At 44.2% G+C, this 144,179-nt stretch overlaps 3 protein-coding genes across 3 annotated transcripts; 2 read left to right on the forward strand and 1 right to left on the reverse strand.

Moving 5' to 3' along the window:
• Window positions 1-26,266: 26,266 nt before the first annotated feature.
• LOC131292910 (ficolin-1-like) lies at window positions 26,267-27,079 on the reverse strand. The gene has a single exon (XM_058321012.1). The coding sequence runs from the start codon at window positions 27,077-27,079 to the stop codon at window positions 26,267-26,269; it is 813 nt and encodes a 270-aa protein (XP_058176995.1).
• Window positions 27,080-51,984: 24,905 nt separating this feature from the next.
• Window positions 51,985-112,653, forward strand: LOC131292921 (fibrinogen C domain-containing protein 1-A-like). The gene is made up of 3 exons (XM_058321021.1): window positions 51,985-52,401; window positions 109,210-109,779; window positions 111,811-112,653. The coding sequence occupies exons 1-3, from the start codon at window positions 51,985-51,987 to the stop codon at window positions 112,651-112,653; spliced, it is 1,830 nt and encodes a 609-aa protein (XP_058177004.1).
• Window positions 112,654-142,415: 29,762 nt separating this feature from the next.
• Window positions 142,416-143,495, forward strand: LOC131292929 (ficolin-1-like). Its single transcript, XM_058321029.1, has 3 exons — window positions 142,416-142,532; window positions 142,614-142,761; window positions 142,945-143,495. Exons 1-3 carry the CDS (start codon window positions 142,416-142,418, stop codon window positions 143,493-143,495), a joined length of 816 nt encoding a protein of 271 aa, XP_058177012.1.
• Window positions 143,496-144,179: the final 684 nt, after the last annotated feature.

Below are 144,179 nucleotides of genomic sequence, written 5' to 3' on the forward strand. Positions count from 1 at the left end.
TTATCGGGAAATTTATGACATATTCAGAAATTAGTGCAACTCATCGGCATTATTTTGAGCGCCTGGCGAAGACTCGGAAAGACGCCACTAGTAGAAATGCTGCCTGGAACCTTTTGTTCAAAAGTGATTCATCACTTTAGATAACTTTAAAGCTTGATGCTGGTGAAATTTTAAATTTCCGGTGACGTTTTATGGTTTCGTTTATCTTTGAAAAACTTTATTCGAATTCTTTTACCAAACAAGCTCCACCTGCACCTGACGAAACTAATCCCATTCCGCTCGGCTTTATGACCGTTGATTGATTTTTGATCACTTGTAATAAACGGTTTTTAGTACCTCACCACTCCGAGCGGCGGTCCGTTTGATGCAAGGCATACAACAATAATCCTCCCAGCGGCAAATATAAATATACTCCAAACCGCATCAAATATGATGGAGCGTCCGGGCACTTTCGTGTGTGGGAACACCGAAATAAACACCCGATGGAATGTCGCTGGCGTGGAGTTGGAACTGTCTCGATGAAATTTCAAATAAGTCACTCGAAGATCCCGGCGACGATGTTGATGGTGATGGTCGGCATTGATAAAAGGGTTTCTGGTTGAACACGTCCATAAATTCGGTTATCAACGTTTCGATTCGTTGCGCTTTGGAAAAGGCCTTCGTGCGTGTGTGTGTGTGTGTGTTGTCTAGAGCAAGGTTCGAGGATCGAATACGTCGAAGAAGATTTAAGATTGATGGTACCTGGAGACACAACCACAGTGATGCCGCCGAAGCGAGAAGTTTGAGCTTCTCACACTTCGCGGAACATAATTTACATCGAGGGCGCGAAGAAAAACAAAACGAAAATCGTTGGTCACCCGCGGGCCAGGACTCGACGTGGCCGTGGTTTTGTTTTCCCAACCCCAACCGGTCGAGCTGCCAAACCGGGGCCAGGCCGGTTCAATCTCACCGCGGATCATTCGATCATCGGACCGATGGTAGCACCCGAGGGTAATGGCTAAGATATCGGGAACGACACCGGTTCAATAACAATAAATCCAGCGCGGGGGCCTCGCGACGTCCCATCGTGGTCCTTCCTTCCACATCCAAGGCTCCGTCCGTCCGGTTCTGATTGGTTCGCCATCAACCCGCCAACGACGGCGATCGACGACGATCGCGAGATGAGATGGGCTCTTAATTTGTGATCACGGCTTCGATCGGAAACGCATCCCTTCGAATCGGCACCCGGCGCCGGACCCGGCCCGTGTCCCGCCATACGGAAAGGTGTTGTTCCCATTGGTTCCCGAGAGAGTGTGTAGGTCTTTGGTCGCTTTATGCCACGCTGGGCGATGGATGGGACATATCAAACCGGCCAGGAGGACAGGAGGAGGGGGTGGAGTCCAGTGATCGTAAACCTGCAACCTGGAGGTGGACGCGGCCGACGTGGAGGCATGGGTCAATGAAATGTTGATTAACATTAATGTCCACCGCGTACACCGCGAATCCGAGCGGGGCCGCCGGTTTTAATGCCACTGGATCGCAGAGTAGAGAGAAAGAGAGAGAAAAGAAGAGAGGAAGAGAGATAAAGGTGATGAGTCCGGGGCGCGCCGATCCGCGGGCGGCGGGTGACATAAATTGTGGACTTAAGAAACATCATTTTTATCATTTTGTCGGTGCTTTTGTGACGGTGCTGCTTTACGACTGGCCGAAAGGGGTAGAGCAGGGAAGGAAGGGATGAAAAGTGCCGCAGGGGAAGGGAGGGATAACCGATCGGAAACATCATCTTGGCCGCGCGGCCTTGGCTGGGATGAATTTTTCAATCAAACTATCATTAAAAAACATAAACTCCTGATGTGACCATCGTTCGGACAGGAAACACAAGAGGACAGGACAGAGAGAAGGAGAGATTCAGAATTTTCTCCGTTTCCATAGCCAGATCAGCAGCTGGATTCGTTTTTTGATGTACACCAACCAGGATTTTTTATTTTCACCCCGTTTTTTCCCGCTATGCTTCGCAAACAGTATCCTCCTGAAGGTGGTTTTCTTGGTTGGGCAAGCAATTGATTTCTTGGCCCGCGAGTGCGAAGTCGTTTTGCGTTCGGAACGCGCCCAGTCCCGTCGCTGCAAGGCAGGGTGCAATTAAAAATGTGTGCATAAAAGTGTATATTAGTCCCGCACGCTGAACCCGGGCGTCGTAAAGTGTGGGAAAATATTAACTTCCTTCGTTGATTGTCGGCTGGTGAGGTGCAGGTGCAGGAGGGAAGTGGGATTGACAGAGAGGGGAGTGGGGCATGGTTTTTTGGATGATGCAGGATTTTTGCTTGGCTTTTTATTAGCCGCCATAAATAAAAGACGTTCTGTTAAACCAATTATCGCCAATGCAGAGAACCTGGATATTTCTTCGTTTTAAATTTATACTTCATTGAATTATTTTCTTTACTTCAAGGGTTTTCAAGCCAAAAACTATTTTTATTGTTATTCTTTTTGTTGGATTAAAGATTTTGCAAAACAAATTTGTAATTTCTTCTAGCTTATAACTCTTTTTTAACTTAACTTGATGGCAGAAAAGCAAAGAATTCAATATGAAAAACACCACATCGCAGCAGGCTTTATTTATTAAATCTATCAGACAAGAATGCTGTCACTGTTTCCACTCAAAAAGCCCATCATTTGACCTACGATCAAACGTCTTGGCACCTCTTCTTCACCTGCCCCAGCATGCCTCCAATCAGGTCCATTAGGTAGTTCTGTTTTGTTTTTCAAATCTAACTTTTACGACGCGCCCAGGTACCGCTCGCGGACCCGGTAGGCTTCAGCTTTTATGGTCGGTGGCGATGTCGATGTTTTCCACTTTGCATGCTAATGGGCATATCCCGCGTCCGTTGACTTCGACCGAGTGCCACTTGTCGCCCGTCCGGTGGTGGTGGCGGCGGTGCCGATGGCAGCGGGTCATAGGATACGATCGCGTTTTATGCGAGGATCGTGGATCGGGCGGTTTTTTACCTCTTTTGTTGCTCGATTTTATCGCTTCATGTTGCGGCAGTAAAATTTTTAATGCTGGATAGATGAGTGTTAACACTTCCGAATCGTATCAGTTCGATTATCTTTCGCCGGGGAGTTTTATGATTTTTTCGTCCCTGCTTTCTGTCGCTCGAAACTGCTAGAAACTGCTCCGGGCGTATGGTTGCGAATTTATTAATTTCATAGGGTACAAACTAATTAGATACAATCAAATGCATCGAGCGCCGCTATGTGAATTATGTTTCCTTTACTTTGTAGCGAAGTAATCGAAATAGATTAAAACGGCTGGTTTCAAGAAATTAATTTTGTTTTAATATTTTCTTTATTGCAGATGTATTCGGGGTGACAAGGATCGATTATGTTAAATTGAGGTAAGTAAAAACAAAAAGTAATGAAATTGATGATCCAAGTGTAATTATTTTATCATTTAAAATTGTTTGTAACGAGAAAAAGTGTTGATTCTTTCTGTTGATGTTATGAAAAAAAAATATTAAGTCTTTTATAAAATCAAACTTTATCTCGGGCAGTAATCACTTCTAAAAGCATGTTCAAGTTTTGGGGCAAATAGAATAAAATATATTTTCCTGCACAACGAAACTATTGATTATTGCAGCTGTTTGGATTTGCGTTAATTTTCTGCTCAAATGATCGACGAATAAAGCAGCGACGAATGGATTGGAAAACTTTTCTCCGTAAAAGGATAACAGACAACCCATTGGATGGGGCAGAGTGCTGTATTGAAAAATCATCAGAGACGACCTTTTCCAACTTTTCCACCACCCACTCCTCCGCCCGGTTTGCTGAAACTTCATGTCCGAACTAAATCCAACGTTGCAGCAGAGCGATGCTTCCGTACTGCGACAGATAAACAAACACATCTAGATAATTGTCTGCTAGCTAGGAAGGAAGATTACGATGCGGGGCCTCGCACTTTCTCTATGCGGAAGGACACCGGACAGGTCAATCCATATCGGGCCGGCGCTTCCTGCAAAACAAATGAACAACAACAAACAAACGTCATGCAGACGTGCACCGGAGGTTGCCGTACCGCACGCACCCATCGACCGGTTCTAGCGGAAAATTATCCTTCCGATCGGTTTGCGTATGGATGTGTTGTGATGTCCTGGGCTGGATGGATACATTTTGCTGGGCCGGCTTTCTTGGTTCATCCCGCCCTCGACTGCGTGTTTATTGATCTGGCAATAATTCTACAACTCACCTGAGCCTCCGTTGTGCTTGTGGTATTTGATGTTAGTTTTTATTTGTCAGATGGAAATTGATAACAGTAGTGGTACATGTTTATTAGTTTTTATTTCAGAAAAGTATTTGTTTATATTTACGAAATGGTTTCAACTTTTGTTGTTTGCAATTTGGATACATTCGTTTGAATACATTTTTTTTATAAACATAATTACACTGGGCCCAAAGTTAATCCGGACGCTCAAAAAATGAGCATGCGTCCGACTTTGTGGTCGATTTTAGAGTACTTAGAATTGATAACAATGATTTTTGTTCATTGCATCTTCTTGGTGCACCTTCCTACGAAGTACGTGCAAAAAGAACGGTGAAAAAAATCGTACCCAAACGGCGCAATAAACAATAGAGTGGAAAAAGTCAGAATTTTGACGGCCAATCGCAAAGTCGGACAGTTATATTTCATAGTATTTTTGTTAGCTAAAGTGGTGTGTAAGTTAGTTTCGACACTTGATATGTGTTAATATCGATGCAGAAGACTCTTGGGCATCGTTAGAAGCACTCGGATAATTCGATTTATTATATTATTGAAGTTTTTATTGAAATATGCGTCACACTACTTTGTTGGAACGAAACGTCATCATTTATCCCTCATAACGATGGAAAAAGATTTCAAAACATATGAAATTAGACTTACATTGGCAAACTAACAGATTCAGACATCATTAAAAAGTATTACACTTCAAAAAGTATCCTAAAATCACCAAAGAAATGCTCTTTGCAGTACACAATTCGGGAAAAGGGAGGTAGAATGATTCAAAAAACCATTTGATGTAACCCAGTTACTATTGCCCGTCTACTAACTCTCAACTACTCCCCTAATATTATGTAATTTTCCAACTCCTTTAGCTTACATGCACTCTCAAATTATTTAGGAACCTTCAAAAACTCGGACAGTTTTGGTGAAACCCTTTCCCTCGAACGCACCGTATGTATCGCCTTCTATCTGAGAAAAAAATGCGAATTTTTGTGTCAACTGTAAACAGGACATGCACAAAATATCATGATTGTTTAACTTTAACTATCTTTTCGACGTAGAATGATATAATTTGTTCCTAAAATCATTATATTTATCGATATCAGTTCTAGCAACAGAATCGTAGTTTTCAATTTTTCTCCGATATTAATAATTTCTTTCCCGGGGTTCTGGCATGCAGCCCATTCCAGTGTAAATAGTTCCTAATAGTTAGAGCACTTAACAAACACTTTTAGTAAAGTTTCTTTTAAGTAGTAAAGTAGTAAAAGGGATGAATCGATTGGTTCTTCCTCCCCTTTCCCGAATTGTGTGCTGCAAAGAGCAGTTCTTTGGTGATTTTAGGATACTTTTTGAAGTGTTATACTTTTTAATGATGTCTGAATCTGTTAGTTTGTTATTGTAAGTCTAATTTCATATGCTTTGAAATCTTTTTCCATCGTTATGAGGGATAAATGATGACGTTTCGTTCCAACAAAGTAGTGTGACGCATATTTCAATAAAAACTTCAATAATATAATAAATCGAATTATCCGAGTGCTTCTAACGATGCCCAAGAGTCTTCTGCATCGATATTAACACATATCAAGTGTCGAAACTAACTTACACACCACTTTAGCTAACAAAAATACGATGAAATATAACTGTCCGACTTTGCGATTGGCCGTCAAAATTCTGACTTTTTCCACTCTATTGTTTATTGCGCCGTTTGGGTACGATTTTTTTCACCGTTCTTTTTGCACGTACTTCGTAGGAAGGTGCACCAAGAAGATGCAATGAACAAAAATCATTGTTATCAATTCTAAGTACTCTAAAATCGACCACAAAGTCGGACGCATGCTCATTTTTTGAGCGTCCGGATTAACTTTGGGCCCAGTGTATATGCACTATAAAACAGAAATGACAAGTTTTCCAATATTCGTTATTCAAGGATATCGTCTACTTCAGCTAGAGTCGAGACACAACGATGGCATCCAGTGTAGGAAAGATTATCCATCAGAGACATGCTACTGTTTCCTGCACCATACACTCTGCACTCCTCTGAATTGTCCTGTCAGAATCTGATACTTGAAGGCCTTGAGTTTCGCAACTCTCTCTCCATCCGTACTCCCGTCTCGAACAACCGACTCGATGTTGTGGTAGCTCTGCAAACGGAAGAAAGTACAAAACACCCTTTGCCTTCTTCACACCCCTTTGCTGGCTCCCATCGCACTCGCCACGCGTATGTAGAAATCAAACCTAACGGATTGAAAACGTATTAGATCGTCCGATCGAATTAAGAGCATTTGCTTTGATGAAGATAAGATTTGTTGTGTGCTACTGCTTTTCTTGATGAAGCAGCAGGCTCTGTTGAGACTTTTGTGTCGGTTCGGGAGGAGGGAAACTTATGTTCATCCTGCAGCAAACCGGTAAGGAGCATCGGTCCGGGTCAGGGCGTACTTCTTGCTGCGCCTGTCGAGTAGTAGATCGTATTTTTTCAACCGTGAGAGGAAGCAGGAAATTGGTAATGCCTGTTCAGGAGCATAAATGGGCACCTTGCCTCCACCCAATGTGTGACCAAATTTTCCGGGAAAGCGGACATGGAAAGGAGTTGTTCTTCTTGAGGGATTATTTAAGCCGTGCTCGGTGATGTGTTGTCGTTCGGCAGCAAATTTCCTCGAGTTTTGTGTTTCCAGATTAGGATTAGCCAAGGGCATGAGTTTTGTTCTTTGGATTTGGTTTGTATTTTTCAGTGGGTGGGATTTTTTTGCGAATCTTGAATGCAAATTAGTGGCATAAGATTAGCATTTTCCAATCCAATGAAACAGAGACATTTGTTAAGCTTCTTTTTTTTTTTTGAGGAAGGGAAATCAACGTTTCTTAAGGGTAAATATGTTTGCATAATTGACTTCTCATAACTGTTAATTTTCAAAGAAAAGGACATGATTCTTTTCATTCCACTTTTATCTAAGCCCTCTGTCAAGCTATTTTTACCGAAATGCGAGCTTTCATTTATCGAAAAATATTAATATTTTCCTTCTCCGAATAAAAGAAAAACCGCACAAAAAATAACAAGCTCATGATGGCTGTGCATTTTCTCTTGTCTTTAGCTGTCACAGAATAATAGCGACTGCATTATTCCTGGGTAGAACTACAAAGCGAACACAGTACGCCTTTCCGTGTCGAGATGGCAGCACAAAATCCACCCAGCAGATGAGCTGGAGATCTATCAAAAAGCTTCAAAGTCAGTAGGTGACATGTCAAACAAGGCGAAGTAACGGATATTGGAAAAACATCAAGCATGTTGGGAGAGACAGAAATAAAGCAGCTATAAAACAAAACCACCGTGATCGCGACCGAGATCGAACAATGAACCGCAGGAAGGACAACAGCTAGCGTGGAAAAAAACCTTTACTTTTCCCGTTCTAAATCGTAGCTAGGAGAGATGGAAAAAAGGAATGAAAAACCTGCCAGAACAAGGCAGCAATCGTTCACGGGACCGTTCTGCAGGTCTTCCGAGGATAGGATGGATTTTGATTTATGTCAGAAATCAGATTGGAATAATACATCAAGAAATTTTGTTTGTTTGGCAAATCAATTCCTTCGCTTGTCCCGGTCCATTGGCGCTTCCCTCCCACTTCCAGGGTGTTGGCTTTTGGGTGCATATGTGAAAGTTTTTGTTTCTCCCAATCCATCGAGGGTTTTTCATTTTTCTTTCTGCCTGCTTCCGGCTTGGTTTTTTAGCGTCGTCCCCACACAACCGGCAAACCAAATACCGGTGGACTTGGACCCGGTCGATAAGTGAGGCAGAAGACATCCCTCTTGACTGACAGGAAACGAATCAGTCCGTCCCGTACGGTTCCGTTTTCCCAGGGCTTTGATTGTTCCTCCATCTTCTGAAACGTGTTCCGAAAGGGCACGGAAAGATGATTATTCGACAACGGTTCTACGAATGTTTGGGGGTGCTGAGGAGGGCTGGTACAAGGGGTTTCTGTCGCATTAAAGGGAAGAGGAAGCCTGGATGGGCCGAGGGTGGGGTTTGAAAAATAATAAATAAAATTTCAATCTGAATATGACACATAATTGATTTAGAACGATTGGAAGTTTTTGTGTGTCACCGGGTGGAGATGGCTCGAGGCTAGTAGGATCGAACCGGCAGATGGAAGTTGGCGCTCTGTCCAGGCGAAAAGCCGGCGCCAGTCCTGTGATGTCCCCGATGTGAGTGATTTGAGACCGGAACTGACCGGGGTGGTTCTGACTCTCCGGTGTCACACAACATATTAGTTTGATGGGTCGTTTAGGTCCGAGTTGGACCAGTTGGGTCACATCAGTTTAGAGGAAGCCAGAGCACATCCAACGTCCCACGACACGGGTTTTGATAGCCAAGGGAAAGGAAATCAATTGTACTTCGGGTCCGTCAGCTTGGTATGAGTTTGGTATTGCATAATATTCCGGAAGGGATACATTTTTGCATAGCGACGGTAATCCAGCATTCGGTCCATCGTACGCAAGTGGGACATACGGGGAACGATTAAATCCCGTTTCGCAAGGTACGTCCTCCCAGTCCCTCGGAGGGTCGCAATCTGGACGCTAATCGTCGCCGGTCGGAACAGAAGTGTGTGCATGGCATCCCCATGCTCCACGGGAGTGCCGGCTCGGACACACTTTTCCGGTTGATTGGTGGTTTAGGACACGTTTTCGCCAAAGGATTCCATTCCGTCTGCGACCTGGGAGGAGATCGTCTGGGATGACGTTTGATGCGTATATCCGGGGACATTTAAAACTCATTGCGAGCTAGCTGCAAACACGATGGCAACACGGCGTACGGTGAACCCGCATCGTCGGCGTTATCTCCTCGGAGGCCGGAGAACACTCGAGAGAGGACCGCAGCGGTTGCGACTTGGGCTCGGGGATAGTTTGGCGTGGCGTTTGCGGATCCTTATTTTGGGGGATGCGTCTGGAGTCTGGGATGTCCTAGGTTTTGATCCGCAAAACTGGTACCATGTTTCCTTTCCCAGTCCTTGCGGTGTTTACCCTGCCCGGGGTCGCCTCGGTGTATCTACATGTCCGGAACACGACTCGATGCATGTTCCCCCTCGGTGTGGTGGCGTTTGCATATCATCCGTCTGCATCCGGCGTATGCTTTGCTTGGAGAAAATGTGGCCAAGGGGAACGGAAAGAGGGAGAGAGTGAAAGGCCACCAGTCGGGAAGATAGAGTGATAAAAAGCGAGAAAACGAAACATCAAACGTTTTATTTTATTATTTCCGGATTAAAATGTCAGCCGGATTAGGCCCGGAGCGTGATTGCTGGAGCTGATGGTCCGGGCCTCTAGCTGCACGGGTGGACCGGGGCGCGTCCCGGTGATGTGCCCGGTGGCGAGTTTTCGGACAGTGAGCTCGCACAAAGATGCGCCGGAGACAGTGGTCGCCGGACGGTGTGTCTTTGATTTGGAGAAATGCTGCCTGAAATGGTCGCAGCGGGATGCCGGAGGGTTCCCGTGTCCGGGGAGGTGGCCGGGGGAATAGGCCAAAAGAAACTAATTTGAGTGAATTAAAATGAGCGTTCTGTATGCGGAGGGACAACCGAGGGTCTGGGATCAGATAGTAATTTGGGTGGATGCAAAGTTGAGGCTTGAAGAATATCCATTCGGCGCGGGTTTCACAGGGATCATAGTTTAATTATTTGTTGAAAGGCACGCTTTAGGCCAATAACCAGAGAAGTCATAAGAACTTCGCCTATTTGTTTATCATATGGATTATGATGTCAAGAACGGTTCATATGTTTAAAAATAGAATCTTCAAATTTGAATCACTAGAAATAAAATGATTTGTTGTCTAGGAACTAAAAAGTGATATCTTTCCTTGGTTTTAATTCAAACGGAAAATCATGTGCTCTGAATATTTCATAGTTTTATTGTGTATCTTTTTGCCCCATCCACAGAGTCTTCCATTAAATACTCCCCAAGAGCTAGCACCTTCCTTCGGAGAACCTTTGCGTTCCGCGTTCGAGGAAATCCATTAGCGTAGAGACATGATTAAAACCTGTCGTTTACCCTGCAAAACTGCATCCGCATCGCAACTCCGTAATAACTCCTCAATCACACAGTCAATCACTAATCATGTCAGATCTGGCAACGGCTTGTACCACGCGTTCATGAATAATCATTTGCCGCAATTATTTACGGGCTTCTTGTGACGTGGTTCAAAGTTTCATCCGCTGCCGTTCATCGTAACCTTTTGCAAGTTTTATCATAAATTCCGCTCGATTAGAAGCCGCGCACGGTTGTCGAAGTCGGACGGTCGTTCGAACGCTTTCCGATGAATCGGCGATGATGATGAAGTAGGCGGAATGAATAAAACTAAAGCCCCGGCCGCGTCACGTGATCCATCAAGTGGAGATCCTTGAGCAGCGCTCGGGAGGCTTGATCCGATGCATCATCGCAATTCCCCCGGGGGGTGGAAAACGGGGCGGGAAGTGCGAAAACTTGGCCCTCCTCGGACGCTAGTGCAAGCTGCAGGCGAGCAACTGCCATTTCAAAGCTGACCAATTACCTGCACCCCTCAGGTTCCCCGTCAAAGCAGGCCGTGGTTGCTGTCAGCTGTCAGTCATAGTGCTATGAGTGATTGGGCTGGAAGCTGATGGAGATATTACGCGCAAGTTTCACGCGCGCTGTCCGGTATTTGCGGCAAAATCCTCGTCCTCGATTTGAGTTCCCGTCCCCGGTCGAACCATCTCCGGTTGCCTGGGTAAGTTGTTCACTTCCCAACTTCGACAGATGCAAAAGTTTTCCCCCACTTGGGACGGACTCGTTGCGACCTGTCAAATAGATGGTGCAATCGATCCACACAAAGTACAGAAACAGCCCGACACACATTTGTAACCACAAATTGCGTTTTATTGCGTTGCGTGCCGCCTCTTTTAGGTCCGCAGGATAAGATACCGAAGCGAATACGCTCAGTCTCGGGCTTCGGGAGCCTTCGTCTGGCGCAGCAACAGGTCTTCGGTTGTCGTCCCCTCCGATGGGAAGCTCCACCGGGAAAGAGGTACGGTTCCGCGGGCTCCGGAAAGCATTTGCCGTTGCGTTTTCCGCGATGTCCTGTGGCGGGTGGCGGGAGGTGGGTGCGTGCGTGTTTACGTCTAGCCGGTCCCGCAAGCATTTAGCATATTTTGAATGAATTATTTATGACGGTTCAGCGACTGTCTATTACGACGGCTATTAGCGGCAAGCAGGGCGCGAAAACCAAGAAAAGGCGAAGACTGAAGGGATGGTGGATGACGTGGAAAACGCGCCAAGACTCGACCCCGGCCAGGGATAGCGCGTACCGCTTCCGGTGAAGCATGTGCTGCGTATTTTGTACCCGAACTGAGCGGCACGTGTTTCGGTGCGTGATTGCGATAAGTTGGGGATACACTTTCTTGCCTCGTTCACCAAACCAAATCACTTCTTGTGGCGTTTATGGTATGTGAAAGGGATATAGCAAATGTGTTATGACTTTTCCGAGATAACATTGTGTTTCCGTATTTGTTTTGGTAACAAATCAAATTTTATAAAAGCCACAAACACCTTTTAAAGAAGTCCTTGGTATATCGGACAAATCTTTCATCATTTGACAAAGTATTATGAGTTTCGTCCATCTCATGCTTATTCAGATTTTCCCGAGAAATCCCCCGAGTTGGTGTTCGGAAGCGGCGTATGTTACAGCACTTACCAGAAGAGCGCACTCCAGCCTGGCCACGGCTTAGTCCAAACAGCGACTCTACAACCGTAGGCTAAATCAAAGTTAATCTGCATAATTTGAATCACGTTCGGGGACTCCTTAAGGCTAACCTTTTGCGGTCGCATCAGAGGATGGAGCGACACCCGAGCACCCGAAGCGAGTGATTGAGGTTGAGTTGAAGTTTTCCATTTCCATAACCTTGGACCTCCAGCAGGGGAGCAGTGTCGCAGAAGAGGAGATAGAAAAAGATACGATCCACCCCGGTGCACGCGTAGGTGAAATCTGGCATGAAATTATCGTCCGCTGATGGTGCAATTTTTGCACAAGTTGTTGATGATGATGGTGATGACGTTTTTTTTGCGTCTCCCTGCCTCGGATCGATGCTTGTTGAAAAGGATGAGTGGACAAGGGACTGACGAGATGCGGTCATGACTACCTACGCTACAGAAGTCGTCCAAGGGAAACTTATAGCTCATAGACGCATAGATTTTGCAGGGCTTTTGAGTTTGGTATGTCCATTACGGTTATTAAGAAGATTTTGTACTCCATCGTCATCGCCGTCGTCTTATGGGATGAGTGTGACAGTAAATTGAGGAAGTCATTCGAACGCCTCTGGGGAAGATGACACGAACGATTCTCCATTTCGTTCTTTGGACACACACACCGACACAGGACCGACCCGACCGCGCCGGATCGAAGGGACACGAGGTTCCACGCCACGCAAAGTTCTCGTCAGATTTTCGCACTGCACTCAATATCGAACTGTCAGTCACACTCAATCTAAGGATGATTGAAATGTTTTCCTTTTTGTGGTGAAATAAAACTTCAATCCATGGCCCGGCGGTATCGACTTCGACCGGCGGAGGGTGCGAATCGTCACCGGAAGCGGATACGGGTCGTTGCGAAGGGAGTAGGCAAGGTGTGTAAATATATAAGTAGTTCGGCTGAGGTGATGAAGCATGAGGCGGTGGTTTTAGAGCCGGAACCTACCGAGAATTATTCGATGCGGTGGGCTGCGAAAAGAAGTTGAAGAATGCACGGGGGGAGACTAACGCCGACGGGATTCAACGGCTGGATGGATGGATGGTTGACTAAGAAGCCAACAAGACTCCTCTTAAGACGAAGGACCCGGGCCCGGGCGGATGAGGGTGTCTGGTGCAGACGCCATCCACCCCCGGGAATCGGTGGAAACGGAAGATGCAGGATTGATGATTGAAAGTGCTGCAAGCTACCACGAGTGAGTTTCAAGGTTCAGAGGGCCAACCGTGGCGTTCGAGAGGTTCGCGGTGTCGGCGGGCTGTTATTATCTCCGGTGACAGAGAAATGAAGAGGAGCTGCCGCTTGAACCAACTAGAACTGGTACACACACACACATACTCTCCCTATCCCGTGGTAGGTCAGAGGTATTCAGAGAACCTTAGCTCCGAGCGTCCTTAGGCAGCACCGTACCTGCTTATCGATTAGGTGGTTCCCTTTGGCCTCCGCTGTCGGAAGGTGACGGTGAAAACTCAATCAACCATTAGGGTGGCAATGAGAAGGGAACACACACACACACCTACACACACTTTGTAGTGTCCTAACGCCGGCAGCATCATCGTCGGTGGCATTATAAACCAAATCATGCTTTCATGTCCTGAGCACCCTGCCGAACTCGGGACCGCGAGGCTGGTGGATATCGGTTTCACCATTTTCATTCCAGGTTAGCCTTCGGGCGATGCTCCTGTCGCTTATCGTCTTACGGTGGCACTTTTGTAGACAGCAGCCCGATTACCCGAGTGTTCGAGTGGCGCATTCAGGTGAAAAATCAGAACTTTTAATCTCACCCATCCTTACCCGTGGATTTTTTGTTTTTGGGTGGGTTTTCCACGCAAGACGGGTGGTTTTATGCAACTTAACCACCAAGCAACAACTACCGTTAGCAGACATTAATCTAATTTTAGTGAGCGGAAGGATCAAAATAAATATCCTTGAATGATGCGTCAGTCGTTTCCATCACTTGACTTTTGGTGTTGTTCATTCGTATGTTTTTTCTACGATCAAGAATTCTCTAATTTATATCGTATTTAATAGGACGAGGAATAGCCCAGCTTTTTAACGAATATCTCAAATGTTTGAAGACAAACAAGTTTGAACGAGTTCTGATGAACTTAACGGAGCAAATAATGAAGAGTTTAATCTGTTTGCAAACAAATAATTCCATTAAATTGTTATCATTTTCCTTGGGCTACAAATTTATTTTTCAATTGGAAAATATACGTTGAATGTTTATTTATGTTATCAAAGTCATGCTATTGAAAGTTAAGGGGAACTGAACTCAGAACAAAAAGAATTGGAAAATAAGTCGATCAAAACTGCTGGTCAATGACACACTTTTGGATGTGATTCGTTCGCCTTCTCGTTGGCCGTTGGCAAAGTTCGCATCCGGTCTTCCTAATGGATAAAAATCGAATCGGACGTTGACAAGAACTTTAATCATGATTGACATCTTGTTTTGCCATGTGTGCAGTCCACCCCCGACCGCCACCACCGTCGCTCACCTTTCCACCGCCACTCTCTGCTGCACTCTGCTGCATCCGATTGCAGCGCGCGTTTCACGAAGCCGCTGTCTCCGGCACTCGAGAAGCTGGCAGCGTCTTACGTTGGCCGCCGGGAAGAAACTGGAACGCGCTCACGGTCCCACGGAACGCCGGAGAAGCTTCGATCATATTCCTTGACGGGCTGCGTTGGACGCGCGTGTCAATCACGCTGACGTCCAATCACCGGGGGAGGATTATAGCGTAATGACGCCTCAACGCGGAACGGAAATGGAACGTCGATGCGCCGCACGGTACGGCCCTTGCTTGCCCTTGCCCCGGCTTGCGGGTGGTGGGCCTATTGGTGTGTAAGTGCCGACTCAACATGTGCGACAAAAATCCAATCCACGCGGGGGGAGCGTTATTGCCGAATCTAGCTGACACTTTTTTTTTTGGTCGCTATTTTTCTGCTCCGTCTTTTCTACTTCCTTTCTCGCGCAAAAGGACGCTTGGCACTTGGTTCCCTTTCGCTTGCTCCCGGGCGGCCCCCGTGGAGTGTTTATGTCTCACCAAACGTTGGCGGTTCTTGCTCGGCGAATCGATTCGGGCGTTGCAGATAAATCACTTAACACCGGATCATTTGTCAGGCGGAAATGTTTTCACTTTCGATAAGTACCAAAAATCACCTCCGCCGGGAGATTTGTGAGTCAAGTGCAAGGCGTATTTTTAGCGAGGGTTGTTTTGTTTTTCCGTTCCGTTTGGTTTTTCCTTCCATCAACCAAATCGTATAAATATCTGCTTTGGTAGATTTTAAAGAAAAAAATGTTGGTTGTGCACATTTCTTATGTTTTCGAATGGAAGCCACATTGAAGAGTTTTTTAATTTTTGTAACATTCACATATTCTTGTACACATTCTTATTGTATGTTCATTTTAATCCATTTTTGATTGTATAAAATGAACTTTTATAATTTTTCTTAACTTTTGTATAATTCAAAAAAATGTTTCTTAGTTATTTAAAGAAAAAAATAACTAAAATGATTTATAATTTGATTTGTGATATGAGAAGAGTAAAATATAATGAAAACAAACACTGGGAGGTTGCTCATTAATATTTTTATTTGAAAAGAAGACAAAACTATTGGCTTGATTCGCGAACGGGTTAAAGTTTCACTTAAAGTTTAGGCTTAACAACTTAAAAAGTACATAACAAATTAAAAAGAAGAAGAAAAGTAAAGAAAAACGAAAGAAAAGTTATAATTTTTGTGAAGATGGAAGATTTTCCAATGATGTTTATTTTTCATTAGCAGAACACTTTATGTTTTTATGTTCGAAACGAACCGTACTCGCTTTAATGCCTCGTTTAAATTGGGTCGTAAATATTCGCACCGGGCACATGTCGCCGGACAGCGCCGATGTTTGGCTTTGTTTCCTATAATTAATGGATTGTGTAAAATGAGCTGCCCGGGTCGTAACGGGTTTAATCAGCTGCTGGTGCTGGAGCAGGGGCCAGATATATCATTTCGTTCCGTTTCGTTTGATCGGGTCCCATCGAATCCGCGCTCTCCCCCCCCCCCCCCCCCCCCCTTCGATCCGCCGTATTTCCGTCCCGGTTGGAGGAGTTCGGCTTGACGCAGGGAACGGGTTGACGCTCGTTTGCATTGGCTTGATTGACGAGTCGTTTCGCAGTTGGCAGCGAATCTTGAACCCTCCCCTGTTCGCTGGCGAAGAAACGTGACGCAGCGGCACAGGAAGTGGAACGTGGTGGACAGTCAATCCGTCATCATTGATCTTCTTTCGATTTTCCCCTCAACCCGCCGTGCCGACCCCGTTTTTTCCCCCTCCCAACTGCGATTGACCCGCTTCATGCGCTTCGATTCATCGATGTCACGTCGATTGGCGACGTTTAGCGTGGAAAAATCCGCCTCAACCGAGATGGGAATGAGAGAAATCCACGTCGCACAAATTGCAGCGTCCGTCAGAAAAATTGTGCGCAATCGAGGGGCCTCCGATCGGATTCTCTAGCACCTCCGACTTCCTCCCCCCCATTCACCCCCACCACCCCTGGGATGCAGTCCAAACATGGCGGTGCAGCCGGAGCGGTAAAAATAGCATTAAAATGTCAAACGTGTGATGATTTGTTTGATTGATAAGGGTTCTCTACACTTTTCTGTCGTGCCTGTGAGTGTGTGTATGAATGTGTGTGTGTGTGTGTGTCTACTTTTTTTTTATAAATATAAGTTTCCTTCGATGGTTGCTTACTCAGCCGTGCACGGATCCCGGACAATCTCGTCCATCAACGTCAGCACTTGAGCTGTCTCGTTGATTTCGCTGTCGATCGAACTGCATGCAAATCCTGACCCATTCGCACCGTTCGGACCGGTGGGCAAGGGGGTGTGATACCAGGTGAGCGGAGGTGGTAGTCTGTCCATCTGGCCTTGTGTAACGGGGTGCGGGTGGGTGGCGGGTCGGAGGGACGACCAGCTCGATCAAATCGATCAATGGGGTTGATGTAAAGGGTGGACGCAAATTCGTCGTGTGTGTCAGAACACATCAAAAAGTGGTGTTTTTTTTGCTTTTCCACTGCAGCATTCGACCGAATGAAGTGGATGAGCGGAATGCGTCGGATGAGGTTTGCTGTTACAGAGAAGGAAATTAATTGAGCCAAACACAGACGCGCACCGATTGAGGAGCAATTAATTGGGCATGGTCTATGTTTTGCAAACTTTGATTGAATTAATTCCCACTCAACGATCAAAATAGATTTTTTAATTTATTTGTGACAAAAAATGTTTTCAAAATACTCTCTTTCTCTTCTTCTATTTTATTAAACTCGGTATAAGTAACATTTAATAGAATGTGGTTTAATCCTTTCGTTTAACTTTTCTGGTAAAACATGGATTAAAAAAGCATAATAGTCGTTTTATACAATTTTTATTACCAAAGTTCATTCTATTTTGTAATTTTCTAGCCCTTTTGCGTTTATTTTTCTCTTTGTATTTGTTTCTTGTTGATGTTTACGTGTTTGTGATTTTGAAGGTTTTTTATATGTTATAACTGTTCTGTTATCAAACATCACTCAAATATATGGTTTCTTCTTTTCTTATCAATAAACAAACATTATTTTCAAGTACAGTAACATCTCTTTGCTGGTAATTTTGATGTTTTGCCATGTAGAATGATTTACCATAATCCTACCTCCGTGATACCGTTGAAAAGGCTTGAACGATCCCTTGAGCTGCCGGGAAATTGCAGAGGCAACTTTACACGGGTCTCACATTTCGGAAAGTGCGTCCAACTGACCAACGCAGTTCGGGCTGAGATACCGAACCCCGACGACGACAGTTCGATCCGCCTGCTCCGGTTCGCGTTTATAATTATTTAATCAAACAGATTTATATTTATTGATCGAATTGAAATGTGTTTTATTTGTGCAACGATGATTTTAATGCTTCATCCGGTTTCATCTCCCCCCCCCCCCTCTCTCCCTGTTCATTGCCCGTGTCCAGCATTGTCCGAAACTGCCGGGGATCTACTCGCACTCCGTTGATTTAACGCATAAAAGCTATCGAAAGGGCCTGACCGAGCGAGTGGGGGGTGTTTTGTACGAGGAGGACATCGAAAACGGACAGGATGATGGGTGAATGTTGTTTTACGAGAATTGTAGCTCGGGACTTAAAGGGGGTTTCGCGGGGTGGGCTCGCGCGGGGATGCGTGTGTAAATTTATATGCAATCCGTACATCAACCGGATCCCTGATTGATGCATTACAATAATTATTTGCAATTCCGCCGGCTTGGTTGGTGAGCCGGTGGTGCCAAGTAGGTGCAACGTGCTTGCCGCTATCCGCATCCCCCCCTACCCCTCCCTCGACCTTAAAGCTACAGGAATCTGCGGAGTGCATTTTGCGCAAAATGCACTCGCCCGTTCGGAATCGATCGAAAGGCTCCCGTTAGGCGACAGGCATACTCTCTGGCGCGGTGATCGATTTGTGACCGCGGCGTTTCCGGTTCGAGCGGGAACTAGGTTATGTTTGATACCATCTCTCCTGTGGCGAGCGGACGCGGGTGTCCGATCCAGCGTTCCACGATTAGGTTGACACCGGTCTGCGCCAAATCGCTGCCAAACACGCAAAACACCAAACGCTGGTGGATTAAAGCGAGAGCTTCGGTGTGCTTGATTCGGGGTGCTTATCACACCGAAATAAGTAGGCTAATACCATCCTGTGGATGTCATTGGAAACGCGCGGGACGAACTGTCAAACCGGGTGGCACACATGAAAGAATGATGAAGACGACAGCGATTATTATGTATTTATGATAACAATTACCATTGCGATTGCGATAATCGATGGCATAAATCCCGGAGGTTGGCGCATGGGTGAAGCTTTGCACAATCAACTGCATCGAGGTGCTGAGAGGGCGGTGTAATTGGAGAGCGGGAAGCAGCATTCGGAAGTCAATTTAATAAAGAGAAAATACTCCCCACGCCACCACCTGGGAGGAAGATGCGGATGAAGACGCATGCGAATGCAGTCCGAAGCGACCGTAGGTGGGCTTTGATAAGACTGAGAGCCGTATACAATTCGACTGATGACCGAATCCTGATGATCATTGTCAATGGGAAGCGAAGATCAAAAGGATTAAAGAGTCGGAAGCGAGCGGACTGGACGTTCCCGAGGACGTTGCTCAATGGCTTTGACCTCAAGGAGATCTCGCAGAGAGTCGGAGGTACGGCCGGCAGCCACGTTAGCCATCGGTTGCCGGTGTCGTTTTGCTGCAGCTTGCACTGCTGCATAATAATTCAAAATATGGACATCTGGACGGATTGGATTTGATTTATATTGAATTCGAGAAAATTAAACGAGATTTCAAACCATTCTCGGGCCTCGGTCCTTTACGGTCCCGGGTTCGGTCTCTTTCGGTCGTGTCCTCGAGGCCGACCGAGGAGTCAGTTTGGCCGTTCCGGGAGCCGTGAAGAGACACACTGGCATCCGGCGGCGCACTGGCACAATGATAGTAATTATAATTTATGTATAGAAATTGTACCGACTATGCAGAAAATCCTAATCACTCACATCAGCCGGTGCCAGGTTGGCCGGTCGGCGCCCGGTCTGTCGATAGGGCCGCACCGACCGAACGCCGGAGCCACCCCGGAGCACTGGGGCAATATTTATTGACAGACGACCCGATGCACGTAATGCCATGCGGCGCAACCGATGCCCGATGCGCTCCGTTCTGGTTCTGGTTGCAGTTGCTGCCGTTTGTGATGCGATTAGGGTTTCAGGGAGGGAGTCCTCGCCTCTGAAGAGCCACCACTTGTATGTGTGTGTGTGTGGGTATTTGTAAATTATTATATGTATGTGCAGATAATGGCAAATCATGGCGATCGGTAAGCTCGGCCAGGCTCAGCTTCCGCCGTGTCAGTTTGTGCGCTTACCACATAATCAAATTGCTGCACTTCATGGATTGCATTTTATTGATGCATTCCGTTTACCATCGGTAATCACTCCGCTCGATTACTGGACGCTCTATACGCATGGTGATTCACCTGCACTGGCATCACAACATTGGGTTCCTCCGCGTAAAGTGGGGGGACCGCAATACTTGTGTGCTAATTACTTACGATTTTTTACCAACTACTTACAATAGCAATTTTCCGGCGTTTAGACAATTTCGAACAGTCGGCAGAACATTCGCTGTCCAATTCGTTGGAATGAATTTGTCCCAATAGGCAAATTAATTGTGTGGTTCGTGCTACGTTCCGTTTGTGTGCTACAAGTTTGAACGATTTGTTTTTTAACTCTGGTTTTTTGCGCCAGGAATTAGTTTTTAATACAATTCTGGTTTAGTTTCTCCTCAAATAAATTTCAAAGATATATAATGATATAAAATAAACCTTTCATGTAACACTATATACCTAAGTATAGAAATAGATAAGTGGATTTAATTCTAACTTCTTACGTTTGTACAGTTTTTACAGCATTATATCATGCATTACGATATTTTCAGGATAAGGAAAAAGTTGTGGATAGGTTTACAGTTCTTATTTTGAAAACCGAAAAAGACTTAAACAAAGAGTAGATCTATTTAAAGTGAAGCAAAGATTAATTCTCTAGCTTTTTTTCATGTAAAAGAAGGCAAAAGTTTAGTTTTTAAGCAAACTGCAAACAACTTAACTACATTTCCGAAATTCATTATGGTTCATCCAACTTTCGTGACAAGAAAGCGTGTGTCCCGTTTAAAAACACATCGCTCTAACTTCAATATCTTCCTCACAAAAATAAAATATTGATAGAAGATTGTGTCACCATGGGACAAATTGCTGACAATGCATTCTTTTTGGTGGAGCGAAAAAAAAAACACAACCGTGGATCCATAAAGGCAGGTTCTCGGGCCATACCAAAGTCCGCAACGAACCCATCCCGGAGCAAGACGTTAGAAAACCGAAAACTCGCCCCGTCATCATCGTTCATTCGAGCTGACATCAAAAACCCGACGAGTCCGAGATGGCCTGTCGTGCGATCAATCCATCCCGTCGATGAATCAATCCATCGACCGGGTCTGGTCGAGGGTCTCGGTCCATCCAGTGGGCAGTCGGATGTGTTTTTCCCTCTCTTTTCTCGCGTTCGATTCCTCCCATCCTTCATTCCGAATGTCCGTCCCGGGGAATTGATTGATTCGTTTTGTCAAGTTAGATAGTTTCCAACGGTGCGCATCGCCATCATCGTCGTTCCCGAGCGATTTCTGACGCGGAAAAGTGTTTTGTGACGGGTCTGATAAGGATTTGGCGATTCCGTGGCGTTGCGTTTCGATTCCGAGGGTCCGCTGGCGTACGGCTCCGGACCAGACGACTCGAGCTTGTTGGGGTTTCGCTCGGACCGTCTTTCCTTGCTCGTTCTTTGCCCCGGCCAAAGCGCGAGCCTTCGCAATCGCACAATCGGATCGATATGACGCGAAGTTGATTATGATTGTGATGAAGATAGAGAGCCATCCGTGCAGAGGGGAGGGCTTTGGAGGGCGCTCTTCAGTGGGCTAAGCGTCGCGGTGAGGGCCTCTCTATCAAGCATCAATCCGTCCGGGCCCCGGGTTTTCTCAACGCAACTTCGGCATCAAAAGACTCGGGTTCGGGAACCAGACTCGTCTCGAGCTGGGTGAGTTTTGTTTTGAAGTTTCTATCACCATTATCATCATCATCATCATCGTCATCGTTATCGGCTAGGTAAAGACGGCACACTTGCTTCTTTTCATCAGTCGGTAAGGATCAACCGAGCAGACAGCTGGGCGATCGGGGCAGAGTGATAGAAAAGCATCCCGGGACCCACACCGAGAACCCGACGACGAGAGCGTGTCTGAAGGAGGATTTCACCCTCTCCTCCTATCCCCAGTCTTCAGTCGCTTCTAATCCCACCTTTGCCTCCTTCGGAGTCTTCCAAGAGGGGGGGGGGGGGGGGGGGGGGGGGCTACAATTTTTGACGATAACCCATTCGTCAACGGATGAAACACGCTGCGCACCGACGTTCGTCGATGGAGAGCTGCGGTTTTCGCCCCGTTTTTCGTCCAGTGTCTTGCCGATCGAAAGAATGAATGTTTTATTAATTGAACTGTCAATACGGAGATGATTTATTTATGCTGCTCGTGGGCTGCATGTGTATTGTTTAGGGGTTCTGGGAGTACGGGGATGAATGTACTCGCGAGAACTGTATCGGCTGCACGACGGTCGGATGATTGACGGGATGACAATGTGCTGAAGAAGATGAGGAAACGAGCATAAGACGTACTTGGGCGTTTTGTGTTTAATCTAGGAACAATTAGAAGTAGAGCATTGTTGCCTTTTTTCTTCCGATGTTTCGTGTTTGTTCCGGTTTTCCCCACGATGCATCCTTCAAATGTCTTTTTCGTTTTATTTGAAGTATTTCAACGAATTTGTAATCAATAGTGTATTTTACCAAACATTTTCCTTTATTATTTGTTTTGATTATTTATTGCAAAAAAACGTACTTCGCTAGTTTTGTTTATCAACTTTAAGTTGATCCATCAAGCGTATTCTAGATCGTTTGTATTTTCGTGGAAGGATTTTCGCTCTCCCAAGACGAATATCTTTCACCGCTGCCAGATCGCATTCTTCATTCAAACTTGAGCAAGAAGTTATTGCAACACGAGTGAGTCTGGTGGGAGTTAAGCCGGCGAAAAGTGACCGTCCCTGTACGCTCGCTCGCGGTGTGGAGCTCCGTCTTCCGAAAGGAAAAGTTAACACCGAACCGAACCGAAGGCGAAGCGGCGCCCTCGCTTCCGCCGAGCAAACATGGACTGGATGCCACCGCCGGACTGACGGATGGCACGTGAAAAGTATTTCAACGCGCTCTACAAATCCGCCCCGGGAACCCGGCCATGCGCTGGGATGATGAAATGATTGATTTGATTTATTGCAAACACATGGAGCGGATAATTCATCACAATGTGGACTTTAGCGTGCTGCTCCTACTGCTGCTTCTACGTGTGTTCTGTGGACCATGCCCTCCACCAATGGCCCCGTCCCTCACACAAGCAGAGGGTTGGAAGTGGAAAACCGTTCGCCAGAAATAACGAGATGCCATCAGTTTTGGAGGCGTGAAGAAAACGTCACGAAACATAAAGAGTGTTTCGAGGGTGGAAATAGAAGCAAACAAACACTTCCCGGGGAACCGCGTGCCGTCGATTGCTTTTTTGCACAGTGTGTGTTGGCGGGAAAGCGTGCAGCATGCAACATGGTGTTGTGCATTGAACTCGTCTCGCTCGTCGTCCGGAATGAAGGAATCGCCAATCGCAAAACAGCGCGACTGACATCTACACACTCGATGGAGACTCCGACGTTTTCGGCACAACATCTTGTTCGTAGGCCATCCCACACACTCACACACACACACGTGCACGCGCGCCAAACGACATTGGATGCACTTCCGTTGACATCCCGAATGTGACAGGCGCGCTAACGAATGCATTGGCGGGTTTGACAAAGGTGTTTTTTTTTAGCTGCCGGGTTTCAATGTATCGGAATGTGCACAGTCGACGTGTTGCGCCGTGTCCATCAGCGTGTGTGTCACGGTTCGTGCTAGTTGTTGCCAAGTGTTTTGCAGCGATATTTATGTTCCAGCGGCACCCGAGGAGGAATTTATTGGCATCTTTTTGGCATAACATTTTAATTAAAGAGAAAGTCAAAGAATAAATCTTCTGACTCACACATTTATTCTTATTAGAAAATATTGTTACTGAAATCATTTGGTGAATCTAAATAACGAAGTTTTGTAAAAATAATTACAGATAGATAGTAATTCATTGAATTATTACTAGAATGGAGAAAAACGAGCCGTTTTGACGTTTCCATTTGGGCGAACTTTCCTTTTGCCCAATTTAGCTTACTCAGTCATATGTTTGTCTAAACTTAGTTGCCAAAAATGAAAAAAACACACACACAAAAATATAACACGAAACATAAATATTGCCGTCAAAAGAGCAAGTTTTTCACGTGCTTTTCACTCCTCAACATAAATCGACCCGTGTTAGAAACCATAACCGCCTGGGGGCGGTGGGACTCCCAAACACACTCGCTCACCTTGGAAAAGGGGGAAGGGGCTGGGGGGGATTAGTCCTCAAAAACAAAACACACATACCCAGGCAAGCGCCAGGTATCGTGGTTTAATGGTTTCGATTGTTTTCGGTATCGAAAACTTGCAAGCCCAACCGAACCAGCTCGTCCCTTTCGGGCGGGCGCGGCAATGGTTGGCATGTCTGCGGATCATTTGTTGGCTGTTGATTTTCCCGTTTTCTTCGACCCCGGCACCCGCCAGAAGGGGGGAAAGCGGCAATCGGCGTGACCCGTTCGACAAAAGGGAAAATTTCTCACTTTGATTGATTGTCACCGTACCGCCGTTCGAGTTATGAGTGTTGAAGTTTCTTTATTTCGATGCTTTTCGCTTTCTTCTTTGTTTGCAGATCGGCCCTTTGTGTGATTTTGGTTTTTATTTTTATGGTTTGGAAAGATTTGCATACCCCAAGAGCGAAAAGCACCACCACCAAGGCGAAAAACACTTGCGAAACAGAAGAATAACTAATCATACATTCTCCATCCGCCGTCCACGAGGTAGCGGCGTGTCCTAACTTTGGTGCCGATTTATGGCGACTTGGTCCCGGCTGCCTTGCAAATCAATTTTCTATCGTGAGTGAAAACACAGCGCTATCGGCCGGGGGCGGGGTGGAACGTTCTCGCTAGCCGACATTAGCAAACCCATAAACGGGTCATTGATCGGCGCGTCTGAGTCGGCGTTTGGAGAGCGATTGCTTTACCAGCATTCGTACGCAATTCGACAGTTCGCACATCATAAAACGTACATTACAGCATTGCACGCACTCGCCCCCCTGTTTCGTAGTTCCGCTTCTCCACTGCCTGGGCTACTAAACACTATCCGGCCAACACATTTTCCCGAGTGCACGCAAAAATGCGCAAGTCCCTCCCAGTCCGTTTCGAGTGGAGTGGCAAATGGAGAAATAAATGACTCACGATTTACGATGCACACTGACATATTGTCATTTTGGCGATGTTGTCATCGCGCGGTAGCATCGTTCGATGTCGCTCATAACTGTATGTTTCGCATTCAACCGGCCACCCATTCCCCCTGGAAAAACGATCAGTTTCATCCAACCGCCCAACTTGAAAGGGGGCAGTTTGCGCTCGTAGAACTCGTAGTTGTTAATCTCGTCCCATATCGATCAGATTGTGAGCTGCTCGCGAGGACATTTTTGATGAGTTTTCCAACGGAAAGTGCCGCGGGATGGCCTCCCCGAGCGCGGGCCCGACAGTTGCCATTAATCAATGGATGATTGTAGGATTTTTGTCATCAAACTAATCAGTCTCGTCGTGACAGCAAGCACGGGGGTGAAAGGGCGCGGGTCGGTGGAAAATGACGCCAACAATAAAAATGATAGACCATGCTGAACACTGAGCATCGATGCTGATTGCGAATGATTTAAAGCTTCGTTTGTTTGATGCACGGCGTGGAATGGAAGCAAATGTGGGTGAAACGAGGCTAAAGAGAGGCACGGAGGTGTTAATTTATGACAATTTCATGACATATTATAGTGCGCACTGTGTAGTTTTCAATCGTTTGAACGTCAATTTAATGAAGCGAACATTAACAGTATTGACAGCGTGATATTTTCATATGATGGAATGATGTTGAGTTTATTTATCGCTTTCAATTTTACTTTCAAAATGTTTTTTTCATAAGTCGCCCCTGTATGAACAGCATGGTGCTACGCCTATTAGAAAATCGGTTGATAAGCGGAGGGGTACCTCCTCGACGGTGTGGGTTCGAATCCCAACCAAGCCCGGAAGTTTCTATGTCTAAGAGAAGATTTATCATCTACAATGAAAAGCGCGGTAAGCTCTCTATGTAAAGGCATGATCAAAGTCGAAGTATTTGGCCTAAATCCAAGAGCAAGAATTTCTCGATCGCTATTCTATTGGCATGTGGTTTAACAAAATAAAAAAAAAAACTATACTAAGTTTGGAATTTTGGAAAAAAATCGGTTTAGGCGGTAATAGTGTACAAATATGTTGCAATTTGTTATAAAAATTTTACTTATATTAATGAGTAGCTTAACGAATGCCCATCGACTACATCAATATAAGAAACGCAATAATCCCCAACCTCGGTAAATGTTTATTGTACGATTTAAATTTTTTTTTCCATTCATACGTTTGTTGGAATAATATAACGAAAGGTGAGGAATTGTTTTTATGTCTCAACTTATGAAGCCGTTTAGTTTTGAGTCGATCGTTTCATGACTATATTAATTGATGATATCACGAATCATCATTCGCGAATAAGACAGAGCACGCCAGTCCCATTTTCCAACGAAATTGTACCACGACATTGAACCATATTCGTCCGGATATTTCCCGTTCAAATTGGAAGCGGTGCAACTCCAGAACCACCAGGCCCCGTGATGATCCTCAGCACAATTAAGGCTATTCGATTTGTCATTGTCACGATCGAACGTAGTAAACATCATACCCTCGTTTTCCCACATCGAATCTCCTCCTGTCCCTGAGTATTTCCCTAACTTCTTCAACACATACATCTCAGACTCGCTACCGATCTCAAACTCTCCGTACTTGGAGTAACCGTAATTTCCTCTGAAATCTTTCATTTCAACCATCAGTTCGTGGGGTCGGTTTCTCGTCATTTGATGCAAATATTCTAGTCCGAGCCAGAATTCGCCATCCAAAGTACCGAATCCATTGCGGTACTCCGTCCAGTTCCTATAAAAGTCAACTGAACCGTCGAATCTTTGTTGGATGACCGTCCAACCGCCTTCGAACATAGTTTGTTCACATAACACTTTCAATGGTTGCAAATTTAACCCTACATGAATAACGTATTGGCCGGATGTCATGACGTGCCGACACGAACGTACAGGATATGGGCCAAAGTGAGCCTCGAGTATCTTATTGCTTTTTTCTGACAGTGCACTCACATTTCGTATCGAATCGGTAAGCATATCAAGAGTATTCTTGTTTTCATCTATTTTCTTGAGTTCAGTTTCCGATGTTTCCTGGTAGGTTTTCGTTTCCTCCACTTGTTGCAGCAGAATGTTATCCATTTTAGAAATCAACTGGTTGCTTATATCTTCGAATTTTGCTCGTGTGTTATCCTCGCTGGTCTTCACACTCTACAAAAAGCGGTTAACATAAATGACGATCAGCTTGTAATCCAAAATCGTATATCTCATCCCTATTGCACATTACATTACCTTCTTCATAGATTCTTCCATTGCGTGCATTTTTGCCTCGAATTTAGAGTCCATTTTTTGTAGATGTTGTTCCATTTTCTGCAAGAGAATATCATTGTTCACACTCATCTTTCTGTGTTCAATAAATTTAGTCAAGCATTTAAAATCATCACCTCCATGTTTGTCTGCATGGTTTGCTCTACTTCTTGCAGTCTGTCTTGCAAGAAGTCCAGCTTGGTCATCAGCAATTCCATCTCAAACCCCCCAATAGCCGTTGTGGGGTGGGCTGACATGATCACCAAAAAACACAACACCGCGAGACACACGCGAGCATTCATGATTTCAATTGTTCACTTTTGTACTGCAACGTATGATCAAATCAAACTAATAAAGACGACTGTGGCTCGTGTGGTTTCGTTTATAGCGAGTAGGCAAGCAAGAACAGGAATGCAACATGGGTTCTTAGCGATAACGTAATTCAAACACCAATACTGAAACACAATAGCCGCGACCACATTTTGGCAAAAACATATTCTTACAGGGTGATTACATTTGGGGTTTCATTAGTGATTAGGGGTTTCATTTAACAGCGGTTACTTTATTTTGACTTGTCTTTACTTTTGAATACATTTTACACAGCACGATGGTATGATTCTATTTTAGCTTGCTTCACTGATAGCTTGTTCGTAGTTTTACATAAAATGATATTATGATCAAACTTGAAAACAACTGTTTCAGGTAGATCCTAATAAATCACAATCGCAAGTGACGTGCTGCTTCGTCACCGGGAAGACGACCGTAAACAGCTTAAGATCTGCATAATTACCTTAAATAAACCTCCGTTACGGGAAAGCCGGTACAATAAGTTGTTACATCGGCAATGGTGTAGGGAGTTGTACGGTTTAGCAGGTTATATAAATTAACGAGTGCTAGGCAATCCCCTTGGTGTCGTTTGGTCGAATCCTGATTATGATCGGGTCTTGCCCTGTATGATCACGTATTGTAAAAAAGAAGGCAGTAACTCATAACTATTAATTGCCAGTGTCCGCTGTGCTAGTGAAACCACAATTAAAAAACACTTTAACACGAAATAGTCGCGAGTATCCATTCAGAATAGTTGGTTGCTCTTGAGAACACGATCAAAACGAATTGTGAAAGACGACTGATCTTTTGAATTAGTTCGTGTCCAAAAAGCAACGAATGCTGCATATGTTTTCCAAGCGATAAAGCAGTGTCATTATCAACAGTGACGCAAAATAGCCACGACCACGTTTTGACAAAAAACAACATCTTGCAGGGAAACTATAACTAATGATTTTTTCTCATGCAATTTTCATTTGAGCATTGCTTATTTGTGTGTGTTTTGATTTATTTCATGTCTAACTTCAAAACATTATTAAAACACAAACTATTTTTGGTGTGAAATATTTAAACTTTCTTTCTTTTAAATCGCGACCATTGGACCACCCTGTGGAACTTACATCATTTCATGCATTAAACTGAGTCATATGATGTATGCTGATTATGCTGCCTGATATCTCGGAAATTCCCAGTTTCGCCTTTCATCTATTGACGAACGTTGCTGTGTGTGTTTTGTGTCATTCTTTCATTACTCGTATACAAGGCTTATCAATGACCGCCAAAAATTTTACCAACCCGATGGTGGGTTCGGAATAACCGTGAACGCGTTGTGAAAACAATCCAAACAGGCATGACCAAAGACGATAGCTACGCCGAAGAAAGAGGATAAGTAGAAGAAGAATTAAAATAATAAAATAATCTAGAATTCAACATACTGTGCAGCTGATGCAATGAAATATTAGAGTTTTGTTGAAATTCCTCTTGCGTTTGTTTCAGTGTATGAAGTTTAGGCATCATATTTACATCGCATAGCTTAAGAAGAAATTAGCTGCACTTGTTGGGAATCTGTTTTAACCGCTTCCTGCTATTAAACCGCGAATTAATACGAATAAACCTGTCTAGTCTGGCGAGCGAAAACCCGCTTTCCGATCCGCAGGACATGTGCATACCTTCCCGAACCGGTAGCATATGGCAGCATCGGCCACATCTCACTCCTGACATCGATCATATTCCCGTCAGAGATGAAAGTACGGCCAACGCAAACGTGCACACACGATCGCAGCAACCGTCAACCGGAGCATCGCGGCATCGCGTCGGTTGTCCGCAAGATTAATTTACCATCTCCGACAGGCGACAGCCGAATCGCAATACGCAATTAGCGAATTTCACAAATACTTTCACCCACCCATTCCTTCCTCCTCCCTGAGACCGCGGGTTGATCACGAAAAATATCTTCACCCGTTAGGGACGTTGAGGAGAGAGTTTGTGTTACCCGGCGTTATGAAGACTCGCAAAGGGTTTGGCAAATGTTTTTCTCCGTTTTCTGCGGCAATGCTACTGTCAGCGAAGAATGTTCCCTTTGATCCTGAGCAGCTCATCCAACTCGCGATCTTGCCACCCTTTGCCGGGTGCAAATCTACCCCCCGTCCAAACCACTGGTTATGCTGTTCAGCGTTGCTACCTCGAGGTATTTGTTCCTGTCACCCTCGGTCTGCGTCAAAGTTTTGTTTTTCTGCGTAAGCCTTCAACTTCGCTGGCTCGCGACGTTTTGGCGAAACTTGGTTAATTTTGCAAGGGGTGAAAAAAATGTTTTCAAAGCGACTGTCGTTGTTGATTATGCCAAATGCTCGCGCGTACTGTTCTGATTGATAAACGTGTGTGTCCTGATCTCATGGGCAGCGGCAGTTCATTGATGCGAGTGCGGTGTGCGGAACATGACCAACCAACTCCGAGACAGCGTTAGGTGTGAACCGAAAATATCCAACCATCGCACACCGCGGAGTCGGAAAACAAATCAAACGCGCCGAAACAAACAGAAGCCGTTTGGAAAATCGTAACGGCATGTCGTACGGGGCGGAAAATAAAACCATCACCACTAAATGGCGTCGATCCGTTTAAAAGATCATCAAATTTGGGGGTCGTTTATTCATCACCGTGAGCAATAAATTAATCTTCTCCACGACGATCGCTGCTCCCTCCCCCCGAAGGCGAAGCAGGCCAGATGGGGCGGCAAGTGTATTTATTTTTCGAGCAACACCGTTCGGTGTGTAGCCGTGGAATGGACAATTCTTCCCCCCCGTCCCCGACCTAAGCTGAACGTCTCGGGAGATGGTTGACGTATAAATTTCACTCTGTCCATCGCTCCCGTCGCGGCATTCCTTCGGGCACCGTTAAAAACCCGGACACCAAACGGACCGGCAAAACAGGATCATCATCTAATCAGAGAAGTTGCTTACAAATTTTGTGTGTTATTTTAATTGCGCTCCACTCGGGGAAGTGAGAGTTGAAAAATGTGGAGGCGTGCACGTTGGCGTCGTGTGGCCGGGTGTTTGGAGGGTGCGGGGAAGTGTTTCAATGATTTATAGACGACAGTGAGTGAGGTTTTTCCACTCGCAAACAATTCATCTGCTCGAGCCGAGAGTGTTTGTGTCGGAACTGAGCAACTTGGCACACAGTGGGATTGGGAAGCGGATGGACAAAGTTTCAGTTTTTAACAATATGTTCTTGACAAAATAAAAAGATGTCTTTGATGTTTATTTCGTTCCGAAGTATCGTATCGTCTGGAATTATATTTGCACAAATCGATTCCGCTAAACAATACCCAAAACACAAGCATCTCATGTTTGGCAAATAATAAATCATTAAACATTTCAGGCATCGAAATTTTCCGTTTCCGCCAGACCAATTTCCACCAAACGGGCATCCCGGGCATCAATAATCGGCTCCAAAAATAGGCACACCAAAATGTCAGCCGACCTTGCCGCCCAGGTTTTCCGCGCATTTGTCGTCCCACGGTGGAGCGACAGTGACTGAAAGTGAACGGCTGAACTGTCACGATTGGATGTGAATTATGGAGATGAATTGCGGCGCGATATGTCTTCATCATCGTCTAACGCCGCCATCATTCGGGCGCAGTGTCGCATATTTTCGGGCGGTTTCGACCGGGTGGAAGAAAAAAGTCACGTCTCTGGTGGTGGGTTTTTTTCTTTGCTCCCTCTCCTCTCTCTTTTCCTCCCTCGCCGCGCTTTCCCGCCACCCTTGGAAGGGACAACAAACGGTAAGAAATGCCAGTTTTCATATTTATAGTCAACAGATCGCCACCAGACGCAGTGTGTCTGTGCCCTGCATTGCTCTCCCTTGGAGGTGACGGATCAAAGTCTAGTGGTTGCCCCCTTTTTTGGCGCAACACTGCACGGAACGTACCGGAGATGAAAGGAAAACGTTCAGCGAGTCCACCCGGGAGATTTGGGCGTTCGATAGTGCCGGCGGGTTTTGCGCGTTGCTTTTTCGGCCCGGCGTGGATTCGTGGCGGGATATAATGGAGTCGCGTGAGCCGGATCGTGTGAGATGATTTTTCATGTCAGATAAATCGATCGTTCCGGGGAGGTCTTATTGATCAGCGTATTTTGTAGACATTTGGCCGACATGTGGCCAGGCCCTTGATGGAGCGGTTCAAATTCTTACAAATTGTCAATGCAAATCTCGGTTTTTGGATTACAGTGGGTGTCCGACCGACATGCTTCCTTTTGCAGATTCTAAATTTTTCAACACAACTATGTTTCGTAGTTGTTATACTGTTTTTGTAATATCGTTTTCTTTCACATTCTTGTTGCAGTTTAAGAAAGTTCAATTCTTTGCGGTTGTATGCATTATTTCTCCTTGAATTTGCACTCTCTTCTATTCGCAATAATTGTGTATTGTGAAGAATTGATATGTACATTGTTTTACTGTTTTCTTTTTATTTTATGTTTGTTTATAAGTTTTCAGTATGTAAAGGAATTCGTAAACTTAGTTTGAATCATTTTTGATACAGCAGTCAATTTTGTGTTTTATATGTAAACATTTATCGGACACAAATACAAACAGTACCGATTTGGGAGGTTTTTGCAGCGTTTTTGTGCCACGGGCGTTCTTCCAACTGTTTCGGATGCATTTCAAATGTCGCATAATTTATTCAAACGCATCCCGAAATGAGTAATGGGCGATTGCAAACAAATGGCCAAACCATCTGTCCATAATCGTCATCATTATCACGTTCATAAACCGCCCGGAATTGGCCCCCCTCCCCCCCTCCAAAAAAGGGTGTCATTGCACGTTTGGTGGCGTGACGGAATCGTGCAACGTGTTCCCGGCTCTTCACTAGGCGGTGATTATTATTATCACATCCAACATTAACGCATCTGATTGGCGCTGTCAGTCAAAGAGGGGAGTAAATTTATCCGACGCGTCAGACAGAGGAACGTTGGCTGCAGTTGTAGCGTCGAGCCGAACGCGTGTTCCCTTCGGGGCGAGCCGGGATGCCGGGGGATGAAGGTCGGTGCATTTTCCCTTGGCTCGAAAGTGTAGCAGTCAGTCAGTTGCGTTCGCCCGTCCGCCATTCGGGATCGCAATGCAGAGAAGTAGCACCATCAGCAACACCGTCCTCCCAGAGATGACGAGAAGCGAGCGATGTATTTGTTTTACGCGTCATGCCACTGCCAACTGCACGCCGGAGGACCTCAACGTCGGCGCATTCGATGCAGACCAGTCAGTCATTCAGAGCCGAACGAAGAAAGCGACGTTTCGCTTTCCCTCGGTGGATGAAATGCAACCACTATCATATAAATATCACGGAGCGTCAGGTTTTTTTTCCTCTCATTCCTCCTCAACTGTTGAGGAGACAAATGAAACAAAAACAAATGATCCACCGGACTAAATGACACCAATTTGTAGCCCGCCGCGGTGCAATAAAACGCTCTCGGATAATGATTGTTATTAGCGGTTTTGGCGTTTCGTCTCGTCGGGTTTGCGGGATGAACCAACCGCGTCGGGAAAAGGGCAAACTCCCGGGGGGGAGACAGGAAAAGATCTCCAACCCCCCATCCCGGTGCGGTGCGAGCGGTGATTGAAGCCGCTAATCATTGTGCAGCTGTTCCCGCCCCGTCCGTTCCTGCAAGGAAGAGACGCGTTTTGCATGCGTTCGCCGTCGAGGGCAACAAATTCTCGACTCATCACGGACCGCTAACCGTCAGCTCGTCAGCGTCAGTCATCGAGCGGGCTAAGCCGGGCCAGCCATTCCAAATGTCACACGGTGCACATTTCGGCGCAGCGGATCGTTGCAAATATGCACCGACGTGTCAGACGGTGCCGGTGGTGCAGTTGACTTGACCAGTCATTCCCGTCCATCAAGCTGGGTGAAACTGGCACGATCGAGTCGGTTGCACGTCGTCACCAGAACACCGAAGGCACCTTTTCGTGAGGTGTTAATGTTTGGAGGGGGGAAAAAAACAGAGAACGACGAAGAACGACCATGACGCTTGGACGAGGGAGATCAATCAATCAGATTTATCCGCTTAACCAAACTGACAGCTAACAAAACGCAACCTCGTAGCGATCGTCTAGTTTCTAAACCGGAAAATCACCGCCAAGCGCGCGAGGAGTGGGGGTTGATGGAGGAGTGGAACGATCTTCAAACCGAAAAAAAAGCGCTGATTAACGATGTTAACAACATAATCATCGTCAGACGCTGGAGTGGGCGATCGTGGGCTTTGGAGGGCCCACCGTCACCGAGACACAAATTATGAAACATCATCGAGTTATTAAACGAAACAATATTGCTTACCGGGGCCTTTTGCTCAACATGAGAAAGCCTTCGGAAAACGAATCCCCGGTCTCTTGTTTCCTGATCGCATCGTGCCGGCTCTTTATTTGGGCTAATAGTTGACGATTGAACTTTCTATGGCCCTTTCGCTGAAAAGCGTGCGTACCCAACAACCATGAAACGGCGCGATTGAGTGGATGATCAATCGCGATCTTGACAACGGAACGGAACCACGACACCCGGCGACCTGGGCGAACCTTGTTTTTCGGATCTGCCTCGGAGTGGATATCAACATAATGCTCGAGTGACGTGGAAAGCGCGCGCTGCCAAAGCCAATCAATCGATGAATAAAGTCGTGCCCGGGTCGATCGATTGGGCTTTGCACCGGAAAGGAGGGTAATCGATTTTCTTTCGCGAACAGCTGGATCGATTTGCGGTTTGAGATTGCATGCTACGATGGTTACGTGGGTGTCTTTGTCTGAACTTTGGTTGCTTTGCGAAAAAAGTGCAAAGTTGTTTTAGAAATAAAATGGTTTCATTTGAGAAGATACGGATCGTATTTGAAGTTTAATGTGTAGTTTTTCTTCTATCAGTGGATTCTGAGATATATTTTACTGTTTGCACGATCGATTTGGAGTACATTTTTAGTTGTTATTCACGAAAAACTAATGGTTTTGATTATATAAGCAACACCTTCTACCTGCGGATCCTTTGATCAATGATTATTTCTGTTTGAATTCTACTTATAAAATTCTGTCTTACATTGCAGTCCAAGAAGTTCATTCATTTTACATTGTCTTAAATCATTGTCATTTGAACTTTTTAGTAGTTTAGCATGTCGTTCTTTATGACACTTTGTTTTTGGTTTCAAGATTTGAGTATTTATTTGTTGAAAACTTTCTTTCCAATTTAAGGTTCAATAGTAATACCAATTATTCCTAAACCATCGTTTACCTTTAGTTTTTAAAATGTTTACCTAGTGATGTATTCAAAGCCTTTCATTACCACTTTATTTACTACTCTTACTTTAAATACTTTTTATGTGTTTATTTCAAAAAGTACTTATGCTGTTAAAGAGATTTAAAACTGTCACAGCATTGTCAGGAAAATAATCCAAGTATATTCCCGTTTGTTGTCAGAACTCTCTTTTCATCTGCTTTCACCGGTCAGTTAAATGCTTCACTGCACTCTCATTAGGAGGCGAAAAGTGGTCATTTATTTTTATTGGCCAGGATACGTCCATCCACTATAGCATAAACGGGTTTCTTCTTGAAGGAAACCAAGTTGGAGTTGAGGAGGACCACCTTCCGAACTAAAATAGACTGCTCAAACCTGACCGAACGCTGGCGACGGAGGGCTCTTTTGCTCGTCCTCTTTTCTGCGAACAAGCGATTCCGAGCCCGTCATAAAGAATCTAGCCGCGGCTTTTCTCGGAGAAAGCACACACTAACGGCAACATTTCTCTCCCTCGATCGACATTTCTTTTGGCGAACAATCACTCTTGCTCCATCTCGTGCACACACCTTCTTACACACACACATACGCCTCAGTTAGTCGACAGGCAGGCATCGTTCAGGATCATGAAGCTGAATATCGAGTGGACCGGGCGAGGATTTGTCCCCTTTTCCGTGGGCGGGATGGACACAAATACGTAAAATAATTGCTCCAGCTCGGAGACGATGATGCAACGATGACGACAGCAATAAGGACGGCAGGACCTTCCGTGCCGTGTGCCGTCGTTCGAGAAAAAGGAACTGCACTGTCCTTTGCTCGACGTCGAAGACCGACCCGAGTGGACTTTTCTGCACACATACAAACATACACACACCCACCCAACGGTAAAAACAAAACCATACATACCGTTTCATTCGGGCACTTTGGGAAAAATGGTAGTCAACCGGGCGGGTGGAAGCATTCCTCGGAAAACCCGGGGAAGGTTAGATGGAAAATCAATAGCGGTGATTTTTATGCTACAGAACACTGGAGATTGGTAGACGATTTTCATCCCCCCCTCACTCGCCCGTCGCACCGGACATTTCCGCTTCCTCCCGAGCTACCCCCCTCTGATGCCGGATGTCCTTCCCGTCCTCACCCCCGGGCCGGTCGAGATGGTGTGATGGGTTCGCCCACTGACACGACATTTGACCGGCACCGGATGGCGTTCCGGAGAGGAGGTGGAAGGTGGGCGGGGTCTTGGGGGCGCGGCAGAGAGTGTGAGAGATAATGGGCGAGCGAGTGGACTATGCTTTATTTGTTGCTGTTTTATGTTGGACATCAATTGTTGTCGACATTACCCGCGCGTGTATGTGCGAACCTCCCGGTTCGGTTCCGGGCCGGTCACATCCTTGGCGAACATGTATCTTCCGTAAGTGTCTCCAGATGATCGGTGCTGGTCAGGGCCGAGATCCGATAACTGGCGCATTAGGTGCATGGGGCACGGACGCTTGGACACACACACACACACACACACACACTTCAGAGCCTGGCGTGAGCTGAAAAACAAAGCAGGAGAAGATATGAAAATTAACGGTAACGACGATGGTTTGGCCAAAATAAGATGCGACATGTTGGAGTGGGGTTGAATGGACATTGTGGGAGACGGCGCTGGACGAGCGAACGAGGCCAGGAAGGATGGACACCGATGAAGGGTGAGCGCTAGGGAAAATCGTCCCTCACAAAGTGTTTCTTCTTCATTTTGGGTGGAGGGAAGGTTGTGTCGTTTGTTTTTTTTTTTTCGCCTACTCTATTTTATCCTCTGGGCATTCTGATTCTGAGTGTCCATTCCAGATGGGGAGTTGTGTCCCATCGATCCCAAACGAACCAACACACACACATATACACACTGGGAAGGCAAGGGAAAAAAGAGCAACATTATTAATATTGATGGATTCCATTTGCCGTATGAAAAGGATTAAACACATTTGGTCCTGATCAATATAAAAATAAACCTTCAGGATAAACAAGTTTGCTTGAATAGGTTGAAAAAGGAGGAAAACGGCAAGAATGTTAAATCAAACGTGTTGTTTTTAAAACTTAAAAGCAAATAAGCAAATAGGTTAAAAAAAATGAAGGCGATGTATAAAACATAAATTTTACAATTGCTTGCTTATTGCAAAATAGACAGAATGCTTAGCAGTTGGTAACTTACTAAACGAGTCCAGTAAATTTTTAAACTCTTTATGACTAAAACTACACATGTTTTGGATTTTAATTTAATTTGAGTACGAATTACTTTCTCTACTGTTGTTTTCAACTTTTGGTTAAAACGTATGGAAATGGTTGGATCATGTTCTGTTTTAGTTTTCGATATGATAAAAATATGATTGTAGCATTTTGATTGATTACAGCCATGTCGTTTGAATAATGTGGTAGATCCTTACAAATCCTTCTCCGCCTTCGAGCGGCAAGCCATGCATCTTCGTAAGCGCAGCATGACGCCACCCGGTTGGTACGTGGGTCGGTTTCGTCTTTCCGAAATCGATTTTCCCATCTCATTAACCTTTTCGTACTTTCATCGCATGCACGGTGCGTCCACCGCCAGCGCCACCGCTGGTTGCGATAATTGGATGCATTCTAAATCATCGCAGATAAGAAAATAACTTATTGCACAAGGGCACCCCGATGTGACGATTTTCTTGTTCTGGGCCGTTGGGCGTCCCGGACGATCCATCGCTCGCATCGGGTGGAAGCTGACGGAACTGATCTTCCGCTGGATCGGGGGGGCTGCGGGACGGCTCAGGTATCAGCAATCCAAGTCCCGCACACTCCCTGCCGTACGTCGTGCGTCTTCCGACCATGCACTCATATGTTCACAGGGTTCAAGAATGAATGCTCCCGAGCGCGTGGCACGTTGCAATTCGACTCCCGGGCAAGGCGGGCCAATATTTTAAGAAAATTTCTGACAGTAACGCTAACGTGGTTTTGCCTTTGCCGAGGCTCCCACCGGGTGCTTGCTGTGGCTTTACTATGAGAGCGCCTCGGGACGTCCTCCGATCGTCGTTTGTGCTATTTGCTAGCGTGTTTTGAGGACATAGTTGCATCTGGAAGGGAAATGATCTACGATCAGTCGGTGGGGTGTCGAAAATGAGAACGTATTCACATTTACCGTGCATGTAATTGATTGCTGGACGTTAAATGTAGTTTGTGTAATGATATCAGCAGATTTAAGCCATCTAGAAACGTGTGTATATTTTGTAGCTTTTTATAAAAAATTGGTACCATTTATTTTTAATCACAGATAATTGGTATTCTTCATGAAAAAATTCCTTTTCGATTGGTCAACATAACTTAAACAATGTCGTAAGATAGAAAAATATACTGCTGAGGTGCTGGATTTTATGCTCCACTGCTCAACATGACAGTTTCTCCATCTAATCATTAATGCGTCCATCGGTTCCCAGTGCCGATGATGGCCAAAGAAATATGCCACCACGAGCTCCGTCTTTTTAGCGACGTCGGGTACATTTTGATGCGTAATGGACAGACCAATTTTTGGGTGTCACACGATTTTAATGTCGAGCCAGTCGAAAACAATTCCGTTAATTATTTGCCATGGCGCGAGTGTTGCAGCGCGCGCAAACGTGCCCATTTTTCGGCCAAGGCGTGAAGAACGCGTTTCGCAAGGCCCTTGCGATAACGATTAAATATTTGTAATTAAATTATCTCCTCCCGGTAGGCGCTGATGGAACGCAGTCTCCGATGGACACGTGCCCGTGCTCCGTTTGTCTCATCCAAATGGATCCATCGGCTTTTGTTGCCCCCAGCCGGACGGGGGCCACTGTTTCGAGCGAGGTGATGTTCGATAACGGTTGATGGCATTTTGTCATCACGGAAAATCGTGCGGAAATAGTATCACGCCTAGCAGCGCGTGCGGGGGGGGATGGTGGGGTGTGGCTAAGCACTTCCCAAGCGCGGGAAAAACCATGTCCGGTGAACGCGATGAAACTCATCCAATCACCCACCCCAGCGCTCCCCTCCCTCCACTCCATTGCATTGGGAAACATGATCATTCGGCGAGTTTTCATTTAAAATGACAGTTATCGAAACGCGCGCGCGCTCGCATAAAAAGCACGATGCTCTCGTTCAATTAAATTACCATTAAAAAGTGTGTCCTGCCGTTTCGGGGCAAGAAGTACCGTGTGCCTGCTCGAGCTGGAGCTGGAGCTGACGTTACATGAAATTAATTTTCATTAACGATGTCAAACAATCTTAAGAAAAATGATGACCACCGTCCTGCCCTTCCAAGGCTACGCTCTAATAAATGGTATGTTTTTCCCTCCTGTTTGTTTTTCTTTCCAGATACTGAATCTGTTTTCGCTGGAAGCGTTGTGTGAAAAACAGGTGAAAAATCAGGAGGTGGAAAATTAAAATATCCAACGGTGGATGGAATTTGTGTGTAATAATGATTACCAGATGAAGATAGTGTGCAGTGTGTTTGTATCGTTTATTGGTAGTTCATAAAAGTGTTATTGTGGTAAGAGTGACGTTACAGGCCTTCCTTCGACCATCATGCGCTCCAAGCAGCAACCCCGACCTTCGTACCGATGGATCGACAACGATAAAGGTAGGAAAATGTTAAATTATGTTTACGTGTATTTTTTCATAAAGGTTCCCGCCACCTACACATTTTACCGAGATGCTATTCTTTTATCTTACAAATTCTTCTGTACATCGCTCCTCCGGCGCTCTTTTATTTACAAACGCACCTTTCGAACGTATCGATTTGTAAATTTACAGTCCCGTGTGTCCTTTTTTTCAGCTCACCTTTTTTCACTTCATTTCCATTCCTCCAGGCCGCGCGATCCGAGAATGCCGTTTGCGGCATTGTGGACGTTATTATTAATTGATTCGTTAGTGTTAATAATTATGGTGCGCTCCGGAGTATGTAGGCGCTATATTTGCTCTACACGGGGTATGATGCTAATAAATAAAATGTTTCCCTTAAACGCTTCACGGTGTTACAATCGGATCCAGGGCAGTGGAGGTGGGGCATTCGGCACGTGCTCAGGCATGCAAGGACCGTATGTTGCTCGATGGGCCCAAGAAGCGTAGCATATTTTGCCGCCAGCTCGGGCGAAAATACTTAGCAATCATAAATGGCCACAATTTGGTTGGGCGAAGTTGTTTGTTGTCGTTGTTGAGACCGTTGCAAATGTAGTTTCTCATACGGCGGCAACTCTACAAACGGCCGTTCGCCGGTGCAAGGAACTACGGGCGTTCCGGGACGCATTGTTACGGTTATGGAGTTGGTTGCACGGCGTGCGGTTGCGAGAAGTTGCTCGCATAAATGCAACCCCCTTCGGTGCGATGCAATCGAGCCCGGTTGGAAGTTCAATTTAAGCACATTTTTCTGCAACCCAACAGCGGCATTTATCAATCGATTATCAGAGATTGGAGGTAATGAAATAATGATAGCTAAACGCTTTTGCGCAAGGGTGCATTTATTGGTGCAATATTTATTTGCATCACACTATTGAGTTACGCTTCGGTTCACGGCTTCCCCTACTAAATGCTCGACATAAATCCAATGGAAGGAAATTGTTTGTATTCGTTGTTAACTGTAACACGACTTTTACATCGCACATTTAAACGTGAATTCATTTTTATGATTTTCATAGTAATGGTTGATAATATGTTGTTTGATATTTTATCATACAAAAAATAAGATTTCAGGGAAAATAAATTTTTAAATTTATATCATCAACACCTTGTTGTTCAATTCAAAGGAAATAAATAAGTTTCTTTTACTGCAAGACGTCAAGACCAAACTCAAATAGGAAAATGCTTGAGCTTACCCTAGCTTGCATCAAGCACCATAAATCCCTATCCTTCTTCAACTTCCATTGCTTTGGACGAGCGATCGAGCACAATGACACACGCTGAATGTTCCTATGGCGACCGTCACAGGATGCGCCGGAAAGCAAAATTCATTTTTACGATTTATGTGTTTAATAAAATTAATAAACGCCAACCGGAGCCGATGTGCCGAGCGCTGGCGTGATGAGTGTGAAGCGCCCCGAAAGGATACCAAGCTGGGCATGAGTTTTAGAGAGCCCTCAGGGGTTGGCTTCAGGCTGCCGTCGCCAAAAATGCCAAACGCCGCACTGAAACATGCGATTGCTCCCGAGGTGGTGATGGAGTGTTTTGCCAGCTTCCCGCTTCCCTGCGGGTTGCGGCTCGAGTTGATGCATCGGCGATACTTGCGCTTGCCGATGTTTTCCACCAACGGTTGCCACGGAGAAAATGGCCTCCCGTAGTCACTCCAGGAGCGGGCCGGGAGATGTTGTTTCCCGAGCGGTATCAGTTCTCATAATTTTAATCTATAAATTATAGCCTTTATAACAACACATCCCATAAATCACGATTCAATCAGCTTTTTATTTTCTTCCCAACGTGGTCTCCGGGGGATGGAAGGGCCGTTCTTAGGGGTTGCTCTCCCGTGGAACTTGTTTCAGCCCGGGGGTTGGCTCACCCTCTCCCGCCGCTGTGCCGGAGCATGACGTTTACGACGGGTATCGCTTTGGAGTTCCGTGCATGTCCTTCCATAATTATCACCACGCTTTCTTCCTGCACAGATCCGGAGCCGTGGAGGGAAAGAAAGAGGGTTGGAATGATTGGTGCAAGAGTTATTACCTTCTGGATTTTGTTTCGTTATTAGTTGGTTGATTTGAGTTGCTTTGCAATACGATGGAAATGGGTAATTGAGCAATTGTTTTTTGAAATTGAGATTTGATAATGTTTTAATCAATATTTTATTTTGTTTTCAACAGGATAAAATTTCGTTTGTGAACAGATTTATTCAAACCCACATGGCAACGGAGGATATCAAACATATTTTTTCTGACCATTGGATTAGTCAAGGGTCACTTAAACATTTGATACGCCTCGGACGAAGGCCGACGAGAGGCGGCGATGTGGTTCCCTTGTCGCAAACACCGATTTGCGACACGCCGGGAGATGAATGGCGGTAAAGAAACACAACAAACCTTCCTACCGGTTGATGCGGTAACACTTTTAATGGACACGTTTTTTTTCGTCTGTTTTGAAGGATTTATGATTTTTATCATGATTGAAATAGATTGCCGCACACAAATTTATTGCTTCATGCTAATTAAATCCGACCTGGTCCCTCCCGACCTCAGTCCCTAGCGGAAGGCTACGGGGAAAAATAGGAAAAAGGCGTTTGAGTCGTTGTAAGAAGTGTTCGATGATGCAAGGAATCCTTTCGTTTTAGGAGTGCTGGCTCCTGTCGTGAGCAGGAACCATCATTCGCATATGTTCAGGGACACCCCGGAGTGGATGCACGTGACGCAGAGGGTCGTAAAGCATGCTTCTGGACTTGCACGGTAGAAACAGATGTTTTTGATGACCACCGATTCGATTCGTATGGAGATCCGAACGTTAACTTCAGCAAATGTGATGAATTTAACTATGTTTTTCCACGTTTCATTGCAGTTATTTTTCGTTTTATTAGTTAGCTTACCCTCACACTGCTTTGTTGTATCATATCACACAGAAGTTTTACTCACAGAATTTATTACGATTGCGAAAGTTCCCTTTACATTTTGGAAATCGTTCCGTTGCATGACGAAATCATTGACCGTGATTTTAATACTTTCATTTCACGAAACGATAATTTTAACGCTTCAATATTTTTGTCTGTTTGACAGCAGTTCGCGACAAGATAAACCTTAAAACATGCTTAAAGCATAAGCAAACCCGAATATTTTCTTTGATGCAGCAACAGAGTCGCGGTTAGCAAAAAACAAAAAACATTTGCGTCCAAAACATTCCAAATTTATGTTTATTTAAACCTTCCAATATCGAAATGTAATCAAATTAAAATATATATCTCCCATATAAATCGATAGTGCTTCTGATTGCCCGCTATCAGTCAGCTGTTTATGCATCGTGCTTCTTCGTGGAGACGATCGCGACGCCTATCGTTAACAGTCACCGAACTTTTCCGCCACGATCGAGTCAAATAAAAAAAGGGTACATAAAAATGAATGCGTCGAAAGGTGAGTATTTCTTGTTTTTTTTTCCTGCTAGTCTGTGATCAAACCAGAAGCCCATCATTTTCGTTTCGGTCCGAGCGCTGTAAGCAAAGTAGCTCAACCTGAAAGCTACGGCGAGTTTTGATGAGAAATGTGGTGATTCGGGAGAAGAGAATCGGTGCTCCTTTAGTGGCCCTGGAGTCTCGAAACGGACTTGACACCGGCTAAACTTACCAGCGCCGTCACCGAATAACACTCGGCGTTCTGCTGGGAACGAAACTGTAAATTTATTGGTTTCGATAAGATTTCTGTTGTTTAACGAAACCTAAAGCGAGAGGAAGAACGAAATAACATCTTCTGGCGACATCGCCGAAGACGGCGTCCGTGATGATGTTGATGATGATGATGATGAGGAGGACAACGAGCACGACAACAACCGCGCCGATGAGGCATTCAAACTGAAAGATAGCCATCGAAATTGCAGCTCGCGTGGGTAGGGCGAGGGGGGTGGGTCCCGGGTTCGGGCTGGCGAGGGGTGTATATTTATGACAACTTGATTGCCCGAAGAGAGCCTTAATTAGGATACGGTCGAACGGGCGATGAGGGGCAGAGGGGTGGGTAACAAACATTCGAGGCGCATCCTGGGCATAAATCTTGGCGTAACATATCATTTTAATTTCTTTTCCATTTATTTTAAAAACGAACATGGCGCACACAGACACAAGCACTACTACCGAACCAATAGGATGAGTACGTGACAACCAGTCCTGCAGGTTTGAACCAGGAGGTCATAAGTTATGTTTCGATCTCTGTTGTGTTGATAACGTTTTTTTGTTTGACTTTTTGTCGGTTTTCAGATTGAGAGTGGTTTTTATTCCTTTGAACATCGGTTCTTCGTTTTTTATCTTTTTCTATGCGTTTCCTGTTTCGATTCATCAATTAGAAAAAATCGAAAGACTTGGTCAACTAGATCGTATGAATGGACGCAAATTAAGTTCGCGCGACTAATCCGCCAAAAGACTGTGAAAAGTTTACCGACAAGCGGAAAAGGAAGTTGATCTTAAAGTAGCAAAAAGCTGAGCTCTTTTTTAACTCCTTTAAAAACCGTGACGGAAAAAGAGCGACATTTTGAACGAAACACTTTCTATCGTTTAACGACGCTTCGAAACTCGATCAAAGCGACACACACGCACAAAAAAGACTCAGGTCCCGTTCCATTTCCGTTCCAGTTCGGGACGAAGAGTTGGTGTCGTCGAAAAAACGTCGAAACAACGAACGAGCCCGTCATTGTGAGGTGATATGTTTATGATCATCACCATCGACAGGCCGTGCGACACTGACAGCCGGGAGATGTAGTTCGCTTCCCTTTCCCTCGTCCCCTCCCCCGGCGGCCGGTTTGCGTCAGGCCGGACGCAATTTATTGCTTTCAGATAAAACAGTTTATTGAAACCCAAGATGGACCGGCTCGGGCTGGCCGTTCTACCTTGACGCCATTTTGGGTCGCGAGTGGCCCGATCGATCGATCGAGCCGTTTGTTGTGGGTCCCGGGTCCCGAGCCCGAGACGCCATCAATCGTTCGCGGGCTCTTTCGCGCGACAGCAAACATTCGACTACAAGGCTGGAATTTGAATGACTCCGAGTGGTTTGATGTTCGGTTTTCATTCGTTCTCGCTGACGCTGCCTTTTAACTTCGTCGATGTCTTTGAAAGGCATTATGGAAGAAGTCATGCCACAGGTGGAACGTTGGTTGTTTTTTTTTTTTTATAAAACCCAGTCCCTCCAAACCCCCTTCAGCAGGAACGAGCCGGAGACAAACATGTCGATGATGATGACTTTTCAACCGCGCCGAAAAGCAGGTCGGTTTACCAATTCCCGGTCGTCGGTAATTTATGGGACTCCATTATCCATGACGGACTGCCGTGGCGGGTTGAACAAGAGCACGGACCAGATCGAAGCCTTTCTTTAGGTTGGAGGTGAAAAATAAAACGATATTATTTACGACCCCTGGCCGTCTGCAGTTCGGGCTTCAGATTTACTTCTGCATCGTTAAATGACGCGTTTTATGGAAAGAGGATGACTTTTATTCCGTAGTGATAATTGTTTTGTGATGTTCAATAAAATTCTAGCACGCGACTTGTGAGTTTCCAAAGAGAACAGGAGTCAATGTGAATTCAACTGTCTTGTTAAAAATTTTTTTTTTGCTGACAATTTTGAAATAAACAGCTACTTTTCGTAAAGTGAGAAAAATTAGGATTCAACGTCCTTATTTAGCCATTAGAAGTTGGCTCTAAGTATTCTTTTGTGGCCAATATTAAAATGAAAACAAATCAATAAATTGTTTTTCCATTCTTTTCATCACCGGAAAGAATGAGAGGAAATATTATTGTGCTGCTTAGAGCATTATCACATTTCAATGAATTCTTTAATTTGTGTAACGCACAGTTTTATTAGAGTTTAGATTCCTCAGACTATAACATTTAGTGTTTGTGAAGATTTTCTATTTTTAGTATAGGTCTTATACTATAATATTTTTACCCTCAAGAAGCACAACTCTCGTTTGTTCACTTTATGAACTTCATGGGTATTCTGAATCAAGAGAAAATTAAGCTTATTTCCATCAACCAATGAGTTAAATTAGGTGAAATTTATTAGGCTTAATTTTGTCCTCCTCCTTAACATTTAAAACGCACCATTACAATGTATCGAAACCCACGGGAGGCGAAAGAAAATTCAATTTTCTTCCCGCGCCTTTCGCTAGCCTCGTTGTGAGAGAAGAAATCGTGCCTCGTTTCCACCATTATCGGGCTCGCTGCATCGGTTTGTCAATGAAAGCCCAGCCAAAAGGCGAAACAAATATTACATTAGCGGCAGGGAGGGGGTTCGCGCTGATCTGGCGGGTAAACTTTAAACCGGCTTGCGCAGAAGAAAAAAACATAATAAACCCCGGCAGTGCACGATGCACCATTGATGTTGATTTATTGGGCTTCATTTTCCGGAAATCAGCTCGCACCGAGCTGCCCATCAGTTACGTTCGGTTACTCGCGGCCTCGCGCAAGAAGCGCAGGGAATTTGCAAAGGGGTGGAGGTGGAAGAGGCTATACCGCCCCCTCCATCGTCTTACCCAGGGGTTTTACGCTACCTCCGGACTGCTCGGGGTTTATGTAAAAGTGTCGAAGAAATGGCCCCATCAGTGCGCGAACTCGGGGGATGGCTAAGAGGAGAGAGTCCCCGGGGCTGGTGGTGGGGCACGGAAAAAAGAGTTATTAAATGTGCAAAAGGTTGGGCCCATAAATTACTCCGCTTTGGCCCGCTCGTTGCACCGAAGGCCCGGAGACCCGATCCGGACATCCCGTCGCGCATCACTCACTTACGGGCGAAACTGCGGACGAACACGTACACGATTGGCCGAAATGGATCCACCCGAGGAGGGAGGGTGTGTGGCGGGTGCTGCTGGCCGGGCACCGGTTCTCTGGCCGGGTTGCTCGCACGTCTTCAGAAGCGCTTCAGCTGGTTGTGGCCGATGGGTCGGCCGATGCTTTTCCTGCTGCTTCCCACTCGAGCACTTGGAGAGAGGAGGTAGAGGGGGAGTGTGCAGCCGGTGCAAGGGCGGTGTAATTTTTTAAACGATTTGAACATTTCTTGATTATTCTTCAGTTATTGATTAATTGGAGCTTGCCAGCCCGGTTGAATTATGGCGCATCGTTGCGAGCCGTCCACTCCCTTCTGGCGCGCTGGTCAACGCGGGCGAACGAGTTTTCCGGTTCTCGCCCGGTCCGGCCGGTCGCTATCGGCGTGCATCGGGTGCCAGGATTGCAGTTTCGCTCTTGTGCACCGAGCAGCCATCACGCCTTCTTCGGCTTCGGGCGCGGGCACCACACTGGGCACCACAATCAATGGCTACCACCTGGTCCGGGCGTGCTTCGGTGCGAAAGAGGCTAGATTCATCATCATCGTCCTCGCAACTGCATTCCGTCCCCCGGCCCTCAGCGAACGCCAGGGTGCATAGGAGATTTGATCGTACGTCACACGGATACGGACGCTTTGCGACATCCATCGAACCGTCACGGTGCCGAAATACGACGGCCTTACGCTGTACAAGGCAGCAGCTTTCCGATAGGACCCGACCCAATCCATCCGGCTCTCCGTGGAAGCGTGGGAGAAAAGTGCTACGGATCGGGTTTGGAGGTCACAAAGAATGAAAGAACCGGAGAAATGGAAAGGAAATGGAAAGCCAATGCCGCACAAGAAATGTCACTGCAAACTTTCTCCTCGTATGAATTATACGATCAATCAATTTTCGCAATGCGCATGGCGTACGACACTCTCACAGTGTGGTCGAAGAATGATTGAACCACTCAGGAATAAAACGAACTAGTAAGGAGATATTTTCTTATATTTTTATGTTAGAATACTATTTGAAATGTTTTCAATTTCTTCGTTTAAACAAAATTGTGTTAAAAAGAAATCAAAGTAGAATTAAGCTTCTCACCATCGTTTACTATTTTCTATTTCTTTAAATTAATAAAAAATGGGCTTTGATTAATTGGTTTACATATTAGTTAGCAGCTGTGAGAAGATAATCCTATTTCCAACCTGTTAAAAGCCTCACCCAAAAGATTGTCTACTCTCGTACGGATGATAACATAATTCTAAATAGAAATGTTGTACGGTTTGTCTTTTTTTACCTGCTGCTCACTGCTACGAAAACATCCAAATGGTGTTTAATCCTAACCCACCCAAACTCCCTTCTATGCTTGGCTTAGGGGAGTGGGAAATATTTATCAAATTTGAGTGAAGACAAAGAAAAAAATCGAAACATACCTCAGAGACCTGTACAAGTCTCCGTCAGGTCATTGAAGCGAAGGGAAAATAATGAATTAACAACCAACCAACTGCTCCGATCGTCTTTCGTGCCGGCTTCACGAGCGATCGCCATATCGGTTGGGAAAAGAAGGGGAAACAAGAAATCACAAGACGAACGCACGAAACAAAATGAAAGACACAGAAAAAACACCGATATGAGTTATGTGAATTTAAACAATATAAAGGTACTGATTATTTGATTTATCGCCACAGAGAATGAGAGTGTGTGTGTGAGAGAGAGAGGGAACTAGAGGGAGGCAACGAGCACACCCTACTGGAAGCGATGGCCGATGAGGTGTCCTGCGGTAAAGACTGAAGCTTCCACCGTCAGAATCAGCAGCAGCAGCAGCAGCAGCTCGAACCGTCAAACCTCGCAAGACGCTGCGGGCGGGAAATTGAACCTACCGCGGAAACAGCTGAACGTGGTCGGGGCCGGGGCACGATCGGGGTGTGCGATGAAGGATGGCAAGAAAAATGACGAGTTTGTAAGAGCACTGCCGTTCTCTGCTGACTGAAGATGGTGAAAAGGGAACAAGAACGAATTAACAGCCTCTCCTCGCTTGGGAGTAATTTTTTATTTTTGATGTTTTGGGATACGTTTTCCCCACCCCCCCTTTCAGTCTCCGTCCCGTTGGAGTTTGTACTTCCTCACTGGGAGTTGTTGTTCCTCTCATATTGTTGAAGATTTTCGAATTTAGTTCCTGCGCCGGACTCCAATCTTCTGTCATCTTACGTTGATTCATGTATTGTGCCTTCTCGAAGGAAAATAAGGGAAGAAAGCTTAACTCCTTGCAACCGTCGACGGTTATTTCGGATCATTTGATCGGCGTAAGACACGGCGGTAGGGAATGCATTAATACACTTCCCCTCTCTCCCCCCCAACCTAGGATCGGGCTCAACGTTGCACACATATGTGCAGACCGTTCCTTCGAGGAGAGGGTTTGTGTGTTGGTGCGTCCGCTTCACGCCGATCCTTCGCCGGCCGAGGTGAGGGAGGGACTGGTCAGACGGGACACGTATTATTAACTCATATCGCTGGAAATAGACTTTAATTAATAGCGATAATTTATCTTCCCGCCGCGGACCCTCCGGTCGAAAGAAAGAAAGTGGATGTCTCTGTAAAGGTGTGCTCTTCGGAGATCGTTTATGCGCGCTGAAGGATGCCCACACCGGGTGTGTGTGTGTGTGTGTGTGTGTGTGTGTATGTGTGTACGGGAGAAATATGTTGCAGGAAAAATATGGTACCACGGTAAGAAATCGCACACAGCGGAAACATTGACAGGGAATCGGCTTCGGGAGTTTGGAAATGATTTCTTTCGTTCAATTTCCTTCCCCCGATCATACGCGCCGTGGGATGGTTGGACCTCCATCTTGAAGCAACCAGCAACCACTCCTATCCCAGCACATACACGCACACACGCCCGCCCGCCAGTCAGTGTGCCCCGGAGCACCGAACAATGTCAGTCATTACTCAAAACATTGACACGATCATTCGTCTTTGAAAGATGGCCGCCATGATTTCGATTCCGTTCGATCTGACTCACCCTGACCCCGCGCTGGATGGGGCGTTGGATGCGCGTTCCCGTTGTGTTCGAATCGGTTCCATCAGCTCCATCTCCATATGGAGCTGGGACTTCCAGGCGAGCGCGATCGTTGTGCCTTGTTGTGCGCGCGCGATCGTGGCGAGAAGAGATCATTGCGATTGCGTCCGAAGAGCCCGCTGGCGCAGGGACTGCTGGTGCTGTAAATTGACAGCAACAAATGGGCCATTTTGTTTGAGAATATTGTTGATTAATGTGTCTTTCGTGGTGGTGAGGTTCTGTTTTGCCGGCTGCTTCCATGTGTGGTTTGGCGAATCCGCTTTGCAACCAAGCGCACCAAGGGCAAACTTATGAATTTCATCATTTATGTGGCATTCGATCGTGTTTTGCAGAATAAGCAGCATTATCAAGTCTCGCTCAACACATTACATATGTTTATTTTATTATTGGGAATGTTATTCGTTTAAATGAATGAAATAGTGAATAAAAATAATGGAAAACACACAAGTTATGAAATTTGAATCATTTCATTTCAAAAAGACGTTCATAATTGTAGCATGCCTATGCTATACGGCTGAAAATCAACCACCACAGAAGTACCGCGTTTTTGCTGAGCGTGGAAAGCACAATGAACTCTCCATTTCATAATCAAATGTTATAAACTAAGTATCGAAAACAACAAAATCAGGTGACACCGCCTCAAAACAAACAAAACCCATTTCGGTAAAACCTCAACCCAGAAACAACCGCAAAACACCCAAAACTGCAATCTAGGCAAATTGATAGATCGACGCACCCAGCGATACCGCGCAAACAAGTTGCGACACGATCGTGCGCGAGCATTGCACATAAGTAATATGACCCACGGCAAGCCGGTGCATGAAAAACAGGGAACCAACGGGTTCGGGCATTTGAGCCAAGTTAGCATGACCCACTTCAGGCCGGATGTTATGAAACAGGCAGGGAACGATGCGCGCAAAAACGTTTGCGCGATCGACGTCAATAACCTAACCATGATTAAAAACACCAAAATTATCCAACCAGCATTTATAGAATCGATAAACAAAAGTTTGTAAACTAGGTCAGTCTCAAACCCAACACTTATCCAACTACCTGTAAACCAGCCTTAAGAAACGGTATAAATAAATCGACGCCGAATAGACAAAGAAACGATTCGGTGGACACTGATCGGACGTGGTCGTAATGCCCGTCGCGCATCCAGTAAGTTAAAAACTTCTGAGTTTTCATCTAAGTTCAAGTTGTACACGATGACAAACCCTCCGCTTTGATAAGTCCGCGACCGCGAGTGGTTTCACGCAGTATGCGTTGATACAAGGTGACCACGAGTTATGGATACCGTATATCCACCACATGGCGACCGTGATTATAATCAGCAATCTTCGGAGTGAAGTGAATAATAAGTGACTCGAATCATCGTGACCAACAAGAACCTTGATGGTTGAGAGTGCGGAAAAGTGTCAATTCAAAAACGATAACCTTTAAAAAATAGACAAAATGGGAGGAAAATCATCCAAGCCGCAGGCTGGTGTCTCTGGAACAAAAGACATTACAATTGTGCAAAATCAGGAAATACACACAGAAATGCACGTAGCACATGAGTTCAAGCTCAACATTCTTTTGGTTTTGGTGACAGCAATCTTACTATGCATACAAGTAAGAGTTGTTGTAAGTAAGAGTAAGTTGTGAAAAACGCAAAAAACAAGCATTAAAGGCATTAGAGCTACCACGATAAAAGTGACGATAGTTATCGCAAATTTGAGTTTAACGAACACAGAAACAAAGTGCCAATTATACAAAGATAAAAACAATTAAAATAATGGTGCGCGAAAAAGCAGTGTCGACGCACGCAGCAAACAAAACAGAGTGAAATGCATAACGCCTATCGTTAGAAAATCATGTTGTGTGTATGAGTGACTATGTTACGCAAAACACAGTTATTGGCGGAAATGAATCGAGTGGTAACCGGAACGGCACTTGTATCAAAGGAAAAGGCGCACACCAAGCGACTACAGCAGTGAAGACGACTCTACCGAAGGAAGGAAGGAAGGAAGGAAGGATGACGATAGCAGCAATATAGGATGATGACGAATATCCCTGCACCCCAGGTCAACGATACACGATGGTGGCGAGAAGCATGAAAGTTAAGTTTATTACATTTTTATCATAAATATATTAGAGTAAGAATAAGAACTAAAGTAAAGAAAGATGCTCTACGGATAAAATAAAATAATACGACAATGAAACAGAATATGAACGAAAAAATATGAAAATATGAGACATTGGGGATAATATGCGTATAAATGAGAATTTCTATAACAAAGTTTACAATTAATCCAACAAATAGTTGCACGATGAACGATGCCAGACAATATTAAACCCGCGGATGGAATTAAAAAATTAGAAAGGATCTTAGATAGGATTAAAGATTATACGAAAAGGCATAGAAAGGCCACATTAAGAGCAATCGAATTAACTTCAGAAGAAACATTCGAAGGGTTACAACATTATTTCCTTAAGCATGAGAGCAAGTACTCGGACCACGAAGTAACTGCATATATGGTAGCAGCAAGAAACTTGCTGACAAAGATTAAAGAGTTAGTCAAGTTGCATATGTCAAAACCGCAACACGTACAGTTCAGTATACTGGTACGTTGCATTATTAATTTGACAAAATTACACAAAAAGCATAGGAAAATGGCTACGTTCGATTTCAAAACGATTAACGCGGTTGTACCGTCGTTTGATGGCAAGCCAGAAAATGTGAAAATGTTCATCAAGGCGATCAAGATAGCCAGGGATCTGGCCAAGGATAATGAACCAATGTTAGTAAGGGTATTAGAAACAAAGCTGATAGGGAAGGCAGCTCAAGCGATGCCCGAGGACATTATGAAAATTGATGACTTCATCGCCGAAATCAAGAAGCGATTTGAAGAAAAAACGGATCCATTGAAAGTGATCGCTGCTATCAAAGCAATCAGGAAGTCGGACAATAAGGCAATAGGAGAGGAGATTGAGCTCCTCACGAACAAGCTGATGGCTTTGTATAGGGAAAATAAAGTCCCTGACGACTTTGCAAATAAGATGGTAGTAGGACTGGCAGTCGATACACTGGTAGAAAAAATTAGTGGCGAGAGAACGAAAACATTGCTAATGGCAACTAAATTTGCAACTGTCTCAGAAGCAGTGCAAAGAATGCAGGAGCTCGATGCAGCAAGTATGGACACCAGTAGAGTGTTAGCAGTTCAAAGGGAATCAGGAAAGGGACAACCTTATAGGAGACAGTTCGAGCCTTCCTATCAAAACAGAAACGAAGACAGATACCGGCAAGCTGGGAGGTATCAGTCGAACTACAGGAACGAAAGAGGTGGAAGAGGAAGAAGAGGAGGTTGCCAAAACTGCAACCACTCTAACAATGGATATCCATCCAATCGTTATGGATACCCACCCAACCCACCCAATCACTTCCAACACCACGCTAATAACCAAAACAGACAGGTGATTCCAGGCCATGCACGCAATGTGCAAACACAGCAAAACTGGCGTCAAAACTCGCAACGGGTTTTGATCGCGCAGGAAGGTGAACAAATGAATCCACCTTCTGGCGGCGAAGCGTATATGGAAGAAAAAATACGCCAAGCACCCAACGCCAACGCTGACCATTTTTTAGGCCAACAGGCGCAATCTCAACAAGATTGCCAGTTTTTGCAGTAAACTTATCAGCAAGCAATTACATTAAAGTAAAACTGGATATGTCAAGGGATGCATATAGCATACTAATCTTAGATACAGGTGCAAACATATCCCTATTCAAAATGAATAAAGTCAAACCAGATCAAATGTTAAATACTAACAGAAAGATCAATCTGAAAGACCTTAGTAGCACAGTAACTACAACAATAGCGGCAACATCATCAAAAATGCTATTTGGAAATAACTGGATTGAACATGAATTTCACCTCATACCTTCAACCATTGACATTAATGCAGATGGAATTCTTGGAAAGGATTTTCTTACAAAATTCATGTGCAACATTAACTACGAACATTGGTTACTTCAATTTCATCATAAAGGTGAAGGGATATCGCACCCAATTGAGGAAGAAGCTAGTAATCGAATAGTTTTGCCATTTAGAAGTGAAGTCATTCGAAGAATTAAATTAACTAATGTTCAGGAGGACTCAATAGTACAAGCCGAAGAAATTAAGCCAGGTATATTTTGTGGAAACACAATTATCACACAAAATGAACATTATGTTAAATTCATTAATACAACTGACGAAAATGTAATTTTATGTTTGAATTCATTTAAACCACAAACAGAACCACTGAGAAATTATAACGTTCTCAAGTTCATGAACAACAATAGCAACAACTTAAAGCGAATACAAACAATTCTTGATCAAATTGAACTTAGTAAAGCACCAATAGAAGCACAAAAAGACCTCGAAAAATTAATCATTGATTATTCAGACGTCTTTTGTGTTAACGATGATCCAATTACAACCAATAACTTTTACACACAACAAATCCAGTTAAAGGATAACATTCCTAGCTACATTCCAAACTATAAACAAATTCATTCACAGGCAGAAGAAATCAACAAACAGGTCGATAAAATGCTTAAAGACAACATTATAGAACACTCTGTTTCAGCATATAACTCTCCAATTCTTTTGGTACCGAAGAAATCGGATGAGGGAAACAAGAAATGGAGATTAGTTGTAGATTTTCGGCAATTAAACAAGAAAATCGTAACTGACAAATTTCCATTACCAAGGATTGACACAATTTTAGATCAATTAGGAAGAGCCAAGTACTTCAGTACTTTAGACTTGATGTCAGGCTTCCACCAGATCTCTCTCGACAAAGACTCGCGAAGATACACAGCGTTCTCAACTCCTTCAGGCCATTACCAATTCACAAGAATGCCATTTGGACTAAACATTAGCCCCAACAGCTTCCAAAGAATGATGGCAATAGCCATGGCCGGGTTGACACCTGAACTCGCATTTGTATATATAGATGATATAATTGTTACTGGATGCAGTGCACAGCATCATATCAGTAACCTAGTTAAAGTATTTTGTAGATTAAGAAAATATAATCTTAAACTTAACCCTAGTAAATGTAAATTTTTCAAGTCTGAAGTGACTTATTTAGGACATAAAATAACAGATAAGGGCATTTTTCCGGATGAATCGAAATTCGACAAAGTAAAGAATTTCCCAACACCTACAAACGCAGACGAAGTGTTACGTTTTGTAGCATTCTGTAATTATTACAGGAAATTTGTCAAAGATTTTGCAAAGATTGCAAAGCCGCTCAACCAGTTGAAGAAGAAAGGAGTAGCATTTTTGTGGACTGACGAATGTCAGCTGGCGTTTGAGCAGCTAAAGCAATGTCTGCTATCGCCAACAATCCTTAAATACCCAGATTTTACAAAGGAATTTATTATTACAACGGACGCATCCGACTTGGCATGCGGGGCCGTATTATCCCAAATAACAGACGGAAATGATTTCCCTGTTGCGTACGCAAGCAAAAGCTTCACGCCGGGAGAAAAGAATAAGCCCATCATTGAAAAAGAGCTTACAGCGATTCACTGGGCCATCAATTATTTTAAACCCTATGTGTATGGTCGGAAGTTCAAAGTAAGAACCGATCATAGACCACTAGTATATCTATTTGGGATGAAAAACCCAACGTCTAAGTTAACTAGAATGAGATTAGATTTAGAAGAATTCGATTTCGAGATTGAATTTTTAGCAGGTAAAGCCAACGTAGCTGCAGATGCATTGTCCAGAATAGTCATCAATTCAGATGAACTAAAATCATTTATTCCCAAAAATAAGGAGGATAAGATGAATGTACAGATGAAGAGCACAATCTTAACAGTGACAACGAGAGCAATGTTAAAGAAGAAGGAGATAAACAAATCTGAGAAGAGTGAGGAAAAGAAGAAGAAAAATGAATCGAGGACTGATCATCCTGCGATGTGGGAAACGGATAGACCTTCCGAGGTATCCAAAATACTGAAAATAAAGACAAATGAAAGTAGAAAAGGAATAGAGCTCATGGTATATAACCATAAAGGAAATAAAGCGCTAGGGTCGATAATAATCCCCTCTAATAATGATGCACCGAAAAATGGAAGTCAAGCACTAGAGCTTGCTCTTCTAAAGTTGTGCCAAGTAGCAAAAGACTACCACAGAGACAAGTTAGCTTTGTCAATTCAAGATATATTGTTCAAGTACTTCTCCCATGAAATGGTAAAGGAAGTAGCCAATAGGACTATTTCTAATTTCAGTATAATTCTGTTCACTCCAACCAGTTGGATCACAGAAAGGGAAAATCAGCTGAGAATAATCCACGATTATCATATGACCCCTTCGGGAGGACATATAGGCCAGTACAGAACGTATCTAAAACTTAGAGAGAAGTATAGATGGAAAAACATGAAGGAAGATATAAAAAATTACGTACGAAATTGTAACGCGTGTATTAGGAATAAGACAATTAAGCATACTAAAGAAGAGACAGTTGTGACGACAACCCCTTCGAAACCATTTAGCGTAATATCCATAGACACAGTTGGACCACTTCCAAAAACAAACAACGACAATAGATATGCAATTACAATTCAATGTGACCTAACAAAATACGTTGTTATAATCCCCATACAAAACAAAGAAGCAAACACAATAGCCAGAGCATTGGTAGAAAAGTTTATTCTCACTTTTGGTAATTTCTTAGAACTAAAATCTGATCAAGGTCTGGAGTACAACAATGAAATTTTAAGCAAAGTAGCAGAAATTCTCAAAATAAAACAAACATTTGCAACCGCATATCATCCACAAACCATAGGAGCGTTAGAAAGAAACCATAGATGCTTAAACGAATATTTAAGGTCATTCTCAAACGAACACCATAATGATTGGGATACCTGGACTAAATTTTACGAATTCGTGTACAATACCACAACCCATACAGATACAAGATATACACCATTTGAACTAGTTTTCGGGAGAACAGCAAATTTACCACAAGATTTATATAAAGCAAAAACAGAACCAGTTTATAATATCGAGCAATACTACAATGAAATGAAATTCAGGTTGCAAAAATCAAACGAAATAGCCAGGGAAAATTTAATCAGAACAAAAGAAAAACGACAGGCAACCTTGAACAAAACCACAAATCCAATAAACCTAAAAATAGGAGATACAGTGTACATTACAAATGAAACAGGAAGAAAACTAGATCCCATGTACATTGGACCATTTTTCATAAAAAGCATACAGGAAACCAATTGCGTAATACAAAATTGTCAATCTAAAAAGGAGAGTACAGTTCATAAAAACAGAATAATTAAACAACCTAGTGAGTAAGGTCATGATTCTTGACAATTGAGTAAGAACCATAACCTTCCTCAAGAAAAGGGGGGCGTGTAGCATGCCTATGCTATACGGCTGAAAATCAACCACCACAGAAGTACCGCGTTTTTGCTGAGCGTGGAAAGCACAATGAACTCTCCATTTCATAATCAAATGTTATAAACTAAGTATCGAAAACAACAAAATCAGGTGACACCGCCTCAAAACAAACAAAACCCATTTCGGTAAAACCTCAACCCAGAAACAACCGCAAAACACCCAAAACTGCAATCTAGGCAAATTGATAGATCGACGCACCCAGCGATACCGCGCAAACAAGTTGCGACACGATCGTGCGCGAGCATTGCACATAAGTAATATGACCCACGGCAAGCCGGTGCATGAAAAACAGGGAACCAACGGGTTCGGGCATTTGAGCCAAGTTAGCATGACCCACTTCAGGCCGGATGTTATGAAACAGGCAGGGAACGATGCGCGCAAAAACGTTTGCGCGATCGACGTCAATAACCTAACCATGATTAAAAACACCAAAATTATCCAACCAGCATTTATAGAATCGATAAACAAAAGTTTGTAAACTAGGTCAGTCTCAAACCCAACACTTATCCAACTACCTGTAAACCAGCCTTAAGAAACGGTATAAATAAATCGACGCCGAATAGACAAAGAAACTATTCGGTGGACACTGATCGGACGTGGTCGTAATGCCCGTCGCGCATCCAGTAAGTTAAAAACTTCTGAGTTTTCATCTAAGTTCAAGTTGTACACGATGACAAACCCTCCGCTTTGATAAGTCCGCGACCGCGAGTGGTTTCACGCAGTATGCGTTGATACAAGGTGACCACGAGTTATGGATACCGTATATCCACCACATAATCATATCCCAAATTTTATACATTAACATAAAGGACCAATTCAGAATATTGTTAATTTCATCATACTTTAGTTCTTAAAAAGCATAAGAAGGAGTTAAGTTCTGTATCAAGGAAAATTACTAGAATTTCAAGATTTGTCTTTATCGTAAAATAATCAACTAGTTCAAGTTTTTTTTATAAACCAACATACAAATATGGTTCTATCTTAAAACACTGTAATGAATCTTAGAAACTCGATGATTTAATTGAAGATGAAATCAAAATAATAATTTTATTTAACACAAAAATTCTGGTCTCAAAATGTATTTTTTTCAATTCCCAACGCTCAACTTTCTAATACTCACTTGAAAAATATTCACTTCCACAATACCCGCTGAACATTCGTTTCGGACCGGGTGGAAAAGATTTTTCATTAGCACCGACATCAATCACGTACACAAACTCATTCCCATCCGAATGGGTTGCAATCAGTTCGTCTTGGGAAAGCGTTCCCAATGTCCGTTCCAACCCGCGCCCGCCGCCCCAATGCTCAATCATTTTCCGGTCACCCTCAAAAATCACCCCGTCATCCGAGCGATTTTTCATTCACCACCGCTATCGATTCGATTCCGAATTGTGCAGTGTTGATGTTTGCTGATGGATGACGCGGGTGAGGGTCGAGGAGAGGTGTTTGCGAGGAGTCACTCGTGTGTTGGTGTGTATGTGACACCAACGGTGGCCGTGTGTTAGTTGCTTGTTAGCGAATCCTGCAAGTGAAAGGGATGAAACGGTTTGGTTGGTCTTGGAGAGGAAGAACGTTCCCCGATGTCCGGAACGACCAGAGTCCCACATCCTAAAAGGTTTACCGTCGGGTGTCACCGTCATCGTCGCTTACAGTGTGTCCAGCGTATGCGACGGTATTGTCCTCGCTCTCCCTTCCCGAAGGTCCTTTTCGTGTTCCGTTCCGTTCTGACTTTTACCCGGAGCTGTTCCCCGAGTCGACGACGAAGAAGCCGGGAAGGAGGTTAAACAACGAGAAAAATGCCATGTAGCGAGGTAAAAGTTCCAGACGAGAAAAGTGACCGCCCGGGGAGCAGCGAGCGCTCGGGCGTCCAGCTCGGATGGAGCCAATGTCCGCTCGTCGTTGTCGGTTCCATCTCTCAAAAGTAAAATTAAACATCAGAAAAATTAGAGGAACCGTTTTGATTGATTCGCTTCGAGTGTGACATCGTATCAGCGGCTTACAGTTGCCTACATGTGTGTGGGTGGGTGAGGAGGATTGTGGTCGTCCAGCCCTCCGGGAGATGATGCCGTCAAAGTTTTCCTTCTCGTCCGGTCACCATTTAATGTTGGAAGGAGGTGGAAAAGAAGTTTTATCGAAGGAGAGCGAGACAGAGAGAGAGAGAGTGAGTGGGCAGGAAAAAGGAGGAAGTAAAAGGACACAACCGGATGGGGACGGTGACGGATGGAGAAACCATTCGTATGATGAATGCCACGGTCTCGTCTCGTCATCAGTGAGCCAGAGTGTAAACGACGGGAAAATAACTAGACCATAATATTTAATATGACGAAAACATCGCACCCGTGCGCGTGACTGGATGCCTCGCCGGGGAACCGCTCGGACTTGGACCGGAGGGGGGGTGGGGCGAATGTTGATGGATGCCGGCAGGATGAGTGATTTTGGGGACGCAAACGTCGCCGTTGTGCGTTAGTGGCTGCTGTTGCGCTCGGGGGATTGATGGATGAAAGGGACCAGAAATCCCGGACCCGCTCGCATCGGACACCCACACTACAGGCGGCACCCATAACTCATCTCATCATTTCGTCCTCCGCCTTGCCAGTTCTCTGCCAGTGGATGGATGGGGACGTTTTACCCCGCCCCGGGCTTCGTCCGGATCCGCCACATAAAACTGCGACTTGGGGGACCGTAAACTGATGGCAACATCAACATCAAATCATATTTTCTGCTGAAGGTGACGGAAGAAGCGATATCCGTGATAAGACGCATGAAAGATGTCTGCGACAAAGCTACGGCACAGTGGTCCTGCTGAATAAGTCATCGCGTCAAAAACTCTAGCACAAAAATGATCGTTGATAAACATTGTATTACTAAATTATCTCTCATTGGCTTTAATCTTTACAATATTGCTTATTTTACTTGCATCGCAGGTCGTATCACAAATTTTTGTTACACCAATATTAAAACCTTTTTTATATTCATTCCTCTGGACAACTAAAATCGCAGATTAATACAAATCATAAACTTCTCTTCCATCTCATTCTTTATTCTTAATCTTCTGCGAGGATTTACACCTTTATGGATATTGAATCCGTCCGTGATTTAGTCCTTTAAAGGGTTAAGGACAGGCAACTAAGTCCATATGTCCTGTGAAAATTAACCTTTCAAATGCACCATCCAAAAATAAATATAGAATGCAGCCTAAAGTTCTGTACTATTCATCTTCTTTTCAATTTATTTTACTCTCATAGCTATAAAGGAAAAAAAGTAAATGTGTGCAAATGTTGACCACCCCAGGACTCACTGTGCGCAAAGTAGCTACTTCCTTTCCCGAGCCGTGTACCGATCCGGGCACTGTTTGCCGCTGGACGCTGGCGCACCAGGAAAGAAAGCTTCAAAGTTCACCAAATGAGTGGTCTGGGGATTGAAAGTTAGCAATCCCGGAATAGCCACCATTCGTTCCTTGGTTCCTCACAGGCTCGAGAGATGGACGCGGGGGGGTGGGGGTGGGGAGGACACGCAGCGTTCAAGAAAACTTCCTCCCAGGAGCGGAAGAAAAGTTACGCCGGCGGAGGAAAAACGTACGTAATACCCCACTGGCGCAACGTTGGTATTCTGCTCACCCTCTTTCCCACCTTCATGAGGTGATGGTGGGTGGTGGTGAGTGGTGGTGGGTGGTGCAGAAGGTCGCCATGGCGGGTCGAGCGAAGTCCATCTCCCGGTGTTGCTCGCACTACTCTGATGGCGATGATGATTCATGATTGATGTGAGGTGAAGGAAGACAGATTATTATACATTTTCGCCCCCGCGCTGGCCCCTTCTCCCCCCAGGGGCCCCCTCCTAATGTCACTGCGCTTCGTCTGCTGGATTTTCCGTTTTCTCTCGATCACTATTTCTCTTTGTTACAATTTCCTCTTCCCTCTTTTCTGTCCGCTTTCCCCCGGAGAAGTTGTCCTTCGCCCGCAGTCAGTTTTCTTGTTGCTGTTTGGTGCAATGATTTCCACTGGCCTTCCGCACCCAAGGGGGTTGACTCACCCTTCGCCCAGGCGCCGTCATTGGTGATATATAGCCGGATGACCATGCTGATGATGACGACGATGATGATGGTGATGACGCTGGGAACCGCGGCGATGGAAGTAAGGTTACGCGAACGCTGCAAGGTGGGAAAAATGATGGCACAACTTTGGCGGATGTGAATGGCACTTGGGAGAAATGACCCTTCCTCGACCCCGTTCCCCTTCTCTTGCCATCGCGTTGGGAGCGTTTGGAGAAGAAATGTTGCACATTTTTCCACCCATCACACCCACCGACCGGAGTGTCCTGAAGGAGCGCAACCGACGATACAATTCTGGAAGGCCATCGTGGAACTATTACTATTGGCAAGCGAGTGTGGGCTGATGGAAGGAACGGAGAGAGAATGCGCGGTGAAGGAAGGGGATGAAGCTTTGGTCATCACCGTGATCAGCACTGTCCGGGCGAATCACAATCCGTCAGGGTTTCCGGATCTGGACGACCCGACTGATGGGACATGGAATTTGATGGAGCGTAAGACAGTGACCGAGCACGAAATAGTTGAGTTCCGGCATTCCCGGCACGGTTCGGTGGGCTTTGACGAAATAGGAATCCTAGTGGTACGTCTGGTCTTATTCTGTAAAGATGGAACTATGAGGTGTCGATATTAGTATTTTTCACATTATTGTTTGGAAAAAATGTTGGAAGTAATAGATTGCAAATCTTTTTAATATTTTGATTTTCATTTTCATTTGCCATCTACTTTTAAGGAATAATGTTGCACAATGTTCTACAATATTTTCAGTATTTCTTCTTACTTCAACAGTAAGTTGTAAGTTGAATCAATGGATGGTGCTATTTGTTTCGATTTCGAGCATCAAATCGTCGACTCGAATGGATTTCTTGAACCTTTTCACAACGCTTTCCCGAACGGTTCCCGACTCTATCTAGATCCAGCGCTGAGTGAAAAGAATAAAATATGACGGATTCCTTGCTGGACGTGTCGTTTCGTCAATGTCAGATAAAATAACGAAAAATTTATCAGCAGATTACACATATTATTTATATTTCCCCTGCATTTATTACAACCGCCCTCTATACCCATTAAAGTAAATAATGAACGCCATATCCTTCATCGGCTGCGGTACCTCCGGTTGCTGCACCGGTCACTCAGCCCGAGCGGGTTGTCCGAGTGTAGTGCGGGCTAGTGGTGCTGCTGCTTTTGGCATGGGTGCTATATTTCCCCTTCTGCGGAGGATGACGGTGTGACACGCAAAGGGATAAATCGTCGAGACGACGATGGGTCGACCGGTTAGATTGACTCCGGTTCCGAGACTTCGCCTGGGACGCAGTGACACGTTTGCTTGATTGTTTGTTTCTTGTTCTGTGTTTTTGCTCTTGCTACTGCTTGGAAAAAGTCTCCACTGCCCAGCGTCTTTATACGTTCTTCATCTTCGTTGTGAGGAAACAAATCAGCCAATCGTCCGAGGTGGTCACCCATAACCATCAGGCCGGCACGTTCGACAAGTTCGACAGTTGTTGGCGTTGATAGACGACATCTTGAGTCCGCCACCGACGGAGGCGAATGAAAATTTGATGGTTTAATTAAAACGTTTTTTAATTGAATATGTCCATCGTTAAACAATTCACGATGTAAATTGTTCATCACCCGTCACAGATTTCGCCGAAGAGGAAATTCTAAAACCAGTTCAAGTCATACAAAAAACAACATTTACAAGCAAATGTCCTGTGTTTTCGAGGATAATTTTCGAGCCGACACCGAACAGTAAATTGATAAAAAGCAAAGCAGGAAGAAGTGAAAGAAAAAAGATCTGTACTCCCATTACACCGTCACGAAACTTTGGCCACCAACATCAGCTGACAGGTGTCAATCATGATTTCCACCATGGTGCGGCGGCGGCGGCGGCGGCGGCGACGATACGGTGCTGTTTACAACGGCCGCCCGGTGACATCCGGAATTGGATTAAACGGTTTTGTCGCACGTCGAACGCAGACGGAAATGATTAGATTAGCTGCCTGCCCGACGCCCGGGGGCAGCTGGGCTCAGTTGCTGACAGGCGCAAGTTTGATGGGCTGACGCACAGGGAAACCCCAGTGAGGACAGTTTTGGGGAAGACCTCTGTTTTGAGACGCCAAACGCCGACATCCCATCGAAGCATAGGGTGTTTTATCTATTTTAAAAGAATTTTGCGTATCTCTACTAACCACATATTTGTTTGACATTTCTACTGGTTTGAGGCAAACATTCTATTCAGCAGTTTTAGCGCAGACTTATTAAAAGAACCATGCATGTGAGATAACCAAGTTCTAGAAACCAGATAACAGTTCTGACCGAATTATAATTTATTTTATTGGTTTACATAAAAAGCTTTATTTTTCACCTCCAGGTGTAGCGTTGTGAACCTTTCCAGAAAGAATATAAATGTGCTCACGCTCCAACCCACCCCAATCACTGCCCAGAACGGCGCCAAATCACCAAACTTCACTAATTCGTCATCTTCACTCGGAGGTGTGGTCTTCAAACGGCTCTTCGATAGTTTTTGAAATATTTGAGCCCAGTGATTCAGAAAACCAGCCTCGAAGATAGTGTGCATATGACGTTCAAAGGTCTCTTGAACCCGCGTTCGATGACGAAACACATATGATGTCGGATGAGCGGAGATGGTATCTTGCAGTAGGTTGAATCGCTTCCGCTGGTTGGTGTGATCGTAGAACGTATGATCATCAATAATCATCTTTGCCGAACGATAATCATGCAGCGTGGCCTTATCTATTTCCAGACTTGTCATTAGAAGCGTGGTCCCATTTTCAATAGGTAGTTCATATTGCTCAAGCAGTGTTACAAAGAAATTTTTACCATACTGACTACTGACGGTTACTGGCATCTTACTGTCGCGTAGCTGCTCAAAGGTTAAGATATCTTGATGGTACGGTACATCTGAGATTAGTGAGATGATTATGGATTCATACCCGCTCTGAAGAAGGAAGTAAAACACCATCAATCCGAGAACCATGAGCTTTTCGGCGAAATGGGCATGATTCAAATTGTACCGCTCTATTCCACACACCGGTAGCAGGATAAGATCATTTCGAAAGTAGCGTTTAAAGTTCCACATCACTAGAAAACTCACCACTACTATAACAATCACTAGAATCCAAGCAGCCGTTGTCAGTGGCCTTAAGAATATTTCAGGGATCGTCAACCGTTGGCTACGAGGTACGATAATGACGAACTCACTCATATCAGGAGTCGTTACAGAAGTTTTGAAATGTTCCGTTATAACCATACGGTTGAGCCATAATGTAACACCAGTTTCATTGATGGTCTTCGGGAATTTTACAACTTGCGTCCTCGTTATGAAATATACTTTAAGATGAAAACTAATGTTGGCCATCTGCCCGATGAGCTGAAGCATTGCGAAATCTATTCCCGAGACCTTCATTGACGCTGGCAGCGTGATAATATATGGACTGGCTGGCATGCTGCAAGCAATCACTGGTTTCCTGTAATAGTTCCGTTCATAATCAGGGAAAAATGTGTGATACTCATCAATGCGGTGAGTTGCATATTCCTTCCTATAGGGATGACAGGTAAACGCGCGAGACTCATTGCGTTCGTAGTTTTCTATCATGAAAACTGTATCATGATGCTCTGTTTTTAAGATTGCATTGACCAGTTTTCCCATAGCCGAAGGACTCTGAACATCCGTGGCGACGATGAGCTTCATGCGCGTGTGCTGTTTTGCTATTTGATCGAGCCAGCGGATGAATTGCGCGTGGTGTTTCTGCAATATTAAATAAATGTGTTGTATTCGAGGTTTTTAAAGGATTTTTTTTTTCCAGCACCTGATTAACGATCACGATCAAAACCAATGGAGTGGCCATGTTGTCAATAGCTTTTGTGGCAGGGAGCGACGTAGAAGATTGTGTGAAAATCACTTTAGGGATATTGGGCAACGAGGCCAACTGGTGGCACAATTTGAACCAGTTGTCATCTTCAGACCATTTCTGCGGGAAGCTCATCCACACATCTCTATCGTTTGTGGTCGACGTGTCACGCAAGTACTGCACAGTTGACTCAATATGTGGGAAAAGTTCATGTGCAATAGTGGTTGCCCAGGTAATATGTATTGTAAGCGTAAAGATTAAAAGGTACCAACGCATGTTGACGATCCACATGTGACTGAATGAACACTTTACTCTTACTGTAGTACGGTATTGAATTAGTTTTTCATATAGGATGGTTGCAGAAGGCGTTGGTTTCATCATTAATTTACTAATGCATCGAGATGCAGATTGATAGTTCCTTGAAGAGTAGAATTAATTTATTAAATTTTATTTTTTTCATTTTCGCACGTATTCATTTTCGCATGCAAAAAGAAAGATAGAGCATAAACATGCCGGCTGAACGCGAAAGGAAAGCAGCCTGTCGTCAAACGACATGACACCAGGAATTGTGCGGACGTTAAAGTGCTACGAATGATAATTGATGAAACGATATTGTACTGAGATTAACTGATCTTGCTTAATTTTCACCCTGAAATTTCTATCTATGCTTTACAATGTCAAATTTAGCAATGTCCTGATGTATGCACAAAGGTTGTACAATCTCATGTTGCATGCAAGAATGCTGTGCAACCGATAGGCTACTGCAGGATGAGTAAAACAGTCATCCCATCCAACAGTGCCTCAACATTAAAAAAGATTTATCATTTTCATGCTCTGTCATAATGCTTTTTGTTTTCTGTTTCCAATCGCTTGCTTGCCGCAGGCGATTTCCTTTTTCATTTACCCAACAATAATGAAACAAGGATGAAGTTACTGAAACTATACGCTTTTGGAAAAAAAGTCCAAATAACTTTCCCCATTAAATGAAATAGTTAAAGCAACCTGACAAGAAAGGTAAGAAAAGATAGGATACATGCATAATCAAATGTTTAGTTGTCAATTTGATCAACTTCTTACTACTCACATTCAAATGCAAAACCTTCAATCAAGAAAAACTCCACTCCTGGAAACACTTGACATGCAATGCCGCAAAATTTGACACATAAACAAATGCCAAATAAAACACAAACAAAAGTCGTTTCAAATTTCCCCAGTCGTGGCTGTTTGAATACTAGCAGATATTAGAATACGGTTCTAAAATATTTCGGAACATGCATCAAACACAAACGCATGTAACACATAGTGATACATAGAACAAAAGTTGCACTTTAAAGCACACTATCTAGGGTTAACCACACGCAAGAAGTATAAGCTAGCTCTTGTGGTCTCTATGCGGAAACAGAAGGTCATATTGCATCAACTTTAATTTCACAACGTGTAAAGCTTGATTTGCAATTGGACTGTATCGATATGCATGGCTCAAAAAGAGGCTAATCCCCCACTGATCTTGAAAAAATGAATGATTTGTAATTTGACTAAGGCTTTACTTTTTATTAGTATCCAGCTTTTATCATCGCAAATGCATCGCGCCAGAACACATCAGCTAGTATTTGTAAAATATCTAATGTCAATCAGTTTGCCACGAGATATGCGCTAATTACTTTATTATTTTAGTGATCATAATGATACATATGGATAGCTTTAAGTTTCACCTCTAGCTGCAGCGTTGTGAACCTTTCCAGCAAGAATATAAATAAGCTCACGCTCCAACCCACCCCAATCACTGCCCAGAACGGTGCCAAATCATCAAACTTCACTAATTCATCATCTTCGCTCGGAGGAGTAGCCTTCAAACGACTATCCGAAATCTTTTGAAATATTTGAGCCCAGTAATTCAGTAAACCAACCTCGAAGATCGTGTGCATATGACGTTCAAATGTCTCTTGAACCCGCGTTCGATGACGAAACACATATGATGTCGGATGAGCGGAAATGGTATCTTGCAGCAGGTTGAATAGTTTACGCCCGTTGGTGTGATCGTAGACCATAAGATCGTTAATCAGCATCCTTCCCGTTCGGTAATCGTTAAGCGTGGCCTTGTCTATTTCTAGATTCAACATTAAAAGCTTCGTCTCGTTCTTAATAGGAAGTTGATATTGCTCAAGTAGTGGTACAAAGAAATCAATATTGCGCTGGTTATTCACGGCTACCGGCATCTTACTGTCGCGTAGCTGCTCAAAGGTTAAGATATCTGGATGGTACGGAGCGTTCGAGATTAGTGAAATAATAATGGATTCGTACCCGCTCTGAAGAAGGAAGTAAAACACCATCAATCCGAGAACCATGAGCTTTTCGGCGAAATGGGTTTGATTCAAATTGTACCGCTCTATTCCACAAACCGGTAGCAGGATAAGATCATTTCGAAAGTAGCGTTTAAAGTTCCACATCACTAGAAAACTCACCACGATTATGACTATCACTAGAATCCAAGCAGCCGTTGTTAGTGGCCTTAAGAATATTTCAGGGATCGTCAACCGTTGACCACGAGGTACAATAATGACGTACTCGCTCATATCAGGAGTCGTTACAGAAGTTCTGATTTTTTCCTTTAACACCAAGCGATTAAACCAAATAAGGGCGCCAGTGTCATTGACTATCTTCGGGAATTGTCTAGCTTGCGACAACGTTATGTAATATACTTTGAGATGAAAACTAATGTTGGCCATCTGTCCGATCACATTAAGCATGGCGTAATCTATTCCCGAGACCTTGGTTAACGTTGGATGCGCGATTACATATGGAGTCGCTGGCATGCTGCAAGCAATCACTGGTTTCTTGTGATAGTTCCGATGGTAATCAGGGAAAAATGTGTGATACTCATCGATGCGGTGGGTTGCAAATTCCTTCCGATAGGGATGATAGGTAATCACTTGAGACTCGCTACGTTCGTAGTTTTGTATAATGAAAACTGTATCATGGTGCTCTGTTATTAAGATTGCATTGATTAGTTTTCCCAGTTTCAGTTCGGCAGTGAATCAGAGCGGAGGTTAGCAGTGCAGTTCCTGAAAGGGTTAGCGGAAAAGTAAGGTTACGGCACGACCGCGTGGTCACGCCGAGCTGGAGCTCAGGTCAGAAAAATCCTAGCTGCCGCACATCTCGTTCTGTTTGAGTCAATCAAGCGGACCACGAGTTCTTGTGTCCTGACAACGGAAGGAATTATCCCTTCCGTGGCCGGCGGGTGGACATATGGCTATTATTAGCCGGTCCTAAAGGACGAGCCCCTTCATAGGAGTTCGGACAGAGTCGGTACGCCTCTGATTACGAGTAAGGGAACAAACGTTCGATCTAGCGTAGGAGGATATACCCCGACTCGCATAGCGAAAGAAGAAGAAGAAGAAGATTAGTTTTCCCATAACTGAACGATTCTGAATATCCGTGGCGACGATGAGCTTCATGCGCGTGTGCTGTTTTGCTATTTGATCGAGCCAGCGGACAAATAGCTCGTGGTGTTCCTGCAATATTAAATAAATGTGTTGTATTCGAGGTTTTTAAAGTATTTTTTTTCCAGCACCTGATTAACGATCACGATCAAAACCAGTGGAGTGGCCATGTTGTCAATAGCTTTTGTAGCAGGGAGAGACTTAGAAGATTGTGTGAAAATCACTTTAGGGATATTGGGCAACGAGGCCAACTAGTGGCACAATTTGAACCAGTTGTCGTCTTCAGACCATTTCTGCGGGAAGCTCATCCACACATCTCTATCGTTTGTGGTCGACGTGTCACGCAAGTACTGCACCGTTGCCTCAATGTGTACAAAAAGTTTATGCGGTATGGTGGTTGCCCAGGTAATATGTATTGTAAGCGTAAAGGTTAAAATGTACCAACGCATGTTGACGATCCACATGCGACTAAATGAATACCTTTTACGGTAGTACGAGACTGAATTACTATTTCGTGATGGATGATTACATAAGGTCTTAGTCACATCATTTATTTATTCTTCGAGATACACATGGTCTCATGTAGAGCAGAAATATGAAACACTGATTATTTATGGCTGCAATTTTCATCGAAATAATATGTAAGATAAAGTTGTATAGATTTGTTGATTTAATTCACTTTGCAGTTGAACCCGTTTCTAAACACTGTTTCTCGTACAGACACATCGAGCAAGTTTTGTGCTTTGATCGTCTAAATTTGACTAAATTTGTATTTTGAATCAAATCATTTCGACACCCATTACATCATACTGGATACACACAACTGTCAAAAAGGAATGTAAATAATTTTCACATGGGTCGTTGCTGACCGTACGCTTTTTCGCATGCACAAAGAAAGAGTGGGCGGATTTCAGTTTAATTGGTTTGCTACTAAATGTGTCCTTATTACTTTACTATTTTAGTGATCGTGATGGTAACAACGTGAAGCTTTAAGCTTTACCTCGAGCTGCAGCGTTGTGAACCTTTCCAGCAAGAATACAAATAAACTCACGCTCCAACCCACCCCAATCACTGCCCAGAATGGCACCAAATCACCTAACTTGACTAGTTCGTCATTTTCGCTCGGAGGAATAGCTTTCGGACGGCGTTCCGATATCTTTTGAAAAAATTGAGCCCAGTGATTCAGTAAACCAACCTCGAAGATAGTGTGCATATGACGTTCAAAGGTCTCTTGAACCCGCGTTCTGTGACGAAACACATATGATGTCGGATGAGCAGAAATGGTATCTTGGAGTAGATTGAATCGCTTCCGTCCGTTGGTGTGATCGTAGAACATACGATTGCTTATGATCATCTTTGCCGATCGGTAGTCATGTAGTGATGCCTTGCCTTTTTGGCGATTTGCTATTAGAATGGAGGTTCCGTTTTCAATAGATAGCTGATACTGCTCAAACAGTGGTACAAAGAAATCAACTTCGAGCTGATTGCGAACGACTACCGGCATCTTACTGTCTCGTAGCTGCTCAAAAGTAAGGATATCTGGATGGTACGGTACACCCGAGATTAGTGAGATGATAATGGATTCATACCCGCTCTGAAGAAGGAAGTAAAACGCCGTCAATCCGAGAACCATGAACTTTTCAACTAAATGGGTTTGATTCAAATTGTACCGCTCTATTCCACAAACCGGTAACAGAATAAGATCATTTCGAAATAAGCGTTTAAAGTTCCACATGACTAGAAAACTCACCACGATTATGACTATCACTAGAATCCAAGCAGCCGTTGTCAGTGGCCTTAAGAATATTTCAGGGATCGTCAACCGTTGGCCACGAGGCACAATAATGACGTATTCGCTCATATCAGGGGTCGTTACAGCAGTTTTAAGGCTTTTCTTTAAAACTATACGATTGAGCCAAAATAGGGCACTAGTATCATTGATTATCTTCAGAAATCTTGCTGCTTTCGACCTCGTTATGTAATATACTTGAAGATGAAAACTAATGTTGGCCATCTTACCGATGACCTTAAACAATGCGTAATCTATTCCCGCGACCTTCGTTGACGCTGGTTGCACGATAATATATGGAACAGCTGGCATGCTGCAAGCAATCACTGGTTTCCTGTAATAGTTCCGATCATAATCAGGGAAAAATGTGTGATACTCATCGATGCGGTGGGTTGCAAATTCCTTCCGATAGGGATGACAGGTATGCGCGCGAGGCTCATTGCGTTCGTGGTTATATGTCATGAAAACTGTATCATGGTGCTCTGTTTTTAAGATTGCTTGGACCAGTTTTCCCATAGCCGAAGGACTCTGAATATCCGTGGCAACGATGAGCTTCATGCGCATGTGCTGTTTTGCTATTTGATCGAGCCAGCGGATGAATTGCGCGTGGTGTTCCTGCAAATAAAAGGAATATGTTGTGTAAGAGGTTTTTAAATGATTTTTTTCGTATTTAAGTACCTGATTAACAATCACGATCAAAACCAATGGAGTGGCCATTTTATCAACAGCATTTGTGGCAGGGAGCGACGTAGAAGATTGTGTGAAAATCACTTTAGGGATATTGGGCAACGAGGCCAACTGGTGGCACAATTTGAACCAGTTGTCATCTTCAGACCATCTCTGCGGGAAGCTCATCCACACATCTCTACGTTTGTGGTCGACGTATCACGCAAGTACTGCACCGTTGACTCAATATGTGGGAAAAGTTCATGTGCAATAAAGGTTGCCCTTTTAATATGTATTGTAAGCGTAAAGATTAAAATGTACCAACGCATGTTGACGATCTACATGCTACTGAACTGTAGTACGAGACTGAATTACTATGTTGTGATGGATGATTACAGTATGCATTAGTTTCATATCTTATTTATTAATGCTTCGAGATACAGATTGATGATTCCATGGAGAGTAGAAACATGCACTTTTCAATAGAACAATTTCAAGGATTTCGTTAAATAGATTTGTTGATTTAATCCACTTTGCAGTGACTCGTAGTGTTAAGTTGTTTGCAGTCTGAACTCCTAACTGTTGAACCAGATTCTACGTATCGAGCAATTGTGTGTTCTTTGATTGTCCAAATTTGAGTGGATTTGTATTTTTTTTTTAAACTTGTGTGTTTTAATTTAAATAGTGTTAATTTAACGCTTGCCTTCTGCCAACGAAGAAACGTTCATGGAAAGCCGTATCGGGCTTCATCCGAACGCATCATTTTGGAAGGCTGCCAACGCTGTCAACTGATACGCATCACATCATACTGGATGTAAACAAACGTTTAATGGAATGTAAATAAATTTAACGTCGATTGTTGCAGCAAGTACGCATTTTCGCATGCAGAAAAATGAGGTACATAAAAATGCCGACCGTACGCGAAAGAAAAGCTATCTATCGTCAAGCGTGCAAAAAATTATAACTGACAAAATTGAGATTATACTAAGTGTTGGAAACTGTTCCAACACTGTGCAATGCAAAGGAGAACAAGAAATTCGTTATTAGCCGCTGTGGTGCGGAACCAAAAAAATAGTCTTTATTCGATGCTAGATTTTTGCACAACGGCTCATCGCGTCCAAACGAGCCCTATTTAAATACTTCCACCGGCGAAGCCGACGCCAAAGGTCATCGATCCTCTCGATCAGCCGATCCGTCAGCTGATCGATGAAGTTTCCTTTCGGCTTATCAATATTATCAGGCTGCCTGTTCTTAGCCAAATTGTTAGCTGGTCGTAGAAGCAAAAGTGTTTCTAACACTAAGTTTGAATCCTTCTCGATTTTCATCCTTTATAATTTTTTTTAAAAGATTAAATTTCAATTGGTTTCATACTAGGAATACCCTCGTTACTTTATTGTTTTAGAGACCATGATAGTAACCACGAGTAGCTTTAAGCTTTACCTCGAGCTGCAGCGTTGTGAACCTTTCCAGCAAGAATACAAATGTGCTCACGCTCCAACCCACCCCAATCACTGCCCAGAACGGCGCCAAATCACCAAACTTCACTAATTCATCATCCTCGCTCGAGGGAGTTACCTTTAAATGGCGCTCCGAAATCTTTTGAAATATTTGAGCCCAATAGTTAAGTAACCCTGCCTCAAAGATAGTGTGCATATGACGTTCGAAGGTCTCTTGAACCCGCGTTCGATGAAGAAATACATATGATGTCGGATGAGCAGAAATGGTATCTTGCAGCAGGTTGAATCGCTTCCGCTCATTGATGTGGTCGTAGAACTCAATATCGTTAATGAGCGTCTTTCCCGATCGGTAATCATGCAGCGTTGCCTTGTCTATTTGAAGATTTGTCATTAGAAACGTGGTTTCGTTCTCAATAGGAAGTTGATACTGCTTAAACAGTGGTAAAAAGAAACCAACATTGCGCTGGTTATGCACGGTTACTGGCATCTTACTGTCTCGTAGCTGCTCAAAGGTTAAGATATCTGGATGGTACGGTACACCCGAGATTAGTGATATAATAATGGATTCATACCCGCTCTGAAGAAGGAAGTAAAACACCATCAATCCGAGAACTATGAGCTTTTCGGCGAAATGGGCATGATTCAAATTGTACCGCTCTATTCCACAAACCGGTAACAGAATAAGATCATTTCGAAAGAAGCGTTTAAAGTTCCACATCACTAGAAAACTCACCACGATTATGACTATCACTAGAATCCAAGCAGCCGTTGTCAGTGGCCTTAAGAATATTTCAGGGATCGTCAACCGTTGGCCACGAGGTACAATAATGACATACTCGCTCATATCAGGAGTCGTTACAGAAGTTTTGAGTTTTTCTCTTAAAACCATACGGTTGAGCCAAATCAGGGCACCAGTTTCATTGACTATCTTCTCGATTTTTTCAGCTTGCGACTTCGTAATGAAATATACTTTAAGATAAAAATTGATGTTGGCCATCTGACCGATGAGCTGAAGGATTGCGACATCTATACCCGTGCGCATCTTGGATGTTGTATCCGTGATAATGTATGGAGCGGCTGGCATGCTGCATGCAATTACTGGTTTCCTGTGATAGTTCCGATGATAATCAGGGAAAAATGTGTGATACTCATCGATGCGGTGGGTTACATACTCCTTCCGATAGGGATGGTAGGTGAACGCTCGAGACTCATTACGTTCGTTGTTATGTATCATGAAAACTGTATCATGGTGCTCTGTTTTTAAGATTGCTTGGATCAGTTTTTTCATAATTGAAAGATTCTTAATATCCGTGGCAACGATGAGCTTCATGCGCATGTGCTGTTTTGCGATTTGATCGAGCCAGCGGACAAATAGGTCGTGGCTTTCCTGGAATAACAAAGAACTAAGTAGTATTAGGGCATTTGTATTAATTGTTTCCGTATTTAAGTACCTGATTAACAATCACGATCAAAACCAATGGAGCGGCCATGTTATCAATAGCGTTTGTAGCAGAGAACGACTTAGAAGATTGTGTAAAAATCACTTTAGGGATATTGGGCAACGAGGCCAACTGGTGGCACAATTTGAACCAGTTCTCATCTTCAGACCATTTCTGCGGGAAGCTCATCCACACATCTCTATCGTTTGTGGCCGACGTATCACGCAAGTACTGCACCGTTGACTCAATTAGCCCAAGCAAGTGAGGCCCGTCGGTGGACACTTTTGTGATACGTATAAATGTGAAAATCCAAATGTACCAACGCATGTTGAAATAGAATAGAGGACTGAATAATTTCATTGCGGGTTTGTGGCTTTCAAATCGTGCTCTGGCTTTAAAATGTTTTTATTATGCAGGTCGTACATTGTCATAGCTTAATGGCGATATTGTTTTCTGACATTCTTTTTCGATTGTATCTTGAGTTTAGTCTCTTTGTAGCGTTGTATGCCTTGAATTTGGTTCTATCCGATAATGTTTACGTGTTTCAATATTTTACTTCACTCTTTGCTCCTCACTCATTTGAAAGTTACCCAAATTCGAGCACCCCGTGATTGGCATTTGTCGAAGTGCAGTTCGTTGGTGCATTAAAGTTGCACAATTTAATGAACTAAAATAATCTTTTCCTAGTGGTACGTGTTCTTTTGTTATAAAATGATTTATAGACAAATTCATAGCGGCGTTGTATGCATGGAAGACATTCGAGGAGGCTGTCTTCTCGAAAAGTTTATTCCATCGTTCCATCGTGCATGTTACGCCTTGTCAATTATTCACTAGTTTTTTGGTCGGTTATGGATTAGAAAAACTCAAAAATATTATATTACTACGTTCTCCCTTTGCTGGTCAGTTATAGCTTTCCCATCAAAGTGTTCACTAACCATGCGCCTCCATTTAGCGAAGGAAACGAAAAGCATTCAATATTTTTTACATGAAAGTATCACTCTGTTATTTGGGAGAAAACCGTATGTGGGATAAGTTGAAGATAAGGTTTTACGTATAATGAATTTTGTTGGTTATTCGGAACTGTTCCATATATCCAGGCGTTAACTGGTTGTTGACTGTTTAGTGTTATCATTTAAAGAGATTTGAAACCAAACTACGAGAAAACTCGTATTCGACATTTTGTCGCGATAACATTTACTGGGTGTTTTAGTTTTTTGTCATTATTAAACAACATTCTCATCGAAGATAAGATTTAAAAGTAGTACAAAATTTGAAATATTGCCTACGTCATACGTTCTAGCCCACAAATGACAATCAATACTTTAATCGAAAATCCTACAAAATAACTGATGTTATTTAAAAAAAATAAAGATTTGATAGTTGATTCAATTCAATTAAATCTTGGTAGGTTTTTTTTCGTTCGCTTCGTCCAACAAATGCCAGTCCGTGAAAAGTGTATTTTTCTTTCCCTCACGTCGGGCGGCAGCTTACACAGTTGATGGAACCTGGATTGATTCGTTGCTGGTCGGGTATGGTTGCGAGTCCAAGGGACAGCCGAAAAGGGTTCCGAGGAGAATGAAAAATTACAACGTCTTTCAGTTCGGTAATCTTACTCTTTTTCCATTGCACGAGCGGGGATTTTCGGACAAACTAGCTGCAAGGAAGGGCTACGAAAGGACGCTCGGCCAAAGGGCTGTATGAGGGGGAGGGAGGGTAGGGTAGGAAACAGTCGGTGAGAGACAGTTTTCCGATGTGAACGTGGAAGAAAACTTTCCTTTCGACGGTTCCATTCCAGCAGCGAAGTCGACGATTGCATCGCCCGGTAAACCATCTCCGAAATGAGGCATCGATCGATTGCTCTCAGACCGGTCGACCAGTCACATCACCCACGAAGACGTTACTCATCACTGTCTGCTTCATGTGTACTTGTCATTCGATGGGGATTTCCTCGCGAAGAACGGGGGATCACAAGGGGAGGGGAGCGGTGGGCTGAGGCTAAGAAAAATATCATGCCAATCATTCAATTCTTTTTCGTTCCTTCGCTCAAGACGAACGTCAGCTGGATGGATGTACGTATGGATGACTCGGACCGTTCGGATGTGTTCTGTTGGTAGCGTCTTCGTACTTTCTTCATTGAATTTGTCAGACGGAAGATCGCGAATCCGGCGGACAGCCGGATGGGTTGCGTCAGGAGGCGGAAAGGTCGACCAAGTGAGGTCCATCTGCTCCTTCCTTCCAGCGGCTTGCAGCATTTCGCTCGAAGAAAGCGAACTAACGACAAGCACGTACTTTTGAGAAAACTATGTTCCATTCGGAAAAGCAATGCCCAGGACAGATGATGGATACTATTTTCCGGCGAATGAATTAGCACAAATTCATATCCGATCCCGAATGCCGCCATTCAACCTTGCGTGTATTTTTAAACTTACATGTGAACTTTAAGTTGAGTGAAAAAATGGTCAATTTTGTTGTAAGTTCAAAACTGGCAACTGAGAAAATTGAAATTTATTGAAAGTAAAAGCGGGTATTATAAAATTTTATTCAAATTAAATTCAATAAATTCATCCATGAAATATAGACATTAAATAAGACGATTGAATTTGATCAAAGCTTGAATATAGTAAAACAAAACATAACCACCACAACCAGTGTTGCAATTCTGTTCAGTAATAAAAATAATAAAAAACAAAAAGAAAGTACAGAACAGACCAGAACGTATTGTGCCGTTTAGAAATCCAAACTAAAAGACAAACATGAACTAAAGCCCTATCCATACCTATCTTCACGAGCAGCAACTGTTGAGCTCACCATGTTTCCAAGTTCCAAACCATTTTTAAATCACCGCTGACAGATGAAACGGGCTTCAAATGTGTTTCGAGTGTGAAAAAATAAAGCCCTTTCCGCTCAGATAATGGCATTTTGCAAATACCCGAAAATGAAGAAACACAAAAATTGCACAAAGTGACACGTTCTAACGCGGACAAAACGAGCCAATTTTTGGCAGGCTCCAAAAGTGGTCGCTATCCTCCCAAAAACCATTACGAACTGATCCGCGCGATTGATGAATAAATCGATGAGCGATGAAATTTACTGTGTTTATGTGCATGTGTACTGTTGCATATTCATGTTTGGAAAATTTTGTAGCGCCTGCAATCTTTCGACTCGTCCCGGAAAGCAGCAGTGAAGCTAGTGGAGTGCGGACTGTCGATTATTCTTACCATTCTGTCGCCACGATTTCGACTGCCGGCCAAATGGCGTGGTACGGCTGTCACTCGCTGATGGTCGCACACAAATGATCGCCATGTGTAATGTCGTCTGTGCACTTACGCGATTGGCATTTTTAGAGCTTAAAAGTACCACGTTGGGTTTGGTTACGGTGATGGAGGTGAAGATAGAAAATAAATTAACCATCGAAACATTTGCCGCTCCATCCGTTGCCTGACAGGTCGGGACTTCCGTGCATTTTCCGCTGGCCATGGTTCGCCATTAGGCGTGATCGGTGCTTTGTCTGAAACGTTTTGTTTTTTCACACTCACACACACACACTCCGAGGCTTTCGAATCCGGTGGCGTGCTGTAGCGGTGTCACGAATCCATAACCCAAAAATTAAAACAAAATGCCTCTATCTATCAGTGACACTGTGGCGTTCGGCATCCACTGATAGCTCAGATCAGTTTGCCGGCAATCGCAGGGACGGGCAGTTCGCGGATTTCCTCCGCCGGACATTTTCGCCTGCAGTGACGCATCCGGTCGTTCGACCAGCACGCATTCGTTGTGCCGGATTGGATGTGATAAATTAAAACAAACGACAATTGATTTGTTAAAATTTATACGCTACTATCCAATCAGTCTAGAATGGACATTGTTGCGTTTGAAAGGCGTTTACGTGGAAAAAATGGAAAGTTTCGGAAAATGTAAAAGCCTAGGATGGGTTTATCGATTTCATGTTACCAACGTACAATAAGTTTTGTTAAGCAAATGTGAAACCGTCAATAGTCTAGCGAATGCCGGTTATGTATCGATTAAGTTTAATATTGTTCGAGTTCATATACATAAGATGCGAAATTTGATGTAATAACAATGGGGCTTTCATTCATTTCCAAGACTAAATTCTGATTGATGTCAAGTAAATTTTCGATCAACCATCTTCATTCGTGGAACAGTCAAAATCTCCCAGTATTCACGCGAAAGCTCTACTGAAATGTTTGATGAAAAGGTTCAAGTTAATACATCACAGCCCTTCACTTACATCGGCGAACCGAGACTGCAGCCGGGCAGTGGAAAGTGGGAAAGTGGAAAATAGTCTACCAAACTTTCCCCACCGAAGCAACGTGGTCTAGTATTTGTTACATTTCGGAGCTCATACATATTTCTCGTCACATTCCTCAAACCCTGCGGAAGCTCATCGGTGTTTGCAAAAAGGCTAGCTATATAATGAAAGGCTCCTCCAGCACTCGTCCACCACTATCACCACCACACCACATTCGGTCTGCAGTAAAAGGATGCCGGACGAGGTTGACACTTGTTCGTAGCACAAGTGCCTTGGACACGTCAAACTTGCAAGCTGTCGAAAAATGTTCCTATCCCAAAAATTGGTAAAATTTTGCCTGCCGAGGTTGGAATTTGGAGCGATGAGAGTGCGAACAACTTTTCGCTTCGCTATTCAGTCCGTCGACGAGCGCACGCTTATGGCCGAAAGTCGTCGACGTTGAATTTTCAATAATGTAACCTACGAGGTAGATAGTTGTATGGAAATATGTTGAAAATTTGTATAAAATTTATTAATATTTTAAATTTTTATGCATGGACTTTAAATCATGTTCATCCAAATTTGAACTTTTCGGTACGCCTAAATCCAAACTGACCAATGCTTGCAAAGCTCAAAGGCATATGCAAATGTATCACCATCTTACCGTGAAGCACCTTCCAAACGAAACCCACTCCCAGCTGCGGCCAGGTTAAAGTAAATCAAAAGCAAAATGGAATGAGCGATTGACATATTTATGACGATCGCATACGGCACGGCATCCAGCAGGGAGAAATATTTTATGCTGTTTTCTGAAACAAAGCTTTATTCGCGGGTTGAAAACGCTCGCGAAAAAAAAGACGAACAGAAGTAGGCCGTCGTCGATCCGCACGGGCTTCTCAGAATAACTCTTAAGCTCGCCAGCTAGATGCTTTCAATCATTTGCTTTCGGTGTCGAGGAGTTTGAACAAAACGGGGTGAAAAGGATGGAAAAAACAAGCATGTTTAAAACCATATCGAACGCGTGGTGCTGCTTTGCCAAAAACCGTGCCAGGGCGGGATGTGGCGGAGCGATTTTGATAATGTTCCTCTGTTTTTTTTTCTGCCTCAAGTTGTTTGTCGGTCGGTATCAGAGCATCATCAATCGCCATTCCGTGGTAGGTTATCTGCTTCCTGCCTACCTGATCCTATCCATTATGCCCGCTTTCATCTGCACCTCTCCGTCTGCCCATCAAGCGCCCATCAAACGCATTAGCATCTCCCGGTGCGGCGACGACGGCTCCGGTTGACTGGTTTTGTTCGATCGGGTAAGTCCCCCCCTACCCCCTCCCCCACCGATTTTGTCTTACCCTTGTCCGAAACGATCAACATCCTGCCAACGGGATGATATTAGTTTTATAATTCTAAATTATTTGATTCACTCTGACGTTTATCATCCGGGGGTATCTTAATAATTTTGAATTTACTGTAATTTATTGCGCCTCAAATTAGTGGCCCGCATTCAACCGGGTGGACGGTGGAGGAACCGCTCTGGAGGAGCCCACCCGACAGAAGGACTGCGCGAGATGGAAATGAGGAAAAGATACCAGATTTAATTTATATCATCGATAGAGCGCGGAAGTTTTGAGGTGTTCGGTCGCCATGCGCGAGTTTGGGAATGAGCACGAAAAAGTGATGGACCAGTCATGGGTTTTTTTCGGAATTCATCCACCGAATCGATTGTGAGAATGGTGGTGGGATTATTCAATATAAATAAATAAATCAGGGTATGTTGAAACCTGTTGGAATATGAGCCAAGTTTGGATAACGGTTGCGGGACGCATCTTTGTGGACTCAAAACAACACTGATAACTTAAAACTTAAACAACATTTTGAATTTTTTTCTTACCAATTTGAATAAAACTTACATCAAAATTAAGATGCATATAATCTTCTAGATTTCATATTCAGAGAACAGTATTGCTCGAAACAAAGACATGGCCATACACCATTGTTTGCTCGCACATCATAACTTATTCATCCTGAACTCAGGAACAATGTTCTAAAAGTACAGGTGTCTTCAGTTGTCAAAATTAATTAAAATTTTCCACCAGCTCCAGCGGACTCCGACGTCGACTTGTGCAGATAGTGGCATCTGCGAGCAGTGTCACCTGCAGTTGACGCGCCGGAGCTTCGTTTCGAGCCGAAGACTTTTAATTGTTGCTCTACCATTGAGTGACTGAGCACATGGGCCACAAAGCTAGAGCGAGCCCCGCTGCACCGATGTGAAGCAGCTCGATAAAATATTTATGTGCCGCACGGAGCGCAGAAGTGATGGAAAATTGCACCCCCCGAACCCATCCCGTAGTCGGAAAGTGTTGGAAAAACGTAAAAAAGAGGTCCTGAATCTTTCATCGAGCACACGAACGTCGATGGAGTGTAATAAAAGGCAAGCAACCTGTCCGCGGCAAACAGCCTCAGGAGCACATTACAGAGGGAGAGTCTTCCGGGTCGGGATGTCTGTTTTGCCAATAGACCGAGCAATCATTTCAACGTTCGGCAGGTTCGGCGACGTAACTATCGCGCGAGCGCACACACACAGGCCAGAGGACCCTGGCCCACCTTCCACGCGACATAGACATTATAAGTCGGGCGCAGGCAACCGGAACACACGAAGGAAAAGATCGTTCGCGTTTCTTCAGGTTGGGAAAAACAAAAGCCATCGGCAGGCCAAGGCGCAAAGATGGCGACGGGAATGGTGTCAGCCAGCTGGGTTGGAAACGGGAGCAGGAAAAAAGTGGTACCAAAATAAATGACGCACCAAAGTAAGACGGAGTGCAACCCTTCTCATTTCCGTCCCCCGGTCCAGTCATCAGTTGTCGCATCCTAAAGGGAAATGAACGGCTTTGCAAGGGCGCAGCAATAGGAAGTCAAAATGGTTGCCCGTTTTTTCCATCAACACGTTCCCGCAGCTCGTCAATTTTCTTCCCCCGCCACCCTCCGTTCTTATCATCGGCCACCGCTGGAGTCATTTGCTTTTTGTCCGGATGCGCCCAACAACCTTCTTCTCTCGGGGCCTAAGGGGCCGCTTATTGATCGCAAGGCCAGCCCATCACCTGAACTTACCGCGCTTGGTTTGGCGTTTTCCCACGGCCTCAGTTTTCCATTCGCGGGAAATGATAAACAACTGCTCAACAAGACTGCTGCAAACTTGCCGTTGAAGAATGCATCGAAGGGCATATCTGACAGATCTGTGAATAATGAACCACTCTTCCCAGTGACAGTTGTACGAAGCAGTGACGGCCTTTGTTTACTCGAAGGATAAGGAATATTAAAATGCCATCGTTTGGTGATGGATAAAAGTTTACCAACATGAAAATAAAATCCATTCAAGAGAGTAAAATCTTTGAAGTGTCTCCGGTGGGAGAACTCACACCTAAGCAACAGTTTCCCAATAAGCAATTCTTTGCGCCTTCAGTGCTCCCTTGACCGACCACACCTTTGACACTTAATTATGATAAAGGGTAGCTTTCGGATTCACATTCATCTCAATTCTAATCTCCCGTGGGAACCGAAAACTCCGAGTACCTCTGTTCACCCATCCCTTCGGCTAATTAGCGGCGATAGGAACATGGCCCACACGCCCGACAGTCTTTGAGCAAGGTAAGACAAATTGGGAGAATTAGAGAAGAACAAAACCAGTACACGAGTGTGTGTTTGGTTCCGGGTTGGTCCCCGAAACAGGGAGCAAGCTTTGACAAACACGCCTTCGAGAGTCCGTCATCTTCGGTATGTCAACCGAACCCAAAGCGTCCACTTGTCAGCGATGTCGGAAACCGGAACTGGTCGTCCCTGCAAGTGACCACCGGTGACGAGCGAGTTCCCGATGAAGTGGTCCGTGCCGGTGCGCTTCCGGCTGAAATGTTAGACTCCCATCCTTTACGTAGCCCATTTCCGGCTGGTCAACTTTTAATGTCCGTCCATTCTCTCGCTTCTTCGGTTGACGCCATCACAGGCGGACGCTTTAGCTGTCATCGTGATGACAAAAAGTGTCGTGAAGGTTTTTGAGAGCTAGTCGTTTCATATGTCTATTTTTCCTTTCACGATGTTCTAATAGCACAACTATACATATCGACTATTTCAACACATTGAACGTATGTAATATGAATGTTCATGGTCGCTGACTCATTGTTTCTGGGTTTTTAAACATGTCTGGTTAAAATAAATGTGTGCTGGTGAAACGGATGCGCTAAACGGAACCCGGTACGCAAATCACCGTCAAAAACTTTCAGCCGCTCAAAAAGCCAACACGGACGAATGTAGGACAAAAAGATTGACTCTGACGTCCGAGGACGCCTCTCAGCCGGACTCAGCCACACCGTTTGACGGCTTTGTGCCCGGTGCCGGGAGCTGATGATCGGACACGGAAGTCTATTAACAGTGCCTCTGAACGGAAGTGGCCGTCAGCTCGTCCAGCTTTTCCAACCTGATGAGCGGCCAGAAACCGCGACCAGAAGAGAGCAATCGAGCGTTAGGCTAAGCGTGTTCCGAAAGGCTTTTGCCGTGCTGTGGATTTATGTAGTGCTATCCTTTATCCGAGTTTCTCTCCGGGGGCGGGAAAGGAGCGACCCGGAGCCGATGATAAACCGGTGAAGATATGTGCCATCGCCACGTTGGGTTTTGTGATTGCTCGGAAAAGTGGGCAGTTGGGAAATCAGCTCATTCGGAGGTCCACAATTAAAATGTGCTCGCTCGGTGCCCCGTGCCATCCTCTACATCTGAACAGCGGGCATCCATCAGAAGGCACCACTCAAGTCGCAAATAATAGTCTTCCGGCTAGCGGGATAGGATTCTCCTCCGTGCCGACGAGGTGGTGGATGAGTTGAGGTTCTCTCGCCGTTGGACATCCTTTTGTCGGGACTGTTTCGTTCTCCGACGGCATCATGCGTTGTCAGGTCGGTTGTGTGCATGTGTGTCTGTATTATGTCATTGTAATAGTTAGGAAAGCAAAATGACACGACATGCATTGAGCTGACAGACGGACGAATATAATATGTCATGTTTATTACAACATCATGCTCATGATGCGCTGCAACCGTCACATCGGTACATATCGTCCTCTCTTCAAGCGATCCTGGAGACTCACCTGCCGGAAATGGGGTTTTTCTGTCCTGTTGCTGATGTAAATGGTGGTAAGTGAGACCTGACGTGCCAGTCTCGAGTTCTTTTTCTGAGGTCAGAGTTCTGCAGCTCATTTGAAGGCGAGAGACAAATATGCTCAATTGACATTTACTTGGGGTTTTAAAAAAATGTTTTTTTAATTTGACTTCGTATTATCAAGGGTTAGGAAGTTGTAATGTTGCTCTATTCAAGTCAATTATGAAGACTTTTAAACGGTAATTAAAATCTACTTGACGCACCGTCGCCCCATTTCCATACTACTCGAACCCTTTCCCTTCACATAGATACTGAAGTTCCCACGCCATTGCTACCGAGTCCACGGAAGACTTATTACTTTGTATCCAGTCTACACACGCTCCTCGTACATCGACCGTTATGTGACACGCCGTGCCGTCGCCCGGTGTCTTTAAGCCCACAATTAGCAAGCCCAATGACGGCGATACACGAGGCGTCCCATAAAATACGATTATTAATATTCGTTTGAAAAATGGGCAAAATATTTTTTCACGTGACTTCACCGTATTTATCACCGCCCAACGGTGACACCTCGTTCAGCCTGAGCCCCCCCCCCCCCCCCCCCCCCCCCCCCCAGAAGGTAACAGTTTTATGCGCACGATTTGCCTACGAAAAGGTGAGGTTTGGGAACAGGTTGGTTGATTTCCGCCAGCCCTGCACTCCTGGTTGGTTGAGCTTTTGAACGTATCCGGGAATGTCACCGAGCACCCACCCAATACACTACTACAGGCCCAGTGACTGTGACGACGAAACGGAAAACCGTTCCTCATCGTGTGGGTCGGGGTTCGCCACCGACATCACTGGAAAACGGTGTTGAGAGACAGCGACTTTTCTTCACCAACCGGAACCGGTGAACGGGGTCACTATTTATGCTATTTTGGGTGAACAGTGTTTTGAAAAGACGACGCAATTATCGTGTGGTAAAACTCGACCTATTTAAGGACAACTGCCTGTGGGAGGTGGGTGAAAAGATGATGGGAAAACTTGGCTTGACTGGCTCATCATCTCGGTGCATGTTGGAATGAACCGTTGCGTGCTCTAAATTATTTACTCGGAGGTGGTTGACAAGCCTTCGGATAGGAAGAAGAAACGGAAGTTTACTTTTCTGCATAACCATTGAATGTATTTCCTAAAATTAAAATTATAAAAGCTACAAGAATTTGTTTGAAGGGTTTGCAAATTACAAGAGTATGTTTTAGTTCATGCAAAAAGATCACTTTACTTTATGCCATTAAAATATCAAGCTCTGAAACAACCACACAATTGTTAGCTGATTTTTGATAAATCAAATGTATCATAAAGATACAGCTTTGCTGCAGATTATTGACGTTTTCTATCTCCATAATGACGGTAACGGGCCACCGGGAGTCACCCCAGCACCAATCGGAGCCAAACACCGATACTATTTCACCCGCGCCGGTGATAATTATGACTAATCAGTAGTTTACACTTTATTCATAAAGATTACCCCGTAATTGGCGTGGATCATTAAATTTGCGCCAGCAGTAAACAATTTAATAGTCGTTGGTAAGCAGCGGAATTGGTCTTTCGGTTTGTTTGGGGAGTTTTTTTTTTCGTGTTGCTCCAGAGCATATAAACGCACATTTTTCTGTACAACTGGGAATCTGATGTAAATGTGGCTTTATTGATGCGATGGCCGTGAGAGAAAAAATAGAGATATGTTCGTTTAACTACGGTGACAAATCTAAATACGGGAAGCTCTACCCGAAAGCCACGGTAAGCGTGGTGGAAAACTGGAAAAACACAGCGCCCGGTTTCCATGATGCTCATAGGGAGGTACTAGGTGGTTAGCGGGGGGATGTAATAAAACGCGAACACTTTAAATATTTTATGCGTCCCGTGAGTGAGCTTCGATGGAGTCCGCGTTTTTTTGCGCCTGCGTTAATGTGTTTACGCGTAACGTGATTACGACCCACCCCGGGAACAAATATCGGGCTAATCAGTTGAAAATCACAAATTAAATATCGGAACCGGAGTAACTGGACCGAGGACTTGCCCTTCCCTCCCTGCGTCCTGGCCTCCCCCAATCCCGCCCGAGTGGACGTTTGTTTTATCGTAATGAAGTGAACGCCAGCTCCACGGACTTCAGACACTTGTCGGTCTGATTGGATTGCAGTGGCCATTGGTGGTGGTGTTGTTGGTGGCCGTACAAAAAGGATCAACTGGGCGCATGTTACAACGTCACCGCACCAGGTCAGTGCAGACCTCTTCCCGGAAAGCTTTTCCTATGGCAGCTGGAAACATGTTTTCCGACGCCACAATCGAATCAGCGGAAGAAATATTGACAACAATCATCATAAAGAAGGTGGCATTAGGGTGCCTGTAGTGATTATGGACACGGTCCGGGAGGCTTTTCGGTCAAGCCTCCGGGAGTGGGTCGTGTTTTGTCTACAAAGTTCCGCGCCAACCCAGCTCTCGCGCTGAACGAGAGCTCTAATGCGCTGCCGGGCAAAGTTCAGAACAGTTCATTTTTAATTTCACCTCCATTCTTCCCCTCGTCCTCTCACCGGGGTTGCCCGTTCGAGGGGACGTGACCACCGTAACAAACCCCCGCTGAAGAACGGCCTCACGGCGACAGTAGCTTCGGAAAACGATTAACATAACAATTTATTGGACATTGATGGACGTGTCCGATGGCATCACTGGAACCTCCGATGGAACTGCCCTCTGGACGGTGAACCTTTTTCGCACCGGAGCGTCGATCCATCCCGTGGACTACCGGCGCACCGGGAAGGAAGCGTAAATATCCGCGTCCATTCGCTGTGACAACGCCGGACGGCATCGGCACACGGTCCCGATAATGACGGACACCATTCAAACACAAACACAAATTACATAACCATAAATTGTCAATTTATCGCTTTTATTTATTCCCTCACTTGGAAGCGCTGCTTCGTCCCGTTCCCCGCGGCCAGACTACACTCGACACCCGGACTGCCATTACTTCCGGTGGCTGTCCCGGCAAATGCGCTAAAGCAGTCCCCACCGACGAACACCTTCGACACCAACATTTCTGGCGGCTCGAAACACGAAACAACCCCCGTCTACTTCTTGCCATTTTACTTACGCACGGCAACTGAATTTACCCTCTTCTAGAAGGTTGCTTTTAACACTGCCAAAGGTTCGGTTCTTTTATTTTTGCCTCGAGGTGGTAATAAAATTTTGTTGATGCAATTACGCCGGAGCTACTCTTGGGACGATCTCCTCTCGGGGTGACTATATTTACGATCAGTTTGGATGAATCAGAATAAAAAAATAATCAGTCTATATGAGAAGTCAACCATGCGTTCAATTGGTACATGAAGAGGCAACTGCTAAGGAAAATACTAGATGCAATAGCGGAATATTTCAGAGTTTACTAATTATTTTTCTTTAACGCTCATTTTCGTTTAACATATGAGCATTTTATAGTTTATGAAATTCACTAAAATTAACGAGTTCAATTTAATAAATCGTTATTGCTTACTAGATAAACATTTTCGGCACACAAATGTTAAGTTTTTCATCACATTTTTCTGCAGTCTTGTCATACGAAACCAATTTTGCAAAAACTGCCAGGGAAAAGGAATGCAAACAAAGTGTCCTCCGATGGGACCAATTACATTTAACCTTGTTGAATCGAACTTCCTCCAGCTCATCCCGTTCGTTAGGTCATATCGAAATGTTTCCAAACGACAAACCGGTATAGCATCGTTTTCGACACATGTACGCTTCAAAATATAATCGAACTGAAACGAAATTGTACAAACGCGATTGCATATAAATTTATGATGTTATAACGGTTTAGGACACTCCATCGAGACTCCCGGTCGTCTGTCCCTCAGTAACGGTCGCAAATTGTAGACGGAAATCGGCTACTGCATCGAGTGTCGGATGAAGCTGCCTACGGAAAACTCTCCCCATTCCCACGCCAACTGTCGGATTTGCACCGATTGCAGCGAGTGTGGTTGGCTTGGTGTGGTTTTTGGGACGATACCGGGTGGCGATACGCACTCTAGGGGCCATGGATGGATGTCGCCACCGTCATACACCGAGCACCGTGAAATGGTATTCCGTCTTGCATCAACCAAAACCCGGTTCGGTGTTCGGCTGCCGGATGGGCAGTATTTTAGCACGCCGTCCGAGATGGAATTAACAAATGCAAAGTTACGATTATGACAAAACGCATAATAATGTTATATGTTAATGAAGCGGAAAATTTATATCGCAAAAATCTGCCATAAATTGCTTAAAACTGCATTAGTTTGTAAATTTGTCGGGCTGCGGCACCGAGTGGAAAAGGATGAGGAATCTCTAAATCCAACTAACTCATTACATGATGGAAGGGTTTTGCAACTAAGCGATCATTTATGACCTTGCTGTAGGAATTAGTAATAATCTAATGGAAATGAACATGAAATAGGATTATCTACGTGAGTGAAAATGTATTCTCACGCCAAAAATTTTCCGATTCTAAGCATAAAAATACACTCTGTGGATCTGTTGTGAATAGTTTTAGATAAGACCCACTGATGAAAAGAGCATCAAAAATTAGTATTTACTTATTCAATTAGATTTGGTAATCTGATCCGTTCATTCGTAATAGTCACTTTATTATGGGTCAAATTATTTGACAAAAAGTTTGTGACATCGACAGAAATTAAAATACATTCTACGTTTGCGTTTCGCTTAAGCCGATTCCGCCAGAATTTCAGCCCCGAAGCAATTCAATTTCTGCGCCACCGTTAGTAGCACCATCTTAGAGCCATCTCAAACTGTGGCGAAAGAATCGTTAAGATTTTACCGCCACGGGGCTGTAATTCGTGAGTCGTCCAGATCAAACGTCAATCCCGTGGCGAAAACCGAAATCCCAAATGGCGCTACCCTTCGGGACATTTTTGTGTAAATTGAAATCTATTATCGCTTGCCCTTTCGACGCTCCGTGGGTTGCATTCTTTTCAATTTCGCTCCACCCAAATGGCGATCCGCTGATGGTAACGGTGCTCCTTGATGGCTACAAATTCTGCGTTTGGCAAAAGTTGTGTTAATTATTGGACCTTCCCATCGGTTCACCCTTCTCCAACAGGGCTAGCTAAACGCATTTTGGTCGTACTCGGTTTCTTATCAAACGCCGGGTTCCATTGAGTGAAATGTTGTCGCATGAAAATGACGCATAAAAATACAATCCACTTCGTCCAATCAGCAGGAAAAACGCGGGAGGAAAGCCGGACGGGCCGTGGCTTGGTTAAAAGTGCCACTGGAAAATCACCCCGAGGGAATGTGTTTCAAAGTTGTGGAAATAATTAAATTTAAAGAAAAGCTTTCGGTGGCGAGGAACGGAGTACAAAAACTCTTGGTGCTCCACGGAGGGAGGCTAAGGAATCGCCCGGCTGCGGACGCAAACCCGTCGCCATTGCTTTATCCTCGGTGTCAGTCAAGTCGGGGCGGCCAGGACCGCCTCGCACGGACAACGGAGCTGGCAAAAGATTCTCCTCGGCTCGGTGACCGAAGAAACAATAGAAAGTGAGCGGGCGAATAATACACCCATTAAGATTACTTTACCGCAAGCCTGGGAGGCAAGGGAGAGGTTTGTGTTGCCATGAGGGAGCCGGGGAAAAGCTTCACTTCGCCCGGTGGCTGACTGTCTAATCAAGAACAGAGAAAGCGGCCTGTCCGGAGCCTTCTGCCAGCGCCGACAGACGGATGTCCTCGCTCGATGTCCTCGTAACCGAAGGACTCTTCGAACAATGGTTTGCTTAAGACATTGCTTGGACGATGAAGCGGGTGAAGGAATAGTTTTAGTGTATTTTAAAATTATTTGAAGGATAAACTTATTCGTATCCTAATTCTTAAGAATAATTCCGCTTACTCTGTAATTGTAAACATCTTTGTTGAAGAAGCACAATATGAACGTATTCGTTTTTATAAATGAACGGTTGAAATAATTAAAAGTTCATGGTAAAATTTATAATTTTTAGCACTAGGCAGAAGAAATAGAGAGAATTATTTTCTCCATTTCTAGAAAACAGCTTCAAATAAAGATAAATGAAAATAGTTCTATTATCTTCCTATTCAAGCCCTGCGAATATCTCTACCGGTATTTCTCATATCGCTGGTTTGATTGTTCTTCACGGACACATTCTACTGCTCCTCCGTACAACAGTGACATCCAACCGGAGGCTTGATATTTACCAGTATACTGTCTCAAGTTTCGTTTCTCCTGAAACTGCTCCTTAGTTCAAGTCCTTAGTTTTCCTTTCCATCTCTTGTGTCATGGTGACATGGTTTGTATTTTTTAACTTCATTTCGGTCCTCCCGAACATGTTTCTTACCGGTCGGGCTTGGGAAGAAGATGGTAAGAATGATTTATTAGCAGGCACACATGCCTTCGAATGGGTGTGTGTGCATAAAATTGACGGTAATATCAGCCCGGTGTGACATCAAGCAGTCGGCACGTTTTCCGGCCAGTTCCGGCGGTCCACATCGGGACCATCGGGGTCAACGGGTGCTCCGGAACTAGATGCCAACTGTGTACGTGTGTGTGTTCAGTTTGTCTGCCTGCTTTGAAATGGTTTCACTATCTTATCCCTTTGACTGTCCCACTTTTGTGATGCAAACGGGCAACATTCTTCATTCATTTGCTCATTTTTTCTGATGGATGCTAATGAAACCCAAAGGGTGGCCCCAAAGGCACCTTGCCTTCCCGGTCTTAAATAGTTCTGACAGTTGTAAAAACGACAAACATCACAGTGCCCCCCTTTTCCGGTAGGCCCAATGACACCCGAGTGTTGTTTTACTTTGGAGTTGAGAAGATCCGGTGCATGGTCATGCAAGTCGCCGTTTGTTTGGTCGGTTTTCTGATGGTTATATCTAAATAAATAATTTTTTTTTATACTGCTTTAATTTATGCAGAAAAAGCCTTTTCCGAGTAGTTTTCAACTTTATCGTTAGTAGTTTGTTAATGTAAATTATTAAAATAGAAACATTTTTTAATTTGTTTTAAATAAGACTATAGATAAGTTTCAACTAAAACGTGTATTTCATCACTCTTTCAATTTGTCTAATAAATTTATTTTATACTAGCTTGAAGCCCCAGCGAATTTCGGGGAGGGAAAACATTAATGCTTCTGAAGTTTTTGCTATTTCTAGTCTAAAATCTACATATTCTTTCTATTTCTACATTCTATTAGTTTGCCTACAAACCGTGATCAGTAGCTGCAATTTTGCGGGGAAATATTCTATTATCAATAATTTAGAGGATCGGAATTTTAACTTGTGCTATGCTTAATCGGCTTGACCACGACATCGCACTTGGTGAACCCGTGTTCGAGTTCCGTGTCCACTAAGAGTTATTTAGAAAAAAGCATGCTTCACGTGCACTTTAAAGATGTACTGTTTATTGCCTCATCTCAAAAAGGGACTTAGAAACTAAGAGTTACAAAAATAAAGATTTATGAAAACAAATAAATTGATTAAATTTACATGCATATATTCGTTTATATAAATAAATATACAAAGACTAACAAATCTATTGACGTTAAATATCCGTCACGACATCAATTTGTTTAAACTTCTGATGTCCATCCAGTCTTCATGTAAAATCCGCGAGATCCCTGCTCACAAAACAGCACAAAAGATTGCTCGATGTGTCTGTACGACAAACAGTACTTAGAAACGGTTTCAAAAGCGAAGTGGATTAAATCAACAAATCAATTCAACAAAATCTTTGGAAGCTAATCTTTCATATTTCTACTCCTCATGGAATCATCAATCTGAATCTCGATGCGTTCATAAATAAATGATGAAACAGAAATACTGTAATCATGATTCACGAAAAAGTAATTCAATATCGTACTGCAGTAAAAGTAAAGTGTTCATTCAGTCGCATGTGAATAGTCAACATGCGTTGGTACATTTTACTCGTCACGCTTACAATACATATAACAAGGGCACCCACCATCGCGCATAAACTTTTTGTACACATTGAGGCAACGGTGCAGTACTTGCGTGATACGTCGACCACAAACGATAGAGATGTGTGGATGAGCTTCCCGCAGAAATGGTCTGAAGATGACAACTGGTTCAAATTGTGCTACCAGTTGGCCTCGTTGCCCAATATCCCTAAAGTGATTTTCACACAATCTTCTAAGTCTCTCCCTGCCACAAAATCTATTGACAACATGGCCACTCCATTGGTTTTGATCGTGATTGTGAATCAGGTGCTGAAAAAAAAATCCTTTCAAAACCTCGAATATAACTTATTCCTTGGATTTGCAGGAGCACCACGCGCAATTCATCCGCTGGCTCGATCAAATAGGAAAACAGCACATGCGCATGAAGCTCATTGTTGCCACGGATATACAGAATCGTTTAGTTATGGAAAAAGTGGTCCAAGCAATCTTAAAAACAGAGCACCATGATACAGTTTTCATGATACAAAACAACGAACGCAATGAGCCTCGCGCGCATACCTGTCATCCCTATCGGAGGGAATTTGCAACCCACCGCATCGATGAGTATCACACATTTTTCCCTGATTATGATCGGAACTATCACAAGAAACCAGTGCTTGCAAGCAGCATGCCAGCTGTTCCATATATTATCACACAACCAGCGTCAAAGTGGATCTCAGGAATCGATTCCGCAATGCTTCAGGTCATCGGTAAGATGGCCAACATTAGTTTTCATCTCAAAGCCATTTACGAAACGAGACCGCAAGCAGCACAACTCCCGACAAAAAACAATGATACTGGTGCTATGATTTGGCTCAATCGCCTGGTGTTAAGGTCACATTTCAGAACTTCTGTAACGACTCCTGATATGAGCGGGTACGTCATCATTGTACCTCGTGGTCAGCGGTTGACGATCCCTGAAACATTCTTAAGGCCACTGACAACGGCTGCTTGGATTCTAGTGATAGTCATAATTGTGGTGAGTTTTCTAGTCATGTGGAACTTTAACCGCTACTTTCGAAATGATCTTATCCTGTTACCAGTTTGTGGAATAGAGCGGTACAATTTGAATCAGGCTCATGTTAGTGAAAAGCTCATGATTCTCGGATTGATGGTGTTTTACTTCCTTCTTCAGAGCGGATATGAATCCATTATTATCTCACTAATCGTGGATGTACCGTACCATCCAGATATCTTAACCTTTGCGCAGCTACGAGACAGTAAGATGCCGGTAGCCGTGAGTATTCGGTACGATGTTAAATTCCTGTCAAAAATGCTTGAACCACATCAACTACCTATTGAAAACGAAACCATGATTCTAATGACGACTCTACATAAAGACAAGGCATCACTGCATGATTACCGATCGGGAAAGATGCTCATAAGCGACTTCTACGAGCACACCAACCAGCGGAAACGATTCAACCTTCTGCAAGATACCATTTCTGCTCATCCGACATCGTATCTGTTTCGTCATAGAACGCGGGTTCAAGAGACCTTCGAACGTCATATGCACACTATCTTCGAGGTTGGTTTACTGAATCACTGGGCTCAAATATTTCAAAAACTATCGAAGCGCCGTTTGAAGGCCCCTCCTCCGAGCGAAGATGATGAACTAGTGAAGTTTGGTGATTTGGCGCCGTTCTGGGCAGTGATTGGGGTGGGTTGGAGTGTGAGCATATTTGTATTCTTGCTGGAAAGGTTCACAACGCTGCAACTAGAGGTGAAACTTAAAGCTGAACATGGTTACCATCATGGTCACTGAAATAATTTAAATGATAATGGCACATAGGGGCTAACCAATTGAATTTACTATTATACAAAAAATATTCCATGATAGAAATCAAGCAGGAGTAGCCAATGTGTTATATTGTAACATTTAACTCTTCGACACTTGCATGTTTTTGCTTTGACGTTGGCATTTACTCACATGTAATAGATACCAAAACTAAACTTGTTTTTTATCACTGACATATAACAAAGATTTTTTTTCTTGTTATTGTATCGAAACAATTTGTTTGAAATCAACTGTGAAAACGCATGCTGCTGTGGCTGTTAATACTTGCGAGATGAGTTTGCATGTCATATGTCATTGCTGAATGTAAACATACAAACCAATAGAATGACGATAGAAAATCGTTATTAAGTAGAAAAGTTTCTAGTTTCCAGGCGTGAGATTTAGTTAAAAACCTTTTGCCATGACACAAGAATTTTAGGGATATAAGAAGAATAAGATAATGAAGAATTATGATGTCGAAAAATTTTAAACAAAAATCTTATGACGATTGTTCTGATGTTAGTTGACTACACGAATCGATTGAAAACACAAATAAAAAAAAAATAATTCTTGTTATAAACAGTGCCATGTTCACATGTAGTCATCATTCAATCCTAAAGCAAGTAAATTTCACGTTTCTTACCGTCATTTCCTCCACTGCTGCCAAATATCGCTACATTATTCAACACGTTACCTTCGCAGTTTATCACCTCGCTATCGCACGGACGAGCTAATCTCTACCCAGTGCAATCGGGTGCACCTTCACTGCACGCAACAATCGCTCCAATCATGCACCTTTTCCAGCGCTTCTGCCGGAACGCAACGGCAGTAGTTGGCGAGTAAACAAGCAAATCTCGCATTCCGCAAATCAAGAAGACAAATTGCTCCTTCTTCACCGAAGGCAATCATCAGCAGCATCATCTCGCATCCAGTAGCAACCGTTTCATCTACTCCCCGGCACGTTGATTCGCATGCTCCGGTTGTTTGTTCTGCCTGTTTTTTTTCTTCTTCCTCTTTTCGCTTGCTGCCCACCGAGGCACAACCAACCCACGACCGCTCGTTTGTGGTCCATCAGCGTCCCGGCTCGGGTCGGCGTGCAAAGTGCACGGTACGGAATAATATATCACGGCCCGTGCCAACAGGCGCAACATGTTGCCTCGTGCGCTCTTCTACGTGCGCGTCCTCCCGAAATCTGACAAATGAATGAGGTGTTTCGGTTTTAATTTACATTTATTCGTCCAATCCTCGACCGTCCTCGAGGTGGTGCATCTTTCCGTTTTTGCGCACGGAGAATGAAAACTGGGATTTTCCGCACAAAAAAACTAGCATCCTTCCGTTCCGATGCGAGCATCCTTGCGCCACGGATGCAGATGATGCTGTTTGGCGTGCGAGAGGTTTCGTCATTCTCGGTGCTTTCGTCAGCGTCAGCGTTCGTCAGCCACGGCCATGGCGTAAACGGTTGGGCCCGCAGTTTGCGTTGCAGTGTTCGGCGAAAGAATTTGATTTTTTGCTTGCATCTCCGTCAGCGTGGCTGAGAGTCCTTGTGAAACTCCTGTGCAACTAGTGCACCGTTCGCTGGCGAACGATGCGTTCCGGGACGAACGAGCACTGACCGAGATGGTTGCTCTCATGTCCATCATCATCACCATCATCTACGCGTTTGGCTGACATTGCACTTGTGCAATGACACTACATAGTAAACAACCGCAAGGCCTCTCATCACCGACATCGTTCGTCGTTCAGCGACGCATAATCGGCGGAACTACGGTGCGAACGAACGGCATCCGCTTTGTGGCTTTGGCAAATGCTGGGGGAAAACACTTTGTGGAAAGAGATCGAGAACGGAAATGTGCAAAAGTGCGCCCTATGGAAGTAAGTCCCGTTGTTGGACGTTGCTTTTGGTAGACGTTCGTGAGTATATCAAGTGAACAGGCTCATAAAGTCATCGAATCATTCTTAATTTACACCGGCAAGATTCCGAAATCTCGAAGGGGTCGCTTGGCATGCGTTCAAAAAGAGTTGTAAAATTAGTTAAAAAACTTTATACTATTCAATAAGTTAGATAATTGGAAGCTTTAATTTTCGAAAACATGATGATTAGTTCAACAATCGGTTAATGTATTCTATTTTTAAGAATACATGCAATTATGTAAACTTTAATAAAAAGCTTCAATTCAAGGATAAATATTAAACAAGACAATTAAGATCAATAATAAATTACTGTTCCCTACAGTAAACAAATAATTCGATAAATCAATACTAGAAAAATGATCAACTAATGATCTTGGTGAACACAACTTACTTCAACTCAGAACCTTCAAAGCATTCTCGTGTAAATCGTTGCTTACTTTCCCACCAATGTGGGTGTAATGTAAATGTAATTGAAAGCTAAAAACAAATGCACCGCAATTAATCAACCATAATATATTGAAAATTCATATTTCATGCATCGTACTCCTATCTGCGTGGATGGTTCCTGTGTAGAGTCAAGACAGGTAAAATTCGGATTTTTAAGAAATTTAATGCAAGGAAAAAAGAAGAAACACTTTGGTTCACATGAACATCACTCTTTTCGTGAGGATTTATTTTTGGAAAGTCGAAAACAAAGACAATTAAGGAAAAACTCTGTTGCACCTTCCCCGAACGTATGTTCGTTTCTGCAAACAATTTGTAATATTCATGAAAACGCGGACCGAAAAATTTGAATAACGCCTTTGAACATTCGATCATTTGTTGCCCCCTTTGCTTATGCTCTCCCTGTGTGCACGTGTGAACGCCTTCTCGACCCGGGACTCGTTCATCACCAGACAAGGTGTGTATGGTTTCCTTTCCCCCCAGTCCACCCGTCCCGTCCCCGGCCAGCGCTTGGCCGCCATTTGCAACCAATCCGCCTGCGCCAAGCAGTCAAACCATCGTCAGCGCGCCTCGCCATCATGCGCCACGCTTCGATCGTGGCCACCAATCATACACCAAACCTGATGCGCCCCCTCGGGTGCGTCGCAGGAAGCACCTGGGAGGGAGGGCGAGAGGAAGAAGGGGAAAGAAAACAGCGACAAAGCGGGGCCGGCCGATATTAACAGCCACGGAGTTATGATAAATTAAAAGTTTTCAATCAAATAGAGCGCGAACGAGCGAGAAAGAAGGACAAGCAGACAAAAAGGGCACGAGGGCCGGTGTGGCGGGAAGCTTGAGAAAGCGGAGGAAGGTGAGGCAAGGAATCTTCCTTTCAGACCCGTTTCGCTGACCGATCACCGCGAGCCCGAGATGGGCAATTCCCTCTCGCCGGGAAGAGGGAGAGCACCAAAGATGGTCGTTGAGGACGGAGGAGTCAAGAAAAATGGCTGACTGATGAAACGAACCGAACGGGCCGATAGCGGGCCAACCCGCCGACCCGGGCCGGCCTCTCGGTTCGTTCCTTGGTGGCCTGGGGGAGAGGGGAGGTAAACCGGCAGACCAAAGATTATGAAAATACACGACGACCGACATTTTAATTTACGAGCATCAGTAATCGGACTCCTTCAATTTCAGTTCGTTTGCGTCACCCCGTCTCGACCGTCCATCGCTTTCGGGCTCGGAGCTGCGGAGCTTTCGAGGTTTGTCATAAATCGACGTCGCGAGAGATTTTTCCCGACCCCTCAGCGCGTCGCCCTGGCCGCGGTTTCCCACTCCCCGAAGCGCGCGCGCAACCACACACTTCTGTCATGTTTTGAGCTTTCGTGAGACCGTGGCCGCTCCGTGCCGTGACGATGGTAGCGCTGAACGTCGCCGCCATTAGCCACCGGCGTCACACCACCGGAAAGCTATGCTGCGCTGTTATGCTCCGGGCCCCGGGATTGGCATGGCGGACATCGCACCGCCCGACGGTCCCGATCGCCATTTGATCATCTCACCGACACACCGTGATGGTCGGAACGGACGGGCGGAACGGTGGCGGACGCGACGGACGGATGCGACGAAACGCGAACGAAGGCAAGAAGAGAAAAGACGATCGCTTCCCGCTGGGCGATGAATGGCCATTTGGAAAGCTGATACGGTTATAATTATCTCGCTCGAGTTCAGTGGGCCTTCAGCGTCTCGTCGTGGTTTGGTTCGGGACGGGACGGAAACGCGGTCGCTAAGCGGTAAACGCGCTGCAGTTTGGCCTTTGATTGAGATCTCAGTGAGGCCGGATCAACTAATGATTGCGTGCACTTATTTCGTGCTTCCGAAACTCACCGGATTCCGGTGCGCCGTGCGTGCAAACATACAAATGGGTTTCCCCAAAAACGGGAGGTGAAACTGGAGAAGCGACGATCGATGATGAATGTAAGGATAACCTGTATCGAGGGAGCAATGACTTCATTCTATCAATTAAAATATCTTATGCATACTTTTCATACGCCGCAAAGAATAAAACGGATATATTCTTAAAACTAGTACAAGTTGGCAAAAGATACTTACAGATATTTATTTTCGAGTGTATTTTATTTCTCTTTAAAGGCAAATGAAGGGAAAAATTCATGGAAATCATTAATCTTCTTCTTTTCTTCTTCTTGGCGTAACGACCTCTTGGTCATGCCTGTTCGTTAAGGGCTTACGAGACTTGTTTCCCTGTTGTACGTGGATAGTCAGTCCTCTCGTACAGGGGAGGGTCCGGTCCCGGTTGGGATTCGAACCCACGCCGTCGAGGTGTTGAGCCCCGGCGCTCATGGGCAGATTTTTCTAACCGGCGCTACCGCTCGGCTGTCGCGGACCCCCCGCGGAAATCATTAATTTGTTTGTTAAATTGTTCATTTAATTGTATTTGAAAGGATATCACGTACAAATTATTTATTTAACGCTTTATTGATCGTTAAACCTAACAACTTTAACCAATTTTAAAGCTTCCCATAATCGAGATGAAATTCGGAAGCTTTGTCTTTTACTCAAAAGTATTTTACCGCTCATTGTTCATTTTGCATCCAATGTATTTTATTTATCACTCAGATCACTATTTCGTCAGCAAAATAAATCCTTCGAGTTAGTTCAAATTTGTCTGCCAATATCTGCAATAAAACTATCTAATTTAAATAACTCGTTAATCACTTGTTCATCGTCACTATCACTTTCGCTTCGGCAGAAAAGTACTCTTAAAATTGTAATTTGTGACTTCCCGCTCCACAGGGCATCGTTCTCCCATCGTTCGATCGATCAGACACTGATGCAGGGCGCAATTTATTATTTTACTTCATTTCCGACCCAGTCACAAAGCTAGTCGCCTCCTTCCCACCCTTTTCGCTTCGAAACTGACCAATCAATACCCCGTGACCGTTCTTTGAAGTGCACATGCACATGAAGTGTGTCAAGTTGGGTAACATTTTCCAGAAAAGATTTCCTTTGCGGACGGATGTCGCCCCGACGCCGATGGAAGGGGGAAAAATATGTGACGCACACACGCTCGGACACACGTAAACTTTAGTGAAATATATTTTCCCAGTGTCCTTGCAGTGCCGCAGAGTGGTCAGGCTAGGTTTAGGATGGAGACGATGGGCCCCGGAGCCGGCTGCGCCAGTGTGCAAAGTGTCGTTTCATGATCACCTTCACTCAATCTAGCAATCCCCGAAGGGTGGTGGAGGCTGCTGCAGGCGGTACTCCGGTACATGAAAGCTCAATATTCTCACCCTCCACCCCTGTGCCCTGACCTCCGCCCGAAGCTGCTTAGGGCTGACCAACGCCAAGGCAAAGTCATCGTGCCAAGTCTCAGTGGTCGGTCCACTGGGCTGTCAAGTGACAATGTGACAGCCTGTAACGGTCGGACATGTGGGAGATTTTGATGCAGCTGGTCATTTTTACCTCCCCCGGTCAGTCCCGGGCGGCCGACGGATATATACAGACTCCTTGCACGGCTTCTCAAGTGCACACACGGATTCGAAGGAATAAGCGGGAAAGTATTACAAAATTATCAATCTCCCCGTTGTGTGCCATATGCTCAATCTTTTCCCTCCTTTTACCGTTGGTTTCCATTTGCCTCCGTTTTGGTTTAGAACCGAAATGACAAGACCGTTCTCAAGAGGGTTGAGGGAACGTTGACATTTTATGGAAAGAAAACATAGATTTATTTTCTCAATTGTGTAGGGTGGAACTGCGTTCCATCTTTTGTTAATGTTCTGAAGCGAATTTGATTTGCAAGTTATGTTTTTAATTCTATAAAAATGTAGCAAAACTTTTGTTGAAAAAAATAATTTTTGAACAAAATGTACCTTAAGTTACTTTAGTTATTTCATTCGCATTCTGATCTACTTTAACCATGCCATCTGTCCGTTAAAGTGCTTCACTTTGAAATACCTTTGAAGAACTGTGTCTACCCTCCTTTACCACGTGCGCCAGCGTAATTGAAAACATAAAAATCCGTCATGTTCAACACGGTCGATCGAATGTTGGAAAATTAAATTTTTCCCATATTAACTGCGACAGACGTATAGAAACTTCCCGTCATTAGTTAGCGCTTGACGGGCCGCCCACACTACCCACCCAACCTCACCTCGGTCTATTGGTCCCTCGGCCAAGTCAGTTCTTCACCTGCACGTCACCGTAACCGAGCAGTCAATCAAAAATGTTTTCCCCTTTCCTCCCCCCCACGGCCACCTCACCCACCCCCAAGGAAACTTTTCCGACGGGTGCAGGAAAGAAATGTTTCGAACGGTTCGGTGGAAAAAGTTCCAATCCTAGGGCTGAGGGAGGGAAAAAGAACCATTCCACGGGTAAAAGGAGGTAGTGAAAGTGTTTGGTTTCCACGGATCTCGTGCCATTATCGACCACGTTCAGCGTGCGGCGCGGTGTCAAAGTTGCTGGCGCTGCCGTGCATTCGGAGCCGGGTTTTGGCCGGTAGTTGGCGTGGATGTGAAGGCATGTGCAGTACCACCACATCACATCACGGCGAATGGCACGATGCCTGCCAAAGTGGGTGCCTGCCAAGACGAACTTTCGCGTGCTGCTGCACCGGTCGAGGGGGAGGGGGAGGAAAGGGTCGAGTTGTAATTGTAAGGCGGTGCGGGCCGTGACAGGTTTTGGGAAGGCAAACTTTGAGCCAACGGATCTGCCACTGACACATGGAACTGTCCCGAACAGGGCGCGCTGTCACGTTGCCCGTCAGATGGAGCTTTTTTCCCCCCTGGCCACGTTTGGTACGCTTTTCCACCCCCCCTACCCCTTATGTTAGATGTCACGACGCGCCGTTCGTCAGTCAGTCGGTGTTCGGTGGGAAAATAGTGTGTCCTTTTCACGATCGTCGCTCGACAAATAGCTGTTTGAGTGCGCGTGCATCCATCAAACTCCATTCGGGAAACCTTTGCAAACGCCAGGTGCTGGATGGGGGGGCTTTCCATTGCATTGCCATTTTATTTTGTAAAACCCAGTACAAGGCAGCTTTTATGCATCTATCAACCACTCAACAAGCACTCGGTAGAGCGAAATCTAACGTAAGGAAAATTCCCCAAAGCAGCCACCAAGGAAATAAACTCCTCAAAGGGCACTTTATCCACGGAAAAATCGAGAAATCGTACATCAGTACATCGAAGAGTGAATCCCCGCGGGCTGTTACGAGACATGCCCTACGAGAACGCTGACAAGTATATCATTATGCAACGTGTACAGCGGTGCGCGATGGCACGACGGAACAATGATATAGTGGTATGTAATGTTAACAGATTTCATTCGCATTTTCATAAATTAATGCACGCTGTCTCGCTCGGTGGCGTTGCAGTTTTGGAGGGTGAAAGAGGCGTGCTTTGAATATGCCTCTGGTAATGGTGGTTTTTTTCGAAGGTCAGGAAGGGAGGGAGGATGGGAGCATGCAGTGGAGATCGGCTAATCTTCATTCGAGCATGCATTTCAAAATGGCAAGATGACAGCATTTAGTGGAGTTTCGTTTTCGAAAAAATGACCAACAACGTGAGAAGATTTTATCAGAGGTATATTAAAGAATTTATAATGAAAGTCATTTATATGAAATAAAAAAATATTCTATAATATGATTTATTTAGAATTATAATGCATCTGAACTTCGATTAACATAAGAAAGTTCATACGGTACATAATTTCAAGAGCAAAAATTTATTTATTTTGAATAGAATCTTCTTTTTGTAGAATTTTTATAATTTTCATAATAAATATTATTTGTATCTAATACGAACGTGGGCTGGCTTTTATGAAATTTATTTTTTCACTCACAAAAATCACTTATTTTAAACGTTGTTGTCAGTAATTTAACCCTCTTTCACATCGATACTTAATTTACTGCTTCGTGTTGATCTGTCTTCGCATTCTGGGCTTTCATTACACAGTGGCACACACACACACACCTACAAGCTCCCAATGCCTGCGAGAAACGGCAGCTACTACTGCACTTTTCCCATCCCGCTTGGCGCATCAAGGGTGAAGGGGTGGGCGGCGAACCAAACACTCCACTCATGCAACCATGACCGACACATTTCGCATTTCTGACCTAAGACCCGACCCGCCGTCGACTGACCCGAGCGAAAATGAGCCTCCGCGGTCCATGCGACCCTTTCCCCCCGACTGCCCCACGGAAAGCCCGACGGCGACGATGTATCCGTTGTAGCGAACTTTGACAGAATCATAAAATATCTGGATATACATTTCATGAATTATCATAATTATATTTTAATAACATAATTTATGTCATACAGTGTACTGTTGTTCTGTTTTGTTTAAAATTTATTATTTTCCACTTTTGCTGTTCTTCTGCGGAACATGTTCATGCTGCCACCCCGCCCCGAACCCGCTCGCCGACGCCGCATCACACGCGTGGGGCCGCGCTTTTAAACACTGGCCCTGGCGATGATGGTACGTTTTTGATACCTTGCCCACTGCCACGGTGTGTGCCAGGCCAGCAGCGCTTGTCGGTTGGTTGATCAGCAGCACCAACTCCCCTCCCGCCGCCCTTCTCGCGTGTCAACACCAACGCATCTCGTGCTTTCTGCGCCCGCAGGAAGGGTTGCGCCAGAAGCGCGGAATTTATGCTGACGCCTGCGAGGAGGAGGGCCACGGGAAGCGCGGTGGTAGGGCATTTTGCAGTTCATATTTACTTTTATTTCATGTCATGTGAAAAGGTCTCCGGTTTGGCTGACGATTTGAATATTCACTTCAAGAGTCGTTGCTGTTTTTTTTTTTTCGTCCATTCGTTTACTCCACCAAAAACCCACCGTGCAACCTTTTCGTCTTTTGTTGCCGTTTGATAAATTTATCCTTCTTTCGCATGCGAATGAAAGCCAACGTATGTATGTGTATATGTATGTGTGTTTCAGTGGAAACCCGCGGTCAACTTTCACGCTGCAGGGATTATGCTGCGTATTTATTCTCGGCCAACCGTCGCGATGTCGAGTGCCAATATTATTTTTCTGCCCCGCGCGCCGTCTTTTAAAAACCCACCGAACCGAGGGGTGACTATCGATTACGATACGACGAGGGCGATAACGAGACAGATGACAATGTCAAGACGATATCTTGACGATAGGGCTACTTTCCTGGAACGACGATAGGGCTACTTTCCTGGAACTCTGCTCCGCCGATGACACCGACCGGCTTGGGTTGGAGAATTTACTTTTTATGGCGGATGAAGAATTTAATCTTCGGCCCTTTAGCATTTGCTGGTCCGATCGGGAAGCCGTTTATGTAAATACGGAAAATTTGTTATGCTCCCTCCTTGGCAGGCAGATATAATCGGATTGATTGACGTGTGGGATGGGATGGAAGGAGCGTAAAATGTTGTTTCATGTTTTTCACCATCAAAAACGTGGTCAATTGTTTCAACGATATTTTTATTGGTAAAAGTAGAAAATATGATAGTCAAATACTTTTATTGATTAAAACAAGAAAACTCATCATCATTAAAACAAGAAAAAGTTAATAATTAAATTTAAAATAGAAATAAAGTAGGTCATCATTACAAGAAGAGCTCAAACATCAGAGAAAATTTATCAAATTAAACATTTTTATGGGAAAAGTGAATGATGGTATCTTTTACAAAAAAGCTGCAAATGGTTTTTGTAAGAGTAACATACATTCTCCTTAAATTTTAACGACTTTAAAAAATAATAATTTGGACAGTTTTGGTCGACATAATAATTTTAACTTATACACTTACCAATAGCATAAACGTTGTCCATTGGCGAACATTGCCGTGGCACCTAATCCATTTGCAGTCAAAGTGTCTCAAGTGCATTCAATTAGAGCTCCATCGCCAACAGACACACCGGATCGTGGACCAATGCCGGATGGAAGGACGACCAGAATCGCCAATCTTTTCAATCCATTCCTTCCCGAGGGAAACCCCCATGGTTTGAGCTTCCCGATTCCCGATGGAGAACCGGTCGAGTGACACCCGAACAAGATGTTCCCGTGGCATGCGACGCAATGGATAAAGGACGTCTGATCGTCGGCCGGCTTCTCCAATGGTTCAGGATTTTGTGAACGTTGTAGGTGGATAAGATATCGCTGGGACGAGAGCTCTGGTGCATCATGCGACGATCCTTTCACCATGGCCGGTGCGACGTGAAGATGGAATCGATTCCATTCACCTTCCCTCTGCCGAATGAATTCATGCACCGACGCCGTTCGTACCATTCCGTTTCCATTTCGATGTCACCGGAGTAACTTCTTGTGCTTTCATTCGGGAGGCTGTTTTGCTAAATGACAAAAACTATTAGCCCGCACACAACACCGTTTATCAATTATCAAATTGTTATTATCGCTCAGCAGGATTAAGGAACAATACTCGCTTCGAGCTGTGCCTTCTTCGATTGGTAGATGGTCTCTATCGACTGTCGTCTTAATTCGTCACAGCCTACTGACTCTACCCTTCGATCAAAAGTGAATCCTGGCACTTGCATCCATTTGCATACACTTGATTGTTGTCTTTCCAGGCGCATACTCAAAGAAACCTTCGACCAAGAAGAAGAAGAAACACGCCCTCGGGCCAGGAAGTTCCCATTTAATCCAAGAATCTTATCCTCCGTAATCCGAAGAATCTGTAAATTGGTCCGAATTGGACAAGGAAAAGCTGTTATCACTCTCGGCCGAGCGTTGGAAGCGCATGTTTCCCATTGTTATGACTATTCCGTACGTGTGTGTAGTATGTGGCCGAAATTAGGCATTGTTTATTTTTCCACTCTCGAGCAACCCCCCCACCGGCCCCATCGGCCCCGGTAATAAAGTTTCGAGTTCGGTTCCGCAAGACGGATATTGGAGGCTCAATATTTTGGCAGCCATTTCCTTCACCACGTCCGAAAACGGACCCGAAAGTGTCACGTTTCATTTGCATACGTAGATTTAAGCACTTGCCGGGTTTTTAATGTGTTTGTATGTGTGTGTGTGTGTGTGCAAGCATTTCTAGTGGGATAATTTTTCTTCCTTTTTTTTTTAATTCCATTTTCTTTTTTTCGATTTGCATGCCGCAGGGTCCTTCGCTACGAATCGGGACAGGTTCCGTTCAATGGATACCTCTCGGAAAAATCTATACATCTTCCCGTTTTCCCCGATCCGATCCACGCCTGTCCACGGTGATGTCCCTGTACAAAGAATGGTGGAGCAAGGGGGGGGGGGGGGGGGGGGGGATTGGTATTTGAAATTTCGGTATCAGAACTCTAGGCCGAGGATTATCCACTCGGTATGTTTCGAGATTATCGATGCCTCTCACTTCAGAATAGCGTTCATTGTCGTGTCGTGTGCAGTTTTTCTTTTTTTACCATTTGCTAGGGAATATATTTTTTCCGATTTTCTCGGACCTTCCTACGGGCCAACGTCCTTGCTTTCCCCCCCCCCCCAAAGGACTTCAAGGACCGAGGCGAGGATGTTCCCTTTCGCAATCGGTACGAACGGATTGGGAAATGGGGGACGCCAAAGGAAACGTACACTTCACCGTACTGACAGGGCGGTTTGACCGGGTTGGAAAAGCGGGGATAGAAAAATCGTCAGACGACGAAAGAAGAAGAAAAAAACACACACACACCCGAGATTGAAAGCAAAATATCTGCACCGGGCAAGCATTCCAAAATGTGAGACGAAAAAGGAAGGACACACATCGACATGCCTCAGACATGGACATATCAAGCGTCTCACGAGCGAAGACAAGCGGTAGGCGATCCAAGGGGAAAGGTGGAAGCCGCCGTGACATGGCCACGGCCAGTATCTCACAGCTCCGTCCCACTTCCCCCTCTCCGTTCCGTTTGGTTTCAATATGGAAATCCAAGTGATTGAGGAAGTCGCCGCCGCTGTCCCTCAGAGTGGTCGGGTTTTGTGCTTGTGGGTTGATTTTCCTTGATCAACGACCGAACTGAGGAGAGAGAGAGATACAAAAAAAAACAAACCTTCCCCGTACGGTGGAGGGTGTCACGAAAGGACCAGAGAACACAATAAGGACATCGCGGAGTTGATGAAAGGACCACAAGCAAAGAATATGCATGTGTAGCCGGCCGAAGCGTCGGGTGAGCGGAGTCGGAGCGAGTTCATCTAAATATTTCAACATATTCAATTGTTTGTTTTGTCGTTCGGAAATCTATTTCGTACGGAGGCTTCCGGCACTTGCGTTCGGTTGGAATCGGCAGGGAAAAGTACGTTCGGTTGTTTTTTTGTTTTCCAGTGTTGTTTTTTCTCCGTGCTCGAGTTCTTTGTCTTTCCGTTTCATCTGCCAGCTGCCATACGCTGAGCTATGTTTCTCCCCGTATGCGCTTGATTTCGCCATCATGCTGAAGGACATCAGATGTCCTGTTTTTTTTTTTGTTTGGTTCCGGGTGGGGGGGTGTGAGAATGGGTGGCGGCATGTTTCAGGCAAGAGCACGCCCGAACAGACGGACGACGGAAAGTAGCAAATAACGTCAATATGGGAACATTTTTGCATACATACAAGCAAATCAAATCAGGCATCTTTGGAGATTTTTAATAGCTGATTCATACAACCGTTTGAGGGTTTTCGTTTATGTAAACAATTCAAATTAACATTCATTTGAATAAAAACTATATCGGATGGAGAGGAAGGGTAATGAACGGAGTCTTATCGGATTTTTATATTGATAGATTAAATTGAAAATTTTTACAAATGGAATTTATTTGACTTACGAAAATTAGTTTCTCGATATACTAAGACCTGAAAACAAGGAAGTTACAAAGTGAATTTCTCGCAATTTCGGATGAATTCGATAATGTTTCAAAACTAAAATATCTTTCTTTACTTGAATCGATTTTTCCATATTTTTTTTTTAACATAAACCAAATCATTGCTGCTTTTAAATCAGACTTTTCCTTTCTTTTTTCAGGTACTGTCCCAAGTCATGATTCATTGATGTTGCTAACCGTTCCCCTATGCAAGGTAAGGTACACCGATTTGGATAATGCTTCGTGCCCAGGAGCGTTATTTTCCGTTACCAAACGTTACCTTGCGTCTGGCATCTCCGTGACAAAGAAAACTCCATGCATCAACCGAATTGATCATATTAATTCGAACATTTATTCTAAGAACAATTGCACAACATTCGACTAATGCGTTTGGTTGGAGGACGCCCGAGGCTCTGTGGCGCGTGAACGGGGCCTTTTTTCTTTGAGGACCAACGATGGGTAATATCAATATCAAAGGCAGTGCACCCTCGGCCAATGCTCGCCGTTGTTGGTGGTACAACCCACGGGAACACAACACCGGAACAGGACGATAAGATTGGTTCTATTAGGGAATGTCATTTGCATGCATGCCATCTCCGCCATCTCCACGGATGATGCCAATGTTGATGATGATGATGATGATGCCGATGATGATGAGGCTAGCGATGATCCTCGTGCCGAGCAAACTGGCCAACAATCTATTGTTGGCCACCCTTTTCCCCCCCCGACTCGCTCCGACTCTCTCTTCCATCGGGCAATCAATTTTCCTTTTTCCATCAAGTGTTTTCCACGGGACACGGAAACGGCCAGGACTCGGGTTCGTCAGCGCATCGGTTGTGCACTTTCCGGCCGAATGGACCGGCACCCTATGCTTCTATGCTCGTACCGTTCCAGTAGTTTCACCGTGTTGGTGATTCATATTCATTTCAGCCTCGATGCTTCGTTTGGCCGATGGCCGGTATGATCGGATGTGAAGCCTGCTGGAAAAGTAGCCCCGATCCGAGGGCGGGAGGTGGCAACTGCTAATGGAGCGCCAGAGCAAGCCCGGTCAAGAAAAGCCTTAATCGATCTCGGAAAACCTCCGGCCTCCGGAGTGCCATCGTAGCTTGATTCAATGTCTCCTAATGGTTTCAGGTGAGAGATCAAATGCGGCACTCGGCTTCGTTCGAGGGAAGAAGGAAGGCTGTAGGGCGGTACAGTCACACGTCAAATCACTCAAAGTCGATAAAAATTTAAACGCCCCAATACACATCAAGTTCACTCGGAAGGAGGGAGCCCACCTCTTTTGCAGTAGCATGCAATAATCAATCCGGTATAATCATAAAAGATGTTGCTTCTTCCATGCGAACGGACGGTGTGGCCTTTATCCTACAGCGCAGGAGGGCTGGCATGGAAATGTGGGGGGGAAATGCAATCTGATTGTTTTCATATGCAAGGAATATCCCCTTTATTTGCCTACATCGGCATCACATGCACACGACCCAGGGTGCTCTGCGTAATCCTGGGCTAAAGTTTATCAAAGGGATACGAATTCCATTTTGATTTGTTTCGTGTTCGTTGTCGGTTTGGAACGAAACGCCTGGTCCTGTCTATGCAGAGAACCTCTGTCAAAGGGGTTGTGACTTCTACTGTCCACGTTTATAACTCATTAATTCGATACGGCACAGGCTAACTGAATCGGTCGGTGCGTATGAGGTGAAATGTGGCTTTAAATTGTACCAATTTGTTTTGCGGGAATTGTCATAATTTTTTTTCATGTATCTTGCAATTGTTTTATACGTTGCTGATGTAGTCGTATTTTCTTGATAAGTGTGTTTCTTTTTTAATTAAGTTTTACTAAGTGTTTTCCCTTGTTTTTGTTCATGATCACAAAATGTGTAGAGGAAATAACCATCCGCTTTCTTATCATTACTGCAGTAAATAATAAATTCCAGATTTTGTTTGGATGAGTAACACTTTTGTGAACGAAATAAATAAAACAAAAGTTACGGATAGGAAACGAACCCACGACGGAGAGAAATAAAGCGTAAACTTCACATCACAAAAGACTTATATTCAATTGCTGTTCCCTATGCTAAGAAATTAAATGTACACAGATACGACTATTTTTGTGATCGATTCGCGAGTCGGATTGCGCACTAATGACACAAAGTAAACTTTTTTAAACACCAGTAAAATGGCAGCTAAAAATTAGGTCTGACTGCCGCAAGTGTTGGTTCGCGAATGACTTAATTTTTGTTTATTAGTTTATATTCCTCTTGGAAGTGCCAGCGCAGTCTGCTTGATAACGTTTGCCGGTCGATCGTCAGCTTCCCGATCTTCGTCAGCTTCGTCGAGCCTCTTCCAAGATTATTATATAGTGGCGGTAAGTGGCAAGTGGAAAGTAAGCAGGCAAGTGGCCAGTAGCCATTCGCATTGAAGCAAGCCCTTGCTGAAAACACAAGTAGACAGTAAGTTATGCATTTTGTTGTACTGTTGATTTAATCTTCAACTAATAGGAAGATCGATTACACAATCAAATAAATCCCCGAATAGACTTGCTACTTGATAGATCATGATGCATCCGGGTTAGGTACACTTACACTTGCCACTTACCACTAACAAATCAGATTTAACTGGAAATAAAAGAAGAGCGTAAATATAATCTCATCAAAGAAAAAAAAAACAAATAAACCGTTCGTCGAGTAGGAATCTGAAGTTGGGAAAAGCCGTACGAGTTAAAGTTCTCGGATTTAAACCGCTCGGTTTGTGAAATGAGCTGATTAGTTTGTTTCATGGAAACTGTTGGCTGATGTTTGTAACATCCTCACGTGTGAAACAATAATCTCTTATGGGACATCCTTTAAGAAATGCTTTTGCTAAATCAAGTTTCGTTTGTGTTTGATCAGTATTGACGATAACTCGCGATTCTGAGAACGTTCCTAGATCTTTCTTTGCCTATTTAAACCAAACGAATGCACATCAGCCTCAATTGCCTTTCATCATTCGTTCTGATCGTGTGGTCAAGTGCATTTTAAAGCCATGAATACTTGCGGTTATATATTGGTGCTGTGTTTTGCTGTTGTGTTACCCGGCCGGTCCGCAAGGACTATAGATTTTTTTGAGATAGAGCTTCTAAGAAAGCTGGATTTCTTGCAAGAGCAACTGGAAGAGGTTGAGCAAACTATGATGACAACTATGGAGAGTTCGCTGGAGGTAAACTTATAAAAGTAAAGTAAATATCAGGAGGTTACGACGAAGTATTTTTCTTTAAGGAAATGGAACATCGCCTCCTCGAGAAGCTAACTAACCAAGAAAATAATATAAACAAAAAGATGGAGTCCAAAATGTATAGCATGGAAAACTCTTTAAAGAAGGTGAGGAAAGATACAGTAGTGGCGTGTGCTTATATTGGAATGCAAGCTGATTATATTTAGTGAAATCAATGATTATCTCTTTTGTAGATTGTGGAGGCATCCAAAGAGAACACACGGACCGAACTGGAGGAATTGAAGAATCATATGATGCCCAAGCTGAACCACATTCAGGAAACGACGGAAACTGAGCTCAAGAAACTAGGAGAGAGCATGAAAACTCTTATCCAGTTCACAGATTCGGTACGAAATACTAGTATCCAAAGCAAAGTTAATACACCGTCGCTTAACATGACGCATCCGGTGAGTTCATGTCGCCAAGCTCTCAAGGTGTCAGGGAAATACATGTTAAAAATTGAGGAGAATGTCGAACCATTCGAGGTCTTTTGTGAGCAAAATAAGTTCGAAGGTGGCTGGATTGTAATCCAGCATAGATATGACGGTTCGGTCGACTTTTATAGGAATTGGACGGAGTACCGCAACGGATTTGGAACTTTAGATGGTGAATTCTGGCTTGGGCTAGAATACGTGCATCAAATTACGAAAAGTCGACGGTATGAGCTGCTGGTGGAAATTCAAGATTTCCAAGGAAACTACGGATACTCTAGGTTCAACAGGTTTGAGATCGGCAGCGAATTTGAGCTGTACGAATTGAAGAGTGTAGTAGCATACTCAGGGACAGCAGAAGATGCGTTGTATTTCGCAACGAATAACAAATTTAGCACATTCGATCGAGATAATGACGAATCGCGTAGAGGGAATTGCGCTAAGGAATATCACGGAGCCTGGTGGTACAGGAACTGCCACCGTTCCAATTTGAACGGTCGTTATGAGAACGCCACTGATGCTAGTGCGATGAATTGGTTCCATTTCAAACAAGACATGCGTGGTTTGTCTTACTCGAGAATGATGATTCGGGAATTCACCCCATAAGCATGAAGCGACCAACTCAACAATTAAGGTCTAGAAAAGTTGTGACATTTAAAACGTTTTCCATACTTTATTATACTTTTCCAATAAAACGCATTCGGGTTTAAAAAGAACAAGTAGTTTAATTTTATAATCTACAAATGCATGAGGAGGGGCTTCAGCGTTCCTGCGTGCTCTGCGTAATCCTGGGCCAAAGGGATACGAATTCCATTTTGATTTGTTTCGTGTTCATTGTCGGTTTGAAATGAAACGCCTAGCACTGTTTCTGCACATAACCTCTGTCAAAGGGGTTGTGACTTCTACTGTCCACATTTATAACTCATTAATTCGATACGGCACAGGCTAACTGAATCGGTCGGTGCGTATGAGGTGTAATGTGGCTTTAAATTGTACCAGTTTGTTTTGCGGGAATTGTCCTAACTTTCTTTTCATGTATCTTGCAATTGTTTTATACGTTCTTGATAAGTGTTTTTTTTTCTCAATTAAATGTAGTAAGTGTTATCTCTTGTTTTTGGTAAAAATTAGGTCTGCTTGCCGCAAGTGTTGCTTCGCGAATGACTTAATTTTTGTTTATTAGTTTATATTCCTCTTGGAAGTGCCAGCGCAGTCTGCTTGATTACGTTTGTCGGTCGATCGTCAGCTTCCCGATCTTCGTCAGCTTCGTCGATCATATTGCTTCCAAGATTATTATATAGTGGCGGTAAGTGGCAAGTGGAAAGTAAGCAGGCAAGTGGCCAGTAGCCATTCGCATTGGAGCAAGCCCTTGCTGAAAACACAAGTAGACAGTAAGTTATGAATTTTGTTGTACTGTTGATTTAATCTTCAATTAATAAGAAGATCGATTACACAATCAAATAAATCCCCGAATAGATTTGCTACTTGATAGATCATGATGCACCCGGGTTAGGTACAGTTACACTTGCCACTTACCACGTGCGAATCAGACTTAACTGGAAACAAAGGAAAAGGTTAAACATAATCTTATCAAACAAAAAACAAACAAATAAACCGTTTGTCGAGTAGGAATCTGAAGTTGGGAAAAGCCGTACGAGATAACGTTCTCGGATTTAGATCGTTCGGTTTGTGAAATGGGCTGATTAGTTTGTTTCGCGGAAACTGTAATCTGATGTTTGTAACATCCTCGCGTGTGAAACAATAATCACTTATGGGACACTTTTCAAGAAATGTATCAATGTTGACGATAACTCGCGATTCTGAGATCGTTCCTAGATCTTTCTTGCCTATTTAAACCAAACGAATGCACATCAGCCTCAGTTGCCTTTCATCATTCGTTCTGATCGTGTGGTCAAGTGTACAATATTTTAAAGCCATGAATACTTGCGGTTATATATTGGTGCTGTGTTTTGCTGTTGTGTTACCCGGCCGGTCCGCAATGTCTATAGATTTTTTTGAGATAAAGCTTCTGACAAAGCTGGATCTCTTGCAAGAGCAACTGGAAGAGGTAGAGCAAACTATGATGACAACTATGGAGAGATCGCTGAAGGTAAGCTTATATCCTCAACAAAAGTTAAGTAAATATTAGGAGGTTACGAAGAAATATTTTTCTTTAAGGAAATGGAACATCGCCTCCTCGAGAAGCTAACTAACCATGAAAATAATATAAACGAAAAGATGGAGTCAAAAATGTGTAGCATGGAAAACTCTTTAAAGAAGGTGAAGAAAGATACAGTGGTGGTGTGTGCTAATATTGGCATGCAAACTGATCGTATTTAGTGAAATCAATGATTGCCTCTTTTGTAGATTGTGGAGGCATCCAAAGAGAGCACACGAACCGAACTGGAGGAATTGAAGAATCATATGATGCCCAAGCTGAACCACATTCAGGAAACGACGCAAAATGAGCTCAAGAACATAGGAGAGAGCATGAAAACTCTGATCCAGTTCACAGATTCGGTACGAAATATTAGTGAACAAAGCAAATTTATTACACAGTTGCGTAACATGATGCATCCGGTGAGTTCATGTCGCCAAGCTCTCAAAGTGTCAGGGAAATACATGTTAAAAATTGAGGAGAATGTCGAACCATTCGAGGTCTTTTGTGAGCAAAATAAGTTCGAAGGTGGCTGGATTGTAATCCAGCATAGATATGACGGTTCGGTCAACTTTTATAGGAATTGGACGGAGTACCAAAACGGATTTGGAGCTTTAGATGGTGAATTCTGGCTTGGGCTAGAATACGTGCATCAAATTACGAAAAATCGACCGCATGAACTGCTGGTGGAAATTCAAGATTTCCATGGAAATTACGGATACGCTAAGTACGGGCAGTTTGAGCTTGGTAGCGAATCGGAGAAGTACATGTTAAAGAAGTTAGGTACATACTCAGGGACAGCAGGAGATTCGATAAAATGGAACGAAGATGAAATGTTTAGCACATTCGATCGCGACAATGACGGAGATAGCACGAATTGTGCTGAGGAGCGACACGGGGCCTGGTGGTACTTTCGCTGCACCTCTTCCAATTTGAACGGGCGTTATCAGAACGTAACGAATGATGAAAGTGCGATAGAATGGTGGCACTTTAAAAATGACTCTCGTGGTATGTCTTACTCGAGAATGATGATTCGGGAAGTCACCCCATAAGCATGAAGCGACCAACTCAACAATTAAGGTATTGAAAAGTTGTGACATTTAAAACGTTTTCCACACTTTATTATTCTTTTCCAATTAAACGCATTCGGACTAAAAAAGAACATGTAGTTTAATTGTACAATATACAGATGTATCCGTTCGGTAATTCACGCCGGCGAAGAGAAGCCTCAGCGATCCTGGGTCAATTTTCTTACGCTCGTTACGAACCCCCAAGTATGGAGTATGGATCTTATGAATGTCGAATCTTTTGTTTTCGGTTCAAATAACTCTCTTGCTACGATACCTATCGTGTTTATTTCATATATTTTATTTCAGATTGAGTGAAATGCTATTTTACTTTACAGCTTTGTATGTAGTATTTAAGAATTCATAACAAAAATTTAAAACTCTTTTGTAACTTTGCAATTCTGAAATCTTAAATCTTCCTTAAGTTGTTCACCGCATCTCAAGTTCTGTACGCTCTTTGTTTCCCCAACTTGGAAGAGATTCGCTTCCATCGAAACCAGTTCCCGTAATGGGCCACAGCAGAATGGCCCGAACCGGAGCATCGATTTAATTTTATATTTTGTTCATCTATGTAATGCACTCTCCTTCTTCCGGTGAGCAGCGTCTTATTTCTTCTCGCTTCTTGTCGCATCAAAAGTTGCTCAAAACTATCACTCTATCTGTCGGGAAAATTCTGCAACTGACCATTCCCTGCTGCCCTACATTTCCATCACCCAACTCCCCCCCGCCACAACAAGAAGCGGCTGACGTCCGAACTCAAGATCAGATCCATCACAAATGTGCACGAACCGTGATGGGTGTGCACAACTTCCCTTCCCATCCCCTGGAAAACTCTTCGAACCCTTTATCCCCACCACGGAAGTGGCCGTTGCCCGTCAACCCTGCAGTTCTACGTGTGTGGGTGTGTTTGCTGCTAAAACCCATCAGTCACTCATTCCGAGGTCCAGTCGAAAGCTCGCCCGCCCCCACCAGTTCGCCCACCCCCCAAACGTGGCTGGCAGGAGAGACTTTTTCCAAGGAGCAACCGAACAATCTTTCTTGCTGGCCGCTTCGGTTCGGCTTTGGTGCAGCCGGTTGCGAAACTCGAGGAAGCAAGTTGAACCGAGCACGACGTGGACAAGTCGGTCCTGAGTGAAAACCCCACTCACTTGTCAGACGTCTCTCTATTGTCACGATGGACAATGATGTTGGATGAGACTTAATTAAATTTTCCATTGGAGTTTTCCCCGTTTCCCGGCGTTGCCCCGCGGTGCGGTCCGTCCCTGGCCCTCCGGCTGCCGAGCGGATCTTCTTGTCGGTTGCGCCAGCTGACGAACCACGATGCTCCTCCGGGCGTCCGGACCCGAGGGATTCCTTCAACCAGTCTGTGAGTTGTTTCTTCGAAGCCGTGGCCTGACATTCATCTCCTCTCGCTCCAACACAGCAGCCTCACCACTCCTTTGGTTGGTCATCCTTTTTGTCAACCCCTTCCTACCAAGGATCTTCCCCCTTCTGGAAGGATGATGACTTTTTTCTCTCTTCTATTGCATTCACTTGCATTCTTGCTCCTTTTTTTAGTTCAACGAATACTTCGAGTTAGCCAATTTCTTTTTGTCCCATTTTATCTGTTCCCCTTGGTCGACTGTGTCTTTGGCACAACTATGATGACGAACGTGACGCTTTATCCCGTCAATTATACTAATCTGAAATGATATCGATCAACATCGAAGGACAGTTTTTGGGATTGATACTCGAGTTTAGTTTCAAATATCTTAATTTTTAGTTTTTCCTCGTGTTTTCCAAAATATAAATTATATTAATGGGCCTTATCCATTCATTCGTTGGTGACAATGAACTAGTTTCCCCAAATCGATAAATATTTGTCCTTGAAATTCTTAAGCTCACCAACATAACCATTCCACTTCCGCCCAACAACCCAGCAATGTCATCTGGAATGTCTCCGTCTGCGCAATGTGGATCGTTTCGCTTCCCCTGACCTCGTTTACTGCGGTGTCATTATAAATCTTTAATTGATGCTGTCATTAGAGAAAAGCAAAGACAAGATGAACCTGTGGGGTGGAAAATGGAATAGGGAAAAAAAAATACTGCTCGTCAATTAAGCAGCCTTCAATCGCTAGATAGCCTTACCATCCTAGCATGTGAAGTTCTGCTAGCCTTTGCGGGCGTTGACAGTTCGGAATTCTTAATCAAAAGCAAATTAATTATCCTCTACAATTGAACTAATTATCCTTTTAGCGTCCAGTAGGGTCACGTTTTATTAGGTTGTTTTTGTGATCTATTTTAGAACGTTAATCAGACGTGTGAAATTTTTTAATCGTTTTGTGATGTAATATTAACAGGTTAAATTTTTGTTTAAAAAACATTTCTCTTGCTGAATAATTTGTTTGCGCCAAGTAACAAAATGGGCGAAAACGAAGGAACGTCTTAACCTGCAGTGCAGCGAATGCACCGGCCGGTTCGGCTTTATCGGGCGCCCTCGTGGTCAATAATGTGGCCACGCAACTTCGCAACAAATCTTCGCTGTCACCGAGCCCGATTAGCCGAACCGCGGGGGCATACATTATCATTATCGTATATTCGAAAATTTTATTGATAAATAATTCTCCCGGGTGCGGGTCAGGCCACGGGTATTTTTTTCCACTGTTTTTTTCGTGGTGGTTTCGTCCAAGTGCTGACTAACATCGTGACGCGGACACCTTGCGAGACGGACACGGCTCTCACGCTGCGCTCTCTGAAGCCAGTGGAGTTGCGTTTAGTGCAAACTTCTTAAGCCTTCGTGTTTGCCTTTGTCCCTGTCGGCTGTCCGGCTCACTGACGTGCCGCTAAGCGAGTTGGGCCCACTGGGACAGGACACGTCAGTGACAATCCATTTCCGCTCGCTTCCACCAAAAACAGCCAAACATTCTTCCGTTGGCTTCATTCTGGCGCGCTAACGCTTTCTTTCCGTCTTCCTCTTGTCGCTTTAATGAAGTCGAATAAATTTCAGTCAATTTCTTTTTACTCTCCGCGAATTATAAATTTTAAAAGCTCCGCTTGTTTGTCATTGGTCAATTAGCATATAGTGTGCGCATTTCGGGATGCGATAAAGCTCGCAGGGTTGCGGGACCTGCATGCATGCATGTGACCGCCGAATGCATGATGCCGCCTATCACTTGCGTCGGCGATTGCGTCGATTACCGCCATCGCACTTGTCCGGGTCTCGAGAATGGAATGCGTCTGATTTCGGATGGCATCAGGTTGGCGTGTTTGCAAATTTGTTTGCCTTTTTTCTCCATTTGTTGCGCTTTGTGCACGCTCGATGGCATCATTTCGGTTCGTTCTCACCGACGCCTTCCTTTTGTCCTTTTTTTCACACCCTTTCGGCGGGAAAGGAAGACGCAATCACCGTTCGGGAATGCCCAGCAAATGACGGTGGAATGACGGCTGGGGCTCGCTGGGGTGGCAGTTATTGATTTATACTAATTTAATGCAATATTAACGATGCCGAAATTAAAGCCGTTTAGCTGAAGCTTTCGTTCAGGCCCAGCGGGTGCAAGTGTCGATGCGTAAAGCTTTCTTGCAATTGCATTTATGAAGTCGGAGCCAATGAAAGGCGGCACATAAACACTTGCTTTTCAAGGTTTAATGGGAGAGGTGCTGTGTTGCAGTTTTATTTCGGGGCGATGAGTTTAACATTTTAACCTCTTCGATTGTCACTCGGGTCGTGTTAAAAGAATAAATCATATTGCATGTTGCCAATTTTACAATACAATGAATATTATTTTATTTTTGCCCAGTCATCAAAAAAGAGTATTATGCTAATACAATTTTTTAAATATTGGTGGACTGCACAAAAGTACAAACATAAATCCTTTTTGTCCCTTTACTGAGCGGCTCATTGTGCCAACATCCACTGCCGTTCATATGACGTCGGTATGTAGCACACGTATTAATTTTCATTGAGATTTCACATTTCCAATTATTTCTTCTCATTGTGTTCGGGCGTTTGTGACAATGGTGTCGAGAAAACTCGATAATACGTGGACAGGCTAGGCTCCGGCTAGATAACGGAATGTTTTTAATGAAATAAAAGGAAATAGCGCAGGACGAGATACCTCAAGAAGAGATAATGAAGGGAGGTAGACAAGGAAGCCAAAAGAGTCGAGGAGAGGATAGGCGAGATGGAGACGAATGAATGAAAAATAAAAAGGTATTATTCGTCTGGGTGATGAAGTGAAGCCGGGCTTGTGGATCGATTTTTACCTGGTGATGATAGATTTTTCAATATCCTTTAACAAACTTATAACATACATCGCTCGGAAATAAATCTCTATAAACTCGGTCACTGTTTGAAAATATCGTTTGAAAACGAAACTTATGTATAATACACAAAAATGTAGCAACATTCGAACAAAAATATCTTAATTTTCTATGTCTATTTTGTATTTTGTCAACGAAAAGAATGCTGAATGAGACATTTTTTGTGATATATTATCATTAAATTGATCGTTTCTAGTTCTCTTTCAGTCGAGCGAAAATAAACTCGTCCCTCAATATTCCGACATCATAATTTATTCCCCAAGTTGATCCTGCCGAGCTCGGAAAACGTCCAGACCAATACTTTCCGCAACAGACGATACGAGCTGGTGACACTGGATGGGAACGATGTCGTTTCTTGCCGCTTCGAGATGAAATGAAAAGATCCAAAACTACTCTCCAACCATCCAATCCATCCATCGGAACCATCGGAATCATCCATCTAGCCATCTATAGCCAAGAAAACGGAGTTCCGTGTCTCAAAAGTTTTCGCCCAGGGTTTGACAATCGATTGATGGCTGTCGCGTTGCTATTTTATTCGCAATCGCACCCACTTCCCCCCCCCCCCCCTCCCGCCGGGTGGGAAAGCACAGGATGGATGGATTTGTCTGCGAGTTTGATATGTTCGCCCCTACGTCATGTTTTGGCTACGTGATATAAGAATGCTTCGGCCAGAAACGTCGTGTGTGTGTGACACGATTGAGATGAAGCGCCGTTCGCCTGGAGTAGGACGGGGAAAGACATAGCACAAGGTAGGGGTTTTCAATAAATTTTCCCTTCAAGCACAACTTGCATCGAACCGCCGGTCCTGCAATCGACCGAGCGAGACCGATTATGGAGGGAATCAAACGAATCCATTGTTCTTTCGCTCACCTTCTTCGGCGGGGCCAATTTGCGAGACTGAGAGATAGCGAAGCGGTGGAGCTGCTGCTTGTTCCTCGACCGCATCCCCGGTGCTTAAATGTCCTCGTACTCAAACACCAACACCACAGGCTCGGTTCGAGCGCATGGTCAAAAGGACGAGATAGTAGACACGTAAAATAAGTTCTAGTTCCATCCCGTGCCGAATGAATTCTATCTTAAAATATATACCGTTGAAATCGTATGGCCCGTGTGTGTGTGTTTAAGGGGGGGAGAACCCAAGGACATCGTTGGAGCCGGAGCTTCGGACCCGGATCGCTTGGACGGTCAAATCCTTCCAATCCTTCAGCGGACCTCGGGCGACATCCAGGCACTCAAAGCCGATCGTCGTTGATTTGCTCTGGCTAACTCCTTCCGCCTACGGTAGGTCCTTCTTTTTCGTCCTTCTGCTTCATCCGTTATCTTCCGGCCGCCTATCCTGGCCACCGCTTGCCACCCACCCTTTGGGACCCTTTTCATCCGTTGCATCGGCCACGCCGTGTGGAGTTCATTCGGATTCGTGGCAGTTCGTTCCCGGGCGTCCTCGATTTCGATTGACATCGTCCTTCTGCTTCTGACGATAGCGGTGATGTGTCCGCTCTGTCGTCCTAGTTCCCTCGCCCTCCCCCATCTCCCAGCGTCTGACGACGATTCTCTGTGTCCCCTGGCCGTGTGAGAGTGTGCAGATGAGTGTACTAGCCCGCCCGCTCCACCGATGGCCACCACCACCCCGACCGCTCTGCAATCAAGATGGACAGATGAATTTTCTTCCTGGGTACATCTATTTATTTCTCGTACGTGTGTATCGAAACTTTGCTGTGAACAATTCTTTTCCCTCGGCCGTGCTTTTTTTTATTTTCTTTTATATTTCTCCCTTTCCCTCCATCAGGCGATGTTTGTCTCTGGCGGAATGGAGTTTGACTGTCGGTGGCGAAGAAGGTCCGAAACTGTGCCGTGGACGGCGATAGAGTTAGAGAAGATGATTTCCACTTCTTACTTCCCGGGAGAGAAATGCTGCTTCCCAGCCCTTTGCTCTCCCCCTCTTGCGTCGGGCTCTACTGAACCGAGAAAATATGCGATTGGTTGAGGATTTCAATTGGAAACTGTTCCGTTCGGTATGGTTTTTGGGCGCCAAGGGGAAAATGCGATGCGGAGGCTGCCCTGATTTATAGGTTGATTGTGCCTTACGAAGGATTTGCGGTGTCTGATCTTTCGGTGATCGAAACCCGCCGTAATTTGGGTTGTGTTACGATATTTAGAGACTAATCGAACCACGCTGGAGGTAAACGGAAAGCAACATGGATTTTAGGAATTTGGATGATGTCATATTATTTTTTGGATGCATTTTCCCTATCTCAATTTTTTTAATGTCCAAATTAATCAGCCCTATGTAAAATAAAAAACAATCTCATAAACCGTTAGCTAATCATAAAATGAACCTAACATGTAAGTTGTTACTCACTCAAGGATCACTCTACAAAAATGAATAATTGTGCGCAAATTCAGCATACTGCTATTTTCGCAGATTTTGACTTGAAAAGTTGAAAAGTCCAGCACCGAAAACTTAACCAGTTTTTCATCGACTAGCAGACTTTCGTCTCACCTTTTCTATATATCTTTTGTCAACCAAACTTCAACCATTAAAACATTGGTTAGCAACTCACTGGTGCAACCAAAAGAGGAACTATCTTTCCTTATCAATCTTTGCAAATTATCCGCTATTTTATTCAATGAATATGCATTTGAGTGTACTAAACACTTGGCTCCAAATGACTCGGACTCCCTTCCGATCCAAAATATTTACACATGCACGCACGCACGCTCAACGAGTTCCCTGATGGGTGTGTTTTCGGGGGTGAATGTAATGAATATGTAAATAACTAGGAGGCACTAAAACGTGGTAAACTCTTCGCTGAAGCCGAACAGCAAGTACGGGGGAATGAAAGTCCTACCGTATCGCGGTGTCATGTGTCCTTCGCTCCAATCTATCGAGGTGACATTTGCGCCAAAGACAACCGTCACACGCGAGTAACCTCCCGGGCCTCGTCTAATCGTTTCGACTACCAAATATACATAAAGCCACGTTCGCCCATCAGTTAAACAACTTAAATGCTGCACCCCCAAAGGATTAGCAGCACTGCAGCATTATTCTAATCTAAGGACTTGGGTACGCCACCGTTTTTCCTTTCTCTTTTCTTGTGCAAAGGATGCTGATGAAGAGGAATGTATCGCGTAAGAAACTCATTATTTTTTATGTGCACTCGTAAAAATAAACGACTGAAAATCCTTTTCTCTATCTATTTTGGAAATGAATGCGAGGGGAGTTCGATGAGATAAATATGATTTGTTGTTATGTAGCGATCAGCGCCGTCGGAGTAAACGTAAAAACTCGCGGAGTTTGTCAGCAAAACTGGGCAATACTTTCATGACAAAGGGTACTTTTTCGATAGCAAACAAAGAGCATAAACTTTGATGAACATGAAGTTGAAAAACGAGCATAGTTGACTGCTGAAGCAGATCTGTCAGGATGCATCGTTCAAAACATTGACAGATGAGACACCAGCCGGTCCTTCCATTGGTCAGTTGTGGAAAACGGATGGAACGGCATGAACAATCGAGCGACATCGTCTGACGAGACAGATGACTATGCAAATGCCAGTGATGATCATCACGATGATGTGGATGGTTACGGTGTGATGATATTGATACTGGCGGGACAGATCGATCGGGAACAGAAACAGTGGAGAAAAAACCGGAAAAAACCATCCTTTGTCAAGCTGGCGAACTGAGGAATCGTTCAAAAGCAACAACAAACTTACCAACGACACTCTACAAGACATCTTAATGTCATTGTCAAGGCTTTGACGAATGTGATGCCAAGGTTCATTCGTTTCCATTAGAATTTTTGATGATAATCATTGATAGTCATTGTCGATCAAAATGAAGTTCGTTAATTATAATATATTATCACGTCTAGATGATGTGTTTCTAGGAGGACCTTCTTAGGGTGATAAGTGTATTCTTTTTCAATATTTCGTTAAAGAAAACTTTCAAATTCAAATTCGAAAAGGTTATGAGAATTGGTTCGACGACATCAATATCTCTTAGCATCCTGCGCCCCCATTTGTGTCAATGCAACGCTCCATTTCCAACGTACAGTGTAACCCTTCCGTTAAGGTTTATCTGTCTTCAAAAAACCTCAATCAAATGTCACCCGAAAACATCCACCTGGGGTCATCCCGAGCGAAGCCGGCAAAAACAAAACACACCTTCAAAAACTGCCCTGTCAAAATGATGTGTTTATCGCGCAATCATATCATCGCCCCAAAGTATCAGCTGTCATCGGTCGGAAGATGCCACCTCTCCCAACGCATGCAGCACAAGTCGTGTGCTTAAAATTCCCAAAGAGCGGCCAACCCGAAGACCCCAGCAAAATAAAGTGTTCCCCTGCTCGCGAAACGAAACATTCCTTATTCAATCATCCTCCCATCCCAAAGAAACCGAGCCTACATCGCTGGGCCCGGCACGCGGTAGGGGGAGACCGGTGGGGGCCATTCCCCAAAAGGGTTTTCTCTACGCTCGCCTTCCACCGTTCTTCGGATGTCTAAAACGCTGTCTTGCGCCGCCTTCCGACTCCTTTCGAAAACCCACGCGCCTCGCCCTATCTCTTCCGGATGGTTTGATCTTCGTCTTATCATGTTAACTTGTGTGCTTCAATTCGCAAATCGAGTGGAATCGAGCCGTTCAGGCGTCACGGGAGGAGGGGCAGTTGGGGAAAGGGAGAAGATTGCCGGCACCAGCAGCAGCAGCAGCAGCAGCATCAACAACAACGTCGGGCTGAACGCGGGTTGGAGGCTGATGGCTCGACGACTCGGTGATCCTTACGACCTGTCAGCTCGTTCTAGATTTATATACACCAATGATTTGTTTATAAACATGGTTAAGTTTATTTCGTCTTGTTGATTTATACACGACTCGCAACTTGTGTTGCTCTTTCTTCTGCCTTTATCCCTTCTTGCCTCCTACCTTGTTGATCATAGAGTTAATATTGCTGTCCATGTAAGTGAACTATTACACGGAGCTACATTTTTTATTCCACCATTCGTTCTTTTTTAAAATTTATTGCAAAATTGAACTGTTTTGTTATTGAATTTTTACAGTATATTTTGAAATTAGTATTTTTAAATTGAAAATAAACTTTTCATCTTTTGACATAGTTACAATTCCCATTTTGAGAAACAAAGAAAGAAACAAAAACAAAATTTAATGTGGTAACGTTATTCTTCTGCAAGAAAATGGCGAGACAATATGACGACAAATTGAAACACCCTTTTGCTTCTCTTCCCACCGCTTGACGGATGGTCCAAGCCAGGAAATGTTCAATCAGGAAAGGAACGTTCGCTTCCACGCGCTGTTTTACGAGCCTCGAGACGGACGCTGCCAAAAAAACCGACCGAACAGTTTCTCAATGTCCGAGTGAATCACTCTGTTTACTTTATGTACGGCCTGCGCCAAGATATGGGTTCATATGGCAACATAAATTCTTCAAATAACGAAGGGAGATCATCAATAAATCTATCATTTTGATTTCCCCCGCCGGTGTGCGTTACGGTTGGGGGGTGGAAAAGGGAAAGCAAAAGAAACAACGAACTCCCAGCATTGGGCCGTAGCATCCAGTGTGCTGGGTATCCGGGATCGAGGGCTCGAGGCGAACAGAAACGAACGAAAGCGTGGGAGCCAGGGAGCCCGGGAATCGAAAACTCGTATCCTTCCGGCGCATTTTGACGGCTTCTGGACATCTCGAGGGCAAGGCCATATATTTCGGATTTTAACCTGCCACCGTGGAAGGGAACCGTACGAGCCAAACCCGAGGTAAGCCTCCCTCTGACTGACTGACTGCTGATTTTGGCACCCATAAATATGTATTTCGCAAGCCTACCCACCTTCCGCCCAGGCCGGCCTGTGCCAAGAAATTGTGTGTTTTGTTTGTTTCGGTGTTCCCTTACCTTTCCGGGATTTTGCTATTGCACGGAAATCGAAGCCCTTTTTTTGTTCGTGGGCCTTTCGGATGAATGCCTCGAGGGACGAGGAGGACTAAAGGGGAGAGGAGCAGTAAAGAAGAACATTTATCTACCCATTTTATGGGGATTGATGGGTGGTTTTTCTTTTTTCAATCACCTCAAAGTTGCTTATACGCTTTGTTTGTGTTGCGGCCGTGAGACGTTTGGAAGACGAAACTAACCCGAGCGTGGTGGAATTTTCTAGGATTTTATTTAATCGACTGAGCTGTTTGTTTTGTATTTCAATTAGAATTCAATCACAAATATCTTCTACTGCTTTTCTTTAGTTTAGATTCTGTTTTAGATACTTCTAACAGTTGTGGTTGCTGTTTTCAGTCATTTAACATGGATTTGTCCAAAACTGATTGATGGAGCGTATAAAAATGTCAATCTGGCGCCTCACCATCCGCTTCAAAAGGCACCACACTAAGCCCCATTCAAGCACGGGGAGTTCCTGGTAAAGGTACAGCCGTAATCTGCTTTTCCGATTTTCAAATTATGCGTGAACATAAATAATCCACCAAACATCGCGCGAACGGTGACGGTACGATGAGGTCGAGCTTTTCCCCCGGCACTGGTTTTGAGATTTGGTCGGCAAATTTGTCGGTACTACAAATCGCCGTCGTCACTCGTCACTCGTGCCACGGGGGCTCCATTTCCCCACACCCTTTTTCCGTGGCCGGGTCTGAGGTTACTCGCGGAAGTGGTCGCAACAAACGACGCCGATGACGTGTTGGGTTTCCTTTACGGTAGCGACGATGACGGCGATGATGATGATGATGATGATGATGCGGATGTCGGTGGGCTTTTCCTGGGGAGTGACTCAAAAGCGACGACGACGAAGGTGAGCTCGTAATGGCAGTGAAAACGGGGAGCAAAATGGACGGCTTTCAGGACTGGCGAACCGTTTCTTCGGGGCCACTGTTGATTTCTAATCTGATTAATGGAGCCACCGGTGGCGGTGAAAGTTGTTCATTATCATAAATTTTGCATACGCCGTGATTTTCCGCGATGTGGTGTGCACTTGAAATTTACAACGTGCATAGACGTACAACAACACACGCACGAAACACATAGGTAAAGACAGTGGATCATAGATTTGAATGATGTGGAAAAAGAACTAAAATGTAGTTTTAATTTTTAATGACATAGGAAGAAGTTCATTCAAATGAGAACAATTTTGAACGAATATTTTGGACTACATAAACAATTTCTAAGACATCTCCAAAACATATTAAAAATAGCATAATTTTACAAAAAACAGTAAATGCAGTAACAGTATTGTATTGATTTATATTAGAAAACAGTCTAACATAGTGTGTAAACAGTTTGGTTAAAATAATTGTTCATTGTATGTAAACAAAAACTATCTTATTTTATAACAATAGCAAATGAATATTAATGCACCACGGAATTACGGTACCAATAAAACAATCATACCGTACAATGGTGCTACTTCAACTGCCTAGCTGGGAAATGCCAGAACTTGGAAAACAGTATGCATTCTTACGGAGCTCCTTTGGGAGGAGATTGAACAGTTTGCGACATTTTCGCCTGTCGCGGCACATCACTCACTTCTCATTGCCACAAATTGCCGCCAGCGGAGCGAAAGGTGAGTAGAAAATGATCCGGATCGCTGCAAAACCCTCCAACTAAGCGCAAACATCCATCGCAATCAAGCAACGCCGTTGTAGTTGTCGCCATCCGTTCGTTCTCTCGATCCAAGGAGAGTCCGACCGACACACTCGGCATATGGTGCACCTGTCAGCAGTTCTTCATCAAGTATCTTGGAATCAGCGTCGTCGTCCGCGGGTTGACTTGGTGGCACTGCGGCACCGTAATCCATCTTGGTCGCGCCGAAAGGTACGGGCACTGACACTGATGCGCTCTCGTTGACGATGACGCGCTGCGAGCCGCCACGATGCATCAAAGCGAAGGCACGACGGACGTGTGCGCCCTCGGCCTTTTGCTGGGGTTTGGTGGCTAAAGTTTGTGGCAACCGTGAGACACTGGCCCTCCCCGGTTTGGCGGACCATGGTAGGAAGTGGAGATGCGAACTATCCTGCCCCGGTGCGGAGGAGTTGGTTGTAGTTGGTTTCTTGAAGACATCGCAGACGATGTGGTGCACACGGTGCCGACGGTGATAATGATCACGATGATGCAGTGAAGTGTAATATCGCGGGCCATGCGGTATCTTATATCTGCGTTCTTGTGACTTTCGGTGAAAAGTTCAAAACAAGTGCTAAACACTGACTTGACACCATTCGTCAACGCTGGTAAACGGGACCATCCGACCGAAACGTAGCGTTCTTCCTTGGCGACGAAATGCAAATAATTACACTGACAATCGCCGTAAGTTCACACCTACCGTGTCGGAAGATGCCTATGAAAACGAATGAGTTCTGCAAAAATACAATTAAGAAAATATGCATGTAACAGTTTGATATTTCTAATTATTTTAAGTAATTTTCATCACATGATTCAAAACTTCAAAACGGTCAGCTTGGAGTAAAAAATATTAAAAACGATTGGGTTATACATTTTTAACTGCTTAACCTGGTTATTTATAATGAATGTGGACAATAAACAAAAGAATATGGGCATTAAAGATGTAAAGTGAAAATGTTTGCGGTCTTTGGATACATTACATTTATAGTTTTATTTTTAGATTAAAATGTAAACGTTAAAATGTAAGTGAAAATGAATAAATGATTGTAAAGAGCTGAAATTTATGTATATACAAATAATTTAATAATAATTTTATTAATGATAAAAAGAAAATATGTTATTTAAAAAGTATAAACCTTTTTTATCCCCGAAATTTATGAGTATCGAAAATGAAGAACCACAACAGATACAATCGGATCTTCTGTTGGTTCTACCGGTCTTGTGCTCACCATTTCAATCGTTCTGTGTCAATGTCCGGCAAACCAATCAAAATCTAATTTCCTTTCGTTTCCATTATTTTAAACACGTCAAAAGTTTTCTGTAGGGTTCTGTCTGCCACTTTTAATAAATTTCCCAAACTACCGCCGCTATCCCACTCCCGATCTTCCCGATGCCAGAGACTCCTCCGGTGGGAGCCCGTGGTCATTATGTCCGCCCAAAATCCGGAGGTGATCCATTCTCCTTCTCCTCCCAGACCTGGATTGGCTCTTTTGCGAATTGGTCCTTTGATATCTTGAAGCCATTGGTCATTCGCCGGTATTTCCAACGGGGCCGAAAACGTCCAGAAGCTCGACGATCTCGCCCCACCGGACCCACCGGCCCACTCCTTGCAGTGCGCACCTTCTTCGGCCAAAGCTGGAGCCGAATTCGGGCAGACCGAACCCAAGTTTGATCGCAGGCGGCATTGGCCGGGCTTCGTCTGTTTCGTTTTGCTGTCTGGATTTGAGTTATAGACTCTAAGGACCGCATCCGGTGAAGCAATATCACACCCTTGGGAATCGTCAAATTCGTCCGAAAGGATAACAATGCGCCCACACGCCCGTCAGCCCCCCCAAATCAGTCTGTTCAGATCCCACCCCGTCTCCCGTCTGCCTCAGATTAACCCTTCCTCCGGCGGACGGTCGGAAAGGACTCACCCAAACGAGAGTAAGAGAGGCACAGCGACACATTAGGAATCGAGAGGCCGCTGGTTTCGCTCTCCTGGACGATAAACTGGACAAACGTTCCGGGTGGTGAAAAATGCCACCGAACGAAAGGACCGTCGACGTCGATGATGGAGGATAGGGCTGAATGGAGAAGAAAAAGATCGCAATGGACGAAAATAATCACATGTCACAGAAGGTGTCTACTGTAGAGCTGCATTTGACTGGGTCCTTGGCGGGAACGAGAGTTCAAAGAAAGGAAAAAAAATCGTTCTCCTTTCTTGTGTCGCAGACGCTGGCTAATGAATAATTAAATGTTATGAATTGATCGCTTGTGATGCTGCTGAAAATATGGTCCCTTGAAATAGCTATGATTTGGAGGAATTGAGATATTTTCTTTTTATTTCTAGGATTAAGCTTTATTTCGAATTTATTTTAGGATGACGATATCTCTTGTGTATTACAATAATCAACATAACATCTTCCTTACAATCCAACTTTCCTCTTCTCTTGTCGCTTGTTTATGGTTACGAAAGTTATTTACCTATATTTTTGCTTTAAATTTATTTTTTTTTTCAATTTTAAATTGTTTAATCTTTAAACCAAACCAGTTTTTCAACATGCCCATGCTTTTACAAAATTATTTTCACTTCATTTTGCTCAGGCTTTGCTAATCTTCCTTCGCAAAACCATGTTTTAATTAGAACCTTCACGTTTGATTGACAAACTAATCAATCGTCGCAAGATGTTTCTCCACCCCGCGCGGGGGAAGGAAAAAGCGCCACGATAAGCCCGAGCCACTTTTCCTCCGGTTTTTTCTACCTTCCCACAAATGTCCCTTGTCGTGACGTCGGTGACGGAGACGGACAGAGACTTCGTTTCCTTGCCGTTCAGGTGGTGCTCAGTGGAGTGTTGGTGTTGCAGAAACCCGGTCGACTATCCATAAGAGATGTGTCAATTTCGTGCGGTCCTGAGTCCGCCGGCCAACCGTCTGGAGACATACTTCCAATTACGAAGCGTCCGAGCAGCCGAGTATTACGTCAGTCGGAATGCATCCCTCGCTCGCTCGGTCGCTCGCATGTGCAGAGGCTGACCATGTGCCGGGGCTCGCGTTGCCAGCACGTCCGGTCCGGTCCGATTGGACGACCGTCAAGAAAGTTGTCTTGATTCGCCGCCCGACGACCGTCATCGGTGCAGTGTGAATTGATTGTGAAATCCCTTAGCTTTCAATCAAACCCGGCTGCTGCTGCCAAGCCGAGCCAAGCCGGACGTTTCTTGCTGCCAGCGTTGGGCCTGGCTTTCGGAGCGAAGACGACGCCCCACTCGTTCGTTCCAGACGAAGGTAAGGCGGGATGCTGGGCTAACTCCAGACGCAAGGACGAAAGAAAATCGCCCCAACACTACCACTCGGCGGAGGAAAATCTTCACATTTGCCAAACCGATGGGGCTCTCTCCGAAGGCAAAGACGGAGACTGACGGCAGATGAGTGAAGAGTTGTCTTGTGTTATTTGAAGATTTATTAGAAATGGGACGGCATTGCAATCCACCACCCTGCCCCACCCCCAAAACCACCCACGGAGCCCTGCGCCAATGTGCAGCGGTGCGTTTCATGCAGATGACAGTGATTGATACTTTCGCCCGGGCAGCTCTTTCGATCCATCGACCGATACCCCGACGAACCACGTACGGTCCCGGACCGGAAGAAATATGAAGAATTTCGGTTATTGATTGAACTAAAAATGAGCTCGTCGAGATATAGCGACAGCGGGCGGGACTAAGTAAGTGATTGGATTTACATCTGACGGACAAGTCGCCGATCAGATTTCGGAAGAGAGACTGCAGGAAGAGCGGAAGTGGCTGGTCCGGCGAGTATATATATTGGTCCGATCGGAATGACGCAAGTTTGCCCCAAACGATATTGCACATTTTTGCGACGTATGGTGCGAACGTGACGGGCAACATCATTTTGGTGCTTTCAAACTATCGGAAAGGTCGTAAGGTTGCCATATGCTGGAGATGTTAAAGTACATGTCCTGTTCTTTTTCATAAGGTGCACTGATTTGAAATCGGAGAGGTTTAGTGAATGCAACTTCCTTTTGGTAAATGTTAGCGTATATTCAATATTTCTTTAAATTGTTCACTCTTGTAAACATGAAAGTGTTTTACAATATTTTATTTGTTTTTGAAGTTTTTCTCTTCTATATATCGAAATAAAGAAAAGCCCAAAATCAACACTAGCTAGTTATGTTGTATCTACGGAATTCAAGAATAAAAACAATTGTTACTGAAATCAAAAACTGTAATATTCTACATAAATTCTTTAACGTATCAAATAGTATACTTTATAGAAATTGTCAACCTAATCTCCATCCAAATCAATACAAAAACAAGTTGTTGCCTTATAAATCATACCTTATTTTATGCAAACAGTGTCTAAAATGGTAACCATCAATCCTACAAATCGCTACAAACAGTACTTTGCATGTGCGTCTAATACTGCATCAAGTTCACCCGTCTGCTTGGATTGGTTTGTTCAATCGGAAAAAACGACAACCATAGAAACATTCCCTTCCATTCCGGCAAAGGGCGAGATTGTGCGACCAGCGTTGCGCCGTTAACACCCGTTGCTCAAACGCTGCAGATTTATAACTCGAATTATATTTATGTTACACACCTCCCGTGTTCCGGCCCGAAAAAGGTGAAACATAAGTTTTGCTGGCCTCAAACGGTGCAACATCGATGCATCGGTGCTGCTCATGGTCAAGTGCATACGGTACATGCTACGCCGATCGTCGTCCTCCTCGTAGTCGTCGCCGTTGTCGACGCTGGTTGTTGCCATCGTCGTAATAATAATAATACTTAAAGTTTATTTAGCAACATACCTGGCGCCCCGCAGGCAGCTGTGCCGGGTTGGTTGGGCAAAAATTTATAATATTCTCCCGAGATTTATGAGTCTTTCGGTGCCACGTTTTAGATGTTTTGTTTTCTGTTTTTGTGTATGAGTTGAGTGTATGCGCTTTGTTTTTTTTTTTTTTTTGTGGTCGTTATACCGTTCCCAGTGCCGGTTCGTCTTCGCCAGCCAAAAGCCTACGTCTACAAGGAACACATAACCGTGAATGATTTTTCTCTTTCCTTTTTTTCGGTTCCTGAAGCTACAATAAAAAAACACATGCATAAAAGCCATTCCTTCACACCCACGGTGCGGATGAAATATGTGAGTGATAAAATTATAAAGCTCATGTTTTGCGCTACGGTCGATGAGAAATTTCTTAATTTTGAGAAATTAATAAACGATCGTAACGACGCTGTTTTGCGAACTGTAAGCTTTCGTTTGGTGTAGTTCTTGCTTATACCTCTTGCCAAAGGTCAATGAGACTGGAAAAAAAACAAAGATAGCGTCAAGGTTTAACAAATGCACTTAAACGCCTCGAGAAAGTTGCAATTTTCCAAGTGCACCCTTGACTTCGTTAGCCGACTCGTTAGGTTGCAGTTCCGTTTCCGATTTTCCTCCCCCGGGGAAGACAAAAAAAAAAGTAGAGCGTGTCACGTTATGCTAATTCTGACGAGATGGATTATCCTCATGCGGCAGCAAATCACCTTCCTAAGTAGACAGACTGTGACAGATTGTTTGATTTCTACCGGCAACATGCAAGCACCGGACCGGCCGGACTCGCCCGGATTTCACTCGGCATGCAACTGACCGGTGTCTCCGAGGTGCCATTCCGGTAGGGAAAATAGAGCGAGACTAAAAGGGAGGGTGGGAGGGAGTGAAAAAAGAGAAAGGCACCATGCACCACGTGGCCCCGTTGGTTGTTCGCATGGTCCGGTCCTCCGTGTTCTTTTCACTCCCGCTCAGTTTTCCGTCAGGTGACATGAAGATAAAACTGGCGGCATAAATAATTTCCACTTTGCACTGGAGTTTTCCAAAACACTAGCCCCCTTCCATACTCCCTCCCCGGTATCCCGCTTAAGCCGGACCGGCAAAGACTGAAGGCAAAGTTGATACCCAGAAGTACAAATTCCACGCACGTCACCGTTCGGATGGATTGAAGACACGCCACAGAACTTTTGGGCACAGAAAGACTGTAGGGAAAAATGGACAGCAACGCCACACGTTGGACATTCAGCTGTTTTATCTTCGGAACAGTGATAGGCCCTTAAACCTTGCTCTCAATTAGCACGCTTCCCTTTTGCTGGCAGGAAGGAGGAAGACGTTGCGTTTTGCTCATCACACAACTAGCGCTATTTGATCGCACATGAATGACGTGAAGGCAGAGGGTTGCGTGAAAAGCGATCATAAATATAGCATCCACGTTGAACAATCAGGTTGAAGTGGCTTACTTTCAATGAGAGAAAACAGTTTTCAAATCCTTTATACAAATTGTTATGATTTTTAGAATATTAAAAAATTACCATTATTTGAAAAACAAATTTTAAAATTATTTGTAATCGTTATCGTTTTCCTGAAACAGATCTCTTGAAAGTTAAATTAAAATTAACTTGCGCAACGGTTTTTAATCAAACATCAAACATCCACATGGCTCGACACTGCACTGCGGTCAGCTTCTTCACGTTCAACCCTCAATTAATCACTTGCTTCTAACCCACACGACGCCTGACAAAGCTCCCTTTTTCGGTGGAAAGTTATTGCTTCCTTCGGAGACGAATTTGCGATTCGTACATGTCCGCATGTGCACGTCACGTTCTGACCACTTTACCTGTCAGCTTTCCGGGATTCTTTCCCTTCAGCAGCACCAGCACCAGCAGCAGGAGCAGTGTCTTCCCACGTCCTTTGCAGGGACGGTCGGTTCCCGTTCCTTGAGCTCTGCTGTTCACCCCCATGCCCGACCACACTGGAAGTCACTTCTAATTGTCACCGTACGAAAAGTTGCACCATGCAGTCCGCACAGGCATTAGGGAACCGGACGTAGTTGACCGGGGGTTGACGGACAGAAACAGATTCATGGCGGTCACATGTCAACGGGCGACACATTTCGGTTGGCTTAGCATTTTTTTAGCGTCCGCTTTTGCGTTCCATTCGTAACCTCGGTATCTCCCGGGGATCGTCGTCGGCATTTAGGATGCGGTCCGCCGATGGTTGTCTTTCGTCGCCGGGCACAAGAAGGCCTCGAGGATCCATCAATTGACCACTTTGGGGTAAATTGGGATGTCTCACTTTGATGGAAGTGCGTCCGCAAAGGTTTCAGATGGTTCGATCGATGGTAGAAAGAAAACTGAAAACAGTGCAATCGTGAATCAATCGGCGCACGACGCAAGTGCAGCGCCGATAAGCAGATTGCAATCGTGCACTGGGTTTGGTTCAATAATTCAGCATCTGTCGATGGACAACCGAAACGAACTGTCGCCGACGGGTTTCGGTAGGGCAATAAATACGACGTCAGTCAGCCGCTGGGCGTCCGCGTCCTTTGGTTCGTTCATTCGCACTTCCCGGAGTTGTCACGATTTTGGTGGACGCACACTCGTCGTGTTGCGAGCGCTCCGGAACTTTCCGGTAGCAGTGTTTCCGATAGCTTACGTACGATGCATGATGCATACAAACCATGTCCCCTCCCTGCCCTACCCCATGTCCCTTCTTAATCCTTGCAGCTTGAATGTCAGAGTCCTCTCTTGCATCCGGTTCGGTGGCGAAACCATCTGCAAGGGTCTGTATCCCTCACCGATTCTTGACCAACAGTGCACGTCCGGGAACTTTCCTGTGGTACCTTCTTCTTCGACCGGCCACCCACCCGGCTTAGACATGGAAGTGAACATGCCGGCATTCAAATTGAGTTACAATTATTTAGTACCAACTGCAACCGGCAATGAGTACATTCTCGACCATGCTAAACAGTGTCCCTTTCTTGTCTGTCTTTCTTTCTTTTACTGATCCGATCTTCCACACTTCTTTATGTGACTGTGTTTGGTTTTAACTTCTTTGCTTGACACTCTTCTCACCTTTTTTACCATGCGTCGGCGATCTTTTCCTTCTGTTTTATGTTTTGTTTATTTTTGTTCGCTTTTTTCTTCCGTTATAGGTGGTTTGCTGTTTTAGTTTTGTTTTTGTCTTTATTTCTTTATTTCTAATCAATCCAGCATATAAGCAACGTACAAGTTCGATTTTTAGTGCTTTGAATGTGAGAAATGTATTCGGTTTTACTTGAGGTAATAACAAATGGTTTTTGAATCAGTTAATTAGAAATTAAAAATTATGAAAAATCCAATGCTAGTTTTTAAAAAAATTTGGCGAACTCAAATGTACCATCTTTATTGTATTTAACTTTATTTTGTCGAGGAATTGAATAAATCAACTGTAGTTAATTGCGTCTCGGCTCTATGATAAACCACACATTTGTACACGAGAAACGAATAAATCGACTCACCCACAAAGGATCGAAGGACCGTTCTTCCTCCCTCCCACGATTCCCCCGCATATCCCTGTCTCGTTGGAATCACTTGATGTATTGTAAAATGTACGACAGCTTCATGGCATTAGCGCCACCGCGCAAATACCGTGGGTTCATTGTATGCGGCACTTAAATCAGGACCTCTGACGGCACGATACACTACCCCCATCACTTCCACTCCTCTCATTTGTGCCATTTGAACCGCGAACCCGGCGAACCGGAGACATCCACGGTCCCACGGTGGAACCCCGAACACGGACTGATTCGCTAGTGAGTAACGAGTCGGGTAAGTGAGAATAAACTACAGCCGAACACGCGACGGTAACAATGGCGGTATGTGTAACCGGTGGCAGCTAGCGCGTGGTGTGGGGAATCCCTTACGATCCGCGCACCGGGCACCGGGATCGGATTGTTAGCACGGCTCTCGGGTTGCCCCCACCTACCCTTGCGCTTGCAAAGGTGGTTTTAATTTTCCCTCCGAGGGCCAAACTTACAAGCCTGAATGAAGCATAACTTTGGCGCGGAATATGCTCCGACGTCTTCTAGCGCCCGCCGGTGCACATGCCGGAGCAATAAATAACAATTTGTGGAAAGGATAAATTTTCTAATTTTGACGTTCATGATGGAGTCCTGTCGACACGAACCTCCCGACGGATCGCTTTCCCGTGCCCCATCTCCTACATTTTTCGCACCTTTCCCGGGGTTGAAAAGTGACGGTTTTAGTTTTAAGGGAATCTCCGAGTTGCATGAAGGAAATCATTGAAATTTCTATTATTCATTTGTTAGGCGCATTTCTGGTAAACTATGCTATGCAGAACTTTGAAGCTCCCATCAATCACCGTCATATAGGGGAAACGGTGTCTGTTTGAAGGTGACGACACTTGGATAATAGTTTTCATTTGTGTCAACAGTGATGGTAGTTAAATTTCATTCACTAAAATGTATATGCAAGCGTTGGTTTCAAACCATCAATTTTTTATCAAATATTATTTGAGGTTTGTTTGCATTCATAGAAAAATGAAATGCAGCTTTCAAATTGTTGATGAGTTTTAATTTTTCTAGCGTCGAAAACTTGATTACTATAATCCAAATAATGCCACGGAATTTCATTAGAACATGGTGTTTCGAAACCATACATTTGTGCATTGTATTGGCATAAGAAACATTTCCCATCAAACTCAATCCATATACGGCTACAGCTTTCTGTCTTCGTGACATAAAACAATCCATCGACGGGAATAAGAAGGAAAGCAAAATGATGGAAGGTTTGCTGATTTACATAACGCTAAATACAACCTATTGCTGTATTCGTATGTCCATCAACCAGCATGAGCTAGTGGGGGAGGAAATCGCGAACCACTTCGAAGTCTTCGTTTTCAGTAAATCTCGAACTTTGTGTCTTCCGATTCACCCATTCGCTGGTTTAATTCATTAGACTCTGCATGATGAGAGCATGTTCCAGAGGCAGTGCTTCAGCAACGAGCCTGGACGAGCCCGGCTGTCTTTCATATGAGGGATGGTGTTTCATTCCGTTTCTCCTTTTTCAACTCCAGAGGAAGCATGCAAAGAAGCTTTACTTCACTGACGACCCGTTGCCACCGGCGAGGGTTCGGTCGGGAAGGATGAAAACTTAATAAATGTAAACCGTGTGGGTGTTGACCGTCGGCTGTTTTCGATCATACCCCGTTGAGCTGCCCGTGGGTTTGTTTGGGAAAAGAACAAGCGTTAGGGCGGGAAAGAGGGAAAGGGGAGAGGGTATATGGTGGACTCAAAACGGAAACGGATGATTTACACCACACTGGCAGATTGTGTGAATATTTTCATTCCACTTTTACACCACCAATCGATACATGCAGGCTGCGGGTGTTGGTGGTGGAGCAAAGTTTCACCTAATTGACGTATGGTTTCGTTTGATGAATGGGTTGCGTGCACACGAACTGGCCCGATTCCGATGGGATTGCAAGAAAGTGTCTTAAAAAACAGATTCACACTGCAGGAATATCTTAAAGAAATTTAGATTAAAGGAACCGTTCAGATACGAAGATACAAGTGGAGACGCCTGGTGTTTCAGAATGAAAAAATGATGCTTATAGGATACAGGAGTATTCAATTGGTCGATCTTAATTGAAGCGGTAATAGATGTTAAATAACATTTTTTCGTCAGCAATAAAAAAACATCAATCTTGAAATGTGTTTGTGCAGTTCTAATAATTGCCTCCAGTTATAATCCAGTTCGTTGCTGCACCATTTATTCAACAGCCTGTTGAAAATGTAATATCTTACCATAATAGATTTACATAATTTGTACTGTAAATCTTACTTTTATATTACTTTTAATATGCAGCGTATGCATATTTTTACTAGCTTCTTAACTTAAATAACAAAGTAGTGATTTAAACCTATCTTTCTATTACAAGAGATCCACTATTTCGCATAAATAATCAATGTTAAGCACAAATTAATTCAACACTCCAACTCACCTACCTTGAGAGCTTTAAGTTTTTTTTAATTGATGTAACATAGTTGCATAGATTAAATATTGCTTGATGACGTTAACTTATTTATACTCATTTAGCCGTCCCAATTGAGCACCTGCGCAGGTAGCTCAAATTGGCTCAATTAATCTCGGTTGATTGATTCACGCACCGCTGCAGGTTCAACTCGAAGGCTTTTCTAAAAGCCCAAGCCCAACCGACCCTGTTCAGCCGACAAATTCCAACCATAACGACACGACATCGTCTTGCGCCAGTGTTACGTTGTCAACGTCTCCAACCGACGAAAACCTTTCTCCGTTCCGCGTGCGCATTCGTAAGCTATTCCTGTTCGAATACTAATGTTTTCGAGCCCCCCGTCGAGCAGCAAGGGGGTAGGATGGATCGTGTCGATCGCCTATCGGTGGTCACCGAACGAAAAACACCAACCGGTGAGCAACCACGACCACCTCCTGTCACCGATCGATGGCGGACGCAATTCGTCGCCGGTGGACTGAAATGGACCGAAACGGTTTCATTTGGGTCCAGTGCCTCCAGCGTTCGGAAGCAGCGACCGCGAGTGGAAGATTTACGCCTCTGCGCCCTCCTCCGACCGTTACGTTTCGAATGCCTGTTTACTCAACGATCCGCTACCAGGCGACCGATTGGGCGATCGATCTACATATGCAACCACGGCCTGCCCATCACCGGGAGATCGGAATCATAAACGTTATCGTGATTTACGCTGACCGCGCTTCCAAAGCGGGCGATCGGTCCGTGGGGAGGGATTTCCGAAGATTTGCGGGTTTGAATTTTTGAATCATAATTTTTAAGAGCCTCCATCCTGCTGCGGTGGAATGGAACGGGCTCGTAACGATCCCCAGCCTCCTCTCCCCTCCGGTTTCGTTCACCTTCGGGTGTCGTGAGCTTTTTTCGATATGGTGTTTCATCGGTTCTCCAGATTTCCTTTCGGTGAGCTCCATTCCATCAACCGACAAAACAGCACGCTCCACCGCTAGCCCACGAAACCCCGTCATATTTTCCTACACAACAAAGTGAATTCAATAAATCACCAACATTCCATTAACATTTTCGATCCGTCCCCGGCGTGTCTTAATGTCACCCGAAAGGTTCGGGGGGGCCCGAAATGAAGCGTATTAAAAATGATGCCTTCGCGTCCCCGGTCAAGACCCGAGGAGAAATCAGTCCAATCAAGCACACAGCGTACGGTTTCGGGACACCGTCCGGTGCGGAATTAATGGAATCGATTATCAATTCGCTAATTATGCAAATAATCTTAAGAATTACGATCGTACGTGCATGTGTGTCCGCGATCCAAGATGCTGTTGAAGAGGGGGAGGTGGTGAGTTTACATACACAGTCGCACATTGACCATAAAAAACTGGATTACCCGCTGCTGAGTAGTAAAAAATATCACGCTGTTTATTCAACGGTTTTTTTTTGTTGCCTCCCAGATAACGATTGTTTCTTGTTTTAGTATTGGTCGATCATCTCAGCAAAGTGACTCGAAAAACAGCGCGTGTCAGTTGATACCAGATTTGTTGGTTTTTGAGTGTTGGTAAATGTCATTCATCAGATAATTTTAGTTAATGTCAACACGTTACAAAACATGACAAAGTTTAAAATTATCATACGTGTTTTAATCCAAACTTTTATATTTTCGTCACTAAATCATATTAAATTTCCGGTTAAACCAAGCTCTCAATTCCTCATCGATAAATCACATTAAATTTTTGGTTAATCTGAACATTTTCAGTTGAATGAATCAACACAATAAAATAAACACCAATAATAGAGAGTCAACAATTAAATAACACATGAAATCTTCTTACTAATACGGATCTAGAATACTGCAGCAGCTGGCTTTATCGTTATTCTAAACTCGTCTCATCCGGATCGCATCCCTGCATACGCCGATGCGGGTGGCGTTCCGATGCGTACGGCTTAATTACCCTAAACACTTCCTCACACTAAGGCCGAGTCCGATTCGCAATCGAACACCCGGTTCGAAGTGCCCCGTCCGCCGGGCGCGCAAGGGAAGAAGATTGCACCAGAATGCATTTCAATTGTGCCATGGATAATTTATTGAGTCTGAGTGCAAGATTTCCGTGTTACGTATCGGCGGCATCCGATGCATCCGGATGCATTACCAACCCATTCCGTGTAGTGAGCCGGTCGGCGCTCGCCATCCGACTGGCGACCGACGACGCTGGCGCTCCGGATGTGCGGTTGCCCAACGACATCGGCGACGACCACGCCGACGACGCCGACGACGACGACGGTGCGTTTTCCCCGGGATGGCGAGCCGAGTCGAGTCGATGAAACGGTTCGACAAAGTTACGTGATTACCGCTGGGCCCCCGGGTGATTAATCTAATTGAAAATCGGGAAGATTTACACGCTGAAAATACTAATTAGACGGTGGCTTCTTCCCGGATTCCGGCAGCCTCAGCGCACGCCGGCAGCCCGGCAGGAGATTTATCGCAAGCGTGCGATTGACAAGGCGAAGTTGACAATAATTCATGAATTAATTACGATTTCCTATGTCGGCAGGCGTGCACGAATGCGGTGCCCGTGTGGTTCACCTCGCAATTGGCAACCGGGCGAGGTAATGTTTTTTGCTAAGTACGTTTGAAGAAAAGGATACTCCTTGTGAATGTGATGCGGAATTTGTAATTTTATAAAGTGTGTTAGATGATACATTTACAATGATTTGGTGTTGATTGATCGCCTCAACTCTTTTTAATTGAAATATATTTATTGCAAGACATTTTATCGTGCAGCGATCGAAGTTTGATGAAGTACGGAAACCAGCATCCTTTCACCATCACAAACATACAATTCCCCAACTCCATCCACGATCGCCCCACGATCCCGATCAGCCCCATTCGGCCTTCGATCACAGCCCGGGAGGTGTATCGTTTGCTAATAAAAATGTTGTAAAATTTTACGACCTTCGTGCGAAATTTATAGCTCCCATTCCCAGAGTGCGCCGCAATTTGCACCGGCGGCGCTGAGCCGGATCAAAAAACCGGCTGCGCAAACCAAGGGCGGGCGGCAGGTTGAAGAACCGAAGAGGTGAAACATAACTGTCACCCATTTTCGCTCACTTTTCCACCGGCGTATGGCGGATCAATTTGGAGTATATGTTTGTTAGTTTTGCGCCATAGTCTTTAAGCGAGGGGGGGGGACTTTCTTCATTCCATCTTTTTCTGTTTTATTTTTGTACGGCGAATGACAACTTTCCAGGATTGATCAGCAGGTTTCAGTGATTTGGAAGGCTGTTCGGTTGAAAAATCGAGTCGCCAGCGAAGCGTGCGACTGTCACTGGCGAGAAGGTGTAAATACGGTCAATGTACTCCATAATTGTCAGCTTAGGATGAAATTTATGATCTTTATGAAGACTGCTTTTTCTGAGATATTATTGTTTCTTCAAATCTCTTTCCAACTCTCTTTTCTGATCTACTTCGTTTTGCGTCTTTCGTCATCTTTTGACTCGTTTGGGTTATTTTTACTTTTTTTAAATCTTTTTTATCTTATTTTTCATGTCAGCTTCTTGTTCTTGAATCAGCTTTTGCTACATTTTTAAGCGCGCAAAGCACCTTTGCTAGCTGCGAAAGATCACTTGAATCATATTTTCTTGACTTTAGGAATGCACCACCGGTACAGTTGAATTTAATTATCTTGACTTTCATGTCGTCGTGTGTCAGATCACAAGAAATCCGGGAAGGATTTAATTTTTCCCACCAGTTTGCTCCAATTCCAATCACCAGTTCGTATCACAATCATCATTCAGTGCAATTCGTAAAAGATGCTCATAAAATGTCGACAATCGGCTGTTTTATGTTTTTGATCTTTTAAATCATAACTTTTTTACTGATACACGAGCTTTCCAGGATTTCGGTAGACCGGTTGCCTTTGGCCATATGGTATGATATTTTATTTTTTTTAAATAAAATAAAAAATAGTAAGGTTGACTACCACCGTATTCTTTTTATAGTTTTTTAATTAACTTGTTTATCAATTATGTTTTATATTTGATTGCAACTGTAAGGGTTAAGAGGAAAACTATTTCAAAAGATCAACTTAAGTCGGTATTACACGATGACAAAATATTGTATTTTCTTTCGTGGTAAACTGTGGCGTTTATTTCTCTTTTTCTATCGTTTTACGCAACTCAACACTCTTGTTAGGTATCGGTTGCACGTTCTAATTAAATTCATATCGATGAACCGATGAATTGTTGCGCGTTGCCAGGCAAATGTAATCCATCGCCAGATGTGGAACAACCAGTTCACTGACGCCGTGCTATTAATGATGGTTGCATGTCGTCCGATGCTAACTAAAACCGCAACCCCCCGATGCTTTTACTATGGTCGAGTAGCAATCATTACAACCGTACCATCAATCATCCCGGCGTTGCCACTCGTCTGGCGTGGCCCAAATATTCGTTTGACTGCGTTAGAACGTACCGACTGGTCGTAAATTATAACGATAATTAATTGCACATTATTAGCTTGCACGATGAACAGGAGAATCAATAATTCGGATTGTACCGAAACAAACAGAGGCCATAATACATCGTCCAAAGGTGAACTAGAGCGGTTTGAAGTGATTTTTTCTGTGTTATATTCAATCCCTCACCGCGTATTATCAGCTTGTGTGATCAACTGTAGTTTGGAACAATTCAAATGTTGCATTGCAATACGGTAATGCTCAAAATTTTCCCGACTTCGCTGACAGAATGATGGTTTGCCGGTGGCTGAACTCGATCAAGTAACACTTTCCCAGGCGCCCGATCGGCGACCGTTTGCTCGAGCCTGCCCCTCTTTCAGCCCCCGTCTTGCCATTGGTGGGCAGAAAAGGAAAAATTCTCGTAAATCTTGCCTGTTTGTTTACGAATCGAATGAGTTATGGGAGACTGTGCGACTCGCCGGGGCGAGAAATTCCGCAACCCGAGCCCATCCCGCGACCGGGAGCCGTGGGAGAACGGCATTCTAATTATTCTTCATGGAAGTGTAAATAAATACGTAAATCAAATATTGAATTCAACAATTAATTCGACGATTGAGTCCAATCCCGGGGTGCAGCGTGCTATCGATCGGCGATCATTTTGGAAACGCGCGGACGTGGAACAACATTGTTGAAGCTTGTTGCTAGGAATGTATTTTTGGATGCACGCTGACTGTGTGGGGGGACGGTCAATTGGCTTTTCGGAGGGAGATTGTGCTATGATTCAACACCTTCGAAGCGTCTTTGGGAGGCAAAGACCGGTAGTCAAACGGAGGATTTCAAACAACTTTTTTTTAATATTTTTCCACCCCGTCGACGAAAGCGGCAATGAAGCATAAGATCTCAATGAATCGAATCGTGCGCACACAAACACACACACACACACACAGCGAAAGGCAGGCCGGTGATGAAGTACTGAGGACACAATGTCAATTGTGCGTCGTTGGTGGCGTCTCTCTCGTCTCTCCGCGCGGGAAGACCTTTTACACCTTCTTACAGGAAGCGCGAGCGTCGTGTGTGGTCGCGGTCACGGTGCAGCATAAGCCGTTTTGCTTGCCCGGTGCAAACATTGTCCCCACACGGCACGGTCCCCGTCCAACCACCCCACCCCAACCGCGGACTTCAAACTGGCGCGATGTAAACATGTCAGAATGTTTGGACTGGGACGAAGTGAGCGTGAAGCCGCGATGTGGCGATGCGTCCGATCGCCGCGATGTTCGTTGCCAAGGCGTGAAACAGTGCGAACCCAGGGACGGCCGGTGTGAGAGTGGGTAATTTACTTTATGGGAAGCAGTCGCCTCCGTCTCCGGGCTTCGGACCAAGTAGTTGCTATATTTACTTTGCCCGATGGGGCAGACAGTTTGCTTATAGTTTGGCCCGGGTGTTGGGTCCGGTTGCCTTCGGTTGAGCTCTCCGCAGCTCGGATCTCGTACCTTCACGCGATGATTCGTCAACTGTCGGCCGCCGAGGGTGATCGATTAGAGTTTATGAGTTTGAAAAGTAAATGCCATGCAGCTGGTTGATGGGAAAAAAAATCCTGCTTAAGAAGCCAATCTTGTAGAGTGACATAATATTCGTTTAAAGCTACGAATAATACGTTGAATCCTCGATCATCTAAAAAGTCGCGTGAAGGCTCTATCCTTGTGTGTAAATTCATTCTCATTCTATTCTTTAGCTAATAAAATGATAAGAAATGCTAAATTATGCCTACATTTTCCATCATGCTAAAGGCTTATCTTTTATTACTTTTAGTTTTTTTTTGCGGGATGACGTGGATCCAAATTACAGACTTTAAATACGTTTTTAAAAATTTAACTGTTTTAGAGCAAATCATGGCCTTCTCTGGTCTCGATTGTTTCCTTTCGCGCTTTACTTTCTATGTGGCACGATTTAATGTATGTTCAACAGGGTGATTTGTTAGAATCCAACTGAAACAATTATTTTTAAGTTTGATCATAAATTTCAAAAAAGCATTTTTTTTTTTTCATTAGTGACATAAGGGAAATAAGCCGTGTATAATGTAATAAAAAGCAAACACAATTTAAAAACAAAGTTTATGCTGCTAAATGAAACCCATAATCTCGATTAAAACGCATAATCACCCTGCAGGAATACTTTTTTGCAACAATATGCTCGCGGCTCTTTTGGTTCAATATTGGTGATGGAATACGTTATCGCTCAGAACCAATGTTGCATTTCTGTTCTTTCTTCCCTACTTGCAATAAACAAAACCACACGAGCCTCAGTCGTCTTTGTTGATTTGATTCGATCATACGTTGCAAATCATGAATACTCGCGTGTGTCTCACGGTGTTGTGTTTTTTGGTGATCATGCCAGCCCACCCCACAACAGCTATTGGGGGGTTTGAGATGGAATTGCTGATGACCAAGCTGGACTTCTTGCAAGACAAACTGCAAGAAGTAGAGCAAACCATGCAGACAAACATGGAGGTGATGATTTTAAATGCTTGACTAAATTAATAGAACACAGGAAGATGAGTGTGAACAATGATATTCTCTTGCAGAAATTGGATCATCTACATGAAAAGTTCGTGAAAATGGACTCTAAATTCGAAACAAAGTTGTACGCAATGGAAGAATCTATGAAGAAGGTAAGATAGTGTGCAAAAAGGGTGGGAGATACAATTTTGGATTACAAGCTGATCGTCATTTATGTTAACCGGTTTTTGTAGAGTGTGAAGACCAGTGAGGATAACACACGAGCAAAATTCGAAGATGTAAAGAACCAGATAATTTCTAAAATGGACAATATTCTGCAGCAACAAGTGGCTGAAACAAAAACCTTCCAGGAAACGTCGGAAACTGAACTTCAGAAAATAGGTGAAAATCAAATTGCTCTTGATATGCTTTCCGGTTCTTTACGACACATGAGAACACTATCTAAAAAAAGCCATAAGATACTCGAGGATCACATTTCGAAGCCTGTCCGATCGTGTCGACAAGTGAGGAAACTATCCGGCCGATACGTAATTCATGTAGGGTTAAATTTGCAACCATTTGAAGTTTTATGTGAACAAAATAAGTTCGATGGCGGTTGGACGGTCATCCAGCGCAGATTCAACGGTTCGGTCGATTTTTACCGCGATTGGGCCGAGTACCGCAATGGATTCGGAGCTTTGGATGGCGAATTCTGGCTCGGGCTGGAATACGTGCATCAAATTACCAAAAACCAACCCCACGAACTGTTGGTGGAAATGAAAGATTTCCACGGAAATTACGGTTACGCAAAGTACGCAGAGTTTCAAGTAGGTAATGAGTCCGAGATGTATGCGTTGAAGAAGTTAAGGAAGTACTCAGGAACAGCAAAAGATTCGATGGGAGGCAACAGGCATGAAAAGTTTAGCACATTTGATCGCGACAATGACCAATCTGACGAAAATTGCGCAGAGCAGCGACACGGGGCCTGGTGGTACTATAAGTGCACCTATTCCAACTTGAACGGGCGTTATCAGAACACAACAGATGATGAGAGTGCGATGTCGTGGTACCATTTCAAAACCAACTTCGAAGGTTTGTCTTACTCGAGAATGATGATTCGCGATATCATCAATTGATCAACTCATAAAAGTGTATTTTGTAAGGTTTGCGACAAAACTGTTCCACTTAACATCTCATTTTTCTTATCAATTAAACTTAGTTGCAGAAATGTTGTAAATGCGTTGTTGTAATTTCAGTATGAATTGACCCTTTTCAAAACTAACTAACATACGAAGAGTCCAGTAAATTTCAGCTTTCTTCTTCGTGAAATGTAGGTGATGCACCTGATTGAATTTGCCCTTTGTCGATTGTTAGTAGTGAAAACAAAAGTGCAACAATCAAAAAGTTTATTTAGTAACTAATTCACAAGACTTTCTCGCAACGTAATTTTTTGAATTCTCATACCGCATTTAAGGCAATCAAGCAAATCATAAGCTGAGTGAAACAACGTCCTAAATGCCTTTCAAATTCGATCGAATAATTACTTCTGCTGTTCGACGCAAATCGATCCACCATCTGTTTGTTGGACAATAAACACTTACCAAACCTGTTACCGTGTTGTCCGTGTCGTTGCCGTTTGCGGTCGTCTTCACGGTGGAGAAGCTGCACGTCACTTTCGATTGTATGATTGCGAAAAATTAGTCGAAGCCGAATGTGCTGCGTGGTTCTTCAGCGAGTGGAATACGTCCTCATTGCGATAGGATATAACCAAGCACGGTCTCAATTGGATAGAGGCCAGATGATTGACACCGATGGACTGT

This window comes from Anopheles ziemanni, chromosome 2 (assembly GCF_943734765.1).
Source record: "Anopheles ziemanni chromosome 2, idAnoZiCoDA_A2_x.2, whole genome shotgun sequence".
In the NCBI taxonomy this organism is placed as follows: domain Eukaryota; kingdom Metazoa; phylum Arthropoda; class Insecta; order Diptera; family Culicidae; genus Anopheles; species Anopheles ziemanni.

Excerpts from the sequence above, each read along its gene's own strand:
- LOC131292910 (XM_058321012.1), bottom strand. The coding sequence starts at position 27,079 with ATGGATAACATTCTGCTGCAACAAGTGGAGGAAACGAAAACCTACCAG.
- LOC131292921 (XM_058321021.1), top strand. The coding sequence starts at position 51,985 with ATGGCTACGTTCGATTTCAAAACGATTAACGCGGTTGTACCGTCGTTT. Across the intron at positions 52,402-109,209 it reads GACTGGCAGTCGATACACTG|ATTGTGGAGGCATCCAAAGA; the intron begins GTAGAAAAAATT and ends TCTCTTTTGTAG. Across the intron at positions 109,780-111,810 it reads AGCTGTACGAATTGAAGAGT|ATTGTGGAGGCATCCAAAGA; the intron begins GTAGTAGCATAC and ends CCTCTTTTGTAG.
- LOC131292929 (XM_058321029.1), top strand. The coding sequence starts at position 142,416 with ATGAGTGTGAACAATGATATTCTCTTGCAGAAATTGGATCATCTACAT. Across the intron at positions 142,533-142,613 it reads TGGAAGAATCTATGAAGAAG|AGTGTGAAGACCAGTGAGGA; the intron begins GTAAGATAGTGT and ends CGGTTTTTGTAG. Across the intron at positions 142,762-142,944 it reads AACTGAACTTCAGAAAATAG|TTTTATGTGAACAAAATAAG; the intron begins GTGAAAATCAAA and ends AACCATTTGAAG.